The 144,179-nt window shown below is 38.0% G+C and overlaps 2 protein-coding genes across 7 annotated transcripts; one reads left to right on the forward strand and one right to left on the reverse strand.

Annotated features, from left to right (window-relative positions):
• On the reverse strand, positions 3,467-18,850 carry UTS2B (urotensin 2B). 2 transcript variants are annotated; one of them, XM_005670073.3, is made up of 5 exons: positions 18,592-18,850; positions 14,205-14,303; positions 12,671-12,708; positions 10,862-10,955; positions 3,467-3,868 (listed from the first exon to the last, which is right to left on the reverse strand). In XM_005670073.3, exons 1-5 carry the CDS (start codon positions 18,692-18,694, stop codon positions 3,843-3,845), a joined length of 360 nt encoding a protein of 119 aa, XP_005670130.1. In that variant the 5' UTR covers positions 18,695-18,850; the 3' UTR covers positions 3,467-3,842. The 2 variants fall into 2 exon arrangements, 1 of the variants encoding a protein (XP_005670130.1); XR_001300486.2 differs by lacking the exons at positions 12,671-12,708; positions 14,205-14,303 and having other exon boundaries at positions 18,592-18,842.
• CCDC50 (coiled-coil domain containing 50) lies at positions 44,724-116,465 on the forward strand. 5 transcript variants are annotated; one of them, XM_013982294.2, is made up of 12 exons: positions 44,724-45,269; positions 73,307-73,369; positions 74,172-74,298; positions 77,250-77,340; positions 85,709-85,826; positions 90,506-91,033; positions 99,291-99,406; positions 99,829-99,873; positions 99,980-100,084; positions 102,328-102,407; positions 107,669-107,775; positions 116,297-116,465. In XM_013982294.2, exons 1-12 carry the CDS (start codon positions 45,221-45,223, stop codon positions 116,392-116,394), a joined length of 1,527 nt encoding a protein of 508 aa, XP_013837748.1. In that variant the 5' UTR covers positions 44,724-45,220; the 3' UTR covers positions 116,395-116,465. The 5 variants fall into 5 exon arrangements, 4 of the variants coding, with proteins under 4 accessions (XP_013837748.1, XP_003483344.1, XP_003132638.3 ...); XM_003132590.6 differs by lacking the exon at positions 116,297-116,465 and adding an exon at positions 109,860-116,156 and having other exon boundaries at positions 44,765-45,269; XR_002337811.1 differs by lacking the exons at positions 90,506-91,033; positions 116,297-116,465 and adding exons at positions 61,671-61,739; positions 109,860-116,154 and having other exon boundaries at positions 44,979-45,269.

Below are 144,179 nucleotides of genomic sequence, written 5' to 3' on the forward strand. Positions count from 1 at the left end.
AGCACAGCCCCATTTCCAAAAATAGGCAAAAAAGGGGCTTTGATTAAGAAAAAAAAAAAAAGCAGTAATTAAACCCATCAACAACTTTATTCTTCCCTTGAACTGAGAAAACATGGCACATCAGGGCACAATGATTTAGAATTAAGAAATGAAGGATATTACTCATTCCCCAAGCATGGCCATCTCATGTCCCCTAACAACTTTCCATTTCTCTATATCACAACTTATAATTAATTACTAGCAGCAGTGGCTGATCATGAGAAGAACAACTACACACGGAAGTAACAGATGAAAGTTTGGAGGAAGTCAAAGAATCACCAAATAGGAAACCACCAGAGCAGTAGAGGCCAGTCAAATTCACCTAAGTAAACAGTACATTTCAGCATGTTATAATAAGCAGTCTTTTTGATGTTAATTACTCACCTAAAAAAATCCATTTAATTCGTTTCTTATACTGTGTTTAATAAAGTTTTGAAAAGTATGATATGTTGGAGTGATTTCTTTAAAATGATTCAAATTATTTTTAATTGGCCTACAAAAGTGTAAGTTTTTTTTTGTCTTTTGTCTTTTTAGGGCCGCACCTGAGGCATACGGAGGTTCCCAGGCTAGGGGTTAAATGGGAGCTATAGTCACAGGCCTACACAGGCCTACACAGACCACAGCAATGCCAGATCCAAGCCATGTCTGTGACCTACACCACAGCTCATGGCAATGCCAGGTCCTTATCCCACTGAGCAAGTCCAGGGATTGAACCCATGTCCTCATGCCTGCTAGTCAGATTTGTTTCCACTGAGCCATGACAGGAACTTCAAAAGTCTAAGTTTTGATATTCTGGAAAGCTCAATTCTTAGTAAAAACTATGGTGTTGCTGTAATTTAGTTGTATAAATCCATTGTGCTTTCAAAACATAAAGACGAGTTATTCCTTGGAGCAGAGATAAGTTAGCAGAAGTTTAAAAACTCTCTAAAAATGATTCTTTAAACCTGTAACACTGCCTAACAGACCTGATATGTGGGAAGAAGAAAGTCTGGCCAGTAGAGCAGAGGTTTATTTTAGCCTAAAAGGAAGAGTGTTTTGAGAAAGTATATTCATATTAGAAGAGGAGAGAAAGGAGTAGTTGTTGATCTTAACTAAAAATTAATTCATGTACAATCCAAAGAATAAAATAAACTCAAACATAGAAATGAACTTAGAATACAGAGTGGTTTTGTATACAACTTCTTCATTTGAGGGGAAATCTTCTAAATGCTGGAAATCTTTAAATTTAACCTTAGGGAAAAAAACAGAAAATGAATGATTCTTTTAATTGTAATGGGGTGGGGGGGCAGCTTAGCAAAGAGAAGTGAATTTTAAGAGAGCTAACTAATTCTGTTTTTCATAAAGTTGCATTAGAAAGTTAGCACTGGCACAAGGACAAATATCCTGCAGGACCCACTATTTAATAGAAAGAATTATTTAAATTATAATTTCTCTTGCCCACCTTTCCCAACTTTCTGATTGATTATAGGAATGTGTCCTATTCTTTGGAAGCTCTTTCTTTCCTTTTTCTCCCATTTGGATATTTGTCAGCTGCTAATCCAACTGGGTACTGCTTCTTCATGCTTTGACAAAAAGTATTAAACCCTTCTTACTTTAGCCTAAAAATTTCCCATGGTAAAGATTTAAAGTGGGATTAAACAAACAAATTTCCTGTCTTCAGTATTTTTTAAATTCAAAGGTATGCTTATGACATCCATTTTAATTAGAATAAGCTGTCACAATATATTGATTTATACTCTGTTATAATGTGTAATGCATTTGTCTCATAACATATACACAAGAATTCCACAAAGAAAAATATTTTATCCACTTAACGACTATTTTATTTCATATTTTAATTTTTACCACTACTTTATATGGAGTAGAAATAAGTCTGTGGTGTACCAGTTTAAAATAGGGCATACTTTTAACATAGCAGGAAATGAAGACGTAATTTCTGTTAAGAATCTGACGGGTCATCTCATCTGTTTGTCCAATGCATTGTATACTACTAAATCAAGCCGCATTTCATTGAGAAGTAAAGAGATTTTCATTTAATTTCAAAGACATATATTACCTTTTATTTCTCTTTGTTCCTTTTGTAAAGTTTCATAAAGCAAACTGTGCATATGGATTTGTGAGTTCTGGCATTAATCACATAACCAATTTTTCGTGAGGGATATTTATTTCTGGCAACACATGCAAACAATATCTAGCAAATTCTACCTTTAATTCACAGATAGTTTTAGGCAAATAAACTTCTAAAAAGTAAATTATTAAAAGATAACTTAATGGGTTCTTCTAAAAGAAAGAATTATTAAAAGCTTCTTTTGAATGACATTATTCCTAAATTTAAAAGTGCTTGAATATTGTTCCATTCCTCCAAAGTTGATAAACATGAGATGATAAAAGCATGAGTTTTTGTCTGTTTTTATGACAGTATGACTTTTGTGTTCACAACAGTTGTAAATACATGACATTCAGGCATTATTGAGCAACAAATATTTATGTACTTAAGCAGCTCCTAACAAGTGTATTTAAAGCACTACAGGCATATTATTCAACTTGATCTGTTTTATATATTTTAAAAAATTTTTTTAGTTTAAGCAATATTGTTTGTTCTAGTGCATGAGATAATTTTATCTTTAACACCACACAATTACCATCATACAGATAAACTGTATTTCACCCACACTGTGACATGAGGGAATACGTATAGGCTCATCTGACCAGCTTTTCTAGTCAAGGATATTCTTTAATTATAAAGTTACTCTGACAATGTTGCTATGTGATATTAATACTGTTCAGATGTAAGCAAGAGCAGTTTGATGTAAAGATGTGAGGGAAAAAAAGTTCTTATTGTGGCTCAGGGGATTAAGAACCCAACATAGTTTCCTTGAGGATGTGGGTTCAATCCCTGGCCTCATGCAGTGGGTTAAGAATCCAGAGTTGCCACAAGCTACAGCATAAGCCATGGATGTGGCTCGAATCCAGCATTGCTGTGTCTATGGCATAGGCCGGCAGCTGTAGCCCCAATTTAGCCCCTAGCCTGGGAACTTCTATATGTCACAGGTGTAGCCCTAAAAAGAAAAAATAATAATAATAAAAATTTTTAAAAAGAAGGAAGGAAAATCCAATGAATTTTTGTTTGTTTGTTTTTTGCTGCTTTTTAGTGTACTCAGTCTAATCTCATATACACACACTGAGACACCAATAATTTCTGAAGGTGGCAGAGAGGAGAATTAAGGAAACCCAAAGGCAAATTATTCTGTAAGAAAATTTTCCTAATATCTATCTCTGAAACATCTAGTACTACTTTCTCCTAGAGTTTGATAAACAATAGATTTCTGCTCCCTAGTAATAAATTCATTTGATTGTAATAGTCAGTGCCAATTGTCCTAATTAACAGAAAAGCATAATCACAAAAAAGAAAAAAGACAATGATGCATATTTTCTCCATAAATTGAGACAGTGTAATTTATTTTAATTTTCCAAGATGCTTTTTAAATGTCTTAATTGATAATGCAGCAGCCTAGTCATCATCAGACAAAAATATGTATAGACCATGAATTTATAAGTGGCATACAATAGATATAGCACTCCCCACTTTAGCTCTACAAGGCCATTCTGATAGTCCCATGCCATTCAAAAGTGCAATTGATAAGGCATTATTATTCACAACATAAGCTTTAAGCATATAATATATACAATAAATTCTGTCACTGTCTTTTTTGTTTGAAGTAGCTACAATCTTTAAGCAGCAGAGTGAGTAGATATATTTTTTTTCTAATGCCCTTATCTTTTTTACATCCAGAGAAAAAACTTCAGACACAGTACTTCCAAAAGCAAGCTAAAAAAAGAAACAAAACAAATGCTTTATTAGGAAAATATTTGATAAAATGTTGCATTTGAATAAAATAGTTCATGTATGCCTGAGTATGACAGAGAGAGTTTTCTAAAATGGATGTTCAAATGGTAGTTATTAGCCTCTTGGAGATCTTTAAATTAACCAGAATTAAATAAAATTTGACAACTCAGCTTCTCCATCATACTAGACAACTTTCAAGGGCTCAGCAGTGACCTGTGGTCAGTAACTATCTTAATGGGCAGCACAAATTAAGAATGGTCACATTATCAGAGAAAGTTCTACTAAATAGCACTGTTACACATTGTACTGCATGTAACATAGTTCAGAGAATACAGTATGTCATCCAATTATATGCACCCTTCTATTTTATGGTTGGAATAACTACAGTCCCAGAGAGAATGTGTCACATAAGCAAAATCAGTGATAAATATGCTTCTTTTTATTGGAGAAAAAAGAAGGAAGAGAATTTAAAGTTCACTTTGCAAACAACCAAATGATATTTAAGCAATTTGATTGTCACATTGAGTTTTCACATTCTGATCACAAAGTTATGCTTTAGAAAAATCAAAATAATTCTAATAGCATTTGCACCTTCAAATCAACACATGAGTCATTTTAAATCTTCTGTGGGTTGTTCCCAATCAATTGTCTGACTTAAGATAGCTTCATCTAATTAATTTCAAATTTCTCTAATTTCCTTCCATCTAAACAGTTTACAAAATTAAGCCCTTGGGGAGATGGATCTCTGATTCACTAATGACTAATGAGATACACAATGAAAATGAGTTGAAAAACTCATAGTACAGTTAAGACACTCTTTGACATAAATGGCAAAAGTCTACCTTCCTGCCCAGGGTTCTTTCTCTAACTCTGTAAACTGTGATCCTGTTACTCATCACCACATACACACACAGTGTTATGATAGCACTGAGTCTACTTTTCATTTCCAAAAAGAGCCAGAGTTTTCTTTAAACAAAACCACAGTAAAACCCTATGAAAGCAGAAGTTTACTTTCAGACATTGAACTGAAGAGCTTGTACCTTGAATCCAATCTTCTTTTTTGTAATGTATTTTGGAAAGCCCCTTTCTGTCTCTTTGGACATCTTTGAATGTCTGGAAGGAAAATATAAATCTACACATATCCAAGATTTACACCACAAGAGCACCTCAAATAAGTATGCACTTGGAATAGAGTTTGGAAATCTATGGACCAGTTGAAGAGAACTGTAATGAATGATATCCCCAGCAGAGCCAACTCCTCAGTGCTTATCTGTCATTTAACATGTATGTGAAGGAAAACTCTAGCCAGCATCCTGGTGTCCCTTGATGTCTCTCTGGTTAGCTCTGGTAATCCTTGTTTTTTAGCATGGTGCTAGGTGTTGGATGGCTACATGTTTAATGAATGGAAGAATTTAGCAGGTGTCTCTCAACTATATATTAAACGATTACAAGTATACAGCATTTCACAATAAGTATGAAATACTACTGCCTGAAGCTGAATCTCTGGGTCCATTTCACCTTCATGCATTATTAGTCATGGTGTATTGTCCCTAGTTATGGCAACAAAAACCACACTTCAGACATGATGTGGATTGTTTTTGTGACCTAACCTGGGCACCTAATTCATATGTTTATCACCACAAATATTTACTTTGTTCCTATTGCATACGTATATGTTTTAACATCTCCTTTCTTAAAATCTTCCTTGATCTCCTCAAGCTACTCTTGCTAACATCCCAATTTTTACTACCCTTTAGAACAAAATTCCTCAAAAGAGTTGTCTGTTGTTAGTCATTCCTGTTGTCTTATCATATTTTCTTTTTCCAAAAGTCCATCAAATAATTCTTGTCAAAGCCATTGAAACTCTTGCCGTTGTTATTCAGATGGAAAGTGTGGTTGCTGATTCTCTCTCTTCTGCCCAATCTCTAACCTCAGAAAGACCTGACCATGGCCTTGGATGTCCTCTGTTTTATATCTATCTACAGTGATTCCCTAGACATTCTCATTCCAGTACCAAGCAATATTGATATGCAGATAACTGTCAAATGTAGACTTCCAATCTGGCCTACTTCCCTAAACTCCAAATTTATATACTCAAGGGTTTACTCAAATCAGTCCTGGGAAGATTTTTTTATACATGGCATAACAAACTCAAAATATCTGTGGTAGAGGTAGGACTCTCCAACTGTTCCTGGTGTTTCTGAACATTTCCCAGGTTCTTCCCCAAACCCATTAAGTTAGATTGAGATCATGTGCCTAATTTGGGTAGTAAGAATGTGTTTACCTCCAGGTCTCTCCTATCCTGCCTCAGGGACTGACAGTGCAGGCGCAAAGTGAAGGAAAATCGCCAAGGTACATAAGGCTTCTGGTAAATGCAAAATAAATCTTAAAGGAAGTTACACTACTGAGATCATAAGGTTATTTTCTTAATGCAGTTTGCCTGAATTATCCCAAAATACACTTGGATAACTGGAAGTAGGGTGCTACTCTAAGAACCTAAGGTATAGGACAGTCCAATCAACTGGTTAATTACAGACAAGGAAATTGGTATCATAGGCTGGAAAAACCATGAGTCATTTTACAAAATAGCAAAGTATGTGGTAAAACTGACATCTGCAACAGTTGAGATCCGGAATGTGTTCCTCTTAAAATACTAGAAGAAAAAGTACAGGATATTGGCAGTATTTTTAAGTTGCTATTGGATAACTTTAGTGAGGTATTGCAAGAAATTGATGAGCTTAGGAAGAAAATGGTGTCTTTGCAAAAAATAAAAAGAGAATAAAGATCGTTCAGAAATACAAGATCTTGAAATATTGAAGGAGCTTTGTCTAGATCCCAAAACTAAAAAAAAAAAATGGGATTTAAAATCACTCTAAGTGGCAGAGGCCAGGTAAATATCAATTGCAATAAAGAAGTGGGGACAAAAATCAGATTAAATGTAGTCTTCAAAGTATGCTCCAGATATCTTTAGGGCAACTCAGGCTGAGAATGCAAAATATTTATTTATTTATTTATTTATTTATTTATTTTGTCTTTTTGCTATTTCTTGGGCCGCTCCCGCCGCATATGGAGGTTCCCAGGCTAGGGGTCCAATCGGAGCTGTAGCCACCGGCCTAGCCAGAGCCACAGCAACGCGATATCCGAGCCGTGTCTGCAACATACACCACAGCTCACGTCAACGCAGGATCGTTAACCCACTGAGCAAGGGCAGGGACCGAACCCGCAACCTCATGGTTCCTAGTCGGATTCGTTAACCACTACGCCACGACGGGAACTCCAGAATGCAAAATATTTAAAACTGTTTCCCATTTGTAGCAACATGGATGCAACAAAGATTATCTTACTAAGTGAAATAAGTCAGAAAAAGAAAGACAGATACCATATGATATCACTTATATGTGGAATCTAAAATGTGGCACAAATGAACCTACCTACAAAACAGAAACAGACTCACAGACAAAGAATAGACTTGTGGTTGCCAAGGGGGAGGGGGAAGAAGTGGGATGGACTGGGATTTGGCGGTTAGTAGATGCAAACTCTTACATTTAGAATGGATAAGCAATGAGGTCCTACTGTATATATAGCACAGGGAACTATATCCAGTCTCTTGAGATAGACCAGGATGGAAGATAATATAAGAAAGTGGGAGTTCCCGTCGTGGCGCAGTGGTTAACGAATCCGACTAGGAACCATGAGGTTGCGGGTTCGGTCCCTGCCCTTGCTCAGTGGGTTAACGATCCGGCGTTGCCGTGAGCTGTGGTGTAGGTTGCAGACGCGGCTCGGATCCCACCTTGCTGTGGCTCTGGCTTAGGCCGGTGGCTACAGCTCCGATTGGACCCCTAGCCTGGGAACCTCCATATGCCGCGGGAGCGGCCCAAGAAATAGCAACAACAACAACAACAACAACAACAACAAAAAAAAAAAGAAAGTGAATGTATGTATATGTATGACTGGGTCATTTTGCTGTACAGCAGAAACTGACACACCATTGTAAATCAATTCTACTTTAGTTTTTAAAAAATTAAAAAATTAAAATAAAAAATTAAAAAATAAAAACAAAACAAAAAATTGTGTCCAAATAGTTGAGAAGCTTTCTAAATTATTACAAGAACATCATTGTCAAAGAAAACAATAAACCCTAGAATAATAAAATGTCTTTGACACTTGATAAAATAAATCTTTGGCCTCCATCTTTGTGAGAATAGGGGGAGATCTGAGAAAACTGTACAGTGGTCCAGAAGGGAATATTCCCCAGAGAGCACATAAGATGTGTCCAGTGATGAAAATGAAAAAACTGAAAGAGCAAAAACCTCAGAACAGGTAGAGCCAGGGGGAAAAATACAATGGACAAAGGACTCCTCCTACACACTAGTAGGTCCTGATCAAGAATCCTTTCTCCATTTCCAGGATAAGAGAACTTTATAATATTTTCCCAGTGGGATTTCAAAATTGCCAGAGGCCACCATTCACTATATCTCTTGCTCTTTTCCTTTATAAAAATGATTATTGATTGTGGTTATTCTATCCCTGTTCCTCTGCCAATTATTGAATTTGTCCTTTTAGCTGTTAGGTCTGTGAATGAAGAGGAGCCACATTATATTTGACAGAAATTGGTAAGTATCTCCTAGAAAGCCTATACTTTGTCCTGGATGCTGCAGTGAGAGGAGTTTGGGATTGTCTCTAATGAGAATTGCTTGAATATGGTCTGTGTGGTTAAGAAAAGATCAAAGGATTGACTCTGGTTGAGGCAGTATTCCCCAAGTATTATAAGTACACTCTAACATTTATTAGTCTATTTGGCCAATATTTTGGTGGCAGCCCAATTGATGAATTCTAGCAATGGACTTCAGTAGAAGGGATGTATGTCACTAAACTGAGTTCTGAATGGAGGCAGTTGAGACCCACAATGCATCCTCTATCCCTTTCCTGTGTCTTGGAGGCAGTCAAGCTATAGCAACAATCTAGATGATGTAGTCATAAAATAGAAGAGGGTTGTACCATATGCACGGGACTTTATGATTGGATTTTATTCCTTTAGGCCTCTGAGATTTGACTTTAAACTGGAAACACATCAACAGCCTAGGCTATGCTGACTAAGAAAAAGTCCAGCAGCTTCCACCACAAAATCCTCTATCATGACCTTTCTCCTCCTCTCGCTGTCTATGGCTTAATAAGTAGGAATTGCCCTCTTTCTCCCCCGTTACTCAGAGCAAAACCTTCGAGTCATTTTTGACAGCTTCCTCTTTTTTTTCTTTTACAACTCACATATAATCCTAGATCAAATTTTGTTGACTTTTTTTCAAACTACATCTAGAATCAGACCCCTTTTTATCGATTCACTACTGCCATCCTAATTCAAGTTATCACTCATCTGGACCATTAAATTAGCCTCATTAAAGGTGTCTCTGCTTCCATTTTTGCCCCTCTTTTGCAGTATATTCTCCACAAAGCATCAAGAGTGGTTCTGTTAAAACTTCTTTCATATCATTCATTTGCTCAAAGCTTTCCAGTGACTTCCCATATGAAAGCTAATAAAAAGCTAAGGTCCTTAAATGGCCTGAAAGCTCCCTCTCTTCCACTTTTCAATTTATCTTCTACCAATCTTCTTCAGGCTAACTACTTAAGTCACTTAGCAGATGGGTTATTTTCACCATATAATTTAACCCCTCTGAGATGTAATTTTCCCATCTATAAAACAGGCATAGTAATAGCCATCTTATGGTGTTTATGATAAGAATAAAATAATAATTATAGTAATAATGATCAAAATGATTTTTAAAAGTTAGACTTATATAGTAATTAATATATCCCAGGCATTTTTAAGTGCTTTTCATATAATAACTCATAAAATCCTCCCACAAATCTCATAAAGATAATTATTACTTTTTGCATTTAGGGGGAAATAAAATGAGGCACAGGAGGTTAGATAATTGCACAAGGTCACATGCATAGGATATGTCAATGTTAAGATTTAAACTCAGGCAGTCTAGCTATAGAGTCCATGTACTTAACTATGATATTTTGAGATACTAAAATACAAAGTGCCTGGTATATTCTAAGTGTCTAAATAATACCAGTGTGGTGTTCTTCCACTGTAAAAAATAGGTTTTTACAGAAGTTAAAGACCAATCTGGAGAAAAGGGGACAGGTAAAAATAAATAAAACATACCTTAGCAAATCTCACATCACTATATAAATGAAGAAACACATATACAATTTTTTCAAATATAAGAAATAATTCAGGGGGAGTTCCCTTTGTGGCACAGCAGAAGTGAATCCAACTAGTATCCGTGAGGATGCAGGTTTGATCCCTGGCCTTGCTCAGTGGGTCAGGGATCCGGCGTTGCCGTGTGCTGTTGCAGACATGGCTCAGGTCCTGCATTGCTATGTCTGTGGCTTAGACTGGCAGCTGTAGTTCCAGCTGGACCCCTAGCCTGGGAATGTCCATATGCTGTGGGTGCGGCCCTACAAAGCAAAAAAGAACTAATTCAGAAAGAAACAAGAATTTTCCAGGAAATGTTCTAAAGTTCTAGGAATCCTAAAGGCTAATCTTTCTCAAATTAAATATTATGAATCAAAACTTGGACTAAGTGTTACAGCAATGAGGGTATTCGGTACTTCAACAAAGATGCTCTAAAATCCTGAATTGATTTAAAACTCAGTTATTTCCATTTGCAATCCTCCCAGCTCCAATGTTAAAGCAAAATAGCAAGGGTAGGGCACAGTTTTAAATAACAAGGGTCTCTTTAACTTAAATCTGGAATATATAGCCATGCAACCCATTATTGTATACATGGCAGAGCTCAGATGCATTCATATGGGAACACTCTCATTGAATATTTTTTTAAAATATGAGCCTTGATCTTGATTATCACCATATGATTAAGAATATCAACTTAATCTCTTCCTTCTCAGAAATAATTGCAGAAGTCATCTTTTAGATGTCAATTTTAAAACTTTGAAGTGAAAACTTACCTCGCTTATTAGGATGCGAAGGAGATAGACCGTCTATAGCATAGGACAGCCCAACACCCTTTGCCTCCATGAGCTGCTCTTTTATCTTTTCCAGCTGTTAAAAATCAAATATGAAAATTATTAATCTTTAATAATAGCAATGTTGTTCTCTACTGAAGAAGAAGAAAGATCAAGAAAGGGAAAAGAGAAGGAACGATGGAAGAAAGGAAAGAAAAAAAAGAACAGAAAAGGAAATGAGAATAATAAAAGAAAATAAACAAAAAGAATTAAATAGAAAAATAAAAGGAAATTTGCATTTAGAGACTAGCTGGGAAACGTCCATGACCCAACAGGCAATTAGGAATAAACAGGTTTATGGTGAAGGAAGTCAAATCAGAGCATTCATTAGTAGGGAAACTATAAACGCAATCTATGTAGTTGTACTTAATTTTATGTCACTTATAATGAGCAGTGCTTTTCAAGGAGTTCCAAAAAGTTATATGAATGTTTATATTTCCTGAAATATTTGTCCTTTCTAGCAGGAAATACGTATTTTAAGGCCCTAGCGTTTCCACCTATGTGGAAAATAGGTGCCATGTTAATTTTTTGCAAACTTTCTGATTGCGTAAACCCTGAAGACCTGGGAGTTTCCACTGTGGTGCAGAGGTTTAATAATCTGAAGCATCTCCAGTTGCTCCAGCGGAAGCATGGGTTTGATCCCCTTCAAATGGTGCAGAGGATTCAGCGGTGCCACAGCTGCAGTGTAGGTAGAAGCTACGGCTCAGATTCAATCTCTGGCCCAGGAAATTCCATATGCCCCAGGGTGCAGCCTTAAAAAGGGGGGGGGGGGGACATGAAGATCTAACTCTACCAAAATAGAAGTCAGCCTGAGCCACTGCCTGATCCATGTCCCAGCTGTTAAGACTGAATGATGGGGCATAATTCTCTCTCACAAACAGCCACACAGTTTGTATAATCATGAGTTTTCATACAGTTGTAGGAGGATAAGGTTGTGAAGGGGCTCCCTGTGCAGAGACAAAATGCGGTTCAAGAAGGCAGCACTTTGGGGAGTTCCCGTCGTGGCGCAGTGGTTAACGAATCCGACTAGGAACCATGAGGTTGTGGGTTCGATCCCTGCCCTTGCTCAGTGGGTTAAGGATCCAGCATTGCTGTGAGCTGTAGTGTATGTCGCAGGCGCAGCTCAGATCCCACGTTGCTGTGGCTCTGGCATAGGCTAGCAGCTACAGCTCCCATTCAACCCCTAGCCTGGGAACCTCCCAAATGTTGCGGGAGCGGCCCAAGAAATGGCAAAAAGACAAAAAAAAAAAAAAAAGAAGGCAGCACTTTGGACCTCCCCAAGCCAGCTGCTTCAAGCAGAAGAGCTCCATTTGATATATTTCATTCATTCATTAGGACCACATACAACTTTGCTTGGGAAAAAAATATTTCTACATTTAAAAATAGTAATAACTTTTGAAAATCACCAATCTAGTTACAGCCTCCCATTTTGCAAATGGGAAGATTTATATATGAAAATTTTAATTCTTCCATGGTCTCATAGTTAGGTATCTGGAGATCTGGGTCTAGAGTCCAGATTTCTAGACATTTTACCCCGTAATAACTTCAGCCATAGTTGGTTTTGTTTTCCTTTTTTTTTTTTGGGCAGAATTTGTTTCATTTTCCCTAGTAAATTACTTCACTCTTTCTCTACTCTTTCTTAAGCAGGAACAAAAGTTTTACAATACAGTAATAATAATTTTAAAAATTATTGTGTCAAAAAAAGTCTTATAGTTATTATTCAAATTGAAATTTTAAGTATTTCAGTCTCACTTGGTTAACTTCTTCCAACTTGTTAGCCAGTTCTACATCTGCAAGACACATTTGTCACATAAAAAATTATATTGCAAGTAATATGTAATTCATTTCAGGTCACACATTCAGGAAGACAAAGGTCTTTTTTGCATGATTTGAAATTACACTCTCATCCCTTATATAAAGCCCCAAATACCTTTTCAGTGCCTGTAACATTGAGATGTAATCAGTAATGTAATGAAAAAATATCTAACTTCTAACAATACGTGCATTTTTTTCTAAAATACACCACAGTCCTAATAAGTGCAAAGTGTTTTAAAATAAACTGTAGTTCTAACAAGGACTAACAAAAGTTTATTACTTAGAAATAAACTTTTGCTGCCATGGGGAAATGCTCATGAAGCAATATTAAGTGATAAAAAGCAAGACATGAATCTATCTATGTAAGTCAGTCAAGAAGGAATTTTCAGGAGTTCCTGTTGTGACTCAGCTAAAACAACCCAACTAGTATCCATGAGGATTTGGGTTTGATCCCTGGCCTAGCTCAGTGTGTTAAGGATCTGGTGTTGCCAAGAGCTATGGTGTAATTTGCAGGCAGACATGGCTCAGATGGCAAGTTTCTGTGGCTGTGGTGTAGTCTGGCAGCTGTAACTCAGATTCAACCCCTAGCCTGGGAACTTCCATATGCCATGAGTGCGCCCCTAAAAAAGAAGGAATTTTCCTAAAATATTAATAGTAACTCTCTCGGTTTTATAATTTGTGGTATAAATTTTTCTTTTTATAATTTTGTTCGTTTTCTTCAATGAAAATATCTTATTTCTAATTTTAAAATTCTGTATTTTAAAGTATTAATGTATTATTTTAACCAGTACACTGTCCTATAAATAGACAATTATTTAGAAGAACAGATGTGAGGGTACCACGTTGTTATGTTGTTACTTTTCTCCTAGGTTAAACTTGCTAAGTTTCTGACAATATTTGCAATTTCTTGGAGACCATTCTTATGTAAAATTGTAAATTGGATTCTCCTATTCTTCAATGAAAAAAAAAAAATCTCAGTTGATGCAATTGATGTAGCCTAAATTTCCTAATGCTTTCTGCTCCAACCATTTCCCATACTGAAAGAATTTGATTACAAAATATGCTAACTTAATAGTCACAAAACCACAGTTACTTTGAGAAATTTTCTAGTGGAAACCTGTGAACAACAGATTTGAAGCATTTAGTAATACTCTTGAAGCATTTAGTAAAAGAAAGTATTAAATGTGCCAGTGGGGGGGAGTTGCCTAGGTGAGAGGAAAATATGAATAAATGTAACTATTTTGTAACTAGATGGTTACAGATTCCTTCAGGACCCTTTAATTTAATAAAATAGGATTTCAAAAAATTTTAATAATGCTATTGCTTTTAGCATGAATATGAAATAAGAAAGATGCTTAAGCCTTCAATGCTGCATTAAAATTAGTAATTATTTTATTTAATATAAATTAACATTTAGAAAGAACAGCTCACAATGAGGAATAAATAAACCTTGACTTTATTCTTAACTCACCGATGTTGGAAGGTCTTTGAAAATCAAAAATTTTATTCAGTAGAGCCAGCAATAGTTCTTCACGATTTGTGTCTTCTTTATTGGGAAACAATTCATTTCCTGAAATAATCACTCCAATGTAGTGAAACCTCCATTTTCAATCTGTGTCACTGAAAACGCCTCTGATTAAACAGGTTTTACAGGTAGCTATCAATGTGTATACTCACCAGGAAAAGGAGCTTAGAAAGGGGTATGTAATCCAAAAAAATGGGCTGTTTAAAAATCATTGAATGTATGTAAACACTCAAAGAGAGATTGTGAAAGAGAGAGGGAGGCAAAGACAGAGAACGCACGTAAATTTTACCTGTAATTATTTTTGGGTAGTAGAATTGCAGGTAAATTTTACTTTCTCTTTTTTTCACTGTTTGTTAAATTTTCTACTATTGTGTTTAACATAAAAAAGATACATTAAAAGTTTTTAAAACAATAAATAACATTTGTTTTTATTTCATATAAAAACAAGATTTTCTTTCAGATGCACATTTAAATGTGAGCCATTTTTGTGTTCTGGGAATTGACTTTGAACCATCCAGAAACCTTGCAAAAGAGATAGGATGGTGCCTACTTTTTCCATACTGATATCATCATTCCATCTTTGTCTATTTACCTCCCAGCCCACTCACAAGTCAGGTAATCAAGTCTCTCAGCACTCTAAAAACAGAAAAATCAATGAAATTTTCATAAATACTTTCATTCTGGAGTAGAAATCAGGACGGTAGACTTTATTTATGCTATAAAGCATGAATATTTAATAAGTTATCTATTAACAAATAACGCAATTAAAATAACAATTAGTGGGTTACAAACAAAATGAGCTTTGTGAGGTGGCCTAAAAAAATTCAACCCTTATTATATAACTTCTGTAAGGTCATTTTTTTTCCTCTATGTCCTTGTAATAACTGATATTGTGTAGGCAGAAGGTAGATTAGCATGTTTAAAATTTAGGAGTGGGAATATTGTGGTTTCAGTGAGAGAAATGGCTCATAATTTAACTAGATTCTTCCTTTAAATGGCCTGTCTTTCCCTATGTTAACAAAATGTCAATTGATGAGTTCAAACAATAATTAAATGAATGAAAGCCTTGCTGAGGAACAAAATAAATGACTTGGGGTAGGTGACGGCATTAAAATTTTCTACATTGACCAAACACACTTATTGTTACTCAATTTCATCAATTTCAAAGTTACTCAATTTCCATTGCTTCATAGACCTAGAAATTATTTGTGAAATTCTAGTAGTTCTTTTTTCTTTGAGTAATTAAAATAATAGACTATCAATGGAACTTTTGTTTAACATCAGTTAAATGAGGACCCTCGGAAATAGTTTAAGAGAAAGTCATGACTATGCAATAATGTGATTTTTATTTTGGCTGTTCATTAAAATGCTAAATTATAATCTTTAAAATGTTTTAATTGAAGAAAATAAGGCATACTGTATAGCCAGATGATGGTGATTATTTGTTTAGGAAAGAGAACTGTGATGAAAGAAACAGATTCATTGCCTTCAATTTAGGAAATTTATAAGACTAAGAAGAAGGTATTTGAAGCTTTTATTTACTTAATTTACAGTCTGCTTCTCTGCATATTTAAGTGGAACACTTTTCAAAAAAAGAAAAATAATGATTACACTTATATAACTGTCCTCAGAAGTTCTTGTCACTATGTTTGGGGGGTTTTTTTGTTTTTTGTTTTTTGTGGGTTCTTTTGCCTTTTAGGGCCACATCCGAAGCATATGGAATTTCCTGGGCTAGGGGTCAAGTCGGAGTTACAGCTTCTGGCCTACAACACAGCCACAGGAACACAGGATCCTTTTCCACTGAGCCACAACAGGAACTCCTTGTCACTACCCTTTATAGGAATCTGAGGAAAAAGTTTTTTCAATAATTTTTTTTAAATGTTTCATTTCTAAACTTAGTAAGATACTGGCTTATAAAATATCTTTTTCCTTTTTCTCGTCTGTCTTAGATAAAAAAATTAAAATAAAAATGTACTTTTAATATTTCTATCTCTGAACAAAAGTTAATATTGATAAAGGAAATGCTTGAATAAAAAAATACCTGGGTGCAGATGCACCTCTACACAAAAGGTGGTAGAGTTATTCAGACGTGAGGAAGTGACTGCTTTTGCAAATGCACAGGAAAAAAATGGACTCATTACCACCGTTGGATCTTAAAAGACTTAGTTGTCTCCTTGCTTGTCATTCAAATGCAAAGCTTTTTACAAGAAATAGACAAGAAATTTTTCCAGAAAGAAACATAGGAAACCCCTGCCATGATAACATACCCAAAAAATTATATATCCCTAGTCTTTCTGGTCAGGATAGTCCCTCCTCCACCTTTTTGTGGTATGCAATTTGCCCATTTTCAGGCTTAACTACTGAGGCATTCCTTTCTGTGGCTCCAACTAAATGAAGCTGGCAGATTATGCCACTGGCCTTGGATAGTAGAGAGAAGGATGGAGACCCCACCTTGGTAGTCTGTCAGCAGAAAAACAATGCGTTAAAAGACTAAAATAAGTCAGACATGTAGTTGCTAAAAATGTGTATATGGGAGTTCCTTGGTGGCTCAGCAGGTTAAAGATCCGGTGTCTTCACTTCAGTGACTTGGGTCACTGCTGTGGCAAGGGTTCGATCCCTGACCTGAGAACATCCACAAGCCAAGGGCATAGCCAAAAAAAAAAAAAAAGAGAGAGAGAGAAAGAGAGAAAAAGAAAATTGTGTACCTGGATAGAAGCTCACTCAAATCAGGAACAATTTAGATTAGAAAATAATCTTACTAATAACTAATCTCCATTTACATATAATGAAAATGAGATCAAAGGAGGTCCCAAAGAGAAACCTTTCCTACACATTGCCAATGATGTGTACATACCAGTGTGTGGTACTTTGGGGTCAGAGGTGTTATTTTATTGTCATCTAGCACAACATTTGAGTTGCATTTAACTGTATTTTACTTAGATGTGCTATCAGATGTGACAATTACCACTAACATCCTTATTTTGCAAAATCCTCTATGAATGGCTAGATGTTTCCTTCTTCATTCACATATTTATACTACATTAAAAACATTGAAAATTCCATTTTTCACAGGAAAAACAACGAAGACCTACCTAGTACAATGATTTTGACTGACCAAAGACAAAATGTGAGTGCCATGGATAAAATGCAGAATCTTTCGTTCCCAGACTTACATTTGGGTCTCTGAGATAATTTGTTTTTCAAAAGAAAAATCCCTATAAATAAATAACAAGGGTTTATGCAATTTTATTTCCACTGCCAAAAGAACTGCTCTAATTTTCATTGACTTTTAAAACCACAGTGGAGGCAAGATGGTCTAGTAAAATTGAATTAGATCCGAAAGGGGAAATTTAATCCCCTTTTTCAACCCAGTGTCATGTAAACAAAATTTATTACATTCTGTCTTGGTTCCCCTAAGTAAGATGAAAGTAAAAAGCTATTTCCCTCTTTCTGACAAGGAGGTCAGTTAGATGCTAGATAACCTTAGCGTTTCAAATTTAAAGGGATATGAAAGAACACTATGTTTAAGTTACTATTTTTAAAATGTACAGAAATATATAAAAGTTTCAATGAGGTTAAGTTGTTTCCCTGATAAATCAGCATTAAATCTAGCTCCACTGATTCCCAGGTTAAGAGCTATTTCCACTATTAGAATGCGTCAAAATTTTTTTAAAAGATCAATACAGTTACAATATTGCAAGAGCAGAAACTTATTTTCTCTAACTTTATCATGGTTGAGATTTGTAGATGTCATAAATTAAATTATTTCATTTAACATAAGTACTCTAAATATGTTAGAAATCTAATCAACACAGTCAATGGACAATGTAGAGGTTAGCATTGTGCTCCTGAAAGTATTGTATAAATTTCTTCATGCATTAATCTCCCCAGTTTCTTCTAACACAAGTTTTTATCTTGATGTGTTCTTCTCAAAACCATTCTCCATACATAAGTAACTTACTAAAATCTGGTTGGATGAAAATCTTATATTTCTTTCCCCAAGATGTACTTTTGAAATATGCACACCACTGTACTACTATTTATACATTTCCATCTTTGGACATGGGGTATAAATAAGAAAGAGGTGTCCCTTGATTAGAAAATAAGAGCGTAGTTGAAATTAATTTAGTATACTGTGTGCTAAAATTAATTTACTTGAGAAGAACCGCATCATATTTAATACAAAAAGCAATTACTAAAAAGTTGTTTGGTAATTAAATCATATTAATGTTTAAAATATTACTGCCGCAATAGTAGAAAAATCAAAGCAATGAAAACAGGAAGATAAGGATTATCTATTCACCGACAGGATTTTAGATTCGTACGTACATACCTTGGATAAAATATGGCAGTCCATGTACCAATTCTAAAAAGATCGTTACAGATAACAAAGTTAGGAGTCCAAAGCAAAGAGTGGTTGAAAGGATCTTGTTCATGTTAATGGTATTCTGTACTGAGAGAGAAACCGACTCTCCAGGTCAAGATGAATATTTCAATGATTCTGGAAAGCTGCGGAGATCACTTTTAAAAGGTGGCAAGTGTGCTTCAACTACAAATGATCTGGACAAAGAAAAAAAAAACTTACAGCACCCTGTCAACATGATTCACTACTTGGACATGTGACAGGTTTCCTACTCAGTCAATGACAGGAAGAACCCAGTCCAATCGATACACCTCACACTTGCCCATTTCAGTAAAAGCAGATTTCCTATGCATGCACATGCACTCAGACACGCGCATAGCGTAAAGCAAAAACTGGGATATAGAACCTTTGGGTTAGATTTTCCTAACAATGCAGTGCTAACAAAACCTTTCATTTAGCTAATTTAGAGCCAGATGTGTTCTTTGGGATAGTGATGTTATTTGCATCCATCAACTTCATTTTTAAGCAACCAGATAGATTTGAGCTGGGAAGAGCTCACATTTGAAATGAATCATAATGGGAACATTAATGTCTCACTCTACTGGAGAAGGATGGTTTCATTTTGCTGCAACCAGCACTTTTAAAAATTAAAGCTGGATCTAATTAATTCAAAGTTGGCAAATGTCCCATTAACTACTCTCTTTAATACTTGCTTTAATTGTGCTGGTTTTTCTTTTTAAGTCCAAGTCTTTCAGTATATCTACAGTTCTGGTTTTATGGCTCCAAAGATGCAATAATGACCTCTGGCCTTGGCATTTACTCCTTTTCCCAGGAGACTCTAGATGCATTAGCTCTAAAACTGAGTCAGTTCCATGTGCATAAATTGTAGCACAGGATGATGTGAAGGAGGTGTAACAATCAAATTTTTCCTAGCCCACTGCTTTAATGAATATTCTGAATAGTCTTAACCACTTAGTTTGATAGTCCCGCTTGTTTTTTCTTAACAGACTCATTTGCCACTGCATGTCCTTGTGCACAGTCACATTAGATGTCTAATTCCTAAATATATCTTACACTTTCTACACTCCAGAGCTATGCTGACATATTTCTGTGTGCCTGGGCTCTTCATTCCACCATTTCACCTACTCAGTCCTCGAGCTCTGATCTAGTTCCACTATCTCTGTTTAGTCTTTTGAACCTCTTTCTTTTTTCCCTAACAGCTATAATAACATTTTCTTATTGTAATATAGTTGATTTGCAATGTGCTAGTTTCAGGTACAGCAAAGTGATTCAGTTACATGTGTGTGTATATATTTAGTTATATGTATATATGTACAGATATTTAGGTTCTTTTTCACTATAGGTTACATTATTACAAGATGTTGAGTATAGTTCCCTGTGCTATATAACATTTTCCTACTTCTTTTGTATTGCTATAATATTTTGTTAATAAATCTATGACAGCTGGAAAACCCATTCCGCTTTTCATTACAGTCATAGGTTATTGTGTCCTATATATATATATATATATAATATTATATATTATTGTGTCCTATATATATTATATATATATATAATATTATATATTATGGTCATGGTCACAGAATATTGGATTTCGTGAACCAGGTGTCAAATCCCAGCCTCAGCTGTGACCTACACCATGGCTGTAACAATGCCGGCTGGATCATTAACCCACTGCACCACCTTCAATATTAACCCCCACCTTCAATATTAAATTGTAAATACGTTGAGAGAGTTATTGATATAGTTGTTTCTATTCTATTCTATTTATAAGAAAGAGTGAGTTGATGGAAAATAAGTGAAAACACTGTTGATGCATGAATGAACAACAAGTGAAATGTCTGGTAATTTGGAGGCAAAATGTGTTGACCGTCTTCAACATTATCTCTAGTTACAAAGCTAAATAAGTGAAAAATAATTGCAACACTTTAAATGTCTGTTTTCTCTTTTTTCTTTCTTTTTTTTTTTTTTTTTTGTCTTTTTCTGGGGCTGCACCCTCAGCATATGGAGGTTCCCAGGCTAGAGGTCTAATCAGAGCTGCCACCGGCCTACACCACAGCCACAGCAATGCCAGACCCGAGCCATGTTTGCAACCTACACCACAGCTCACGGCAACACCAGATCGTTAACCCACTGAGCAAGGCCAGGGATCGAACCTGCAACCTCATGGTTCCTAGTTGGATTCATTAACCACTGAGCCATGACGAGAACTCCAAAATGTCTGTTTTTTCTCGAGCCTAAAAATTCAAAAATAAACAGTCTTTGAGACTTGATTTTAAAAGTTTTATCATGCTTCTATCATTTGAATACACCTCCATGCTATCATTATTTACTCAATCAGTTACTTAGATTAGCTTTTTAAACTTTATTTTTTTTAAACCTCATCAAAATGGAAAATGGGATATCAGCATCTTTTGATGGACAAAGACTACAAATACGGTGAAAAAATAGTATAATTCCAAGTTAAATATTAAAGAAAAAAGTTAAATTTTATGTAAAAGATAGAGATAAATCTGATCGATCATACATAAAATATACTGATAATAAAACTAATAATCCAAAATAAAGACCTGAGATTAAATTACCAAATGAAATGTGAAAGTTAACTATAAGCCAATATTAAAGATATGCTCACCTCATTGTTCCTTACTTATTTTTAAAAAATGTTTTTGGGGGAGTTCCCATTGTAGCTTAGTGGGTTAAGGTAGCCTCTGTGAGGATGCAGGTTTGATCGCTGGCCTCACTCAGTGGGTTAAGGATCCGGTGTTGCCATAAGCTGAAGCATAGATGCAGCTCGGGTCCAGTGTTGCTGTGGCTGTGTCATAGGGCTCCCCTTCTCTGATTTGACCTCTAGCCCAGGAACCTCCATATGCCACAGGTGCAGCCATAAAAAGGAAAAAAAAAAAGTTTTTAAAGGTAAATAATATTGTCTAGATTTTTTTTAAATTTTGTTATACAGAACCAGGAACCCCATTTCTCATAGAGTTTGCCTTCTTAGAAGAGGCAAAATAATTAAGCTACCTTCTCTGATAAGGTTGGGTACTGATGACTCACTTCTGAACAAAAGCATATGTGTGACTTTTGTTCCACAAATGCTTATTTCAAGAATTCTGGTACAATCTTCTGAATCTCTTCTTCTGTCATATTTTAATTAATACTAGCAAAGTGATGAAAAATAAGTTCCTTATTCGTGACCATCCATCCTCTTTGGGGGAAAGTTTGCAAAGCCTTTTCATGAAGTCTTTCATCCCTCTCACCCTAATAATCAAATTATTTTACTAAATTCTTCTCATGGATATATAACCAACTTAATTGTTCAAATTTTAAAAATATTTACATTGATCGTATTGGACAGATAAATGAAGTTAGATTATTTGTCTCTGGAGCCAGTAATATACACAGTAATAATACATGGCGAGGTTATTGCTGCCACTCAGTGAACAGTCAATCCGTGCCAGGCCCTTTTCTAAGTACTTCACCTGCACTATCTTACTTAATTCCCACCATAGTCCCTCAATCATTATAAAATTGTTGTAATAGTTCACATTTTACAGCAAAGGAAGAACGTTGTGGAGCCAAAAGTGAAATCTAGATCTGCCCAACTGCAGAGCCATACTCCTTTTTTTTTTTTTTTTTTTTTTTTAAATTATGATGCTCTCATTTGGTTAAAAGGCTAACAGCTACTGTTTAGTTAATGGTTGTTTGCTTGAAAGGAGCTTAAGTGAGCAAGAAGATACATTCTAGAATGACCAAATTAACTTAAAAAGTTTAATATTACAAAATAGCCATTTTATGCATATTGTCAACACATAAAAATAGATAAATAAGCACTCCATGAAAAGGCAGAAGATGAAGAAAACGTCCTCAAACTTTTCATCATGGTTTTAGCTTCTTTATCCTAGCTATATCCCTGTTTTGACTTACAGTTTTAGAATTCAGAAAAAAACAGAATCCACAAGTTCACCTCATCTTCTCATCTTCCCTTTTAGACTTGGCTCTTTTAACGAGAGAGGAGTATACCTTCTTATTCGGCTTGGCAGCTCTGAAGATAGTTCTTCCAACTTATTTTCAGATTTAGCAGTGTTATTTGAAACAGAACTGGTAGCTGTCAAGTCCTGTAACGTTCTAACACCTATTTCTGATTCTTGTGTTCTGCAGAGCCATACTCTCAACCCACGTTCTCTCTTGCCCACAACTGGAGAATAACAGAAATGAAAAATGAGTGATTGTTCCAATAACAGAGACACCAATTTTAAGCAACTTAATGGCACTCTCACTTTGCATTTTCAAGAGCAATTTTTGTGATTGCCTAGTCTGTATTTCAATTATAGCATATAAAGGACACTGCTGTTTGATCAGTAGATATTGTCTGTCAAGTGATAATTTACAGATAACTTTAAGATTCACCTACCTCTTAACTATTTCTTGTAATGAGTGACAGGAAAAGAGCAGATAATCAGGGTCCATGTGTGATTCAAACCCATTTGAATAATTACTTTCTGACTCTATTAACCTCTCAGGAGTTTTTTTTTCACAGTAAGTAGAAAAATTGAACAATATCATTTTGACCTCTCTCTGACCCTGTTAGTTCTTGGTAAAATTCCCAACATGTAGTCAAATGAATGAATAAAAACAGCATGAGGAAGGAAGAAGGCAAAAGCAGAGGATCTGGCATTCTGATAAGCCAGTACACGGATTTTTTAAAAGGAGTTCAGAAAGGCCTTTTTTTTTTTCAAAATGAGGTAGAAATGTCTATTCAAGTAATTTGACAATTCTTAAAATTTGGTTATTTTTCTTTTTATTATTAAGTTTTAAGACTTCTTTATAGTCTGGATACCAGTCCCTTATCAGATATATAATTTGCAAACATATTTTACATTCTGTCAATTGTCTTTTCACTTTCTTGATAATATCCTTTGAAGCACAAACATTTTTATTCAGATAAAGTCCAACTTATCTATGTTATCTTTCGTTTTTTGTGTTTTGAGTACTGTATCTAAGAAACCACTGCCTAATCAAGATCATGAAGATTTACATGTATTTTTAAGGGTTTTATAAATATATCTCTAAAATGTAGATGTTTAACCCATTTTGCATTGTTTGGCATATGATGTAAGGAAAAGGTCCAAATTTAGTCTTTTTCATGTGTATACCTAGTTGTCCTAGCACCGTTTGTTGAAAAGACTATTCTTTCCCTATTGAATGGTCTGAGCCTCTTATCTAAATCAATTATTATAGATGTATTATTTTATTTCTGGATTCTCTACCCTATTTCATTGATCAATTTGTGTATCCTTATGCCAGAACCACATTGTCTTGATTAATGTAGCTTTGTAGTTAAGCTTTAAAACCAGGAAGTAAGAGACTTCCACCTTTGTCCCTTTTTTCCCTAGATATCTTATATTTCTATATAAATTTTAGAATTAACTTGTCAAATTCTATGAAAGAGAGTAATGGGGATTTTGATAGCAATTAACTTGAATTTGTAGATAACTTTGGGGAATATCACCATCAAGTCTTTCAATCAGTATATACATAATTTCTAACTACTCAGGTCTTTGATTACCTTCAAGGCTGTTTTATAATTTTCAGTGAACAAGTCTTACACTAATTTTGTTCAAATTACTTCTAAATGATTTATCTTTTTGGTACTATAATAAGTGGAATTTTTCCCTTTAATATTTTCACTGCTCATTGCTGAGTATAAAATATAATTGATTTTCTATAGTGATCTTATCTCTTGCAAACGTGATGACCTCATTTATTAGCTGTAACATTTTTGTTTGTTTCAAAGATTCCTTCCGATTTTCTGTTTAAAAGATCATGTCATCCACAAATACAGTTTTACTCTTTCCTTTCCAATCTAGGGTTTTTTTTAAATTTCTTCTTCCTACCAATTTTTCTGGCTATAACCTTCAGTACAATGATGACTAGAAATGGTGAGAGTGGATCTACTTATCTTGTTCCTGATCTTAGGTGGCAAAACTTTCAATCTTTCACTTTTAAATATGATATTAGTTCTGGATTTTTTTGCCAGGTCGAAGAAATTCCCCTCAATTCCTAATTTGTTGAGGGTTTTTATTATAAGACTATTGGATTTTGTCAAACTTTTTTTTTTCATCTACTGAGATGGACCGTGGTGGTTTTATTCTTTATTCTATCAATGTGGTGTATTACATCAATTTTTTTTGTTAAATAAGCCTTGTATTCCTGTGATAAATTCCATTTGGCCATGATGTGTGATTCCTTTGAATATGTTACTAGATTCAGTTTGCTACTATTTTATTGAGGCTTTTTACTTCTATATTTATAAGGAATACTGTTCTGTAGCTTTCTTTTCTTACTCTGTCATTGTTTAGTTTTTGTATCAAGATAACACTGGTGTCTGGGAGTTCCCATCGTGGCTCAGTGGTAAATGAATCCAACTAGGAGCCATAGGTTGCAGGTTTGATCCCTGGCCTTGCTCAGTGGGTTAAGGATCCGGTGTTGCCGTGAGTTGTGGTATAGGTTGCAGATGTGGCTTGGATCCCATGTTGCTGTGGCTCTGCGTAGGCCAGCGGCTATAGCTCTGATTAGACCCTTAGCCTGGGAACCTCCATATGCCACAGGAGCGGCCCTAGAAAAGGCAAAAAGACAAAAAAAAAAAAAAAAAAAAAAAAGAATAAAGAAAAAAAACCACTGGTGTCATAGAATTAATCGGGAAGTTCTCTTATCTTTTAATTTTTGAAAAATTTCCAAAGGATTTGTGTTTAATCTTCTTTAAATACTTGGTAGAATTTGACAGTGAAGTCATCTGGTCCTGGACTTTTCTTTGTGGGTAGTTTTTTTGAAACCTTAATTCAATCTTATTTCTTATAGTTCTATTTTACTTCTTCATTTGGTTTTGACAGTCTATGTTTTTCTAGGAATTTGTCCATTTCATCTATGTTATCTAATTGTGGGCATAAAATTTTTCATAGTATTCCTTTCTATGCTTTATTTCTGTAAAGTTAGCAGTAATTAGGAATTTGATTATATATGTTTTAAATCTAGAAACAAAACACCAAGATGTTTGTCATTTATGTATCAAGAAGAGCCATGAGATACAGAGACCTCTCTGGAAGAATCCAGGAGAGAGTAATAGTAATAACAACATATACAACTACTATTGAACACCAACATGAATAAACTTCCAGAAGGGGCTTTACTCCAGCAGATGGGCATGGCAGGAGGGATTTCTAGGCACTGACACAATACATTGTAGGAGTTCATTCAGTTTTCAAGTAGTGTTTTTTATAACGAATGAAAGCATAAGTACCCAAGTAGAAGTTAAGTAGGGGCTTAGATTCTGGTCCAGACTCTGCACTCAAAGTCAAGGATAAAAAACGTCCTTCTTCACTTGCAGCACATGATGCAAAACAGAACATCATTTGGAACTGTAGCTAAGGTGAAACCCCTGAGCAAGAAATCTTTTGAAATGTAACCTACGGAATCAGAAAGAGAAGAAAAACCAGGTTCAAAATCCAGGATCTATTAGAGGATTCAAAATTAAATTAGCAATGTCTGTGTAAGAAATAAGATTCTTTAAGCCTAAAGATGTTGTAAGTAACAGGAAACCAGACTCTTAGAATGGAGATCAGAGAAAGAAACTGTCAATAAAAAAGTTTTGGCCTCAGAGTTCGCGTTGTGGCTCAGTGGTTAGTTAACCTGACGAGCATCCATGAGGATATGGGTTCGATCCCTGGCCTCACTCAGTGGGTTAAGGATCTGGCATAGCCATGAGCTGTGGTGTGGGTCACAGACATGACTCACATCCCACTTTGATGTGGCTGTGGCATAGGCCAGCAGCTACAGATCCAACTGGACCCCTAGCCTGGGAACCTCCATATGCCATGGGTGTGGCCCTTAAAAAGGCCAAAAGACCCCCACGCATGAAAGTTTTGGCCTCATTTTAAAGAGTAGACTCTTTGGTCAATATGGGCCCTGCATTATGACAAATATCTCTAAACTCACCTTTTTCCTTCAACTATGACAGAGATGGTAGTTATAAAGATGATCCACCCTTCTCTCTGGGATCAGGACCTCCATGATCCACTGTCATTTAATCAAACCTTTTTTCTCTCCTCTTTCTAAAACAAACAACAAATTAAATTTTATTGGACTCCTCACATAGTCTCTTACCTATTTTTCCATTTCGCCAAGGCCAAACTTCCTGAAATAATTTCCTGCTTCTGGTTGTTTCCCATATATTTACTTCAGCCTATTTCAACCTTGCTTCCTCTTCCCAAGGCCACTAAAATGGTCCTTTCTAATAGTCTCGTTGCTGTGAAATGCAAAGAAAACTTTAGGTTCTCCTTTTCCTGGATACATTTTCAGAATCTCCTTGGTGGACCGCACCCTCCTTATCGAAAAACTCCCTGGTATTCTCCTACTTTGCTAGTGATTCTTCTTCAGTTTCTTTTACCATTTCCTCCTCCTCTGATCTTTAAGAGACAAACTTTCTCAGGGTTTGTGTCTAGGTTCTCCTTTCTTACCATGCTTCGCTTCATTCTCTTCTAGAAATGCATGACTTTCTTATTACATACTAGTGACTCTAAAATTTATATCTCCCACCTCACCTCTCTTTGGACTACCATACCAAGATTTCTTACAAGCTTTTCAACAACATCCCAAAGTGAACCATTCATTTTTCACTCTAATGTTTCATTTCTCCTCCAGTGCTTACTACCTGAGTAAACAGCAGGACTATTTACCAAGTTATTCATTCAGGAAAGCCCCTTTTCTCCTTTAGTCTCCATCTTTTCCAACCAACTGCAAAGTTCTGACTAAACCTCATAAGGATTTTTCAAGTTTTTCCATCTTTCTCGCCACCTCTCTAGACTAGGAAGCTATCATTCACACCTACACTACTGAATTTCCTTTATTACCAAGTCTCTTCCCCCTCACTTTTGTCCCTTTCAATCCATTTTCCAAAAAGCTTTTATTTTTATTTTTTTATTTTTCGTCTTTTTGCCATTCCTTGGGCCGCTCCCGTGGCATATGGAGGTTCCCAGACTAGGGGTCGAATCGGAGCTGTAGCCACCGGCCTACGCCAGAGCCACAGCAACTCGGGATCCAAGCTGCGTCTACAACCTACACCACAGCTCAAGGCAACGCCGGATCCTTAACCCACTGAGCAAGGCCAGGGATTGAACCTGCCTGCAGCCTCATGGTTCCTAGTTGGATTCGTTAACCACTGAGCCACGACGGGAACTCCCCAAAAAGCTTTTAGAGCAATCTTTTGGCAGTGCAGATACCAATCTCTAACACACCTAATTTAAAAGCCTTCAACTCTTTTTTCATTACACTTAGGATAAAGATCAAAATTCATAGTATGGTCTATAAGATCCTACACTATATGCCTCTGCCTACATCTTCCATCTTATCCAGACCCATGTTTTCCTCCCCACTGTTCAGCTATAGTGACCTTTTTCCAGTTCTTCAAAAATGTCATTACTCTCTTCCACAATGACTTTGGATGTGAAGGGAGGCAGCCTCTCCTCTCCTAACTTACACACACACACATTTAATACATTTAAGTCTCAGTTAAAATTGTCACTTCCTCAGCAAAATTTCTTATTTTTCCAGACTGGGTGGGCCCTCCCATCATAGCCTCTCACTGCATTGTACTTTTCTGAGTAGCTCATATGTTAACTCTAAATCAAGTGCTTATGTGTGTTTTTGTGCATCATATGTCTCCGTTGCACTGTAAGATTCTATATACCTATAATTTTTCTTCCTTTTTTTTAGGGCCACACCTGCAGCATATGGAAGTGTCCAGGCTAGGAGTCAAATTGGAGCTGAATCTGCAACCTACACCATAGCCACAGCAATACCAGATCTTTAACCCACTGAGCAAGGCCAGGGATCGAACCCACATCCTCATGCATCCTAGTTGGGTTCTTAACCCACTTAGCCACAATGGGAACTCCCAATATGCTGATAAAATTTATGTTTGCCTGGTCTATAACTGTATCTCCACGAACCAGAAGAGGTCCTAGCCCATAGTCATCTCCCATAGAATATCTACTGGGATTAAACAAATGAATAGGAGTAGAATAATGGTCCATTTGTTGTTTTGTTTGTGTTTGGGTGCCTTCCTTAGTTTGACTAATTCGAACTCCACCTGCTAAAGGGTAGAGGCTCCTGACTATTCCAGACATAGAATAGGACTATCTCAAGGAAAGTGGAAGGGTGGATATTTCCAAAAATAGGCAGGGCTGAGATTTCCAAATTCAGAATCTCAGCTCCTAGAGGAAAAGAGGACAGGAGAAGACAAGGCTGGTGTGTATTTTTTTTTTTCTCCCAAGTTAAGAAATAGCTGGTGTTGAGCATGTAAGAAGAGGGGGAAACAAACATGACTTGGAATTAATAGGCACCTTAACTAATAATATGTGAACACCTTAATATGTATATAGACCAGACAATATACTGAAATGATGCTTACTATGCTTGAGAAAGAATGTTGTTATCTGTGAGGAAGAACAGTGTTGGATGCCAAGTGAAGTCAGAAAAGGAAACTGGCAGGCATCCTACAGTTCACTTAGGGTCTGAAGTCAAGGCTTCTTCTAGAGAAGCTCAGGAGCAAAAAGCATTTTTCTTTGAGAATCTCTTCAAATGAAGAGCCTCCCTATAAGCTCTGTGATTTTTCTCCTTGTGTGTGACTTTGGGATATGGTCTGCAGGTTTAGTCTAAAGGTTTTGTCCCTTATAAATCTGTGACTCATAGAGTTATACATCTATGTTTCGCCATTTTCCTGACTTACTCTTGTTAGGAACTAATCTCGGGGATCCTATTTGCTCTTCTCTGACCCTGATTTGAGCTTTTTCCTTTCTGTTACTCAGAGATCTGGTTTAGAACTTGCCTCACTGTGCAGTGGAGATAGGGGAGTGTTTTCAAGAAATCACTCTTTTGATCACACAGTTCCCTCTTGTCTACAAGATCCTTATCCTCATTTAACCTACTTGAGAAACTTATTTTTAGGAGTTCCCATTGTGGCTCAGTGGTTAACGAATCTGACTAGAAACCATGAGGTTGCAGGTTCGATCCCTGGCCTTGCTGTGGTTGTGGCATAGGCGGACAGCAACAGTTCTGATTAGACCCCTAGCCTGGGAAACTCCATATGCTGTGGGAGCGGCCCTAGAAAAGACAAAAAGAAACTTATTTTTAAAAAATCAGAAGTCCAAGATGGTATTCTCCAGCTAAGAATTCCACGATTTCTTTAGGGCAGAAAAAATTGCTTCTTCTACCAGTCTTACAGATAATACAGTTCTATGTGTTGCTGTACTTGTTGCATTACATTTGTTACTAACTAAGTCAGTGTCTGGGTCTCCCTCTAAATCTGAATTGCTTGAGGACAAGGATAGCAATTCCTTATTTTTCATTGTAATATACACCTTTCAGCCTATCGTGGGAATTAAATGAGAAAATATTGAGATGCAAAGAATTTAGCATGGTGCATGTCACATAGTTTGTGATTATAAATGTTGATTAAAATGAATAATTATTCCACCATTCATTGTATTCATGTAAATGTTCTCTATTTACCAAGAAAATTAATTTAAAAAAAAAACATTGTTCATCACAAAATGGTCTTAAATATTTGCATTGTTATCCAGCCAGGTTAAGTGTTCTCCGGCCACCTAATACCCTTTGCTCTATGATGGAACGGAAGGATTTCCAAGTTCTGGACTCCAGTCTCCCCTATGTAAAATGTGGAGATTAATTATATCTGGGATCCTTTCACCTTAAATATCCTATGGCAATACTCTACTAAACACTTTTTTATAAGCTATTTGTAGCATGCAAAATCTTAAAAGAAGATAATTCAAGATTCTTATTGTACATTTTCACAGCCATCATAGTACCTAACACAATAATAGATCCGCAGTTGCCTCACAAAAAGTTCATGGATTTAAATTATGTAAACATGAGTTCCCAGTTGCTGCTCATCAGTAGCAAACTTGACTTGCATCCATGACAGGATGTGGGTTCCATCCCTGGCCTCGCTCAGTGGGTTAAGGATCTGGCATTGCTGTGAGCTGTGGTGTAGGTCAAAGACACGGCTCAGACCCCACATTGCTGTGGTTGTGGTGAAAACAGAATCTGTAGCTCCTCCAATTTGACCCCAAGCCTGGGAATTTCCATTTCTTTTTAGGGTTCTGCCAGTACAACCCTAAAAAGAAGATAAATAAATAAATAATTACAACACCACTGCTTTGTTTAACTTAGAATGTTTATTGTTTTTTCCCCCCAGTGAATCTATTTTTTGTATGGATATTCCGGTTTATTACCTCCTTTTCTTTCATTTATAGTCATGACTTACTGCTTACCCACAATATGTCACCTTCACTGAATTATTTCCTCTTCTTTTGGTAGATTCTAGGAAGTCTTTTGGGGTGGAAAAACAGATTTAAGGATTTATATAAACTTGAATTGAATAAGCAAAACCACTGGTCTCATTCTAGCTGGTGGCCTGAAGATTTGAATGGGACACAAAGTCGTTCAAATAAGCTTGGCTCCGCATAACCCATTTTGCTCAGTCCTGATTAATTCATAATGGGTCCTCACCATCCACAAATTTCCTTTTGTTTCTCACCACAATATTTTTCAAGATTTCGCTGTGAGACATATTCTATGTTATCAACACTTTAAGTAATAATGAGGCTAGATATTGAACAAATCAGTTTTATTAACTAAATTTTTGATGATATTAGTACACCTAGACAACCTCAGCACAACAAGCAGTGCTTTAGGGAGGTGTCATTATCATAATGAGATATCTTCCTCTGACTTAAACCATTAAGTGGAGTCAATATTTATAAAACTTTTATCCCAACTTGTAAAACTTGTAACTCCTGCCTGGGTTTGACTTTTCAGCTCAGCCGTTCTTAAGTCCATTAAGTACTATAACAGGATGAACTCAAATTTATTGCCACTACAGGGAGCTTTGCTAAGAAGTGTGACTAGATAGTGAAAGAGTCCCTGGAAAGCGGGGGACATAGAAATAATCAATTTTGTTTACTGCTGAGAATTAACTCCATACATATCTTTGTTAGGAGACATCTCCATCAGCCATGCCTAACATCCCTTGAACAGATGTTTCCCCTGGGAAGAGAGAATTTAAGACAAGAATTTGGACACTGGTATTCAGAAACCGTTTATTCCCTTTTTTTAAAAAAAAATCTCACGATTAATTTACCAGTTATCTATTTATCCCCGACCATATAACCATCAGTGAGCCAAGTGATATGAGGGATAAAATCATTCAAGAAGCTGTGTTTCACAATGATAAGAACCTAACACTAAGATTCAAGATGCCCAAGTTCAATCTGTGATGAATTACTCATGAATGTCAAGACAATTGGTGAGTCCTGCTCATCCACTGTTTTCCCCAGTGTTTCAAAATGATGGTACAAGGAACAACTGCTCATGGTTGGCAGGGTATTATATACATGATATTGACCCACACCCAAACCATTTGGAGTTACAGTTTTCTGTGTATCCAGACATAAAATAGGATTGGGCAAATTGGTTTAGGTCCAATTTGGTGAAGAATATATTGTAGAGGAGAGACAGCTGATAGCTTTAAAATGAAATCTAGTAGACCTCGTAAAACAGCCTTCATGCAGTGAAAGACCTTTGAAAAATAATTTTTGGCTGTCTTGACCTTGACTGGGACAACTCTGAAGTATGTTCCTCACTCTCACCCCAAGTTCCCTGGTGAATTATGCTCCAGTTACATACCCATTGGCATTCTTCTTTTCCTAAGCTCACTTCCCCTTTCCCATCATCCTCTTCTGTATCTCCTCCCAAATAAACTACTTATCCCTCAATCCTTGTCTCAAGTCGTGCTGTGTCTCAAGGTAAGATACCTCTAATGCAATGCAAATGTAATATTCACATCTTGTTTTTAACCTCAAAACTCCATTGCACAGTAAGTAAACAAACACGATATGTTTATATTGCTTATCTTTTCCCTCACTTACCCTATAAAGATAAAGAAAGACTATATTTCTGTAAAAACATAAACAGCACAAATTAACTTCAGAGATATAGTCAACCTGCTCACTGATCATCATCTATAGGTTAGGTATAAAGATGATTTCACTCTAGCATATTTTATAATTTGCAAATAATCTATGTGGGTTAGTAGATATTTGGTACTATCCAAAATGTATATCAGCATATCTTGTCTATACCAAATGGTTTTGGACAGGACCAAATAGACCTGCAAATATAAGGACATTTTGCCATGGACCAAATATCTTATGGATGTTTTGGACAGGACCAAACGTTCTGCAAAGATTTATTTGTCATGTAATTTGTTAGTTTATAGCTATTCTTTTTTACCCCCCCAACCCCCAACTTAAGTCAGAAACATACACTAGCCACTAGACTCCGTATCAGTATCAGAAATTGCCTAAAGCTCTCACTATATTGATACTAGCACAAAAGAACTGTTTTGGGAGTTCTTTAGCTGCTTAAGCACTAAATAGTCCCCTCTGGTAAGGAGGGGGGACTTTCATGCTTGAGGTTGCTGCTCTCATTAACTAATTCCCTGAAGAAGTTTTGATTCACCTCTGGCAGACCTTTCCTCCCTAGCACAAAAGAGATGGGCTACTGACAGGAATGACAGTACAACCCATGTAATTAAGTGAAAGAGAGATTCATAGGAATTATGTGAAGAGAAAGAATCAGCAATCTTCACTCCCCAGTTTAATTAGCTAATGAATGACTGGACAGGCACTGAGTCAATTTATTGATGCAGAATTATGTTCCCATCACTCTGTGTGAATACAGAATCATAGATTCTTGGAACCTGAGATAACTTTGAATGCTGAACTTGACACTGAAGACTTCATGATCTAGCTTCAACCTGTCCTTACAGTCTCCTTGTTGACCACATTTCCATATGCCCTCCATATTCTAGGACACGGGTTTTAGACTGAGTCCTTTGGAAAGAAAACCCAAGGCAAAAATCACATGCTGATGTTTTAACGAAGGGTACTGAAGGGTGACAAAACACGCCACCTTAAAATATGCCACTTTGACATAAGGATTATTTTGAGCTAAAGACATTTGAAAAAAAAAAAAAAAGAAGAAGAAGAAGGATTAAGAAGGGCACTGTGACCTCCTCTTTTTTTCTTCCAAAAGCAGGGGATAAAAACCCCCATATGGAACACGTCTTTCTTCTACCAAGAAGAAATAAACATTTTCGTCACTGAGGAAACCTATAAGAATAAACTTTGTTAAACTAACAATTGTCTTCCTAGTCACCTTTCTACCCAGTTAACCACCCTAGCCCTAGCCTGTCTGCTTTGTCACATTTTCAAAATTTGCTACACTTAGTCCAATTCAGAATACGTAGGCTTTCAAATCGAACTGCTTCATTGGGTCTTCATTTACTTCTGAGGGCTCCCTGTCATGTAAAATTTACATTAAATTTATTTTTACGCTTTTCTCCTGTTAAGCTTTCTATGTCAATTTAATCCTCAGCTCTAAGAGGCTTAGAGGTTCCATTTTGCCTCCTGAATCATACAAAGTTTCACGAGACAAAGAGGAAAAGCAAAGCATAGACGGAGGGAAACCAAACACAGAGTGATATGTTGCTGTGCTGGCCACGATCTCTCATGACTCGCTTGAGTTCTGCAGGATAAATCTGGACTGACTTTAAGGAATCACTGCACCTTGAAAGGGTCCATGGTAGATTGGGAGGGCAAGGGATTCTCTGCTGCCTCCATCTCACCTCTCGTATCTTATTGGTCTACTCCATGGAGCGCTGCCTCCCCTGAACTTTCAGACTGTATCATTCCTTCCTTGTCCCCGAGGTTTTCAGTAGGGAAATTAGAACCTCTTCAACTTCATTTCACCAATGAGCCATTGCAGTGGTTTCTCCTTGTCAGTCAATACTTTATGCAGGAGGTCTTTCATTTGTGTCAGTGGGGGAAACAGAAATATTTAGTCCTTTATCATCACGGGACTGGCAAGAGCTATTGCTCAAACCTCAGTGGCTAGAGCCAGGGATAAAGGTAGAGAGAAGCCATATGAATATGTTCCAAGAGACAGGAAATTAACTGTATTTTTATTTTTGAAAACCATTTGTTACATATTAAATACCGATTTGATGGATACTTATTTTTAATCACTCTAAATTTGTAACTTTATTATTTTCTAGCCTGGATTATTTATGGTTAGAGGCCAGTTATCATTTACATAATTTTCCTGCTGTATATAATATGTCATTTTTCTTCAGATGCTTTGAAGATTTTTCTGTTCCTCTGTGGTGGTCATCAATTTTGACTAGAGTGGCCTTGGTGCTTTTCCTCTGTATTTCTCTTTCTTGGGGTTTCCTGAGCTTCTGGGACCTGTAGATTGATATTTTGAAATAGAATCTGGGAAAATCTCAACCATTATTTTCTCAAGTTCTTTTTCCGTTTGTTTTGTTTTTCTGTCTTCTTTCTCTTTCTCTCCTCTCTTGAGTCCTTAAATGTCTGTGTTCCAAACAATGTGATGTTATTCCACCGGTACCAGAAGCTCTTTTTTTAAATTTTAATCTGTTTTCTGTTTTTTCAGATTAAATAATTTCTATTTTTATTTTTATTATTTTTTGGGGGGTTTTATATAATGATTTTTATTTATTTTTTCCATTATAGCTGATTTACAGTGTTCTGTCAATTTTTTACTATAGCATGGTGACCCAGTTACACATACATATATACATTCTATTTTCTCACATTATCATGCTTCATCATAAGTGACTAGACATAGTTCTCAGTGCTACACAGCAGGATCTCATTGCTAATCCATTCCAAAGGCAATAATCTGCATCTATTAACCCCAAGCTCCCAATCCATCCCACTCCCTCCCCCTCTGAAGTGCATGGAGTCTTGATCTGCCATCTCCAATCTATAATTAAGCCCATCCAGTGATTTTTTTTTTCACCTCCGATATTGTACTTTCTGTTTCTAGGATTTTCATTTATATTTTCTGTTTTTATCTGCTAAAATTCTGTATCTGTTCACTTTTTTGTGTATAATTTCTATTTCTCTACTGAGTTTCTAGCTGGTCACTCATGATGCCCATATGTTTTGATTTAAGTCCTTAAAATATTTATAATAACTGCTAACATAGGCTCTGTATGTCCTTGCCTGCTAATTCTGACCTCTGGGTCATCTTGGTGTTTGTCCCCTCAGGATTGCTTTTTTTCTTGATTATTCACCGCATTCTCCTCTGCCATTACATGTCTAGTAATTTTTGGTGAGAAAACTTTTCCTTTTCTGGACATTTTGAATGATACATTATAAGGAGTCTGGGTTAAATTTTTTTCAGTGATTGCTGAATTTTATGCCAGCAGGCAGCTATCTACCAAAGCTTGGTTTTAGGTTGTGCTAGGTTATTTTTGCAAGTACACTATCCATATCACTTATGGCCTCTTTGGTAGCTTACCTGAATATCAGATATGTGAATGAGGTCTCTCTACTTTGTGTGGGTCTTTCATCTAACATCTCCCAGCATCTGGAGCCCTCTAGAATTGCTCTTCCATTCTCTATTTCTATGGATGCTGCTTTCTGTTGGGCCTCATAGAGTTTCATCTTACAGGCTTTTTTTTTTTTTTTTTTAATTTTCTTTTCAGAGCTACACCTGTGGCATATGGAAGTACCCAAGCTAGGGGCTGAATTGGAGCTGCAGCTTCTGGCCTATACCACAGTCAGGGCAACTCTGGATCCGAGCCACATCTGCGACCTACACCGCACATTGCAGCAATGCTAGGTCTTCACCCAACGAGCAAGGCCAGGGATCAAACCTGCATCCTCAGGGAGACTATGTCAGGTTCTTAACATACTGAGTCACAATGGGAACTCCCATGTTGCAGGTTTTGGCTAAGAACTTGGGAACTCCTGGGTTCAGCTCCCACTTCTTCTATCGCCTACCCACAAATTCTAAATATGTCAGCAGCCTGCTCAGAGACTGCCTCCACGCCCTTTGTAAAATTTGGAAAATTATCCCAAGCTACAGAGTTGGCAAGAGCATGAGAGGCTCACTTCATGTATTACTCTTCTCTCAGGAATTATACTACCTAAAGCCTGGGACTTGTAAACAGTTGCCACATATGTTTTCTCCAACTTTATACTTGTTTATGGAGGGAGAACATGGTTGGAACTATTTATTCTATCCTAGCAAGAAGTGCAGGTCTAAATATGTTTTTAAACACTGAGTTATGAAATATGCAATATTTTGTATGTAAAGAAAAAAATAAATGGAAAATATCACCATATCCAGACCAAGGTCAACATTTTTCCATATTTGCCTCAAACATGTGGCCTTTTCTCAAAGAATTGAAACTTTACAGATAATCAAAACATACTCTTTTGGTTATGTATTGCCATGCAATATACCACTCTACAGCTTCTTAGCTTAAGCAATAACATTCATTGATTTGTTTCACATTCAACAAATTGGTCCAGGTTATCTCTGTCCCACACGGCTTCCTCTGGAACCGCTCAGCTGGGTTTTGAAGATCCATTTCCAAAATGCTTGGCAATCCTCTTGGTGTTTGCTGTCATTAGGGAGCTCCACTAGGGATTCTGGCTGGGGATAATTGTTCCCCCCTCCACATAGCCTCTCCATGTGGCTAGTAAATTTTCAACAGCATAGAGATGTTAGGATTGTCAGATTTTTTTTACAAGGCAACTTAATTCTTTCAGATCATCAAAACAGATGTTGCCTAACCTTCTTAATGCTAGGACTTTCAGGTCTCAAAATGTTATTTCGACAGCATTTTATTGGCAATCATAGTCAAAGATCCAGTCTAGCCTAGAATCAATGGAAGGACAATTAGACTCCATGTTTTGATGGAGGTCCACAATGTCATATTGCAAGAGGATATGAGTGATAGGAACCAATACTATGGTCATTATTGCAAAAGTAATTTATGTCTCACAGTTTCCCAAATCCCTTATTCCTTAGAGGTAGCCACTGTAATCAGTGTGTAAACTTCTCATTCATATTTTCATATCTTTAGTACAACTCTCTCTAGCACCGAACATCTTTTGTATTTCAAGAATCCTCCATATAGAAACAAGAAAAACATTGAGAAATCTCACGAATGTGTTACAGGACACAAACTCCCTAGATGTGTTTACCCAAGAATCTGCTGAGACCATACATTGCTGACAGCTTGAATTACACAGATTCATCCTCTTTTCTTCTCTGAATTTGAATTTGTAATCCTGCCCTTCTAGTTACAGGTATCATGGGGGAAAATAACATGTAGAAAGAGGATTCCTAAATTATGGTCTGCTGCAGAAAAACTGACTATGCGTTTCATCTTTAAGAGTGGATTCCCATCTCTTCTCAGTTGGAGATTTCCTTTTAATTAAGACCTTCCCCATATGTAATTTTTTTTAGTCACCTTTGGTTAAAAATATATATATATATAATCACAAAAAGTTATACTGATCTTAGTAATACTTGTAAATACATTTTTATATATTAATCACAAGTATACTTGAGTTCCTTTGAAAAATAGAAACATACTTTAGGAGAGATTTATGCAATTGGCAGATAATTCTTCGTATGTATATAAATTAGTAGAATTTAGTGTAACTCCAGCATACAAGATATTTGTATCTCAGAAGTTAGGAATCTTTTACCATAACTCACACTGCTAAATCTTGCTTTAGCTCTCTGTTAGATCATGGTTCCCCTTGCATGAGTCAGAACCTGTGCCAGTTTGCTTAATATCCCTGGAAGTGAAACCTGTTGACATCCTACCCTAGTTTCTGCCAATTCTATTGGATGAGAATCCCTTGCTCTGGCTCCACATAGTCTCATTTTCTTCATCATTGTCGCTTGCCTGCACTCTCGTGGCAGCCAAGAAAAATCTCCCAAATGACAGTGGTGTCCATAACTATTTTTTATTTTTCTTAATTTTTGAGAAATGTATTTAGATGTAAGAAATAAGTGCCCATTAACAAAGGTTAGGTTTTAGGACATGATGGTATAAGCTAAAGTTTCCTCTTGGCAAAGAGAGATTTCCCTTTTTAACCCAGTTGTTTCTCTAAATCTTTTAAATTATGTCTACTATCTAGTAAGGTCTAGATTTTTCTTTTCTTTTCTTTTTATTTATTATTATTATTTTCTTATTTTCCCACTGTACAGCAAGGGGATCAAGTTATCCTTAAATGTATACATTACAATTACTTTTTTTTCCCACCCTTTGTTCTGTTGCAACATGAGTATCTAGACAAAGTTCTCAATGCTATTCAGCAGGATCTCCTTGTAAATCTATTCTGAGTTGTGTCTGATAAGCCCAAGCTCCTGATCCCTCCCACTCCCTCCCCCTCCCATCAGGCAGCCACAAGTCTTTTCTCTAAGTCCATGATTTTCTTTTCTGAGGAGATGTTCATTTGTGCTGGATATTAGATTCCAGCTATAAGTGATATCATTTGGTATTTGTCTTTGTCTTTCTGGCTCATTTCACTCAGTATGAGATTCTCTAGTTCCATCCATATTGCTGCAAATGGCATTATGTCATTCTTTTTTATGGCTGAGTAGTATTCCATTGTGTATATATACCACCTCTTCCGAATCCAATCATCTGTCGATGGACATTTGGGTTGTTTCCATGTCCTGGCTATTGTGAATAGGGCTGCAATGAATATGTGGGTGCATGTGTCTCTTTTAAGGAGAGTTTTGTCCGGATAGATGCCCAAGAGTGGGATTGCGGGGTCATATGGAAGTTCTATGTATAGATTTCTAAAGTATCTCCAAAACTGTTCTCCATAGTGGCTGTACCAGTTTACATTCCCACCAACAGTGCAGGAGGGTTCCCTTTTCTCCACAGCCCCTCCAGCACTTGTTATCTGTGGATTTATTAATGATGGCCATTCTGACTGGTGTGAGGTGGTATCTCATGGTAGTTTTGATTTGCATTTCTCTTATAATCAGCAATGTTGAGCATTTTTTCATGTGTTTGTTGGCCATCTGTATATCTTCTTTGGAGAAATGTCTATTCAGGTCTTTTGCCCATTTTTCCATTGATTGATTGGCTTTTTTGCTGTTGGGTTGTATAAGTTGCTTATATATTCTAGAGATTAAGCCCTTGTCGGTTGCATCATTTGAAACTATTTTCTCCCATTCTGTAAGTTGTCTTTTTGTTTTCTTTTGGGTTTCCTTTGCTGTGCAAAAGCTTTTCAGTTTGATGAGGTCTCATGGGTTTATTTTTGCTCTAATTTCTACTGCTTTGGGAGACTGACCTGAGAAAATATTCATGATGTTGATGTCAGAGAGTGTTTTGCCTGTTTTCTTCTAGGAGTTTGATGATGTCCTGTCATATATTTAAGTGTTTAAGCCATTTTGAGTTTATTTTCATGCATGGTGTGAGGGTGTGTTCTAGTTTCATTGCTTTGCATGCAGCTGTCCAGGTTTCCCAGCAATGCTTGCTGAATAGACTTTCTTTTTCCCATTTTATGTTCTTGCCTCCCTTGTCAAAGATCAATTGACCATAAAACTCATTTTTTTTTTTAAATGGCCATACCTGAGGCATATCCCCTCCCAGGCCAAGGACTGAATCCAAGCTGCAGCAATGGCAACACTGAACCCTTTAACCCACTGCACCTCTAGAAATCAAACCCTTACCTCCCCACAGTGACCAGAGCCATTGCAGTCGGATTCTTAACCCACTGTACCACAGTGGGAACTCCAAAACTCATTTTTGAAAAAAGTTTTTAAAAGTACACTTTAAAAATATTCTTTGATCAGCATGGCCATGATCTACTTTAATACATCTCTACCAAATGCTTTATCTAACAGTTAACTCAGTAGATATTTTGTGAACAGATATTATGTGCCAACATTATGCTATGTACTGAGGATACAGCAATAATGCACATATCCAAAGTTCCAGGCCTCTTGCTAAATTGGACGGACATATCAAATACACATATAATACCTTCAGGGATAACGGACTTGGAGAGAAGAAAAGAGTGGACAAGATATGGAATGACAGGGTGTGGTTTACTATTTTAGGTAAAGTCGGGGAAGGTTTCTCTGAGAAGGTGGCATTTGAGTAGATCCCTGAATGAAACTGGGGAAGAACATCATGAAGTTGTTTGGCGGGGGTGGGTGGGGTGAAGGTTTTCCAGGAAAAGGGACCAGTTAAGTGAAAAGTCTCTGATGTTAGAATAGGCATGGCCTAGGAGGAACAGCAAGAGGTCAGGGTGAGAGAAGGACAGTAAATGAGGGGACAAGAGGTCGGAAATGAAATCATACTGGTAGGGGCGACTCTAGCAGATTACAGCAAACATTTTGGTTTGCATTCTAAAGATGAGATACCAGTGGAGATTTAAGCTCAAAGGAGTGACCTTCTCTGACTTATAATTTAAAATGTAAGTGATTCTGCAGATATAGAGAACAAACCAGTGGTTACCAGTGGGGAGAGGCAAAGGGGGAGGGGCAATGTAGGGGGGAAGGAAAATAAGGTATAAGCTATTAAGTATAAAATAACTACAAGGCTATACTATTGTAGAACACGGGGGGGTATAGCTAATATTTTATAACTATAAATGGAGTATAAACTTTAAAATTGTGAAGCACTATATTGTACATATGTAAGTTATATAATATTGTACATAAAACATAACAATAGAAAGAAAAACTTAATATGTCAATGGGAGTTTTGTTTTAGTGGGGTTTCAGGAAAGGGTGAATTTAATACCTGTGTTTATGTTTACTACAACCACTCCATTCACTTGTTCAATTTTATAATCTGGTTACCAGCTCTCCCATCTACTATTACTCCTTCTTTATGACTAACCTAGATGTCAAATCAAAAGTCCTCTTTGCCAGTCCTTGTTGCCCTTGTTTTTCCAACAGGATTTGACACTAGAACTAATTAAACATTCAAATGATTATGGAAAGTAGGCAGTTAGATACACAAATATGTAATTTATGGGAGAATTTGGGTTGAAAATATGAATTTTGGTGTTGTCGGTATATTAGGCCGAACTATATTAACCATCGTTTTTTTTTTTTTTCTGGTTTTTTTTTTTTTTTCTTTAGTCTAAATGGTGCCATAAGGGCAGTTTTATTTGTCCTAAGGATTAGTAAAGAGACTGAATGAATTACCAAAAGTAATGAGAAAAGTTAGAAAGGACTAATTTGAGAGCTAAAGTGCTGTCTAAAACACTCCAATATTTAAAGATTTGGGAAAGTGGGAGTACCCCTAGAGAGAGAGAGAGAGAGAGAGAGAGAGAGCCTAAGTGTGTGAGTGTGTGTGTGTGTGGTTTTGGTGAACATTCTAGAGATGGTCAGTTGCCTAACTAGGAATACAAACTGCAGCTGTTGTAACCTAAGATTTTAGCAGAAGGCTATGTTCTAAAGAAAATTATAATAATAACTTGTTTTTTTTTAATTTAGATTAGTAATGGAACTTTTATAGCCAAATTTAATACGTATTAGAATTGGGTTTAAAATTGGGGGTTTTTGAATATGTAGAGCTAAATCTACAAATCGTTTATGGACTGTATAGTGAGACTCTATAGAAGAATAAGGAATGGGGACTTTATCAAGTTTTCAGAGCAGGTTTTATGACTTTTTGTACTACTTGCTAATAATCGTGTATATATATCAATTCAGTTTCAGACATACATTTTTTGGTATCCTGGTGGAAACAATTTGGGTAGAGTTGCTGGCCTATAACTATCTCTACTAATTTGCAGATATTGCTCTCCAGAAGAACCCCCGTCCCCCCAAGCTGAGCTTTCTTTGGTTTGGATCATTTTTCAATAAAGGGGCTAGTGGTGTACTAATGTCTTGGGAGATAAATAAGCAAAAATCCCCAAACCAAAACAAAACCAAAACAAAAATGTTTCAAAAAGATGGGTAGGATCATATCTATTGACCTATAGATTTGGCAACATGGAGGTCCTTGATAATTCTAATCAAAACAGCTGTTTTGGAGTGATGAGGCTAAAAAGTATGATTTGGAATAGGTTCCAGACAGGATGAGAGAATAAGGGGAGGTCATATGAATATATGAATACGTCTTACGGAGATCAGAAGAAATGTGGATATTTTTAAGGAAAATGAAGCAATGACCGTTTGGCATATCTTATCCATATTAATCAGTCTAGGCAAGAAATAGAAGCCACACTCAAAATGGTTTAACTGGAAAGAATATAATGGCCTTCTTACAAAGACGTGGGTATGTTTAAGGGGACTTGCCATTACCATCCTAGGCCTGAAGGGACAGAGGAAGGAAATGGTATTATTAGAGACCCATGAGAGCTGGAACCATGGGAAAGAGGCCTCTAGACAAGTATTATAGTGGGAGGGACACAGTTACGACCAAAATTTTGGACTAGCGTAAAGGAAAGGAGTGTAAAACACACCCCTATGTTTCTCTCCTCCTTTCTTTTGATCTTCTGTCAGTGCTATGTCTTGGTCTAACTCAAAAGGAGGCCACAGGGCAAGGAGGCCCTGGTGATATATTCATAAATGTTCAGCCTCCCAAGGCAGAGCATGACAGAGGAGTGAAGACAATGGATTTGGGGAGGGAAACAGACAATACTGCCATCACACATGTTCTCTATGACTATGGGAAGTTTAGAAAAAAGTCATAGAAGGCAGGCAACTTAAAAATCCCCATGAAACTGCCATTCTAATAGTACTTCCTTTCTATTTATACATTTAATTACTGGGTGTTCTTTATGCCTAGTACTGGGGTTGGTTAACTTTCTATAAAAAAGTCCAATAGTACATATTTTAGACTTTGAGACCCATAGTAAATATTGTAGACTTTGAGTCCAAAACTGAAAATGTTATGTTGTATTTATATAATTAATACAATCATTTAAACGCATAAAAACAATCATTCGAATCCAATGGTCTAGATTTGGCCTATGGGCCAGGGTTTGCCACTTCCGGCTTAGAAAGTCTTCTGTTAGTACTTTTTTGGTAGATAGCAGAATCCAGAACAGCAGGAATTCCAGCTGCTCCAGGGACCAGCTGGTTTGCTGTTCTGATAACATCAGAACACACTCTATTCATCTTCTTTCTCTTCTTTGCTTCTTTGAGTTTGGCTTCATCATCTGCTAGGGAGAGGAAACACTCCTCATAAGAAATAAAAAGTTTTATCTAACATTTTTACATAATATCCCAGGAGTTCTCATGAGGCAAAGTGGGTTAAGGATCTGGTGGTGTCACCTAGGTGGCTTGGGTCTCTGCTGTGGTGCAGGTTCAGTCCCTGGCTGGGGAACTTCCACATGCCCTGGGTGTGGCCCTGAATGAATGAATGAATATGTAACTAAATACATGCATAAATGGGTAAATAAATGCAAAATAAATGAATTAATAAACAAATACATTTCCTCTTAAAAAAAAATGTAATGTATTCTGCTCGACCTCTCTTGGTCACACACCCATCCTTAGAGGAATGTGTATGGGTGAGAGAGGAAGGGTGGTGGCTGGTGGTGGAGAGGTCCTTTGATTCATCAAGCCTGGGAGAGGAGCCCCCTCCTGAGGAGGGCTTCCCAATGAGAGCTTGAATTTGGTTGCTAGGAGATGCAGACAGGAAATGCTATTTGGGGAAGATAAAAATGTCACAATTATAGTCCAATGTGTGTGACAAGCCAGAAGAAAGAGATGGCTGGCACACGTTGTTACCACCCTCAGTACCTAACACCCCACTTGCTAGACGTTCATGCATTTTTGATGAATGAATGACTCAGTACCCCCAGCTGGTTGTGAACACTCTCTTCTCTTGACGGGCCCTGTTTTTGATCAGCTGCTCTTTAGTTCTGTACATTGTAGTAGAGGTTTTTTTATGCCCATGTATTATCTTTCCTCTAACCCGGGGAGGTCAGAGAGCCAGTCACACAGTAAGCATCCCGTGGAAAGAGCCCACAGAACGGTGACTATACCGGTGACAGTAACGACTGCGTTCTGGGTGACCTGTGCGGCCTTTATGCCTAGGCCTTTAGGACTCAAAGCCCCCCCACCGATAGACGCGACCCTGTCCCTATTGGGAGGGAAGCAGGACGCGGGGGCGGGGGCGTAGCGGGGCTTGGCCTCCGGCGCGTCACTAGGCGCAAAGGAGACAGCTGGGAGGCGGCCGGGGGAGCTGATCTGCGCTCGCCAGCCACTAGCAATTGCGGTTACAGACCTGCAGCTCCCCTCCCCTCTCCCTCCCCCTCCCCACCCAGGCCCGCCCGCCCGCGCGCCTTTCTGTCTCCTCTCTCCCTCCGTACTGGCCGGCCCGGGTCCATTTCCGGGCTCCGGGTATTTGGTATCGATCGGGCCGGGGGCGCGAGAGCAGGTGGCTGCGGAGGGGCAGCTGGGCGGCCAGCCTGGTGCGCCGGGGCGGGCCTCCCGCCGCCTTTGTCGCCCGTCCCCTCCCGGAGGCCAGCTCTGTCTTCCGGGCCCGCAAGCGCTGCGGGCTGGACTTTGCGCCGCGTCGGGCGCTGCAGCCGCTGCCGCTGTTGAGAGCCGGTCCACGCTCGGTGTAGGCGGCGGCCGGGAAGTGGGAGGCCTTGGGCAGCTCGGACACCGGGCCAACATGTCTGAAGTCAGCATCGACCAGTCCAAGCTGCCTGGAGTCAAGGAAGGTAGGGGCCGGGCTGTGGAGCGCGCGCCGGGCCCCTCCGGCTCCAGCCAGGGCTCCCTCTGGTCTGGGGCGTCGTCTCGGCGGCCCTTGGGGCTCTCACTCGGTGCCCACCTGGTGTCGGCCCGGTGGAGGCCCTGGCCGGGGAGGGAGCTGAATTCAGGCTCAACTGCGGGACCTTGGGCAAGTCACTTACGTTCGAGCCTGATTTCTGCTCTGTAAGGAGATGGGGGTAAAGAGGCACCACCTTCAGCAAGTGGTTGTGTAAAGGCTCTCAGGAATCCAATGCCCTTCATGAACGGTGTAAAGAGGAGGCACATCTTATTTCTTAACAATTAAGGCCCAGCCTAGCTGGCTTGAAGGCTGGGATTGAAGAGGGGTTGACGTTCAGTTCCCTGTGGAGCCTTTGTTTTGAAACTTGACTCTTTCCCTCCTTCTGTCTACTCTCCTAGACTCGCGTCAGGCTGGCTGACTTCCCCACCTTCCTCCAGGTTTAAAAGTTTAGCCTGGGCCCGCTCAGAGCAGGCAGGCGGATGAGAAGGTGCTATAAGCAATTTTTCAAAAAAAAGCAGTAAGCGAGGTGAGGAGCAGGGGACTCACTGTGACCTTGATTTTTACTGGCTCCCTGTCGTGATGTTGAGAAAAATCAAGATTAATTAGTACCGATCTGGCTTGGCCATTAGCAATTAACCCATTGACTTCTTATCCCTGGTCTTCATCCAGACCTAGCATTTTTTTTATTGAGGTCTTTGGGCTGGATTGCCTTAATTTCTAGTTATCTTTGACTATTATTTGGCCCTGGGAAGCAGAGAAGTCCCAGAGTGCTATCTGAGCTTGTAGAGGCTGTCTTTGTAGTGGATGTCATTTGTTTCCGCTGACTATTGTCTTCTCCTCTTGGGAATGTGGAATTGAAAATAAGAATCTTTGCTTTCTTGGAACTGTGTGTTCCATAGTCAACCTAACTTGACTCATATAGGGTCTTGTGGGTGCTCGGGCTGACCCCAGAATCTAGAGCAAACTTGACTGCTTTATGTACCGGAGTTCAAACAGTAGGAGACAGAGTCACTTGTTTTTTGTAGAATTTTTAATGGGGGCTGGGCCTGTGCTATTGTTCCTGAAGGATATTAGAGCTTAGGCCTGAGATTTTTAGCAAGTATTTTTCCACCTTTCAGTTCCCAACCTGGCTTTGGTGAAGATTCTGGCATTCCTATGTAAATATACTTTTCATAGCACTGTCAAGACTGGAGCCTGAGTGATAAGGAAAGTCAAATCTGCACTTTGAAAGTCCTAGTCTTTGAGATTGTTCTTAACTTTTCTGAGTTGAGGGGGTGTGTGTGTGTGTGTTGGATGTTGCTAAAGCAGAAGCGATCCTTGTGTAGTGTATACTGCTTCATTGGGGGTGGATGATAAGGTTGAGAATTGGTGTTCAAACACAACCTTAATATGTAAAGTATTAATCATATAGTGCTGTGATTTTACTTAGCTTCCTATATATGTCAGTGACCTGAAACAACTTGAAATTCACCTTCTCTGTATGTGTTCATATTACTCTGGTTTGTAATCAAGACATGAATGGTTTGTTCTAGTATACTCTTTCTCAAGGATTTCAGCAAATACTTTCCATCTATAAGGGCAAGAATTTTCCATTGCCAACCTCTGCAGTTGAACAGATTTGGATTGGCTTTCATTTTGCACAATATAGTGTTTAGTAGCCCAGTGTACATGATGTGGTAAAGTGGTAATTCTGTTTCATTAAGTTAGAATTAAATATTGATTTACTTTGAAGGTAGTCAGAAGTTGTTGGGAAGATCATTGTCTTTGTAAGCATCTGATTTTTCTGGTTCAAAGATCATGGAAGGAAATGACATACTGTGCTAGGAACATCCTAATAGTGGTGTGGTTTTTGATCTGGGAAGTATTTGCTTCTATTAAAGTGTATCTTTTTCTAACATAACTCTAAATATGGCCCAGTTTGAACTCCTTATCAATGTTTTTAGACCCCAATTAAAGAAAATAAACTTGGTGCCCATGATTGGGTGAAATACACACAAACACTGAGACTGTTCTCAATACTGAAATTCCAACTCAGTTTGAAAAGAAAGTTTAGTAATAATTTGCTTAATATTCTGTCTCCTGTACTAATCTTCTCAGTCTAAACCTTTGTATACAATTACAACTTGGGATCATGGGGTAGGTTGGATTAGCGATGGAGGAGAATAATGCAGTGGATGTCTGCCCCTTCCCACTGCCCTTTTCTTTAGGAGGATGTGGGGAGCCCTAGGACCTTTATTGTGAACATTTCAACAGAGGTCATGGTAGCAGCTGACATCAGGGAGAGAGGGAATATTGGAAAACTTTTTTTTTTCTAGGTTAAAACCTAACACTTGCTTACTCAGTTTTAAGACGATCAAAGATATTCATCATTCGAATAGACCTTTGAAAAAAATAACTACAGCAGTACCTTTACCTTGGGAGATCCCTCTTAAAATAGGAAACAAAAGAACATGTTTGAGTTCACATGTAGTGAAAAGAATTAAGTCTAACTAGACGTCAACACACATCATTTCTGTTTTAAAAGCATATTTGGAACATCTGCATACTTTTTGTAATGGAAATACTGTTGTCATTGTTTAGGAATAATGCTGTATTTCTTCTGAAACATTTGAGGTTGTCTGAAACAAGATTTGAAATCATTCTCAGCCTTTTTTTTTTTTAAATCAGTAGATATAACTCAAATGCATCATGCAATCTGTGAATGCTACACAAAGGTTTTCACAAATAGACAAAGGTTCCGACAATATCCTGAAAGATTTTTAGTTTAGATCAAAGCTTTTTTTTTTTTTCCCCCTAAAAAAAGAACACTTTTTCATTAGTTAACAAACTTAGATTTTTGGTCAGTTTTAGCTTCATTGCAGAATTTTCTTTCTGAAACCACAGTTCAGACTCCCCATTTTTTTTCCCTCTCTCTCCAGTCTGATTCTCATCTCTCTACTTAGTTTGAATTGTTCACCAATCCCTGTAATCCTGCCCTTTCCCCCATCTAACAAAGGTCTCCCATTGTCTTAAAGTTTTAGTCTGAGAGCCTTAACCTGTCCATCAAAGCCATTTCTAGACCCCTCTAAACTTTACTAACTCCTTTTAGTCATTAGAGTTTAGTTGTAGTCATTAGAGTTTTCCCACTTTTAGCCATTTAGCAGTTATATACCAACCCTCTCATCTTCTACCAAGGCCAACCTTTTTTCTTTCCTTTCAGCAATAAGGACTTTGATTATGTGTTATATATTCTTACTGGCCTTCAAATGGAAGGTTCTACCATCTCCAAGGTTGGTTATCTCTGTGCATGCCCGGGCATGCAGTCAAGATTAGCATCTGAAGTGGGTGCACTTGGTGGAGACATTTCTTGAAATAAAAGTATCTAGTTCTTCTGAGTGCAAATCCTTGTTCTTTAGTGAAAGATAAAAGTTAATACATTTTCAGAGCTATGCCTAGAAAGCACTGTTTTATTTTAGGTCCAGGACACACCAGTGGCATAATGGAAATTAAATTAATGGCATAAATCCAGAACTTTAAGGGGAAAGATACAAAGTTGTGTGTCTGGTGCAATAAATGAAACCAAGTAGTCCCAGAGTTTGAAAGCATATGCACACTGGACATTTAATGTGATGGCCATCTCAGAGACGTCTATTTTCTGGCTCTAGGGTAAACTCACTTTCTCTTTTCTTCAGAATTACACAGTAAGTTTTTTTGTTTTTTGGGTTTTTGTTTTTGTTACTGTTTTTTAATGGAACCCTGGGCTAGATCTTGAGTTAGGAGGTTTGTGTCATGTTTTTCTTTACTATCATGTCATCTGGATTTGGGTCTTCGAAATGGGCAGCAAATATTCAGCAGATATTTGGATGTGTGAATAAATGATGGAATGAGTAAATTATGAATACCAGAGACTTCCTGGTAGTTGAGGAATTCTATCTCTAGCATAATTATTACGTATCCCTTCTCAGAGCATAAGCTCTTAAAAGGCAAAGATAATGCCTCTTAACCATAGGCATGGTGTATCTTAGTGCTAGTATTAAATTTATGAAAATTTCTCATCTTTTTTTCTAATGTTTTTCTCATAGATGCATATTATAAATAGAATCCATATGTAGATTTGTACAACATAGAAAGTTAAAAAAAAAAGTAATTCCACACTCTTCTTTCTGGCTTTGGAAGTAATCATTATTATGAATAAAATTTTAGTAAAATTTCTTTTAAATGCTGTTTTGTGGTTTTAACTTTTTCTTGAGTAATAGCTTTAAATTTTTTTTTTTTCCTGAAGTGCAAATGCAAAGCAATATCACATAATTTGGAAGCTGGAAAGAAACATAGATACGTATTATTTAAAAGTGTTTGTGCTGTGTGCCACCTATCACATGAGGGTGGTTTCACAATAAAAAGTGCCCTGATGCAGGGAAATGATCTTCACTGTGGTGGAGAGGCAGTTCTGTAGAGTTCAAGGAGTTGTGAAAAAAACCCCGTGAAATTCCATACTTGCACCTGAAATGCCTCTCACATATGGGGAAAAAACATCTTTCAGTTTATTGCTCTATGCAGGTGTGCAGTACCTTCTTAAATGAATCAGTGATTTTTAAAAAAGGAAATAGCTACTATTTGTAAAAGAAGATTCTTTTAATAATCTAATGAATTGAGAAATTATTATTTTTTTTATAAGTACTTAAAGGGCACCTTCTCCCATGTGGGAAACTGTGAAATTAATGGATATTTTTAAAGAGGATCTTAGAATAGAAAGCGTTAAATATCATTGATCTAGGCTAACCAGATTTTCCAGATGAAAATCTGAGAGCCAGGATGGGGCAGTGAGTTGTACCAAAGACTGAGGCTAAGTATCTAAAAATTGGTTCATTGGGGCCTAGAATAGAAAAGTTTAAAATTGAATATTCACACAGCTCTGTCTGCCCTGCTCTCTCACTTCCCACCGTCTCCCTCCCTCTGCATCTCCTCCCTTCCTCTCTCCCTTTGTTCCCATTCCCTCCTCTTTCTTTTAAATGTGTCAGATGCTTTAAAATCACCCCAGTGTGTTTCATTAATACTGTCATATATTTAAAACAGTGGAATAAAAATAATGAGTGACAAAACAGTTTCAGAAAGTTACTTTGGGGTAGTGTTTGATATGCATGTTAAGTTAATGAAGGTTTTATTTTATTTTTTAATTATAAAAGCTTTTTTTGAGGTTTTATTTTGATTCAAAAAATGAATTACTGGGTGAACTACAGGAGGTCACAGTCCTGCCTCAGTGTTTTTTCTTCCCTGGTACACTCAGCCTGAAGGGGCTGATGTTTAGAGGCTTGGAGATTTTAAGATTAAACATATTAAAGAAATAAATCTATAGGCCATGATCTTTGCTTGGTTCTTTTCAGGGACATGGGAGTTTTGATTGAGATAAATGAATTTTTGCATCAGTAACAAAAAGCAGTATGATACTACAAAACTTAAGTAAGTGCTGCTTGAAATTCCAGTTCTCTAAGTACAGGAGTGTATTTTAAAATTAACTACTCCAACCTATGGGAGGAAAAAATGAACCTTAATCACAGCTATATTTGCAATTTCAGATGTAGCCACTAGAAGGGCTACTGGATTTATGTTTTTAACTGATGGCCTATTTATAGGTGTCCTGTTCTAAAAAACTGTAAAATTAGGATACCCTAGATCTTAGATAAGACCTACAAAAGATAATTGGTTTTATATACCTTGGGAATTATCTAGACCATTTATTCCTAGATGTTTTAATTTAGAAACCAAAAAGAGTTTCTAGATAATACTTTTAAAAAGACATGACAAACACATATACTCAAAAGAACTTTTTTTTTGCCGTTGTTTCATTAACACACACACATACACACACTTTAAGATATGTAGGTCTTCATCTGATAGCTGGTAGCACACACTGACATAAAAGCATTGAAAACTGTCTAATAAACCAGAACCAGTGTAAAATCAGTGTTGCTTATATATCAGCGTTTTTAGTCAAATTAATTGAGGTGTAATTCATATATAGTAAAAATTCATCCTTCATAGTATGCAGTTCTGAATTTTGATATCTGTATAGTCTTGTAACAACCACAGCAATCAAGATATAGGGCAGTTACGTAACCTCCAAACTGCTCCACTCCTTTTCCTTGCCTTTACCAACGACTGATTTGTTTTCTGTCACTATAGTTTTGCCTTTGCAAAAAATGTCTTATAAATGAAGTCATACAGTAAGTTGCTTTTTGAATTTGGCTTCTTTCACTTAGCATAATACATCTGATACCATGTGTGTATCAGTAATTTCATTCCTTTTTATTGCTGAGTTCCACTGTATGGCTGTACCACAGTTCACTTATCCATTCACTGATTGGCCAACATTGGGTTATTTTCACTTTTGGTGGTTATGGTCTCTGCAGATATTTGCATACAGGTTTTTGTTTTTTGTTCTTTTTTAGGTGAACTTTTTTTGTTTCTCTTGGGCAAGCACCTAGGATAGGATTAATTGGTCAAACGGTGAATATATGTTTAGGTTTATAAGAAACTGCTAAAATCTTTTCCAAAGTGGCTGTATCATTTTTTGCATTCCCACAAGCAGTGTATGTGAGCTCTAGTTGTCCTGCATCCTTGTCTGCACTTTAAATTGTCAAGGTATATTTTTTAAAATTGTAGCAATTTGTATAACATTATCTCATGTGGCTTTCATTTGCATTTCTCTAATGACTAATGATTTGAGCCTCTTGTGCCTGTTTTCTGTTTTTCATATTGTTGAGGTGTGTGTTCTAAGCTTTGCTTTTTGTTTTGTGTCTTTTTAGGGCCACACTGGTGGCATATGGTTCCCAGACTAGGAGTAGAATGGGAGCTGTAGCTGCTGGCCTGCACCACAGCCACAGCAACACCAGATCCAAGCTGTGTCTGCAGCCTAACCACAGCTTATTGCAACGCCAGATCCTTAACCCACTGAGCAAGGCCAGGGATCAAACCTGCGTCCTCATGGATGCTAGTCAGATTCATTTCCGCCCAGCCACAACGGAAACTTCATGCCTTTTTTTTAAAAAAGCAGGCATTTTTATTCTTTTTATTTGAGTTTTAGGAGTTTTTTACATATTCTGAATTCTTGTCTTTTATCAGATAATATTAATTTTGCACATGTCAGTGGTCTTTAAACATTGGTGCAACATTAGAATGATATGGGGAATTTTTCTATAAACGCATTCCTAGCCTACTTGCTTTCAGCTGAATCTCTTGGAGATAGGCCAGGAATCTGTAGTTTTTAATACCTAGATTATATGCAGTGGATATTTAGAATATACTGAGAATACTGTGGCCATGCTAATTCAGGGAGTGATCCTTCCTTACTCTTAATTTCTTAAGTTTTTGCTGTGGCAACTCATTTTACTGTCAGTGTTAAAGAATGAGCAGCATTCTTTTTTTCCTTTCAGTAATTGAAATTGGTCCCTCTAAGATAGGGGTTTGCAAACTATGGCCCCTGGGCCAATCCAGCCGACCCATCCCTTGTTTTTATACAAGTGAGCTGAAGGTAGTTCTTACATTTCTTTAGTGGTTGAAAAATAAAGAGGAAGAAGAATGTTTTGTGATAGATAAAAAATGATACGAAAATCAAATTTCACTGTCTCAAGTTTTATTGGGACATAACTTTGTTCATATTTTCACATTTTGTCTGTGGCTGCCTTCCTGCTACAAAGGCTGAGACAAGTAATTGTGTGGCAGAGACTGTATAATCAGCAAAGCTTAAATTCTTTACTGTATGGTACTTTTTGGAAAATCAATAATTTCCTTGGGAACGTTTCAGTGAAACCATTTTTAAAAAACCTCCCTGTTTAATCTTTTTTGATATTTCAGTTATGGCCATGAACATCAGTTAGCAGAACTTTTCTTTAACACAGTGATGTGCTGTTGGAGACTATTGTTGGTTGAACTCATGTGATAGCATGTTTTATTTGTGTGGTGACTTTTAAAACTATAGACTTCCATCCTGATTTTTTTTTCTTGCTTTTAAGAATAAAATTTGCTTTCCTTATAAATTTCTAGGGACAGTTGATTATCAAAGTAGAAAACTTATGTAAAGGAAGAAAAATCCATATGCCAGCTCTGAGTAAGGGTCTGTGGGGCTTTTCAGAAGTGAAATACATTAGTAAACAAAGTCAGCTTTTTAAGTTTGTTTATGACTCTTAGCTTATGACTTATTACTGACTCTTTTCAAAACATGTTACCAACATTAGTGTGAATGAAATGTTATTTTGTCTTTTTGGAAACTTGTAGCAGAAGTCCCTGGGTTGATTTACAACTAAACTTTGAAGGCTTAGTGTATGATGAGCATTTCTAGTCCTGATACAGCTTCTCAATGACCAAATACTAGGGGAGTCTCCACTGGACTTTTTTGGCTTTTGTTTTTCTAATGAGTCATAAAGGCTGAGTCACTTTCCATTAATGTTACCCCAGGACTTTTTTAACTGCATGTAGTAAAAGCACGAATTACTTGCAAGGATATCTTTCCCTCCTCACTGCCTCCCCATCAACAACAAATTTTTCTGTCTGTTCACTCTAGAGGAGTCCCTATTTACTTTATGACATTCATTAATTTTTGAATAGCACTTTCCTGTTAAATATTTTAAAATACTAGCCTTTTCTTTCATATTTTGAAATTCTGCAATATAGAATTTAGGGTGGGCAAATACTTTCCAATCTTTTTTTTTTTTTTAATATCTATATGGGAAACCAGAAGTAGAAAGAAAGAAGGGACTCGATTAAGATGCATATCTTCCCATTTGCACTTCTTCAGTTGGCCTGACATCTGCCAGCAGCTATTCTGGAGAGGACTGTGCACTCTCCTTGTCTCCATTTACAAATCACTTTCTGGCTTTGCTTGCAGATGGTTCCTTATCCTGTTGGTGATTGCCGGATTCTGACTTGCTATGACTGCTTCTGTTGTTTTCCCAGTTTTCCATGGACAGACCTCATTATTTTGAATTGGGCTTTAGAGTACCTATGAAGCATTTCTTCTTTTCTCTTTGTAGTTACCGCATTAAGACTCCATAGAGCTAATCTTTTTTTTTTTTTTTTTTTTTTTTTTGGTCTTTTTAGGGCTGCACCTGCAACATATGGAAGTTCCCAGGCTAGGGGTTGAATTGAATTGGAGCTACAGCTGCCAGCCCACACCACAGCCACAGCAATGCGGGATCTGAGCCTCTGTGACCTACGCTATAGCTCCTTAACCCACTGAACAGGGCCAGGGATCAAACCCACATCCTGATGGATTCTAGTTGGGTTCATTACTGCTGAGCCACAAAGGAAACTCCCATAGAGCTGATATTTGAAAGATCGTTTTGTCTATGTGTGTATGTTGGAGGGGACAAGCTGGAGGTTTAGAAAATGGTTAAGGAGCTATTGATAGACTCTAGGTTACCATGTTTTCAACAGCCCTGAATTCTAACAACATGGTTGTAATAGGACCTCCCTCCTGCCCAGCTCAAACTCCCCTGAAAACTAGGATGTCTACTGAGGCTTAAAGGCAGGGCTGTGAAATAATTTATATGCCAAACCTGGACACTTGATCAGTAAAGAGGGTGATTCTAATAATTTTACCAGAGTAGGTATATACTGGTGACCACACAACTGAAAGAGACATTGCTGAAATGCCAGAGGCAATTGGATGTAAGACTGAGTGAGGTCCTTGTTAAAAAAAAAAAAAATCTGGGTAAATAATGTGAAGTTTTCATTGCCACTTAAAACCTGAAGGGCACCTGTCACCCATAGACTGTTTTGAGGCTCTTAATGTGTTTTCTACTTCATAATTGATTACTAAGTGAAACATGAAATCTGCCCTATAGAATGTAGCAGGAATAATTAGGGTTCATTTAGCTATTCACATGTGGGTTTTCCAAAATTTTGCTTTTATTTATTTAGCTTTCTTTTTGTTTCCTATTTATTGATTCTTTCAATATATTGCCCCCAAATGTGGGGAATGGATGTTGAAAACATTTGTGCAATTGAAGGGAGGTTAGAAATGCACATATTTCTGATTTCTACTTACTTGGCAGCACGTAATATAATATCATTTTCTTTTTCAACTTAAATAGAGTAGGAGGCTACCATTTTACTCTGTACATTTCTGTTATGTATCTTTTCAGCAGTTAAAGTTCTCCTAGAATTATTTTGCAGTATTTGCCCTAGTTTACTGATACACTAAATAATTTGTCTAGATTAAAATCAAGCTTGTGTAAAATTTAACTAAAGCAGACTAACTTCTTTGTAAAAGAAAGTACTTTCAACCTAGACTTGTTAAGACTTGGTTTCACAGCTCATCTGTACCACTCATTTATGTAAGAACTCAGAGAAAACACTCAATATTTCTAAGCTTCAGTTTTCTTACTATTATTGTTTATTGGGGATAATATTTACTATTCTTAATAACAGATGGGCTTTCAGTGACAGTTAATTGAAGAAATGGCTATGAAAATATTTTGTAAAATGCAGTTTTATACATTAAATCTCAATGATAGTACTGTTTAAGCTGTCCTGTAACATTCCTGCTTTTCCTTTATCCAGACCATTGTTCCTTTGAGCTGTAGGCCTCTGCATGGTATTTCCTTTTATACTATCCAAACATAATCTATCTCTACCAGCCTCATCCTCTCAACACCTCCCAGGCCCAACTCAAACACTAATTCTTTGTTAAGTCTACTCTGCTCTTTCCTGTCTATCTCCTTAACCTCCTTTTGAGGTACTTAACCTCCTTAAGCAACGTGTCTCATTCCTCTATTGGTCTGCTAGCTCTCCATCCAGATGAGACTGGTAGCTGATTGATCGCAGTATTTCTGGGGGATCCTTACACTTGTCAGACTAGTGACAGCTTGTCTTCAGTGGGCAGACTGACCTGAGCCAACTAAACTATTGACACTAGAATAAGAGCCATGATCATTTGCATGAATTCACTGCAGTAGGCATGCAGGACTAGGAGCAAGTCCCTTTTACTTGTTATTGCATGAATTTTCCCCATCTATCAGATTTCTGTAGGAGGCTAACTGGTGTTAAGGTTAACTCAAGGTCTAAACACATAGTAGGCTCCTTTGAAGGCAGTGATCGTACCTGTTTTTGGATTGATTTTATTTATGTAAGACCCTGTTAATGTGTGTACATTTTCCAGGAATGTAATATGGTGTCATTTTGTTGCTGTTACTAGAGGGTCCAATTAGTTTCTTAAATGGTACTGGGTTCTATTCAGAATTCTTATGTTTATACCATTTTCTCCTTTAGATTTATTTTTAGATAAAGAGGTGAAAGTTCTTATAAAGTTTTTACTGCACATGTCATATATAACATGTAGGTGTTAAGGTCTTGATCATAAAGGGAGACAGTTGTGAAGAATATGAAAGTTGTGGGTTGGAGACTAAAACGATGAATGTACAGATTACAGACTTGGAATGGTTTATGATCAAGAGAGGGTGGGAAAGCATGAGCAAAAGAGCTCAAGAGGTTTTGCTTTGGGGGTGGATGTGTTTAATTCATACTTTTCTAAATGTGGCATACTGTTTAGTCTCAGCTTCATATGGTATATTAGAAGTTAACACTGTTTTAAAAACATGCAGTGCTACAAAAAATAAATTTATACTTCTAAGTAGATATTATAGCGGCTTTTTAAAATCATCAAAATGACTTTGAATTCTTAAAAAAACAAGTGAGGCAACTGAATCCTCTAGAGCAGAAAAATATATGGACAGCTTGTCTTCCTGTTCACAGATGCAGGCTGCCCCTGATTTTCTTTCACTTCCTCTGCAGCGGAGTTACATGATAACCAAATATACTGGAGAATATACTGAAGCCAGTTTCAGTGACAGTACATTGAGAAGCCCAAGGCATTTAGAGCACATTCTGATTGAACCTACATTTGGTGCTCAAGAAGACTCCTGAATGTGGAGGATGTTTGCTTTCCCCCCACTGTAGTCTGATCATCTTACCCTAGGTCCACCCTTTAGTAAATGGCATAGTTCACAGTTGTGTTCATTGGACAGTGAATGAAAAACATGGTCTCATTTACCTTGATACTAAAGGCTCTGTGAGAACTGCTAGTTGAGGCAGGGTAAGTCTACCTTTTTATAAAGCACTAGATTGAATTTTAAGATTCAAGATTTATTGGTGGTTAAAGCTATCTATACAGATGGATAAAAGCAGTTGTTTGCCGCTTTATATGATACAAATAGTAAAATAGCAGTGATGAAGAAAGCAGTATTTGGTGCAGGAGAGAGCACTGTAGTCATCATGTATGGGTAGTCTTTCATGTGGGCGGTGATACACACATTTTAGATGGTGTGCTTATATTCAGGAGACAAATGTATATCACTTATACTGAACCATCTGCATCTCATACAACCCTGTATCTAAGTTGGATGAATTGTTAAAGATAATTTGGACTGTTCCCTTATGGGTCAGGACATTGAGGTTCTGATTTGGAAAGTGACTTGTCAAAGATCACCTCATGAGTTGCTGATAGAGCCAGAACTAAAATTCTGACAGTTATCTGGCATGAAGAACTGGGCTGTTTGTACTTCAGCTTGTTTGTTCCTTATATGCTGCAATAAAGCCATTATATTTCTATAAATTGGGCAGGAGATACCTACATTTCTTCTAGTAAGGTACCGAAATACCATTTGGATTTGGCAGAAAGCTTTTACTAGAGCAATTTAAGGAACAGAAGTTAGGAAAACCTATCTAGTTTTAGGTATGCAGTATTTTAAATTTACGTCTTAATATGTTGTTTAGACTTGACTGGCTCTACTTCCACTCAACAGCCTACCCTCCTACCATTCTTTCTGATGATACTTTGATGATTCTTCTATTTAAGTAAACTATAATTACATGACTTTCACATAGAAATCTATTTTCCTTTCCAATCCTGGATGTTCAACTGAAAAAAGTTTCGAATATTGGAGCTTATTAAACACTCTAGGCATATTGATTTCCTTTTAACTTAGGCCCACAATGTGTACACATAGGAAGCAAATTCTCCCTCAGTTGATCATATGAGGTTAGAAAGAGCTATTGAAACATAGTAAACAGTTGATTATATTGTAATTCCTTGTCAGGAAACATTTCCATACATTCAGAAGAGGAAGCAGTGATTACTTATTCTGTTATAGATTGTATACTAGAAAAGTGGTAGATCTATGTTAACCAGCAACTTAATGGGATCTGACTAAAAGAAATCCTTAATTGGGAGTTCCCATCATGGCTTAGAAACATACCCAACTGGTATCCATGAGGACACTTGTTCGATCTCTGGCCTCACTCCTTGGGTTAAGGATTGCCATGAGCTGTGGTGTAGTTTACATATGCGGCTTGGATCTGGTGTTGCTGTGGCTGTAGCATAGGCTGGCAGTTATAGCTATGATTTAACCCCTAGCCTGGGAATGTCCATGTGCCAAGGGTGTAGCCCTAAAAAAGCCAAAAAAAAAAAAAAAAATCCGTAATAGAGAATAACTAATCATATGAATTCATTAACTGTGATGACGCCGGTAATAATAGATTTATTATTACATTTGTTAAATGTTCTCTTACTGAATGACAGACATATTTTGAGGCTCAAAGAGATCAGATAACTTGCCTAAGGTCTTTTAGCCAGTCAGAAAGCAGTATTTGAATCCTGATCTGTGTGGCTCCAAAGTTGTTTTTTCTTTGCTGAAATACATTAGGCAAAATCCAGTTCACAACCATGCTGTCATTTTATATACTGTTTAGTTTGGTATTATTGAAGAAATCTCAGCTTCCTTCTTATTGGAGTTTATTACTAAACTTCAGCTTTTGCTTCTCTCTTCCCATAGCACTAGCTGAATTTCTAGCTTGCTTTGGGAATACAGAACCATCAATAGTTCACATATAACTTAAATACCGCTAAGGTGAACACAAATTTCTTTCTCAAAAAAAAAATATGAATAAACTATACTATCCCCTCTGATGAACTACATAGAACGCCGTAGTGATTGACAGAATCCCTTCTTAAAATCTGTCATCTGCTCAAGAAGTTTGTGGGTGTGCTTTGAAACATAGACTAGCTTCTTCCAATTTGCTCTTGGGTCATCACTTTTCCCTATATAACTATTTCTAGGAGAGGAAGAAATCTGATTTTAATGTAAGCCTGCTTGTAGTATGATTAGGAAGATAAATGTCCTCATCTGGGAAGGTGTTCCCCTAGAGTATAAAAACTGAGTTGACTCTAGTCATGTAGCCATGATGTCTTTTAGAAAGACACATATCTAGTCAGTAAACATGACCAATTATTGACCATACAGCAGCATATCAGAGTAGAATTCCAGAAGTCTCAGGTCCTTTTGCTTTACCTCCAGATTTATGTAATCCAAGATTATTGGAAATTTGTGTAGAGTTCGGACAAATAATTACCAAAGTGGAACTATGAGTTTTGCAGTTTACTTTATGGGAACAAGATTCTATGAGAATATTTTGACCATACCTTCTTATTACATGAACGCCTTTTTTTTCCTCCCATTTTTGGCCTTTCTGTGGTGTATGGAGTTCCCAGGGCCGGGATCGGATCCGAGCCACAGTTGAGACCTAAGCTGCAGCTGCAATGCCAGATTCTTAACCCACTGTGCCAGGCCAGGGACCGAACCAACAACCCAGGGCTCCCAAGATGCCACTGATCCCATTACCATTGCACAACAGCAGGAACTCCCCATGACCACTCCCCCCACAGGTTTGTTTTTTTTTGTTTGTTTGTTTGTCTCTTTAGGGCCTCACCCGTGGCATATGGAGGTTCCCAGCCTAAGGGTCAAATCAGAGCTGTAGCTGCCAGCCTGTGCCACAGCCACAGCAACGCTGGATCTGAGTCATGTCTGCAACCTATACTGTAGCTTGCTGCAAAGCCCCATCTTTAACTCCCCTGAGCGAGGCCAGGGATCGAACCCATGTCTTCATGGATGTTTAACCTCTGAGCCATGACGGGACCTCCCCATGACCACTTTTTGAAGTTTTTGTTTGTTTGTTTTTAGTATTATTCTCAGTTGTTTGGAAATGAAATGATTTACTAGTCCAAATAGGAAAGAAAGGCTAGTAGCTAGAGTATCCACTTGCAGAAGAGAAGTTGAAGGTGGAGATATCTGACTCAAAGATAAATGGAACTTGCCGTAGCTAGTACTTAAGGAAACTCTGTTGTTGTATGAAGCCAATAAACCAATGGTTTGCCTTCCCTTGGTGTAAACTTGTACTTAAGTTGGGTTGGATGTGATCTTTTGGGTTTTAATGGGCATGACTGGGTTTATCCTAAAGAGGTTTAAGGAGATGGGTGGCTTTTCTTTCTAGGCTAAGGCAAACAGAGAAACCAGATCATTTATGGGCTGCCAAACCATTTGAGGGCTTAAGTGCCAGGAAAAGTGCCATTCAAATAGAGGAATGGAAGGTTGGAGTTTCTTTAGGGATACATGGAACCAAAATAAGATAAATTCTTACTCTCTGAGTATTCTTGGTGGAAAATTACTTTGAAAAAATTGCCTGCTACTTCTTACCCTTTTAAGGATCCCTGTGGTTATCAGCAGTCTGTTGTTTTCTGCATGGAAGGTTTATCTCCATCAGAATAATTTATGAGGACTTTTTTTTTAAATGCAAATTTCCTGCAGTGTTTAAGTACTTAACAGTGGTTATTATTATTCTCATATTACAAATAAGCAAACACAAGTGATATTAATTTGTTCAAGGTTACTCATCTAGTGAGTGTTAGAGCCAGGATTAGAATCTAAGTAAGAGCACTCTTGGTTACACTGTACTGCATCTTGTATGCAAAGTTTTCACTGATTATCTCATGTTACCAGCACTCTGTGAAGTGCATTATAGAAAACACTGTTCAAGAGTTTCTTATTTTTCTAAGTGTAATTTTGACAGTCGTCTTTTAATGTTTAATTTTGAAATTTTATAAATTGATTTAAAAAATGAACTGAATCAAGGAGTTCCTATTGTGGCCCAACATGTTAAGACTCTGACTAGTATCCGTGAGGAAGGGAGTTAAATCCTTGGCCTCACTCAGCAGGTTAACAGTGTTGCTGCAAGCTGTAGGTCGCAGATGTGGCTCGGCAGATTCGACTCTAGCCAAGGAATTTCTGTATGCTGTAGGTGCAGCCCTAAAAATAATATATAAAAATTAAAAGATCAGCTGAATCATTTTAAAGACATGTACTTCCTTTTTAATCATTTTTATGGTAGGAGTAATTACTCATTTAGCTGCTGTGTAAATTTATGTATTCCTGAATTTTTCTGAAGTGGAACACCCCTGTAAAATGTAATTGTTCTTTAAAGAAGGCACCAAAGACAGTAAATTTAGGAGAATGCTTCTCTGATTATGATCAATTTAATTTTCCAGGTCAATTGAAATTCACAAATGCATACATTTGCTCATCAGTGTCCAGAATTCTTCAGTACTAGAGATCTGGTAGGTTTATTCAGTAGCAGTTTTATTTCACAGAATCAGATTCCTTAAACGACGATGAATTAACAGTTTACTTTCCTTTCCAAGAGAATATTTGTTTGCTTTGTTTTTGTGATTATATTTGCACAGTGGTTGCTTGATAATTGTAGAACAACTCTTGTTCTTTTCACCTTGTTGAGGTTAGCAAAACTACCATCGCCTTAAGCCTGAGGAATAAGAACGGTAGGAGATAGAATATACAAGCACTTGGAAGAAAAATTAGTAGCTACTACAGGACCAAAAATACATTCAGGACCCTCAGTTGTCTGTACTGGCAAAGTGAATTGTATCTGTTTGTTAAAAGATAAGCATGCGTATTCTTTGTCTGTCTGTCTGTCTCTCTCTCATACACAGACACAGACACACACACATTATTAAAATGGTTTTAAATGCTATGGAGTGGTCCACTTCTCTGAATTGGCACTGTCCTTTCTTTCATACTGTGATTATTGTTGAGAGCAGTGTCGTCAAACAGAGCTTCTGTGATGGTGGCAATACTCGGCATTCCCCACTGTCCAAAATGGAAGTCATAAGCCAGATATGGCTATTTAGCACTGGAAATGTGGCTAGTGGAACTGAGGAACTGAATTTTCATAATTTAATTTTGGTTAATTTAAAGAAATACTAGTAGTTACCATATGAAAAAAATTTCTTGTGACTCTAGTGGATAGAGTAATGATGGATGGATGGAACATACAGAATCAGTTTAGTTTAAGGAAGTGTTTTCTAATACCCGTTCCATCCAACACTGGACCATGTGAATGCATCTCACTTGACGTTTTGAAGAGGTGGACCTCTTCTTGGATAGTTTTTTTGTCTTGTTACTGCCAACACAAAAAAGTTTGGCTTCCAGGCATCAATCCATAAAGCTCATCCCTGCAGCACAGGAAGCTTAGAGGTTGTTTGTATTCATGAGTATTTTGGGTTTTTTTATCATTTATGATAACTTGAGTCAGATATATCCTAATGGAAAGTCTTATCTCTATCCAGCAGTTCTACCAGGATGAGTAAAAATTGCTCTGTTTCCATCCTGCTACCCTCACTCCCTTTTTACCACTCCTTTTTCAATATTACCCTCATCCCCAATCTTTTACCCTCGCTAATGGATACTTCTGACTCAGCCATTTTCACTTTTCCAATAAGTTACCCAGTTCCTCTGTGGTCTCTGATAATGATGTAGATGGTCTGTGATATTAAAGTAGTGCTTCTGATTTGAGGACTTATCTCAGCATTTTAAAAACCCACTTGCCTGCAATCTAGTGTGTCTGTGGTTAGCTATAATGTATCTCCTTGCCAAACAACTGGTTTGGGTTACTGGGGTTTTCATGTAATTTTTTTGTGTGTGGTGATCAAGCATTTATTTTTTATTACTCAATGAACTTTATTACATTTATAGTTGTACAGTGATCATCATAACCAAATTTTATAGCATTTCCATCTCAAACCATTCATTTAATTTTGCATTGGGGGGATTAGGGGAAAAAAGCTCAGAAACCTATTTTGATAACTTGCATCAGAGTTAAATGTTGGGGTAAAATCAGTTGTTTTGCTTTTTAAAATGTTTCCTTACTGAGAGCAGACTTGTGCTTTTGTTGAAGGTATGTGTATGTGTTTGTGTGCATGTAGACACATGTTTAAAATTCATGCTTAAACTATTGATGAGTCCATTTTATAACCTAAGGGTTTCCTACTTAAGGCCCAGCTTGGTAACTGAATTTGCTTTCCTGTTTGGTATTAGTAAAACATTTCTCTCCACTCAGGAACTCAGGTTATTTCTTTACAATGATAAGAACTAAGCAGCTTTTCATATCTCCCTGAATGCTTTGGCTCTCCGGAAAATCAGATACAAATTTGGAGCCTTATGTAGACTTCATTTTTGTTAACATACTTTTTTTCTTAAAACAAAACTTTTATTCTGTAACCTTAAGGAAACAGTATAATTAAGTTGAACCAATAAAACACTGTTACCACAACTCATTTCATTTTTTCCCTAGTAAATATTTCCTGCTTCACTGTTTAGGTGCTTAAATTAGATTAAAAGCATATGTCTATCTTTTTATTATAAAATATAATGAAAAGGATTACAAATAGTAAGATTTCCATTTGTGGTAGAAAAATGGGAAAACACAGGAGTGTTTTAAAAGAAAAATAAGCTACATTGTAATATTCCAGTGCATAATCAGTGTTAGGATTTCGATGTTTATCCTTTCTAGTGTTTTAATTTAGTTTCTAACTTTCTGATAAAATTTAACTTGAAAAATTAGGTATTTCCGCTATAGTCAGTTTACACTGTAACAAGACTCGCAAATCATGGCGAGTACCTTTAGGACTTCACCTGTGCCTAACCCAGAAGGTGGACCACGTGGATGCTCCTCTGTGGTGTATATGAAACCACAGACTTCAGAGTGCCAATGGTTTGTACAGAATGCCCACATAGGCTCTAGGGAATGTGACTGCTCCGAAGCTGAAACTAGGACCAGTGGATAATATCTATAGATGGGCAGGTTTTGTCCTTCCGCAGACCATTTTATAGTTTTCCGAAAAGGAGCTGTGTCAAAAGGAAATGGGCTTCCTGCAGCTGAAATCTAAGCAGAGTCCAGATGATTATTTGAACAGGATAAAGCTGGATTTGACAACTGCTTGAACTCTTTCTGAAAATCAGTTTCTATAATTTTAAGAAAATGATGAATCAGTACCTTTTTATGAACATTGACAAATGTAGAAATATTTGAGGAAACTTGGAAACTGAGCCTGTCATCTGGGACCTTTATTATTCTTAGAGATATTTGGGAGAGACTAAACGCTTTTGATACTCTAAGACATATTGTAGTTCTAACCAAAAGTAGTGGCTTCAGCAGATCAGATATTTGATAAAACTTTTCAGAAGATCCTGGGTTATACTATTCTGGTTTTTGTGGAACTTTTTATGAAAAGGCTAGCTTTCCCTCTTTCTGTAATCTTTATGGAAGGGTAATTAACCCTGAAAACATCTTTCTTTTACTAGATTTCTCAAGATTTTTCTCTCCTTCCACTTTTTTTGTTGTTGTTCTGTCAACCTTGACTTGCTTTTCATTCACCTTATACCTAATTTATTAGCATTTTCTAATTTTTAGGACTATTTGGCAGCCTGCAGCTATAGAGGAATTTGGCGGGCATGAGGCAGTTGTTCCAGAAAAGTGGCTCAGGGGACTAGCTCCAGATTCTGAAAATTCATGCCAGCTCCTCAGCACATAACAACATTCTGCTTCAAAACACCACATACATCCTGTGTACCCTGTCAGGTTGTTTAGTTTGACAAACATGTCCTCATGGATACACACTTACTCCATAGCCCTGGGGTCTAATCTTGGAAGTTCTACTTATTTAACTTTGTAATCCTTGGAATGTTATTCCAGCTTTCATTTTGAGCAATGTGTGTAATTGTTGTCTAGAGGGACCAACAATTGACCACCTTCCTGGGTGTACCACTTTTCTTGGTATTCTAGGAGTCTGTTGGGTAATTAACCTTTCCATTATAATGCATCTGAATTTGAAGTAATGGGAGGCAAAACCCCCTACTGTCATTTAAGGCCATATGGTTATGTGTACAGGTCCTTAGCTTTTGTATAGGTGACCTGGGGAATGTGGATGGATCACACCTGCAAAAAAATACAAGATTTCGTGGTACATCATTTATACTAGTTATCATTTTTCTCAGGAGCCCTTCTCACCACAAGGATGTATTTGAAAATCATTATCCCAGGCACTGGGATAAATATTGGAGAGAAAGTCATCCATAAGATTTGTCCTACCTTTCAGGATCTCGCACATATGCCGGAGAAACAAATGAGTAAAAGTATTTATAATATGATTAGTCCCCTACTGCTATATTTACTACATGTTATGAAATCATTGGGGAAAAAAGCACGAGTACATCTGCTGGATGTGTGAGAGGGTCAGTTGTGGTGATAGTTTTGGTTGTACGTCCTATAGGATTGGGTTAATAGAGAAGTGACGTTTGAATGAGGTTTCTGAAAGTGGATTATGAATTGTTTAGATAGTAGAGGGGTGCTTCAGGCATCTAGAGCAGAGTTCTTACCCCCACATCTGCGTAATGGTGACTAAACTTCCGTTAGACTTGCAAGGCTCTGCCATTCTCTGTTTCACACCCACACCAACCAAGAAAATGTAAACGAAAACCAATAACCATGAAACTCCTCAAACAATTGAAACATTGGTTAATGATGCTTGCTGCCTCAACCATTTGTACTATATGTAGGATGAAAGTCATTGTCTTTCATAAAGGATTTGCAGAAATCTGCATGAGCTTTGCAGGTAGTTTAGTAAGGGGGCATATTTGTACTAAGGATAATAATTACAGGAGGGTCTATCTGATTTAATTATTTAATAGATCTCTGATCAGAAGGATCTTCTGTCTCCCAGGCAGATGGAGTAATCATAGTACATTGGAAAGAACAGGGGATTTGGAGACTTGGATCAAAAACGAAGACCTGCTGTTGGCTACTTTGACTAGGAACAAAGTAAATGAGGTTGGAACGCCTCTCTGTTGTTTACCTCTTCAGCCCACCCGGGATGTGGTGCCACACTGCCCCTCCATCGTACTAAACTTGCATTTTGTTCATTTCAACAAGATGGTAATTTAAAGACACTGAAAGGCAGAGAAGGATCAGAGGCTTCAGTTCCTCTCTATTCCCTAATAAATTAATTGCTCAGACATTGTTCTCATTGTTTTCACATTGCTGCCTGAAAGTGGGCAATTTCAGTTGCAGTGACCAGTGACTCAATTGTGTTTGTTATTTGGGGCTCATAATTGGGGCAGATGGGTAGGAGAGTGTCTCCATTCCACAGCGAGCATCTCTAAAAAGCCCCTGCTGACAGTGGTGGTGATGGGGCTCGGGGGTAGCTTTGGTGGTGGTATTAGTGATGATGATGTTGATGTCATCTTAGTTCCTTATGTGTCAACTGGGCTAGGGCTGAGAATGGGGAAGATTTGACATTAGGATGAGGTCCATTCACAATTTACCTGCATCCCATTTCTCCTCTAACAAGGCAGTTTTATTAAAGCTTTAAATAAAGGGAAAAGGCTCTTGTTTAGTATATTAGATATTTCTTTTGTTAGACAGTGAACAAACCCTTAGGGCTTTGCATATGTTAACATTTCTTAGTTAAAATTGTCTTTAACAACTCTTAGACACATTAGTCTTTTTTTTTTTTTTTTTTTTTTTTGTCTTTTTGCTATTTCTTTGGGCCACTCCCGAGGCATATGGAGGTTCCCAGGCTAGGGGTAGAATCGGAGCTGTAGCCACTGGCCTACGCCAGAGCCACAGCAACGTGGGGATCCGAGCCGCGTCTGCAACCTACACCACAGCCGGATCGTTAACCCACTGAGCAAGGGCAGGGACCGAACCCACAACCTCATGGTTCCTAGTCGGATTCGTTAACCACTGCACCACGACGGGAACTCCAGACACATTAGTCTTAATTCATTATTACTCTCTTACCAAAAAGGAGGAAAGTCATTGATTTCTGTTATTTCTTTTTCTTTTCTTTTCTTTTTCTTGGCCGTGCCTATGGCATGCAGAAGTTCCGGGCCAGGGGTCAAACCCCATGCCACAGCCGTGACAACGCTGGATTCTTAGCTGCTAGGCCACCAAAACTCCAGGAATGTCATTGATATTGGATGGAGAGTAGGGAAGATGGGGAGAAGTGGCTCGACCCCAAAGGAAAGTTTTCTTTGGAGTTTCATTACGGTTACTACCTAGGGTCTTTCTTGTATGTCACCTATGAAACAGTGTGCAAATTACAGACACTTTTTATTGCCCTTGCTTTTCAGATACGAACACAGGGCAACTGTGATTGCTGGAGGCTTATTCTTGGAAGATAGTGAGAATTGTAAACTATGTATTCCTACATTTTATTTCATCCTTGGCTTCAAAGAACTTAGTGCATATCTGTCTTTTTTTTTTTTTTTGTCTTTTTAGAGCCACACCCACAGCATATGGAGGTTCCCAGGCTAGGGGTCTAATCGGAGCTGTTGCTGCTGGCCTACACCACAGCCACAACAACACCAGACATGAGCTGCGTCTGTGACCTACACCATGGCTCACAGCAACACCAGATCCCAAACCCACTGAGCCAGGGATCAAACTGGCAACTTCATGCTTGCTAGTCGGATTTGTTTCCTCTGTGCCAAGATGGGAACTCCATCTGTCTTATTTTAATTAGTATCTAATAACATCACTCTTTTCTGGCATGCTTCAGTATAGACCCGTTTCTTCTAGGAGTTTTTTGAGCAGAAGTATTTGGGGCCAGAAAAGCTTAGTTTGGTTTCCACTTCATTTGCTGGGTAATCTTGGTCTAGCCACTTTATTTCTATGAGCCTTAATTTCCTCATAAATAAAATGAGGATATTGATAAATACACATATCTTCAGATGGTTGGGAGGAAAAAGTATGAAAGTGCCTTGTAATTTAGAAGTACTGTGTCAATGTCAATTGTGATTGTCTGTCATTACCAAATTTTTCAAGACAGTATGTATGTCTGGAACATCTTCCTCATTTATAGAGGGTGTTTCCATGTGTACAGAACAAAGGGAAGAATGCATAAACCCAGCTCTCAAAGCAGTGAATACATGAATATGTATTCCATTTGCTACTTAATAGCATTTATACAAAAACAGAATAATTCACAAAATTATACCAGAACATAAAAGGCAATACAGACACAGTTGAAATAAGTAGTTTCTAGTGGATGTATTATTAACCCAGGCATTTTTATGTGGGTGGAAGCTTGTCACGATTGAGTCATCGGAATTTATTTTCAGAAAGTTTTGGGATGTGGGTAAAAAAATGAGAGAAGGGAATAACTTCTCCACTCCTAGTTTGTATTGAGTTCATTGGTCCCTGTGCTAAGAAGGCTTACCACTCTGCCTGTAGAAATTTTAATCTTTCTTTGAGACTGGTTTTGCATGTTAACTACTTTAAGGTTTCCTGATACAGCTCTGCCAAGTCACCCCCCACTCCTTACATCTACCCCCCCAGTTTATAACAAGCATAACTCCTCCATTTTTATGCCTTCAGAAATTTTATGTAGGTCTTTATGACCTTTATCAGATTTTATATTCTGGTTATTTACCTTTCTGTCATGTCTACCTCCTTCATAGCTTGTAAATGAGGTATTCATTCTATTAATAGAATTCAGCAAATGTTTGTTGAATAGATGTGTTTACTAGGTACGTTTTATGCCATTTGTTTATTTAGGGGGAATCCACAGATGAATAAAAATTGTCTTTCTCTTCATGGAAAATGGATGGAAGATCTAATCCTATTTCTGAGAATTGCTTGCCTTAATGTAAACTAATCCACTGTATATATGTGCATATCTGGATTTTAAAAATCACTAAAGCTCTTTTTTTTTAAATTTTTTATTATAGTTGCTTTACAATGGTCTGTCAATTTCTGCTATAAAGTGACCCAGTTACACACACACACACACACACACACACACACACACACACACACATTCTTTTTCTCACATTATCCTCCATCATGTGCCATCACAAGTGATTAAATACAGTTCCCTGTTCTGCTTAGCCACTCCAAATGCTATAGTTTGCATCTACTAACCCAAAACTCCCAGTCCATCCCACTCCCTCCTCCTCCCCCTTGGCAACCACAAGTCTGTTCTCCATGTCCATGAGTTTGTTTCTTTTCTGTAGATAGGTTCATTTGTGCCATGTATTAGATTCCAGATAAAAGTGATATCATACGGTATTTGTCTTTCTGACTTACTTCACTTAGTATGAGACTCTAGTTCCATCCATGTTACTGCAAATGGCATTACCTTATTCTGTTTCTTTTAATGGGACTGGGAGAGGTTTCTTGTTTTTATTTGAAAGTCTGGAAAATTTTACAAGTCTCTGTGATGCTGTCATAAATGGCAGAGCTTAATTCTATTCATAACATTGTTTTCCTCCTTTGCCTGTGGAACTATGTTTTTTGACTTTATTGACTAGTCTTTCTTCATTTTTTTCTATTAATGAGCATCTCCTGAAATTTTACTATATGTTACATCTAGTCCTAATTGTGTGAAAGTTGTAGAGATTATGGGGCTGTTGATGTCTGGACGGGACCGAAGGAGAATGATGGGGTTGGCTTAACGGCAAGAAGATCAGCCTGAGATTGGGATGAATGAAAGTGTACATAGCAGGGAAAAGGTTTGCAAAGGATAAAAGCTCAGGGTCCAAGGGTTCATGGTAAATGTGCCTGCAGGGAAACATAGTGAGATGAGCTTGTGCTGTTTATCCTCAGGACTGTTGATAGACATTAACTTCAAAGTAGAGTAGACCAGAGGAGGAGCAAAGAGCCAGGCTCTGAACTTGTCCTGGCTGAGAAATGTTTTCTCTAATTCCTCACCTGAGTACTGATTACCAAGGTGACTGGATGTGTGGCTTTCCTGGCTTGCATTAGAGTAGCAATGCAGAGAATACAGAGGCAGAGTTTGAAAGGAACTAGAGTGGATGCATAAGAAGTTATTGCAGTAAGCAAATAATATTTTGGTGTAAACAAGATGATATATTTGGCAGTTTTCAATAAAGTTTGAAGTGCTAAATTTGTGCATTACCAATACAGCCCTGTGTATGTATGAGTGTATGTCCTTCTTTGTAGTCATGGAAGAGCTTTTATGTTCTTTTCTAGTTCAGAAACTGCCCATATTCTGTCAGTACCAATTCCACCTCTGCCATTAGGAGATTCAGAGTCAAATCACAATAATTGAATATACTTCAGTCTTGCTTTCTATAAATATTAAGAAATCATTGAGAAGAGTCATTATTAAGGTAATCGATAGTTCATAAATTCTTCGGCTTATTGTGATATTTCAAGTGCCTCTTCATGTTTATGGTTTAGCCATATATGCTGATGATGAAATAAAAAATGTGGATTTTAAATTTTTTATATTTATTATAGAATTTAAGTATAATATATATGTATATATAAAACATTGCAAAAAGAGCAGAAAATATAGATACCCAGGAACCTACCCCCCAAATATGATAGATGTTAATGTTTTGCCTCATTTGCTTCAGTCTTCTCTGGTTTGCTTGTAAAGCATTGGAACAGCATATATCATGGTGAAGGCACCCCTGTCTCTTTCCTCCTCTCTGGAGGTAACCACTGTTCACAATTCAGTTTGTGTCAGTCCCAGACATTAAAAACATTTTTTCTGCAGGTATATATATATCTATAAGCGTTATATTTTTAATGTCATGCTGACTAAAATAAAAAATATATGTTATTGCAGTTCTTGACATGGTTATCCTCATGAAAAACTGCAGTAATTTTATAATTTTTATTTTATTCAGCATAATATTCGAAACGTATATATTTGGCATAACTTTCTGCCCTAATAACATAAACTGAAGTGGCTTTTAAACTTTTTTGAATGTAACTGGCAAAATGATAATGTTTTACATTGTGACCTAATACATATCATAAACATGTGTGTATATACCATATACCATATACACACACATGTGTGTAAAACTGGAAAAAAAATTTCTGCAAACCATAGTTTCCTGTACTAAGTGTGATAATGCTCTATTTTCTAGTCTACTCATTCTTAAATGCTTGTTCCAGACTCAATAAATTGATTTTATGATCTAATAATAGGTTGCCACCATGATTTGAGAAACATTAATCTAAGATTAATCCAAAAATTTTAATCTAATTTTAATCTAAAATTAGTACTGACTTTAGTATTTAATTATAAATAGTATAATAAAAGTGCTTCAGACAACAAGGCAGTGTATTTAAAATAGGATTCTTTGCACAAGGTTTGATTTCATTCACTTTGGCTAATTCATTGTGAATATTAGTTTTCTGTGAATTATGTCCATACATGTCTTAGCCATTTAATTAATTAATGTCAATTAGCCATCTGTTATAGAGAATGCATGTTGGGCAGTATAGAATATCTCCTTTCAGTCCATTCTGACTCTGGAGTCCTGGAGGGCTGTCATGGTGTCAGGAAAAGAAGGAGCTCTTACTTGCTCAGAAACTGACTCCCAACCCTGCCACCAGCAAACTCTGCATATAGCCTGAATAAGTCCTTTCTTCCTTTAGGGTCTCGTTTTCTTCAACTATTAAAGGGTTAACTAATTCTTCTTGAAAGCACGTTCATTCTGTGAAATATAGGAGAACTTTGACCTGGGCCTCAGGTTGCTAGAATTTGCTGGGGAATATATCTGATGTTAAAGAACCAGACTTCCTGTTGGAATTACTGGTTTTGTAGTTGCATTTTAGTAAGAGGTAAGCAGGTCATATTCGATTTATTATGCTTCTTGGGCAGAAATGATCTGCATCCGAAAACATTTTAGGAGTAATCTAGATGTCTCCAAGCTATACCTGCTTTTTTTGTGCATTATCTCTAAGTGAGGGATGGGGATGTATGAATGTATATGGGGGCAGATAGAAGTGTTAAGAATGGCAAAGGAGTGGTTTTTTCATTCCGTCTTAGTTAAATATCCTCACAGACAAAGCTGGAGTTACAGAAGGAAATCTATAAACTCTGGTAAGCCCTCGAGGACAGTTGTAAGTCCGACACTTTGCAGTAGTCTGAGGCTTTGGGAACTTTCCTCTTTAATGTGAGTTATATGCTTGGAACAGATTAAGGACATAACTCCTAAATTACATGTCCTGTCCTTAAAAAACAAACAAAATAGCATTTTTTATGATGAGTCCTTCATGTGTATGTCTGTTTTAAGGAGAGTTTAAATTGCAGTTTGGAGCAGAATGGATCTTTAAAACCATCCCTTCCTATTTGTGTCTAAGAAAATAGTCCTGGTTTTCCAGGTGGAGGCAAAGTTAGTGACAGATGCCTGGTATTCTCCAAGGTTCCCACTGTCTTTTGTTTTGCAGATTCTTTTTAGGCAACTCTACAATTAGAGAGACCTAGAGAACCAGTTCTAACTCAGACACTCATGTCTGAGGGTGTGGGACCCATTGAAGAATGTAATTATCCTTAAGGTAGAGATTTGCTCTCTGCCCAAGGGACCAATAAAGGTGTGTTTTTCCTTAAGAGCACGAGGATACAGCAGGAACCCCAGATGGCTGAGGCACAGGCTAGATTTCTGTTAACTCTTCTGACCGTACAGTAACTCAAATTTTTCTCAGCTGCAATATACAGAACATTCTTGTCTCTTTTATTATTACAGCAATATTTGCCCTCCCTTTGTAGAGGTGGATTAGAATTTCTGGACCCCTGGTTCTGATTCTGTGATTAATATCTTTAGGCCAGGGACCTAACCATTATTTTGTGACACCTTGTGCGTGGCACCGAGCAGATACTATGTGGGATTTTTGTGAATGAAGGCTATACTAACTAGTCACTGTTTGGTGCATTGTGAGTTATAAAATTAATCCTTCTAAAATAGTAGAATGTTCTTTGAAGTCCTGAACAAAATCCCTTTTCTTTTTATGTTGAAATACTACTAATGAGCCTTCCTGTCTGCCTTTCTCCACCACCCTCTGCAGTGTGCCGAGATTTTGCTGTCCTGGAGGACCACACCCTGGCCCACAGCCTGCAGGAACAAGAAAGTGAGTAACAGCCCCTTGCGTGCACCTTCTGTTTTCTTTTTCAATGGTAGCTTGAGGCAAATTTCTTAGGGCGAGGCAGGGAGAAAACAGTCATCAGGCTGTACCACCCATCCATCCTGAGGGATTTGTGTAGGCAAATGACACTTTGGTGAAAAATGAAGTTCTGGGGATTTTGATATTAGCAGCCACTAGGGATGAGAAGATGGTTCAGTGTATCAGAGGAAAAGAGGAACTTGAACCTTTTCCTTTGTCTTAATGGTGTAGAAGGGAGACACTAATTATTCATGTATCTGTGATCTATTCCTTCCCCTAGCTTTGGGGCCTGAACCTTTTCCCAGATAATGTTGGTATCTAGACTGTAGATTTTTCTGAATATTTATGTATATAATTAGGAAAAGTGAATCTAAGTTAATATGTTATACTAAAGTACATATTTGTGAATATGTAATTTGTGAATCGTTACTTCATGTGTCAGTGTAAAAACTCATTATTGAAAATGTAGTTTATAAATAAAGCAGCAACTCACGGAGCACAAAGAATTCCAGCTTTGCCTTTAGATTATTTAAGTAGAAGTCCTAGCACTGCCACTGTTTCACCATGTGACCAAATCCGGATGACTTTACCTTCTGGTCCTCTTTTTACTTTAATGGAAAGAGGAGACTAGTGACTCCTATGCTACGTATTATACAGCGTTATGGAGAACCTAAGATGAAATGATGGATGTGAAGTTTTTTTTCATGGAAAGGCTGTTCTTAAGTTTATTCTAAGGATCGTAATTCATCTTCCCAATCTTTCTGTCCAGTTGAGCATCACTTGGCATCGAATGTTCAGCGGAACCGTTTGGTCCAGCATGATCTCCAGGTGGCCAAGCAGCTTCAGGAAGAAGATTTGAAAGCTCAGGCTCAGCTGCAGAAGCGCTACAAAGACCTGTGAGGACTTTGGGGTGGAGGGCATTGTGCCTGGACTGGCTTTCTCTGTGGAGTGAGCAAGCAGGCAGGGAAGACTCTTGTTCTGTCCCTCTGATTCCTTTCACTGTTAAGATTACAAATTCTACAGAGACTATCCCCTAGTTTTCTTTCATTTTAAAATGTTTCTTTGTTGTTGGAATATTTTACCAGGTTTGGGGACATGTGGATTCTGGTGTGAACTCTTACCACGTCTCACTGTTTGAGCCATTTGGTCTACCTCTTGAGTCAATTTTCCATACCTGTACAGGGGAGAAAAATCATCTCTGTCCCCTCTGCCTCATGGGTTGTGTGGGGGAATCCACAGAAAAATTGAATGTCAAAGAACTTTATGCATTCTCTTGGATTCCTTTACTATTTCCTAGCAGTGTTTGCTACAATTATTTTCCTTGAACCCCTTGCTTTTTAGGTTGAATCAGAATCTTTTGGAAAGCTCTGAATTGCACCCTCCATTCTCTTTATAACCTCAGTGTCTGACCAAAAGTTATTTCTCCATCTCCTCCTAAGTGGAGAGATCATATCTAAGGTCTCTTTCAGCACAACAACTTTTTGTGTTCTTTTTCAGTGTTTCAAAAGCTCACGGGGTGTATTTCTTCTTTAAGAGTAGTTCTCGTACCTCAGTCTCTAATGTTGGATTTCACCACAAGGTATTGTTTTGAATACGAAGGATTAAAAAAGAAGAGAAGGGACCCCCCCCAATTTACTTTAGTCGTCATGTTTAACTAAATAGGAAAGCCTATTGTTTTTTACTGCCTTTGAGAAAGGGTTTGTCTTTCTGTTTTGTTATTTGCAGAGAGGACGTTATTTGTGATTTGATTCAGCTTCCTTGCTTTGTACATAAACATTCTATGACGCTTGCTAGTAACCCTGACACTGAAAGGCACCAGAGAGTGCAGATATGAATAAACCATAGCACTGCCTTTAAGGGCATCGGGAGAAAAACTCTGAGCATTTGCTGAACCGACATGCAAATTCATAAAGTGTTCCATATTTTTAAAACTAGATTAATAAATACATTTTGTAAGTTTAAAAAGTGTGTGAATAAAAAGAGGACATAGACATTAAAAATGAATAGATTTTTATTTTCCATTCTGGGGTTTGAATGGTTAAGAATCTTAGGATGTTAGACTTGTAATATGAAGTCATTAAGTCCAAAAACTTTTTTTTTTTGGCTTTTTAGTGCTGCACTTATGATACATGGAAGTTCACAGGCTAGGAGTCAAATCGGAGCAACAGCTGCCAGCCTTTACCACAGCAATGCCAGATGTCCGACCCATTGAGCGAGGCCAGGGATCGAACATGCGTTCTCATGGATACTAGTCAGATTTATTTCTGCTGCACCACAGTGGGAACTCCATGTCTAAAAACTTTTATAGCTGGTAAGATGACATGAGAGGGCATGATTTACTGGTTGGTGGTGACAGGACCAGAAATCAGGTTTGCAAGCATCTTACATAGTGATTTTCCTGCTGATTCTTAAACAGCTTACCATTTATTTCCACTTCCAGCCTGTGCTCTCTGTCTTGTATTCCTCTCCTCCCTCTCTGTCCTGTGTGTGCATGTCCATATTCAAACACACCTCCATGTGAGCCGATGTCTACTTTCTACGTCTATTTCCAAACATGTTGAAAGTGACCATTTCCTTGTACAAATGAGAATAGTGTCATCCCCTCAGCTTTGTTAGAATATATGGATTTAGATTCCTCCAGAGAATTTAGGATATTGCCCCCCGACCTCCCACACTTTTCAATTACAAAGTCTGTAGTAAACTTGAAATATACAACCAAGGCTAGATTCATTGAGTATTTTAGGTTCAGTAGGCAGGGAGAGAATAAGAGGGAATATTTGTTTCACAACTGTGTATAAAGTACAGTTGTAATTTTGTTCCAGCATCTTTTTAGATAGTAACCTCTAAGCCTGTCTATATCTCTGCTAACTAGCAGTTAAGGTTGTAAAGGTAGGCTCCCCAGCACTGTCCCACTCAAGAGTTTTAAGCTGTTCCTCAACTTTTCTTGAAACCCGAAACCAGAAGATCTGTGCACTTATCCCCACCTCTGAGAGATCCAAACCCCATTTTCTGCTGGAACCATTGTTCCACAGGTGCTGTTTTCAAGGATCTGTTTCTCCCACCAAAATGTATTATAAGCTTTTGCCTGCAGGATGGAGATTATTTTTGTATCCTCAGTGTTAAGCATGGTGCCTAGACGATAGCAGGTGCTGCTTAAATCTTTTTTGAACATATGAATGCCAAAACAAAACTAAACTAAACCATGGTTGCATCAGCATTACACCATTTGGTTTTATTAGTGGCCAGAGCATTAAGAAAACTGGCATTACCCAGAGAGGTTTCTCGTCGGAACTGAAGCTAGGAATATACTTTTTTTTTTTTTCAGTTTTATCAAAACTGAAAAAAAATACATCTAATTAAAAAATTATAAAAATCATTTTAAAGTCACACCACCACTTATGGTATTATTGACATTTAAGTGGATTCGCTCCCATTTTTATATGTACTCTGTACATATTTGGATATTTATGGACCTTATTCTCACACAGTGCATCTCCTTTGCAGAATCTAGGAAACATGCGTGTCTCTCTGCAGAGCAGCCCCAGTAGCATTAGGTGATATGGTTGTATAGAAAAAGCCTCCAGCTTTCTACTGTAGTGGCTGGGTATCACATTCTGATTCTAGCACTTATTTTCTCTGTGATCTTAGGGAAATGATTTCACTACTCTGGACCTAGTTTTTTTTTTCATCTGTAACGTGACAGTCTCAACCTCTTTGAATCATTATTGTGAGGATTAAGTGAGCTAAAAATATGCACTGGCTCATAATGTTCAGTAAAATGTGTTGCGTTTAGGAAAAATCACTCCTTATTTTCTTTCTTCATGTTGTCTTCATCTTTGCTTTTTAGTGAACAACAAGACTGTGAGATTGCTCAAGAGATCCAGGAGAAGCTGACTATCGAGGCAGAGAGACGACGCATTCAGGAGAAGAAGGACGAGGTACAACTTAGTTAATGCCCCTCCGCCCCACAGAGGAGGGCTGCTCAGGTCTAGAGCCATGAATTTCTATATTTGCAGGCTCAGTGTAGGGTTATTGGATGGGTGACAACCCCTCCACTACCTTTGGGGGTGCGTAGTCCAAATGTCACCCTCAACAGACCACTGTTTATTGCCCTTTGATCAATTGTGTAAGTGATGAAATCTTAAAAGATGATAATGAATAATTTGACATAAAGTGTGAATTAGTTTCCTTAGGGCTTCTGTAACAAGTTACCATAAACTTGGTAGCAAAACAGCAGAAAGTTATTCTCTCACAATTCTGAAGGCTGGAAATTGAAAGTAAGGTGTGGACAGGGCCACACTCCCTATTAAGAAAGACCCTTGTCTCTTCCCAACTCCTGGTGTTTCTCAGCAGATTTGACATTCCTTGGCTAGTGGTTGCATCATGTCAGCTTTTACCTTTACTGTCGCATGGCTTTCTTCCCTGTATCTTTTTGTCCTATGATTTTTTTTTTTTAATAAGGTCACCAGTCATTGGATTGAGGACTGACCCTAATCCAGTATGATATCCTCTTAAATAATTACATCTGCAAAGATCCAAATGAAGTCATCTGAAATTCTTGGTATAAATGAAGTTTTAAGGGGCATTTCAACCCAATGCAGAGTGTCTGTCTATGGGTTACTCCCACAGCTTTAGGGAGAGTAAACCTTAAGTATAGCCTGAATAGGAGTCAGGGCCTGGCCGTTGCTCTCACTCTTTTTTTTGTTAATGGTTTCACTCTCCTATGACATGCTGCCTCAGAGAAGTGATCTGTTTGATTCTGTATATATTTTTAAATTGTATTGCTTTTAAAGCTAGAAATGACTAAAATTAGCAGTAGTATATGGTTTGTAAGAAGACTTGAATTTCCATTTAAAAACTACTTGCTTTTGAGTTGTTTTCAGCATTTCTTACAAATAATTCCTTTTCAGTTTGCATTGACTCTTTGTCTTCTTCTTTTACACACCTATTGTGTTATTCTTGGCCATTGTCTTGATTTATAATAAGGAAAAATGATTTATCATTTTTAATAGAAGACCGTATAATATATAGTATACCGAGAAATACTTTTCAGGGTTAAAGGAGGCACTCCTAATAAGTATATAAACTGAAACTCTCCTGGACAAACTGTTACATACCATTATCCTATTAAATAGATGTGATCAGGGTCATCAGTGAACCAGCCTGCAGCTTCTGCTCCTCCCAGTGAGCCATCCTTGTTCCTCTGGAACTCCTTGTTCAGTGCCAAGTGAGACACCTGGTGTGAGTGTATGTAGCTGTTTCATTCAGAAACAAACCATGGTTATGTGACAATCAGAATTGAAAATATGAATTAGGGATTCCTTTTTATCCTTCCTGTTATCAACACAGGGGCTCTTTTTTTACTGCAGGATGTGTTGCCTCTCTATAGTCAAGACTTTGCTTTGGAGATGAAACTGGGAACTGAAAGAAGTGATTATGTTTTGTAGACAGGAAAGCTTCTATTTTAAAAATCAGAGTAATCAAGTTGGCTTCTTATAAATGCTACTGGTATCCTGTGTCCCCTCCGCTCTGTTCGGAGAAAAACAGTGTTAGGGAAACCAAAACACTTGATTTTATGGAGTCTAAATAGCCGTCGTAATAAATAATCTCATTGTAATACTATAAAAAGAGTGGAGTGTAGTGAATGACTCCATTTTTCAGATGAAGAAATTAAGACTTGCAGGAGTAAATGCCTGGTCTCAAGCTATAATAAGATGCCAGAGAAATGTTGTACAATTCAGTCTTCTGACTGACTGCCTCTGACTTAGAGATACTGTGAGACAACGTAGAACATGTAGCCTTTGGAGTTGGATTCTTCTGGGTTCGACTCCTAGCTGTTTAACTTATAGCTGTGACTTTGAGCATCTCGCTTAACTACATAGAACCTCAGGTTCCAAACTGAAGAAGTCATGATAACTATACACTATCCTAAAGGGCTGTTGTAAAATTTGAATAAGATCATATGTAAAAAGTCTCTGCTAAATATTACGTTAATAGTTGCTCTTTCCTTTTTGTTTTCTTGCCAGGTATTTTCCCCACCATTTTGCCCTTTATAGCACCTCTGATTTCTGTTATAGACAGATATGTGCTGAATTAAAAAGGGAGGGATAAACAAGCCTGAGTGTATTCCAGTGTGGTATGATTTGAGGAGTCTTCAGGAGTTTACTACCTTGCCTTCTACTACTATTTGAGCTATTGAAATATTCCCACTTCCCCAGTGTGGTGGAGAGATTAAATGAGAAATCCAATTGTGGAGGTTTAGTGAGACTAGCCTTTAAAAAAACTCCTTTCAGAATTTTTTGCCTTTTCACTGATGCCTTAGATTAGAAGATGGCTCTCATGCCAAGATGTTCTTTTTGTCATCAAAAAATGCGACTCTCAGATGACTAGTATGTTGTTACATTAAGTAAACATAACTTGTATTGGTAAAGTTTGACACTGAAGGATGTATGATAATACTTCCTTGTTTGTTTTAGTCCACAGTGCCTCACAGGGGAGACTGAGAAAATAGTGCTGCTTTTTCTGACCAGCTCTGCATTGCCTGTTACTCATCAATTGTCCAATTTTTCCCCCCTCTATGCTCTTCTACTTCCTTGTAGAGTCTGCTTTGCTAATAAATCCTTACTTAGCAGTAGGGCTCTGGAAAATTGCTCTCTGGATTTTCACCCAAATCTCCTTTAGAGATTTTTGGGGTCTACTCTCTTGGGTAGTTTATAATCACCCAAAACAACAAGATGTGGAATCCAAGGGCCCTTCCCTCTTGGGACAGATTTTTTTGTGATCAACACTATTCATGAGAAGTAGAGTTATACAGCTTTGTGTGGGTGAATTAGCATGTTTAGCTTGGTTATGGTATAATTTTATTGTGTTTTTTAAACAGAGTACAGTTGTGAGCAAAGTATCATTTCCATTGCAGAGACAAATGTAGAAAAGCTTAAAAAGATATTTTGTGTTCATACCAGGATTGTGGCGTCTCCTCTCCTCTCCCTCCCCACGTTCTTTTGTTTCTTTCCCTCTTCCTCCCTTCCTTCCCTTCTTCTTTGCTATATATTTACTTTATTTATTTATTTATTTATTTATTGCCTTTTAGGGCCAGACCCACAGCATATGGAGGTTCCCAGGCTAGGGGTCCAGTCAGAGCTGAAGCTGCCAGCCTACGCTGCAGCCACAGCGACACCAGATCTGAGCCGTGTCTGCGACCTACACCACAGCTCATGGCAACGCCAGATCCTTAACCCACTGAGCAAGGCCAGGGATCAAACCCACAACCTCATGGTTCCTAGTTGGATTTGTTTCCGCTGCACCACGATGGGAACTCCCCTTTTTATTGTATTTTTTTAAGTCTTCTACATAATGTCTTAAACATAGTAGTAGTTGCATTTCTCCCTAAGGGCCCTGTTAAAGGGGCTTGTAGCCTTTGGTAATATTGGACTGTGTCAGTTCATGGATTAATTTTATTGCCATCTTTCTCTTTGGTCACAGCTTAAGCATTTGTCAATGCTTAATGAAGCCAAGAGATTTGTGTTTAGTTTATTGAACTCAGTTATTCTTAAATAAAGCTTTTAACTAAAAGCGTGTGTGTGAATACCTTATGTCTTTGAATGTAGGTCCAAATATATACGATCGTGAAAATATTTTAAGGAAAAGCATTTTGTGTGTGTGCTTAAGTAAATGGTAGCATGGCCAACCGTGTTATGAAAGGTCTGTGGCACTAATCCAACAGTTTGGAGCTGTTTATAATGTGAACTGTTCAGGGATAAACTTAGTAACCAATTTACATTAAAAATTAATCTAGTGTGAGCCATGGTACTTTTTCATAGCATTCTTAAGTGATTAGAATTTCATGTTCTAAAAGAATATTTATATAAGTTGGTAATATCTAGAGGATAGCTCAGCTAGTTATAATTTTAGATACTAAAATTTTTTCCTGTGTTTTGGCTCTTTATAGTTTGTACATATATAGCCAAACTAGGGGAGTGAATGGGAGGCCTCCGGTTGAGAAAACTCTTCTCTCTTCCTTTCCTAGCTACACTGATATTTTTATAGCCATAGAATTGGTATTATCCTATTTTTCTCATCTTATAGAGCAACCCTTTTGGGATTATACCTGCTTTGAGTTTCCTACTGAGTTCGATGTTAATGTATTAATTGCTAGTTAATACAAGAAATTTAGCTATCTGATGGAATGACTTTCCTTTTTTGTTTTTGTTCACTTTCAGATCTCCTTTAGATTGTCTTTGTCCCCATGATTTCCGCATTTGGAATCTGACTACCATTGTATGATAGAGGTGGAAACTCTAAGGGAGAAGTAACCCTGATGTAAAATCATATAAACCATAAAAATACTCTAAGGAATCCAATACGTGGTTCTGTAATTTGCCATCTGAGAAAGACGTGAGGGACTCCTCTGGGCCCCACTGCACCTTGTTCATATGAATGTCTCTTTAGAACACTTATCTTTGCATGTCTTAACAGTATGTTAATCATTTTGCTGCTAACACTTAATAGTAATAGACAAGAACATTAATGATATTGTCCATGTATCTTGTTTCTCTACAGAAGGTCTCTAGCAGAATGTTTGACCTATTGAAAGGAACCAGTAAATCTTTTTTCCTTAAAATAACTTTCTTCTAGCATCCTAGGGGATCCTTAACTATGCCCTTACTTATCTCATACCTTCCAGTTTTCCAAAGTTGAGTAAGTGAGCTTGGATAACAGAAAAGGGAGAGATGAGCTGTAATGACAAATCCTTATGTCAATAACTGGATTTACTAAGTCTTCTATGCAGCAGAGTTATTTCTACCTATTAGCCCAAAGTAAGTTTACCTAATTTATATGATTAATTTGAAAATAATTTGGAGTTCCCTGGTTCTATGGTGTGGGTTCCATCCGTGGCCCAAGAACCTCTGCATGCCATGGACATGGACAAAAAAGAAAAGAAAAAGGAAGAAAAAGTAGAATGTGACTTCAAAAGGGCTTATGAGTTCTTTTAGATTTGTTCTTTCCAAGTTGTGTTCTGTCAAACACTAATTTCATAAGGTTTATGTTTTTTATGTGACAAAAAGGCTTCTGTCACAAAATAAATTTGGAAATTCCTGGGTTACAAGAAGATAACATTTCTTCTATCAGATTTTTCAAATGGGCTGATGGGTTTAAAGAGTAGATATAATTCATGTTTCCTATTGAATGCTCTGTTTTTTTTTTTTTAGAGAACCTTTTGATATAGTGTTCTCAGAAACAGAGCTTGGGAAATGCTCTTTAGACTAACCTTTAGCAGGAAGGAAGCTGAGGACCAGGGAGGTTGTTTATGTCAAGGGTGACTAAGCTGCATCCAAGCATTGTGACTAACAGTTGCCATCTTTAGCTTGTTTCAGGGGAAAATCTTTTTCTTTCTTTCTCTTTCTCTCTCTCTCTCTCTCTCTCTCTTTCTTTCTTTCTTTCTCTCTCTCTCCCTCTCCCTCTCTCTTTCTTTCTTTCTTTTTAATGTTTTTTGGCTGCCTTGCAGCATGTGGAGATCCCAAGCCAAGTTGCAACCTACACTGCAACTGTGGTAACGCTGGATCCTAATGCACTCTGCTAGACCCGGAATTGAACTTGTGGCCCAGCACTACAGAGACATCACAATCCCATTGCACCACAGTGGGAACTCCTGGGAGAAAATCTTTATATTGAGATCACCTAACTAAACCCATTGTGCAGTAATGTTGGAAATCAGGGCAGAGAACTGACTTGTGCTAAACCCTGCTTATATAGAGAGCAATTTTCTGTTGAATCTATCCTTTTCCTCCTCAATTTTAGATAGCTTTTCCTCTCAGACAGAAGAAGCTTACTCAAAAGGAGTTGAGAGGCTAAAAGAGCAAAAGGTTTGGCTGCTCAGGTATATGACGATTATGATGATGATTCTTCTGATTTATTAAAAGCCCCCCTTTTGCCTAGCTAATGCATTGTACAAAAGAGACATCATCTTTGCTTCTCTTTGGTTCATCTTTGGTTCTTCACATTGAGAAAGTGGCTTATTACTATGTATTCTATTATAACTAGATTCAATAATGGGAAAGCAATTATAAAGTCCCTGGAGTACAATTTAATAATTTCTGCTGGCCATTGGACCTGGTAATGTTCCTTTATATTTTTACTTAGTTATGTCAAGGGAAATTTTTTGTTCTCAGTAAAACAAACCACTTAGGAAGATGTAGTGTTGGGTGCTTGGTAAACATGACAACTCAGGGAAGTGTTTACATTTTCTTCGTACTTCTGCAGTAAAAAGTATAGGGATTTGGGAAATTCTGTAATGGATATTAGTTTGGATAGAACAAGTTATCTTGTCAAACCTCTTTTTCTACCTAACTGATTGTTAGATTGCTTTGTAAGACCTCAAGTGTAATGAACCTGTCACAGAGGTTGACACCTGGTAACACTCACAGGTTTATGAACATGGTGCATTATGGTGTCAAGACATTTAACTTCAAGATTGAGTAGTTCAAATTCTTCATTTTACAAATAAAGAATTCAAGCCCAAGGAAATTCATTTTGGTAGTTAATGTTTCTCTCCCAGTGTCCCCAAAGTGTCTCTGACTTAACTGGAAGGGAAAATAAAATTGTCTTAACTTTCAGATTTAGGAGATTTTTTTTTTCAATCAAAATATTAGAAATTCAGATTTCTTTGCATGAAAACCATGCCTGTGTGGTTCTTTGCCTTTCATTCTGAGTGAGCGCTTTTACATAAATTACTTATCAAATATATGTATGTATTTTACGTAATTTTATGAGAGGTTTCCAGCATAGAAATCAGGTAAAGGTATATATTAATAATATATTTATAAATTTGAATTTAGGCATTTATTTAACGTAAACTCAGATTTGTAAGGCTATTTTATGAACATTAAAAGCCAAGTATATGGATAACCTTCGCTAATTTACCTAGCCTCAGCATCCAACTTATTTTTACACTGATATGAGAGAAAGTGATTAATTCAGGTGACTTTTTAAAATTTACCTTGCAGTCTTGCGACTTGTTCAGAAAATTGGGAATAGCAGTTAATTTTTGCTTCAAAATTTGCGCCATTAACATCGAAGCACTTCTTGTATTCCTCATTGTTGATATTTAGCAGTAAGTACCTCAGACTGCCTGTGATTGTTATTACCATGTGCACCAGTGAATATTGTTGCCCTATTTGTACAATCTTTAAGAATCTGGTGACAGCCAGGGATCTTCTTTCTGAAAAAGTATCATGGACAAAGTTTATGTGCCTTCTTGTTTGGCCTTTCATAGAACTAATCTTCAGATTCAGAATAGTCACTTGAAAGCTCAAAACCTTTAGCAACTCTTCATCGCTTATTATAGACTCCAGATTTCTTAATATTGTCTGCAAGGGATGCCTGTGGTAGAGCCTCTGACTGTTTTTCTAGCTTCATCTTTCTCTGTAATACCCCACATCCTATGTTCTTATTGGACTATTGGTTGTACCCTAGACTAATGCCCATTAAAATGTTTATAACTTTGCTGATATTGTTTTCTCTTTTTCCTCTGCCTATTGGAATCCAGGTCTTTGTTCAAAACCTAACATAAATATAAAGGCTTAAACTAATTAATTTAAGCAGAAATAGTATTCACTCTTTTGTGCTCCCATGGACATTTTAACCCTCTTTTTTCTGAGGCATTTATAATTTACTTGTATTGTAGCTCTCTGTATTTACCTGTATTTTCATTGAAAGATGGTAATCTTTTAGGGGACAGGGTCAGAATGTTTATTCATCACTCAGTAATGGCTGAAAACTTGCCCAGAGATGAAGCAGAGGGGAGATGGAAGGAAGACTCTTTTCTCTTTTTTTAGTTAAGATAGTGGTTCTCTACTGCAAAGCTAAATCACAATCAACTGAAAGATTATTTTAAAAATGTTTTTAAGTTGTAAATACAGTTTATAAAGTTTTATAAATTATGGCACTTTCCCTCATTCAGACTTAATAAATCATCATTTTGGAAAAAGGGCCCACAAATAAGTATTTTAAAAATTCTGTCCTATTGCCAGCTTAAGGAATACTACATTTGAGTATCTTCATAGTGATTTAGATTTAAATTTCAGTTTAAAAAAAAAAAAAAACCTTTCCCCCCCCTCATCTGGACATTGTGCCACTCCTGTTGAGCAATTATTTGTGGTATTTGAGAGTATGAGTTTAATGCTAGAAAGTCTGGCAGAGCCCACAACAGCCTGCCATTGGAATGTCAAACCATTGACCTTTATGGTCACTGTATGGAGTTTGTTCATTCTCTCGTAATATTTATTTTTGTTCTCTCTATATTTGCAGGACATAGCTCGACTCTTGCAAGAAAAGGAGTTACAGGAAGAGAAAAAGCGAAAGAAACACTTTCCGGAGGCCTCTGGAGCCAATGCTTATGGTGACAGTTACTATTACGAAGATGGAGGTAACAATTTCTACATCACGATCTACTCTAGCCTTAGACTCAATTGCAAGGCACCTGTTTAAATTTGTCTGTAAAGTGACCCTAGGGCCCCTTTAGATTTGTGGTGGGATTTTTCCTTATCTAATGAAAAATCTATTCTTTACTTGGATGAGCAGAGCCGTTTTTATGGCTGTTAAAACTTGAATACATTTTAGCAAGATTTAGCATGCATTCTTTTGCATTGTTGCTACTCAGAATGCTGCCTTACATTCCAGACACATAAACAGGGGTGTGAAAAATGGCAGATAAGTCTCTGGCCTTGATCTTTCTCAAGGATGTCTGGGCAGTGCTGTTTGAAGCAGCAAAGGGGAACAAATGTTAAAGGAGGTACAGCATATATCAATTACTAGATAACAAAGCTTTTTTTCTATGCTTTTTATCTTTTAAACCTCGCCCAATGTGTTAGCCTGCTGATGGCAAAATTAAATTTTAAGAATCTTTGTTCATTTTTTGCTCTTGATGCTTCCTTTGATGTTTAATTATCATATAGAAAAATTTCTGAAACAGAGAAGTCCCTTCTCTAGTACCTGCTTTTGCAGTGTGGTGGTGGTGCTGGTATGGTGGTGGCACTTGTGGTGGTGGGATTCTTTATCTTAAAAGTGTGTTGGGAAATGAGTATTTGCAAATATTGTTCAGTCTTTTTTAAAGATCTATCAAAGGGAAAACATTTCCTGTAGTTTTCGGTGCCAGTATTTATTGTAGTTCAGCTTGGAGACTATGCTTAGGATACTCCCTAAATGAAATCTAAAGGCAGTTCTAGAGAGTAAAGATTTTAAAGGTCCATAATCCTCAAGTCCCGTGAAAATTAATTACTGATTGCCTTTCAATAATTTCATTATAAAAGGTAAGTAGGTATTTTCGAGCAGAATGGGATATGTTATATACAGGTAAATGGATTATTCTAGTTTGTATACAATATTGCAGTCACATTCTAAATTTATCACAATCCATAGAGCTCAGGTCTATGACACAATTAGTAAAGAAGTTGATTCTGTTTATTGCTTGGTGTGTTCTTCCATGTGCAAAATGCTCAGCTCTTTTTTTTTGATAGTCATTTTTCTTATGATGGTTTTTCTCGTCAAATATATGCGGTACATCCATTTTAAAAGGAAACATTATTGCCGTATTTTTCTGTACTAGAGGTCAAAGGGTAAAGAGTTACTTGTCAGCTTTAATTAAAATCTTAGAAATATGGAGTTCCCACTGTGGTACAGTGGGTTAAGGATCCAGAGTTGCCACAGCTGTGCAGCTCAATTCACTCCTTGGCCTGGGAACTTCCATATGGTGTGGCCAACAAAAAGAAAAAGAAAAAAAAAAAACTTAGAAACATGATCTGGTGTTTTTTGTTCTCATTTGTAATTCTGCATTGAAGGCATGTTCATTGCAAATAAAATTAACTTCTAAACTTTTGAGTCTCAAAACATTAGGGTAGTAAGTAATTACTACCTTAGGGTAGTAAGTATCAGTACACTGGAGTACTGATATTAGCATTCCTCTGTTAAAACCTTATACTGACCTGAAGAATGGGGACTCAAATCTGCTTGTTTCAACTAGAGTGCTGTCATCCTGATTCATCTCTCAAGACTATGTTAAGGATTCACTGAATTTTCAGGGACACCTGAAATAGTTTAAAATCTATATTTAACTGCTTTTTGTAAACTTACAGAGAAAGGCCTATGTGCTACTTTTCTGTGGAGTTGTGGGTAGGGAGGTGGGAATTGAACACAGTGACCTCCTGAGAGAGAGAGAGAGTGTGTGTGTGTGTGTGTGTATGTGTGTGTGTGTAAAGTACTATTGGAATTTCTCTACAGCCATGTTGTTGTTGGGAGACAGTATTGCCGAACATGTGATCTTCCTTGATATGCCTTTGAGTTAGATCAGGTTGAGTCGACAGAAACCACATTGCAGTCCAGCTCCTATTTGCTAAGCATCCTTGTGTTCTTTGCAGCGGTCCTTTCCCAACACATAAGGGATCTTTAATTGTGCTTCCTATCTTTATGTGCCATATGATTTTTGTCTGTCTTACATAATAATCACAGCAAATCATTATAGAAGTGGTCGTTTTAGCTTTCATTTACTTAAACTTTAATAAGTTAATCTTTTTAAAATAATCATTTATAGATTTCCTACAAATTTGAAATTATCTAAAACATCTATCAGATTTATATCAACTGAGATGCTGAGATATAAAATGAGATCTTTTTCATTTATGAATCCATGTTTTTCTTTCAAAGCCACTTAACCTGAATTGCAAGCATATTAGTGATTTTTGTTTTTAAGTCATGGTCTTTGGAGTCAGAAGACCTTGATTTAAGTTTCATCCCTTCCTTGGAAAAATTGTAATGTTAAAGAAGTTATCTACTATAACCCCTCTAGGCCTTTTTCTCATCTGTAAATTGGAGATTCTAAAAAATGCATCCTTCACGTGGATGTTGAGAAGATTCAAAAATGTAATTTTTGTGAAGATTCATAATCTCTAATAGGTATCATTTATATGTATATCAATGTAATATGTGTGTATTACATAGTATTTTGTCTGTCTAAACAAAAATCATCTTATTTTGAAAGATAAACATGGAGACACGCAAATAAAATGTTACATATATATGCGTGCCTGTGTTTCTGTATATGTCTATGTAGATACACACTGTGCATGTACATAGATACACAGGCACACATATATATGTATACATTGGCTGTAAGGAATTTAATTATATTTGCCAAGTAACTTGGTTTCAAGAAACATGAAAGTGTCAGTCCTTAATTAGATGGGGTTTTAAAGGATTTAAACAGATTCCTCCACCCCATCCTTTTTTTTTTTTTCCTTTCCTAGGTTTAAAGATATCATGAGTGATCTAGGCAATAGATATTTTTCCTATCAGCTTTGCGAAATATAGTGACAACTCTGTTCTAATTCTTGAAACATACTTTCCTAAAGTAAAACCACTAATATATGTTACCTTTTTAGAAAGAATTAAAAATAAAAACAAACAAACAATCATAACTTCACAGATCAAGTCGAAAACAAAACCTGTCTTCTTTCTTTTTGGGTTTAAGGGCAGGCCTCCCTGCTCTAAATCTGTGTAGGAACATTGGTGTTAACACTAAACCCCTGTTACCTGGTTGTGGTATCAAATTAATTCATAGCAGTAGTGAGTTGATTCTTTTTCTCAGTTGTGAAGAGACACTTAAAATAATAGTTTTAAAGTACCTTTAAAAGAGTAGATACTTTTTTATTACAGAGAGTAGTTGTCCTATTTTGCTTTATGTAAAAAATAAATTTTACTGTAAAATTGTGAAGATACTTTACAGACTTGTTTTTTCTTCTGGAAAGCTCAAGAGAAGACAATTTGAAGTTCTGAGTGGAAGCTTACGGCATCAGTGATGCATTTAGCACTTATCTCCCGTTCCTCTATTCCTTCATTAGATTAACAATAACAAACTTTAGCAAAAAACGTGAAAATCGAATCAAATAAAAAACAGAACCCTAATAACTGAGAAAACGTATAGTCGATTTAAAAAACAAAAACAAAAACCACATCCCATCAAATTAGGATCACTGTTTCAAATGTAGTTCAGCCAGTAGCTAATTCCAGCAGAGAACTTTGGCTGTCTTAGCAATTTTCCATGGAGTTAAGATTTCTTTTTCTTATTTCGCAAGTGTAGTAAAAGTCTTAGAAAATGTTAAAATAAATATGCTCTTGCACTATGGTTTGTTAATTTACTTCCCTTATTTTCATAGTTTGCTTGTTCCTAAATGAGACCTGACAAAAAAGCACCCATCCATGTGCTGTTTTTGAAGTTTGTGTTAAACTTAGGGACTTGTATACTAAGCATATATAATATTTTTATACACAGAGTAAGTATCACAAAGTTTTTTTGACATGTACTTAGGAAGTGACTCCTTTTTATGTATTCCATTCTGGCATCGCTTTTTAATTTTTTTCTGCTGCCAAATCTTCAAGTAAGATTAGGAGCAGAGTTATCCAAAGACAACAGGGTCATTGACTCACTTAAAATTCTCCTGTGCTCCATCCTCTTCCACACCGAATAGTAATATGCTGGGCATGTTTACTCTGGCCGCCCAAGGGGAGAGGATAGAGGGAAAGTAAAATCTGTGAAACGTCTCTCTGAACTAAAGAGAAACTAGCAACATCCTGATACATAGTTATTGTTATTTCCAATACGACTATTTGAAGGTCTCTGACTGGAATCACAAAACTTAGTTCTTCCGTTTTCTGACTCTCTCAACTCTCACTTTCCCCCCATACACTAGTTCCAAATTGATTTTATAAACAGAATCGAACATTTCACGACCAGAATTTTTGTTACTGGCAAATATTAAAGTGCTCTGTTAACTCTGCCCTAATCACAATCAAGCTTTTCTTTCAGATTTAAGTTATCTGACTTAAATTCATTTTAGTTTTGCCGTTTTGGCTGTGTCCCCGGAATCCTTCATTTTTGTATGGAACATGCCAGTAAAAGCTCACCCCTTCTTTTCAATTTGTTAAGTTGAAAAATTTGTCTTCTGCATTTTAAAAGATGTTAAATTTGGGCCCTGTCTCTCTCATGTAGTGAGTTCATACTCTCATTACATTAACCTGCATTTCTATTTTTCACATTCCTCCACCTCCACTCAGACCACCCACGGTCAAGGAGGGCAAGGGAGTTGGGTTCTGGATTCTCAAGGTCTTGTAGACTCCAAAGCGAGGAGAAGACTGTGAAGCAGAGGAAGGAGAAATGCAAACGTCCTCAGGAGAACTTGGAAGAACTGGAAGAGCAGTGTCCATCAGAGAAACCTCTGTCGTCATCTAGCTTGGGTAAAGTGAGAGACGATCCCCCGATGAACACTGAGCAGCCTGAAAGGAAACAGCCTGGTCCTGAGAAGCTCCAGAGACCTCCTCTTCCCAGGATCAGTGGTGAGGTGTTTCTGAGCACCGAATCGGATGACTGGGAGGCTCACCATAGCCATCGAACTCGGAGTGGGGAGAAACATGCACGGCACCAAGACCGACTTTCTCCCAAGTCCTCACAGAAAGCAGGGCTTCCCTGCAAGGAAGCTGTATATGGGAGGGACCATGGGCAAGGGGTGCACAGAGAAAGGAAACACAGGCCAAGGACTCGGCCCTTCTCAGAGAGTGAGGAGCGGTTCCAGCTCCATGACCCAGGTAATGAAGGATAGTCTCTTTGGAAGTCCTGGTAGCATGTATGTACTTAGAAACAGGTATATTTATAATAAGCATCTTAAGCAAACTGTTCTTTCTCTCGTTGGTGTTCATGGCTTTGGAATAAATCCTGCAGCCAAATAAAAAGTATTCACTTAATCCAAAATCTCAAGAAGGAAAATATCTACCTTTTCCCTTCTTCCTCCTAATACAACTAATTCCTTATGAGGTTCTTCCAGTCCCAGATTGCACAGGAGGTTCCCATCCTGGATAGAGTTCTTAATTCATCAAAACCATGCATCAGAGATTCTGTTACCAAATCGGTGCTCTTGAATTTCTGCTTGTAATTCTGTGAACCCAGAAGGCCTGGTGATACCACCTTCATAGTATTTGCCTAACTAGAAGACAGCAGGGCTGGAAGTACTAGATTTTCTTGACTTCATTTTTCCCATCTGTAAAGTGAGAGATTGGATAGGCAATTTCTTGAGACAGCATTTTTCGAATTGTGGTTTGTTTTCATCAGAATCAGCTGAGCTATTTCCTAAAAATGCAGATTTCTGGGTCTTCTACGTTACCGTCTCTGGAGAGTGGCCTGGCAGTTTGGGCTTGTTTCAAACCTGGAGGTGATTCTTAGGTACTTCAAGTTTGAAAATGACTGCCTTGAGTTGCTTCCTGTCTTTAACCTTCTTCGACTCTTAACTCTACAGTTGGTGTTCTGAAGTGCCAATATCAGGTAAGTTCTTGGTGTTTGTATAGGAATGAGGTGAATGTTAGACGTGAGCCTCAAGTTTCCGGCTTCCCTGAGGCCTCTGAAGTCCATCATTGACACAGTCATGGTTCTCTCTCTCATCTTGTCTGGAAACTGCCGCTGTGATGTTTGCCGCGTGGCTGTCCCACTGCAGGTCATAGCGCTACACTATCTGGTAGTTTCCTTAGACCATACTCATCTCCCTGATTCTGTTTTGCTCTAATGGAAGTTTCACCGAGATGCAGGGTTTATTGGGAAAAGTACCAAGGAGGTGACTCTACTCAACTTTCTTCTATACTGTTGCCCAGCCACCTCTGGTCTGGAAAGTGGTTTCTAGGCTGTGGGTTCAAGTTGATTCTTTTGGTTCTTCCTATCATGTTATCTCTGTCATGTTTGTTTTAAGTTTTTAAAGGACTTGGTGATAAAGAAAATGAAAATTCAGTTCAGCAAGCCATATAAGTATCTGCCACAAATATTCTTGCCTCAGGCTTTATGTTTGGGGGGATATATGCTTGGATCTGAGCCTCAGAAGGTTTATGAGTCAAGCCAAGCAGCTGTATATGTAAAGAAACAATTGCAAGTTAGATAGACTTTGAACAAAGAGCTGCAGGGCAATAATGAAGTGGTATGATCTACCTGGAGTAAGATCACTCTTTATGAGTAAGTTACACTCTGCCCAGGTTTAGAAAGACATGTTGGAGTCCAAAAGGTATTGGGGAGGAACAGTGATTGCATCGACCTCTACATCTATGATTCTGTGAATCTGATTTTAAAAGTGTGCTGAGAGCTGCTTAACCCTATGGCTTTTAGTTATACTTGAAGGTATCTTAAACAGGCTTAGAAAGGGTGGAACTAATAGGAAATAAACACTGACTCACACAACCCTACTACTGGATTCATAGGCAAATGTTTTATTTCTTTTATTTTAATAGCAGTAAGGTTTAAAAAACAATGTGGCTAGGCAGGTACTAAAGTGGCTGTAATACAGCTGCTACTGTCTGTCATTTTGTATTCAACTTACTTGGCAAATTTTACCTATGTAGTCCCTGTAAACATTTGATTGTGACCACCCCCCCAACCCTAGTAAGGCAGAAGACTACATTAAAATAATTATTAAGTACTGGTTTCTACTAATGCTGTTCTAAAAGTACAATTCTTGGAGTTCATGCTGTGGCACAGTGGGTTAAGGATCTGGCAGTGTGTCTCTGTTGTGTGGATTCTATCCCAGGCTCAGTCCAGAGGCTTAAGGATCCCTCATTGCTGCAGCTGCAGCTGCAGCTTGAATTCAGTTCCTAGCCTGCATACTTCTGTATATTGTGGGTTTGGCCAAATATCCAAAAATAAAAGTACAATTCTCAAAGTTGTTAACATAGGCCAAAGTTTTATTTAACTTAATAACAAAGAAACTAGCAGGGCAACGAAGAGCTAGTTCTAAGAGCATTGATTTGCAGGACAGGATTTTATAATCAGTTGAAAAAGGAATATAGAATAAAATTGCTGAACTAAATGTAAGTTTGGTTAACTTTCTAAAGGGCAGTAAAACCAAACCACCTTTGAGGGTAACATCTCTATTGAGCTATTAAATTGTGATAGCTTATTAATTTTCTGCAGGTTAACTTCCAACCTCTCAGAACCATAACATACTATTCTGCTATGACATTCCCCAAGTGTCAGGCTGGCTTAGTATAAAATACTCTTGAATTTGTGTCACCGTATTACCTTATTCCAAGCTTGGGATTAGTTTGTCTTAAATACAGTACTTTTAAAAATTTTATCTTACTTTATTACAATTTCTTTAAAGGTTTGCTTTGCTTGTGTTTATTGAGGGAGGTCTTGTGTCCTCAGACTGGTGAATGATGAACTGAAAAAGACAAGCAAGAATTTGAGTTAAAAAATGAATGAGGGAGTTCCTGTTGTGGCTCAGCAGGTTCAATCCCTGGCCTCACTCAGTGGGTTAAGCATCTGGCATTGCAGCAAGCTGTGGTGTAGGTCGCAGATGCAGCTTGGATCTACTGTGGCTGTGGCTGTGGCTATGGCTGTGGCATTGTCCACAGCTGCAACTCTAATTCGACCCCTAGCCTGGGAACTTTGTATGCCACAGGTGCAGCCCTAAGAAGAAGAAAAAAAAAAAAAATGTGAAACTGTTAAAAATGGGGCTTACCTGAGTTTTTTGAAAGTTAGTTTGCAGATTATGCTTAGGCTACCAAAATGAAGACAGATGTTTTGTTAATCTCTGAGTAAACTGTGTTTAATAACTTTTTAGAACATCTCTGTTTTCTGTAATGACAGCCTTACACTGTATTTAGGTTCTTTCTTACACACTTACAGAAGTTCTTTTTACCTTTGGTATAGAGGATATTACATTTAGTGCGCAGTACTGTCAGTCCAGAAATCTGATATTCCAGGATATAGAAATTTTCTACTTATAAGACACACAAGTTCCAAGGACATATCAAGTTCAAATAAACTCTTCTTTTTCCCTCTAAATATTTGACCTGATATTGAGATAATACCTCAGAATTTAACTGTTTGTTTTTATAAGGGTAAAACTGGCATATAACATTATATTAGTTTCAAGTGTATATTTGTATGTATTGCATCCACAAAATGATCACCACCGTAAGTCCAGTTAACATCTAACACCATACATAATTAAAAATTTTTTCCTTGTGATGAAAACTTTTAAGATCTCTTCTCTCAGCAGCTTTCAAATATGTATTATAATACTTATAGTCTCCATGCTGTACATTACATGCCCATGACATATTTATTTTATAACTGGAAGTTTGTACCTTATGACTCCCTTCAGTACATTTTGCCCAAGACCCCAACCCCTCCTCTGGCAACCAAGGAACGGTTCTTTGTATCTCTGAGCTCAGGATTTCGGTTTTTGTTTTGTTTTATTTTTTTTTTTTATTTCCCCAATATATTAATTTTTTTCCTACTGTTCAGCATGGTGATCCAGTTACACATACATGTATACATTCTTTTTTCTCCCATTATCTTGCTCAATCATAAGTGACTAGACATAGTTCTCAGGGCTACACAGCAGGATTTCATTGCTAATCCATTCCAAAGACAATAATCTGCATGTATTAACCCCAAGCTCCCCAACCACCCCACTCCCTCCCCCTCCCCCTTGGCAACCACAAGTCTATTCTCCAAGTCCATGATTTTCTTTTCTGTGGAAAGGTTCATTTGTGCTGTATATTAGATTCCAGATATGAGTGATATCATATGGTATTTGTCTCTCTCTTTCTGACTTACTTCACTCAGTATGAGAGTCTCTAGTTCCATCCATGTTGCTGCAAATGGCATTATTTTGTTCTTTTATGGCTGAGTAGTATTCCATTTTGTGTTTGTGTGTGTATACATCACATCTTCCTAATCCAGTCATTTGTCGATGGACATTTGGGTTATTTCCATGTCTTGCCTACTGTGAATAGTGCTGCAATGAAAATGCATGTGCATGTGTCTTTTTCAAGGAAATTTTTGTCCAGATATATGCCCAAGAGTGGGGTTCCTGGGTCATATGGTAGTTCTATGTATAGTTTTCTAAGGTGCCTCCATACTGTTCTCCATAGTGGCTGTACCAGCTTATATTCCCACCAACAGTGCAGGAGGGTACCCCTTTCTCCACACCCCCTCCAGCATTTGTTATTTGTGGATTTATTAGTGGTGGCCATTCTGACTGGTGTGAGGTGGTATCTCATGGTGGTTTTGATTTGCATTTCTCTAATAATCAGGGATGTTGAGCATTTTTTCATGTGCTTGTTGGCCATCTGTATATCTTCCTTGGAGAAATGTCTATTCATGTCTTTTGCCCATTTTTCCATTGGGTTGTTGGCTTTTTTGCTGTAGAGTTGTGTAAGTTGTTTGTATATTTTAGAGATTAAGCCCTTGTAGTTGCATCATTTGAAACTATTTTCTCCCATTCTTTAAGTTGTGTTTTTGAGTTTTTTTATGGTTTCCTTTGCTGTGCAAAAGCTTGTCGACTTGATGAGGTCTCGTTGGTTTATTTTTGCTTTTATTTCTATTGCTTTGTTTTATTTTAGATTCCACAGATAAGTGAAATTATATAGTATTTGCCTTCCACATACAAGTGAAATCATGTAGTATTTGCTTTTCTCTGACTTATTTCATTTAGCATAATGCCTTGCAATTCTGTGGTCACAAATGGCAATATTTAATTTTTTCATTATTATTGAGTAATATACCTCTATGTATATGTGTGTCTATCCATTTACCCATCAATGGACACTTAAGAGTGTTTCCATGTCTTGGCTATTGTAAATAATAATAATTCAGTAAACGCAGGGTGTGTGTATCTTTTCAAGTTAGTGTTTTCATTTCCTTCAGATGAATTCTCAGAAATGAAATTACTGAATCATATGGTAGTTCTAATTTTTTTTTTAATTTTGGGGGGAACTTTTATACTGTTTTTCATAGTGGCTGCACCAATTTACATTCCCAACAACAGTGCACAGGGGTTTCCTTTTCTTCATATTCACACCAACATTTGTTGTTTCCTGCCTTTTTGATAGTGGTTATTTTAACAGATGTGAGGTGTGCTACCACATTGTGGTTTTGATTTGCATTTCCCTGATGATTAGCGATGCTGAGCAGTTTTTCATGTACATGTTGGCCATCTGCATGCCTTCTTTGGAAGAATGTTTATACAAATCCTCTGCCCATTTTTTAATCAGACTGTGTTTTTGCTGGTTTGTTGTATGAATTCCTTATATATTTTGAATGTTAGCCCTTTGTGGTTTGTGATTAGCAGATATTTTCTCCCATTCTGTAGCTTGCCTTTTCATTTTGTTGATGATTTCCTTTATTCTGAGGAAGCTTCTTAGTTTGATTTAGTCCCACTTGCTTATTTTTGCTTTTGTTGCTTTTGCTTTTGGAGCCAAATCTAAAAACTCATCTCCAAGTCAGTGTCAGAAAGCTTACTGCCTATGCTTTCTTCTAGGAGTTTTATTGTTTCAAGTCTTATGTTCAAGTCTTTAATCCATTTTGAGTTAGTTTTGTATGTGGTGTAAGTTAGTCATCAAGTTTCATTCTTTTGCATGTAACTGTCCAGTTTTCCCAGCACTATTCATAGAAGAGACTGCCCTTTCTCCATTGTGTGTTCTTGTCGTCTTTGCCATAAATTAATTGACCATATACACATTGGGATTATTTCTAGGATCTCTGTTTTGTTCCATTAATCTACGTGTCATTCTCTTTTTAACTGCCAAGAGTTCACACAGTCTTATCATCCTGTCAAACCAGTTAAAACTCTTCATTTGACCATTTCATTTGAATGCCTTCCAAGTATCTTTGATTGATATTAAAGCAAAATATTTTCTTAGTTAATTTTGTGGTGTAGAGGAGGAGGAGGAATAAGTGGAAAAAGTTTAGTTCTCAAAATCTGAGCACATTCCACTCTGTTTCTTTTTCCAGTGGCAAAACTGAAGGAGCAAGCCTAAGTGTGATCTCTCCGGTCATCCTCAGCTAGGCTTTGGCCTGCTCGTGGAAATGTCATTCTTCTGTAGACGGGCATATAGCAGCCTACCTTGTCCACTGACTTTTCCCAATGCCAACTTCCCTATCTAGTTTCATCTCCTTTTCCCTGAAATATTCCCTTCTAGTTATGACCAAGCTAATCATAACTCACGGAGGTTTATCTACTCCTGGCAGTATCCCACCTTTCCTGACTGTCCCAGATCACTCAAATCTGCATTAAAACCAGCCCAGCCCCTCATAAGATTTAGTAGCTCTAGAGATGATGTGAAATTGAAGTGGATTCTGTGTTCTAGGTAATCAGGTACTCATAGACCTAAATAAACTAAGAAAGCCATGTTTAGTAGACTTTATTTGTGAAAAGGCAGATGATTCTCTGGCTTTTGGATTTACCGCAAAGCTAGGTTTAAGCTCTAAGAGGCTTCACCAGATAACTTTTAAACTCTTCATTTGTCCAGAATTTACTTGTTGTTGTTGTTGTTGTTTTCCCTGTTTTGTTTAAAGCAAGTGAATCATGTGGTGAGGCATTTTGATAAAAATTGTTTTCATGTACAGTAACTTTGATAGACATAATACACTCAACTAGTAGTTCCAATGATAATTGCAATTAAGAATCAACTGGTAGGATTTAAAACAAACTGACAAAGCCAGATCTCACCCAGGGTATTTCTGTTAGAATATCAGGGGTTTGGGTCAAAGATGTCATATGTATTTAAAGCGCCCCAAAGTATTTTAATGTATAGATATGATTGAGAACCACTAATGTGAAGAAATAGGCAACTAGGAGTAAATTTTCTTTCTCCCTTCAGTAATCTGATTACTGAAAGTCAGTATTCCAGATGGTTGATCTTCTTCATTAAAATTTTTATTACTTTTAATTTTTTAAAATTAATTTATTTATTTTTATCTTTTTGCCTTTTCTAGGGCCTCTCCCACAACATATGGAGGTTCCCAGGCTAGGGATCCAGTTGGAGCTGTAGCCGCCGGCCTACACCAGAGCCACAGCAATGCCAGATCCGAGCCGCGTCTGCAACCTACCCCACAGCTCACAGCAATGCCGGATCCTTAACCCACTGAGCAAGGCCAGGGATGGAACCCGCAACCTCATGGTTCCTAGTCGGTTTCATTAACCACTGAGCCACGACAGGAATTCCCAAAATTTTTATTATTTTTTAATATAAGATATTCACGTTGTTGAATACTTGTAATTTATAAAGGATACAAAGAGGGAAATCCCACAATTTTGGAATAACCATTAACATTTACCAGTTAATTAAAACTTATAAAGAGAATATATGCTCTTATAAAATTTCAAAATTCCCTACCAGTGTCCATGTTCCTTTCTTCTCAAAGGAATGGAACTCTAAGGTCACTGTGCTGATACTTCACTTAGGGTATATCTTCCCTAAAATTTGGCAACATTAAAATGATCAGAGCTATAGGAACCATCTAAAGCAAGTGGGTTTGGTGACCATCAGAGCAGAAGCTGTGGCAGGGCCACCAGCTGGTTAATAGGTACTGTCACATAACTCCCAGTTGATGCTGTTTCTCTTTGAAGTAAGGTGTGCAAGGCAGAGGCAAAAAGGTGGGAAGCTTCTCCTCTCCTCCAAGCCTTGATAGCTTAGTCTCTTTAAACCTCCAACTAACTTATTTACTTTTCTGTAAATTCTTTTTAGTTTAGTGACTTAATCTTTTTTCACTTCCTATTTTGCAAAAGCCTCACTTACAGATCCTTGCATGATTTTCTACTATTAAAGAAGCTGTGTGAGAGGGAAGTTTATACCAAGTAGGTTTGGGTGGGAAACTTTGTTTAAATATGTGGATTATCTGTATCACCTCTCTTCCATGACTAGAGGGTACAATTATTTCAAGTGCACTCTACACTGCATTTTGGAGTGGAGGTGGTATTGTCATTTTTAGATATTGAAAAAAAACCTTTGTTATCTTAAATTTTGCCACTTTTCGGAGAACACACTCAGTTGCCTTATTACACCGGGTTTTTTCTAGGAGTGAAACCCAGAGTAATGAAAGACACTGTCTCTACTCCCTCACGAGTGACCCACAGGGATCAGGAATGGTCCGATGCTGAAATTGCCAGAAAACTGCAAGAAGAAGAAATTTTGGTGAGCAAACTTTAAAATTTTAGGTGAATCAGTAGGTTTTTGTGAATTGAATCAATCTTGACATTATGTAATAGGCATTATATTCCTCTGTTTGTTGAGAAACCGATACCTTCTTTAGGGGTAGAAAAATCAGGACAATAGAAATAGAGTATCCAGCAGTTTTACTTGCTGAATAAACTTTAGCAACAGAATCCCCATATTCCTGTGTCTCCTTTATAGAGTTCTGATCATTTCCTAGGAATCTGCTCTAAAATTTGATAAAAATAGACCCTGCTCTGACCAATGGAAGTATACTGATTATCAACTTCAGGGATGTTAATCACATCTAGTTTCAAATACCAGTTTATCTTTATGTAAATTTTTTTTAATGGACAGGATAGATTCTAATAAAATTATACTTTTTTGTATTTCCTATACCATAGGCTATCCAGGTGGACATGAGAGCAGCTCAAGTCGCCCAGGATGAGGTGAGTTCATGTTAGTTAATTTGTTTAGCCCATATTCTTTGGAAATATCCCAGTAACCTTCTGCCTACAACATTGCTGTCAGTGATGTTGCATGGATTTTGTTTAGGAAATCGCTAGACTTCTAATGGCTGAAGAAAAGAAAGCTTACAAGAAAGCCAGGGAGCGGGAGAAATCATCTTTGGACAAAAGAAAGCATGACCCTGAGTGGAAGGTAGGGTCTGTCTCTTTGTTTTTAATTAGAAATGAAATTAGAACTGAAATGAGGAGTTCTCTTTTAGGGTAACCTCACAATCTATTTAGGGTGTCCAAATCATCTGTATGGCCTTTGTGATTTTGAATTGTAAAAGTTGTTTCACTGTGAAAAACCGTATTGAATTCTTGAAAGTAACCTATGTAAAAAAGTTACTAAGATTGAAAACCTCATTCCCGCCATTTTAAGACCAACTGAGATGCAGGTGCCTCTGGTCATGAACAAGCTTAATTTTACTCTGCTTGCCTTATAGGAAATGTAGTCTTTTCACATGCTCTTTAATTTCCACCATGGCCGTCTCCTCTTCTCTTGACTTCCCCTGTGTGCTTGTATTGTCCTTCTTACTTGATCAGGCACCAGCTGTCTCTCTCTCTGCTCTGACATCACTTGATGCATAGCAAAGTGACAACTGTTCTTATTACCAGCAGTCATTGCTTATGAGACTGTCTAGCATGAGCTTGAACTGTTACCTTCCCCTCATTAATCAGACATCGTAGACAAAGGAGCCAGAGACTGCAGTTCATTCTGCTGTAATCTAACTGTTGTATGTAGTGATTGCAAGTTCATTTGAACAGATCTTACTCATTAACAGTGACTGTGCCCAAAGCACCACTCTGGACGTACAGGGAAAGACAAAGATAGATTTTCCTCATAATGATGTAGAGAGGAAGACACACTAAAGACAGATAACAAATACAGGGGGTCAAGCTGGCTGAAAATGCATAATGAAAAAACAACACAGGTGCAAGGGTGAGAATTCATACAGTGAAGGCATTCAGGGAGAGTTTGTCCTATGCTGGAAGGGTGCAGCCAGGGTGCATATCCATGATAGGGTTGATGTTTAACACTGTTCTCCCCCTCCCTCCCTCTCTCAAGACAGAATCCTCCCATGGACCTCTGGTCCTATCACAATCCCAGCATATGTTTTGAGAATGAAGACAGTCTTAAAAAGCAAATGAAAGTATTATTTCCATGTTAAGTATTATACTTATCCCCCTTCTTTACCTTCTTAGTAACTGAGGATTTTTCCTTACAAACATATTTCATTTTAGTAGAAGAGTTCCCAAATGCTTCTGTAACACAAATTAAGGTACAAATAATTGCCCAGAGTTACTCCAGTTCTTTGTTAACTCAAACTATGATGGAGTAGGTATTTTTAAGATTACGAATCAGGAAAGGAAGAGCAGGGAGGCCAAGTATCAGGACTTCTGTCATTTCTAGATTCTGTAACTGATGCTAAAATAGTTTCTGTCCTGGAAAAGTGGGCATGAAGTATGCCGTAGTTTCTGGACTTGAAAATGATCCTCCCTAAGTTAGATGATCAGAAATAAGTTTAAGAGCTTGAAGCTAGATGTCATAGGCCCTGGAAATCCACCAGTTCTGTTACCAAATCAAACTTGGGTCTGCTTGCTCATGCGCAGTGAAGCCAATTTATTGACACCAGGCTGTGGTGAAGGAAAATGCAGTATTTGATGTAATGCACCGTTCAAGTAGTCCTGGACAGTTAGGACTGCAAAAACCCAAACTCACCAGTGGGTTTCAGGAAAGCATTTTTAAAGGCCAGGTGACAGAGGTACGTCTTAGGGTATGTGATCAGCTTATGCACAGTTCTTTGATTGGATGATTGTGAGATAACAGGGTGGTGTCAAAAGGTTAACAGTTATCAGTCCTTAGACTCCAGTCTGCCTGGGGGCCGTGTGCTCATGATCTTGAAGTAGTTAGGGTCTTCCATTTGGTGGGGGTTTTCCCTCGCCTGTGAAACCACTCAGGAAATGTACTCCTCAGATATGATTATCTGGCTACTTTAGAGAGGAGCCGAACAGAGGATTTGGGGGAGGGGTCTGTCCCTCCAAGGCCGGATGGGGTTCCGCTCTTCTCAGTTGTCAGCTGCCTTGTAGTGTGTGGGTTAATAATGGGAGGCCAAGCACACCTCTGGCGGGGAGCATGTTTTTTGTGTGTTTAGCCCACTCCTCTGGCTGCACTGACAGCCTGCAACATACCTTCCTGACTCTGAATTTCTTTGTGTCTGAGGGGCTGTATTTAAAAATAGTGTATGTTGCTCAGTTGGATGTAAGCAACCTGAAATTACTAAAGGAAAGTTTGGCATCATTTAGATAATTTATAAATCTAATCTTTCTCTGTTTGTTGTTTTCTGTATGTGTGTGTTTTTCTTTCCTTTTTCCTTTTTTTTTTTTCCTCTGTAGCCCAAAACCGCTAAATCAGCACACTCAAAGTCAAAAGAAAGTGATGAACCTCACCGTTCTAAGAATGACAGGCCAGCACGGTAAGATGACAACTGAAAAGGAGAGTGAGGAACTTGATTTGGGGGCAAGTAAGGGCATGTTAGCTGCCTGAGTAGAGTGTTTGTTCCTTGGAGAGGAGATCCAAAAATCTGCAAGACTGTTATTTACCGAAGATAGTCTTGAAGGGCTATTTTCAAGCTTTGTTTCCAGTTTTAAATTGGATTGAACAAGTCAGATCAGGAAGATGGGGAATTTTACAGAAGCTGGGATATTGGACAAAAGATGTGCTTTATATTAGGACCAGTTCTTGTCTCTGGATTCACCGAATTGACTGCCATAAGCTAAGAAGGAATGAGAGTAACCATTTTCCTAAGTAAAATCCCAGGTTTTAAATTTTTACTGAGTTTCATGGTCACATTGGTGCGTGCCTGACATTTACACATGCCTAAATTCATTTCTGTGTGAGTCTCCAAGTCGTAGGCAAATACCCATTTGAGTCATTGCAGACTATTCTAAATCCCACTAGATCAAATAGCTGTGTCTGTGGTATGTATACTTTCTAACTTCTCTCAAGCAGTATGGGTCATGGTTATGGAGCAACTACTGTTTTTCTACCTCGAATTGTCAACATATAAGTCTCAGGGGAAGGAACCTTTATTTTTTTCTTTATTGCTTTCTGTTGCTTTTCAAAGGAAAATGTGATTGGAATAGGAAGAGAGAACATTAAATAGAAAAGACAAAAGTAACACTAAATCTGGCATTTTGAAAACTCTAAGTAGTTGAAACCTTGTATTTTGATCCTGATTGTTAATAATGTATTTATTAATTATTAAAACATAAACTTTATCACACTGAAAAATATACATGATTATTGCCACTAACTACTCACACTTAAAGTGCTAGACTTGTTTCCTTAAAGAGAATATATTTAGTGTCCTTAAAAAGCCATAGTCTATTTTTAAACCCAGGGGTTTTAAGAAGATAAATACCTTTCAGAAAATTATATCAGGTTGTAAAGCTTTTAGGGCAACAGTAGTGTAGGTTAGTCTTTCTAATTGTATAAAATTGGTTCTTCTTAAAGCTTTTAGTTAAGTACCTGCCAGATGTCTTTAAAAGCAAATTTTAGACCTACATAAAATTTAGCTTTATTCATCTCCCTGCAACATCCAAGTAAAATCAAAGTAACTGATCTGTTCTCAGTAGGTAAATAGGTGTGACTTATTATGCTTTTTTTAATCAAGGGAGTTAAAATCATCTTTAAAGTTATTATGTAGTCTTCAAAGTCCTTGGGCTTTTTAGAACACTAAAACTTCAGCAAATGTGATAGAACAGTCTGGAATGGCTACTTAAAGGATTTATTAAAGTTGAAAACAAGTTTCTGGAATGTAATACATGCTCTTAAAAACATTTGATAGAATGAAAGAATGAATAACCAGATGATCCTATGTTAAAAATCACTATGGCAAACGAGTGAAAAGTGGCCTCTGCGTAGTAGAACTGAAGTCTTTGACTCGAGAGGAATATTTGTCTTTAAAAGTCATTTACAGAAAGATGATATGATATGTGACAAAACAAAAATGAATTCGAATTTGGAGTTCTTATTGTGGCTCAGTGGGTTCCGAACCAACTAGTATTCATGAGGATGGGAGTTCAATCCCTGGCCTCATTCAATGAGTTAAGGATTCCACATTGCCATGAGCTGTGCTGTAGGGTGCAGATGCGGCTGGGATCCTGCCCTGCTGTGGCTGTGGCCAGCAGCTGCAGCTCCAGTTCAGCCCCTAGCCTGGGAACTTCCATGTGCCACAAGTGCGGCCCAAAAAGCAAAAATTAAATTTAAAAAAACTACTATTTTATAAAACCTATATTTTCATAATTAAAACATAAAGCCTGTTATTGTGTCATAGATATCTTATTCAACTGATATCACAGTGTGTGCTTTCTGGTTAGCATCCGTGTTTCCTCTTTCACATTTAATCCTGGTGGAACTGGAGTTAGCTATTTGTACAGAAAGAGATGGTTTCAAGGATTGAGAAACACGGCACTTCCTAGATCAAGATGTTTATTGCTTCAGTGCAGTAATAATAGTGGCAGATAGGGAACAAATTGTCATTTAAAGCTTGTAATAGAGGTAGTCAGAAGTCATTTTCTTTGCTCATTATAATTTTTATGCTCTCTCTGAGGAGATGGAGAACCAGTTGGCAATCTGAATTAATTCCAGTTCTTTGTAATTGGAAAATTTTTCAACTCAAGTTCCAAATTGTGTTAACTATAGTATTTTGTATTAATAGTATTAATTGGTATTTTATTTGGATTTATCACTTAGAAAATGTAGGGATTTTGTAAATCTTACTTAGTTCCTACATTATTCTTCTGAATGTGAAATATATTTGTCTCCACCTATTCATTTATCAAATATTTATTGAACACTCTTATAACTGCTCAGAACTCAAGTGAGCATCAGTCAACAAAAACTGTTTTCTATTCTTATGAAATTTACAATCTAAACAGACAATTGCAGAAATAATTATTTTGATTGTGTTGAATGTTATAGATGAAAAGTACAGGTTGTTAGAAGAGTAGAAGGAGACACCTAACCTAGTCTCTGTGTCTAGGAGGGCAGCTTTTATTTATTTTTTGCTTTCGTAAGGCCACGCCTAAGTCATATGGAAGTTCCCAGGCTAGGGGTCGAATCAGAGCTACAGCTGCAGGCCTACACCACAGCCACAGCAACACCCGATACTTAACCCACTGAGTGAGGCCAGAGATTGAACCCACATCCTCATGGACGCTAGTCTGGTTCATAACCCCCTGAGGCATGACACGCACTCCCTAGGAGGGATTTTTGAAGCAATGACTTCCGGTTGAATTCTGAAGCATATTTGGCTTTATTACAAGCTTAAAGATGTAAATCATTTCATAGGAACAATTGAAAACAGATACCCTAATATATCAAAAACTACAAAACAAACTAGTAGCTAACAAGATTTTTCCAGCTGTGGATATGAACACCCTTAACTTTGAAACAGCTATATCCAGTGCAACAGAAAATTTGGTGGGACCGCTGGAAGCAGTAAGCCAAGCTTTGTTTTCCATGTACCCCAAAATTGAACACAGCAGCAAAAGAACTGAGGGCATTCTAGATTGATTTGCTTATCCTTATTGGGGAAACATAGAGGATTTGTGGGCACCCTGTGCTTCAGTTCATACTTTAGTACCACTTTCCTTGGTGGTGAGTTGATAATGAGGCAGTAAACAGGGAGTTTTTTTGACAGCACCACTTGGCTTATTTTTCTATGGTTTCCGATTGCCTAATGAGGATAATTAAAATTTCTACAAAATAGATTCTGCCACCCTGATTACCAGTTCTGTTTTCTTGGGCCTAAGTTACTTCTTTAGTTAACTTTCTTAGTCTTGGAGTTATTGATTGTTTTGTCCCAACTCTTCCTGCCAAGCCTTATGTTACCTTTTAAAGGTGAGCATTATAAATGCCAGTGGATAATGAAAGGAAAACACTTATTTAATTTCTAATATTTTTTCAACAAACGGTTCAAAAAGGAAAACAAGAAAAATATCACGTTGTTTGCTATGCTCATATTAATCATACGTGTGTAAAAATGTATGAAAGGATAAAAGTATATGCCATATACCATTTGAAAATATGTTATGCGAGTGTATGTCAGTGTGTAAGGTTTTGAATGCAGATAATGCTGCTGATGAAAACACACACCTGTGTTGCAGAATATAGTACAGTAGTTAAGAGCACTGGTTTTGAAGTCCAGTTGAGTTTGAGGCTGGCTCTGCCACTTGACAATAGTGTGAACTTGGACAGATCACATGTGGTCTAAGCTAATCTAACTCTAAAATATGTAGATGATAACTACCTTGCACACTTGTCCTGAAAGGTAATTGAGATCGTCTCTGTGTGTAGAGTCCATAGCGGAGTTCTCAGTGGATACACAAGTATCCCTTGCTGACCTCTTCCAGACACTGACTACCTAAGGAGAGACCTACTGCTAGGGTCGGGGTGAGAAATTGAAAACACTTGTCTTTATTCCTGTATAACAGAACCCATTGTACCAAACTGACCACAACTTCCCAAATTTCAGAATGCTTTTGCATTCCAGAATGTATATTTATGTAAAACATCCTACAACATGGTTGTATATTTAGCAAATCTTTACCTCATCTGGTTCCAAGCTTTAATGCAAAATTTGAGCAAACCTTTGGAAAACAGCAACCAAAAAAAAAAAAGGAGAGATTTTCTTATACATCGTTAATCAATGCCAACTGTTTGTAAAACTCTGTTATATAATTAAAATTGTAAAACGTTTGGAGTATTAAAAATTTCCCAATGTTTTTTAGTTTTTGTTTTGACGTGAGAGTGCAAATGTATTACTGCCCTTTCCTTCTCTAAGCTCTACTCTGCCACCTAGTGGTGTAAGGAACTTTGCTCTGAATTTTATGGAGTTTTTTAAATTTAACTTTTATTTTATACTGGGGTATAATTGGTTTACAGCATTGTGTTAGTTTCAGATATACGGGAAAGTGATTCAGTTCTGCATATACAGATATCTATTCTTTTTCAGTTTCTTTTCCCATATATGTTATGACAGAATTTGAGTGGAATTACTTGTGCTATGTAGTAGGTCCTAGTTGATTAATTTATATACACTAGTGTGTTTATGTTAATCTCGAACTCCTTATTTATCCTTCCTCCCCACCAGTGTTCTCTCTCCATCCTCCCTTCTGACCTGCTGCCCTCTCTCCCTTACTTTCTTCCCTTCTATCCTTTTATTTCTCTTTTTCTTTATAAAACCTACCAAACAAAGTATAGTTCTCATTAACGGCACTGAACACATCTCATTAATCTTTGTTTCTCTAGCTCTTAGCATAATCCCACGCACATGTCAGGTGGTCAGAAAATATTTGTTTTTTTGTAGCCAGGAGGTGGGGTAGAGGGTGCTGTTGGTTAGTTGGTTTTTGTCCGCACCAGTAGCAATTGGAAGTTCCTGGGCCAGGGATCAAACTCAAGCTACGGCAGTGACAACGCTGGATCCTTAACCCACTCTGCCACCAGGGAACTCTAGAAAATATTTGGATTTATTGAGTTATGTATATTAAAGAAGTTGTCAGATTAAATAATGTATCCAAGATTATGCAGCTGGCCAGAACTAACATGAGAATTCGAAAATATTCTGGCTTTGTATTTCTACCAAAAATGTTTTTACCAAGTGATCCAATGAGAAGTGGAATTCTAGCCATCACTACTAAGAACATCTCTTTAAATTCTGACTTCCTTCAGGCCACCACCACCTACCATGACAGATGCTGAGGATTTGGATTACACTCATTTTACAAACCAGCATAATTCCACACGTCATTTCTCAAAGGCAGAGTCTTCTCATAAAGGTAAGAAAAATATATGTGGTCATGTTTAAGATCTTTTTAATTAATCCTCATGCTGTGGTGGAGCAATCAGGTGCTGTCGGATAGATCATTAGAGTAGAAAAATACGTTATCCTTCCTCTTAGCAGGCCACTAGGTAGTCTTCATTTATTAAAAAACAAAAAGATTAAAAGACAGAAAGCAAATCTTATCTTAAATTGCATGCAAGATTTTCTGTGTACAATTAGTTGATCCTTGAACAACACAAATTTGAACTGCACAGGGGTCCATTTGTATGTAGATTTTTTTCATGAAATACTACAGTACTATACTATCCCATGTTGGTTGAATCTGCAGATGCTTATGCAGAGGGCCAACTATAAATTATACATGGATTTTCAACTATGCAGAGGGTCAGTGCCCCTAATCCCCGAAATGTTCAAGGGTCAACTGTATTTGCATTTTCTCCAGGGAAAATTCATAGCTTTTCTTGACGGTGTACCCTACTTAGATCTACCGGGCTTTTTCTATCCTAGCTCATGTTTCCATCTGCCCATGACTCTATTAATTAGACAATAATAACACACATACACATGTCACACAAAACTTTTATGCAAAAGAAAAATGGGGCAAAGAAAATGAGGGAAAGAGAAAAGAGATCTAAGTTGGGACCAAATCTTTAAAGTGAAAGGAGTAATCAGTCTAGTTCCTCTACCAACCACATGACCTTATGCATTCACTTATGTGTATATATATATATATATATATATATTTTTTTTTTTTTTTTTTTTTTTTTTTGGCTTTTTGGCTCTTCTAGGGCATATGGAGGTTCCCAGGCTAGGGGTCAAATCAGAGCTGTAGCCGCCAACCTATGCAACAGCCATAGCAATGCGGGATCCGAGCTGCATCTGCGAACTACACCACAGCTCCCGGCAATGCCGGATCCTTAACCCACTGAGCAAGGCCAGGGATCGAACCCGCAACCTCATGGTTCCTAGTCGGATTCATTAACCACTGAGCCACGATGTTCACTCCTCACTTATGTGTATTTTTATGACAATCCTAAAATGAGATAATGAAAATGTAGTTTCTCATTAATTTGATTATAATGGTGTCAACATTGTTGGAATTATATAAGTTAAACTTATGAAAGCAGATTGCAACAGAATTTACAGGTATTAAGTGTTTATTTTTAAAGGTTTTTAAAGATTTCTTAGGTGATGTTTTCATTATCCTTTCCCAAATCTAATGATAGCTTTCCCAAACTCACATTTTCTTCAGTATTACAAAATATCAATGTACCAGTGTCACTCCAGACTAATTAGATTTGCATTTCTAGGGGCGGAGTTTTCCAGGCATTTGTATTTGTTAAAAAGCTCTCCTTTTGCTCCTGTGTCATTCTGACATTCACCCAATGTTGAAAATAAGAAGACATTATTTAAAAGAAGAGATTAATCAGATATTATCCGAACAACCCATACCCTGCAATTTTTCCTCTGTTGGTAGCCTTTTCACCATCCCTGGTTTAACTGGAGAAAGCCCAAGATTTCCTTTCTCAAATCATATACATGCATTACTTTCAGGAGGTGCCTTCCTGTCCTTGATATACCTTTGATGCATATTATTAAAATTACACGTATAGTCTGAATATAAATATAGTCATCCCTGGGTATTCCAGATACCTCCAGGATTTCAGAATCCTCTGATACTCAAGCCCCGTACATGTAATGGCATAGTACTTGCATATGACCTACACACATCCTTCCCTATACTTTAAGTCATCTCTAGATAACTTATAATACATAATACAGTGTAAAGACTATGTCAGTAGTCGCTAACACATGGCAAATTCAAGTTTTGCTTCTTGAAACTTTATGGAAAAATTTTTCCTGATTATTTTTGATGCATAGTTGGTTGAATCTGTGGACGCGAAACTTGTGGATATGGAGAGCCGACTGTATTCTTACAATCAAGAGCAAACAAAATATGAACCACTTGAAGTACATAGAAATAAAGATAAATTATTTTACGTGAGCAGGGAGAAAAACAGAAAGTTTCAGAGATTTTTTTCCTTAATTGTTTTTCTCCTTTTTTCCGCCTCTCTCCAGGTTTCCATTATAAGCCATGAAAACCTAGGAATCTGCCTTGAAAACGGACTCACTGTAGCAGAATTACTGGATAATACAAAATGCATTCCATGCTTATTTTTTTTCCTCCTCTATTTTGTATTCCTGGGATTTTTGGATCATAAATACTTTTCATTCATTTGAAACATTTTGGTTATTCCTGATCACTTGGGCAGTACAAGAAAATCTAGCTTCTGAATATTGACCACCTCTACGCTGCATATACTTTCTGGGATATAGTATCTCAGAACTCTATAAAATGCCATTTTTGTTAGGTATGGAGGATTGCCATCTAGGGAATAGACTTTATTTAGCAGTTGTAATTTTGTGGAAATAATGATCCAGGTAAAATGTAATGTTTGGATGCAATGCAGAATAAAAGCGCATAAGAAATAGCTTTATTGGGTACTTAAGTGCATGATATATTGAAAGACAGAGTCTTTTGCTCTTTTTACTCTTCAGGAAAAGAAATCACAGTCATAAAGTATTTAAAAGAAAACCTGTAGTTTGAAACATGTGACTCTGCCTACTAGGACTGTAGAGGTTTTGCGTATCCTTACACGCCCTCCTGAGAACATTGGCCTAGATGTCTTTCTCTAACTCTGCCTCTGCCATTGCTTCCTCAGTAGCAAGGCTTTCTGAAGCCTCTGGACATTGGACCATTTAGTAGTATTTACTGGCAAATGAAAATTAATTCTATGAAATTTCAATTCAAGTCTATGCAAAATCAACTGAAAGTGAAAAATTTTCTATCCCTTCTCTTACTTTATGTTTACAAAGCCAAAGGAAATGCAATTGGGATGATGTTTATATAAATCACAAGTTGATTTATGTAAACCATCATTCTCTATGGCTGTTGATTGAAATTTTCCTCTGATCTGAAAAACAGCAGTATTTTAGTCGGCAACCTCTCAAAAATATTTTGTCTCTGTCAGTAAGCAGATTTAATTGGATATGAAGTCGAAGTTGATAAAGAGGTTCTTCATCCAAATATTTGGTTCTGCCCATTTGTTAATGACACATGGGCATTGGATTTCTTTGTGTCAGACCTTTAAGTCCCTCCTTAAGAAATCTGGAATTTTTTTTCCAGCTCCTAACCTCATGGAAATGTTTCTTTCCCCATACTGGTTAACATAGGTGTCAGTTGCCACACTGTATATATAAATACTATCCTTTCAGGTGGACTTTCTATTGTTTTTCATTGTAGGAATCTCACAGTGTTGGCATTTTAGTGTGGGGTTGGTTTAGGAAAAAAATCTGTAGGTGACTTGAGCAAAAGTTGATAATCCATTCTTTTCCCACTGGGAACTGCCTTCTATTTGCCTTATCTTTTCCAGAGAGTCTTTAAACTGGGGCCGCGTTCAGGAAGCTCTTTAGGATAGTTTCTCAGAGTGGATTTGGGTTTTTCATTTTGAGAAAGATCTTTAGTTTTTGGATGATATAAACTTAAGTAAAACGTAGATAAGAATTAAGTTTTTTTCAACAGAGAAATGAAAACCCTTAGGGATGTAGTCATTTTGGAGAAATGGGGAAGAAGAAAACAGGACTTGGAATGGCCAGGATGAAATGAATGAGGAAAAATCTTGATCGAAATAGGCAAGGCCAGACCAAATGGAGGTCCTAGCCTTAAATTCTAGAGGGTGGTTTCAATATCCAAAAGTTAGGCATTGTTGATTTATAGTAATGCTGTATTTTTCCTTGTCTGCCCTGTGATTTTGCATCATGTTTTTAAAAAGTTTTTTATGATAGCTTTAAAGAAAAATAAAAAAGACAGTGTATTTTTATTTGAAAATCAGACAAATGGGCAACATCATTTGCCATATTTTTATTTTATAAATGTTTATTTTTCTATCTCATACAATGATTAGTTCTTACATTTAAAATTCTGCATTTCACTTGCCTCCCATGTACTACTTTATCCAATCATATTTATTATTATAAAATGCTAACTGGATGTATTTTACTCAAAAAAATGTCTGGTCACTTACCACATACCCAGGATGTTAGTGTTTCAACTGTCTTAGTGAGTGACCGAAGGTGGTATTTTCCCCCTGACACACAATTCAGCATCTGTATTGAAAATTTGTTATTTTGTTTAAGGTTTTTAAAAGATTAGAATTTTAAAATACTTTAATTTTATTTTTTTGTAAAGCAAACGCTTTTTAAGAAGTTTCAGAGGAACCCTTTCCCTGTGAATGAGACAGAAATCAAACTCAACCAGTTGAATTCCTCTTCTTCTCATTCAAATAATGTAGTTGTTATCTTTGAGACTCTAAAAGCAACTAAGAACTGTATTTTAAGGAACTGCCAAACATTCTTCACTGTGTGCTGTGCTTTTAACTTTGTCGTTTTTATATAAATACGGAAGCATTTATTTTGTTCCTGTTCCTGCCGTAACACACGCAATTTAATTTTTAGACCCACAATGTGTTATGCGTTGGTGTTGTGATGTAAACTAATCCTTCCGGCCTTGGAACATTTTTCCCTTTCTATAGCTCTGTTCTCTGGAGGCCAGGCTCCATTAACGTCAGTGTTGCTGAATGAGCACAGTATGTTATGGAGCCAGTATGTTAAGGCTACTGGACCTGTACACCCCTTTATCCCATCCTAACTTTTTCTAAGTCATCGCCTGCAAGTAAGGTTAGATAGGGGTCAGATTAAATGTTCTGGATTGAAAAAAATATGACTCTTCTGTCAAACTATGGTCACATATAATTTTCCTGGGAGACTACGCAGTTGCTACACATGCTTTAAAATAACATTGCAATTTTTACAAGGTGACTTTTGCATACCATTGCAGTACTGTTTCTCAAGTGACTTAACAACAGCCAGTGACAGACTAATGAACTGCAAAAAAGACTGTATGCTTTTTGATCATAGAGAAGCATCTAAATTAGAAAATACATGGATAGATGCTCCTGGGAGAAAACCTTTGTAGAATGACAGTGGCCACTTGGATCTAGATCAGCCTATTCCAAAATGTGTGACCTTAGGCCTTGTTGCCACTGAACTCACTCAACAAAATGATGAACCAGACCTATCTCCCCCTTTTCTTCTCTACTGTGGCCTGCAGCTGAAGTGGATGATAGATAAATCCTTTGCTTTGTCCAGACCTTCCCTACAGTATCAGGACTTTTGGTATAAAAGTAATTAACTTTTAACAGATAAGTGTTTTTCTTTAGGATGTCACATGTTCTGTGAATTTTGTCTCGTACCGAATTACTCTTTGGGAGCACCTGATAGAATAAGGTGCATTCAGTTTGCCCCACATTAGGCCTTGATTTTTAATGAGTGTTGTCTTTGCACAAAAATCATGTTGGAGCATACCAAGATTATTCATTTATGTAGTGAAAATTTTCTTGAAAGATAACTGGTGATCGGCTGTAATACCTTTGGCCTAATAAAGGCGCTTGCATAAGCTTTCTGAAGGACTGAGAACAAACTAGAATTTGCACTCAAAGGCTTTTTTCCCTTTCGGGAAAACACTGTAGGTGTTGGGAACATTAATACAGAAAAGGAACACTTCAGGTTGCTTTCACTGTTACATAATATACCATATTCTGATTGGCTTTTTAGAAATAAGCATAAAAAAATAAAAACTTACTCTCTGAGCAAAAAGGGGAAAAAAAACATATTTTTCAAGTACTTTGTCCATTGCTTGCTGCTCAGAATCAGAGGAGTGATTAGATAAAATGACCCCATTTTTTCTTCCTATCTGGTGGTGCCTGAGAGTCTTAAAGCCATATTGTTTATCTTACTGTTGATAGGATCCTCTTTTCTCCCTGGTCCATAGTAGGTCACCTGAGCAGGGAGAAGCAGACTGGAGACTGTCATGCACAGGCCACAGTGTCACCCGAAGTTCTCCTGCAAGAATCTCTTTTATCCTTGGTGACGTGTGAGATTATTAAAGGGAAGAGTTGAGGCTGTTGTTGCTCCTGCTTGTTGCTCCTGCCACTTAACTCTCATTGGAAATGCTCTAACCTATTTCTAGAGAAGTCACGAAGGAGGGGGTAAAGTAGGAAATTCTCACCTCTCCAGAGTCACCTTTCTTCTGAGACCTGCACTTTATGCCAGTAACGTCCGCGAGGAGCAGCGTTGCCTTAAATTAGTTTGATTCTGACCAGGGTGCACGTAATGTATTTCCTAGTTGTGAATGACTGTTCACTCTCCTTTGAGATATAAAATTTACAGGTGAGCCCCAAACATCCTTGTCATCCGAAGCTTTGGACCGCCTCCCTCTAGGCTGTGGGTGGCGTAGACACCGATAGGTATGTCATTTCAAGTTGCCTCTCAGTGTATGGATGAGCAGTAGTGTGACCAGAAAGGGTGGTAGTAGGAGAGGTGGAATTTCCTGAATGGATTCTTCAGATAGTCACTTCCCAAATACAAACTGAGGGGAGACTGTCCTCCTCTTCAAGAGGGACTGTCGAAGATACTTCCGAGGGTTCCATCATGTAGTGAAGGCACGTGTTACTGTTTTCTAAGGATTTCACCAACACTCTTGTGTGCTGAAATGCATGCATTAACAAAAAAAAAAAAGAGAGAGAGAGAGAAAACCAGAGGCACTCACTCTCCGTTGATGTGAAGAGTGTTTCTATTTTATTACTTTTAAGAGAAAATCTGAAAATCGTTTACTGTGCTGGGGAAGACACCAGAGTGTTTTTCAGGGTTTGTATTTGAAGCCACAAACTGACAGAATCATCTAAGTAATCATGTTGGTTTATGGGTCGTGTCTAGGCCTAAAAAAATTCTCTTTGCCCTTAAGTATTTGTAAACACTGCCTAGAAAAATGTTTGTAGTAGACTTAAATGTTTTGTGTATTCTCGGTAAACTAGAAGTGTGTTTTTCTCTTTTTGAGTAACTTTTCATAGCATAGGGAGCCAGCACTCTGCTGTTTTCATCATTTCATCATCTCTGCTGGACAGAATAGGTTGTGTAACTTAGTGCCTCATGAGTCATTGCTGAGGTTCATACAGAAAGAAGGGAATTGTAAGACAGGGTTTGCATGATATTTCATTCACAAAAGAGCAAGGATTAAGAACAGTATGGAGAAGACAGTTAGGAGAATAGACTATTACATGTCATATACTTGGGATACGTGTTCGTTGTACTGAGTTTCAGACCACAGTTGCTAGCAGAGCTTCTAGCTGTTTAGTGAAATTTTGATGTCAGAATTTTTAAAATTTCTTATTGAATTATTCTCTGAAACCCCCATAGGCTATAACCTCAGCTTTTGCCATAAACTGAAAACCAAATGCCTTTTCTCAGCTGCAGCTGTATTTTCCACCTGCCTCTGAAAGGCAGCCCAGTATTTAATTCATGAAGTATTACGGGAAAATAGCATGTAAAAACAATGTTCCAAAAAAGAGAATCCCCTGCGATGTGGTTTTCCTTAAGAATTCATCCCAGCACAGTCTTTTATTCTGAAAGGTGCTGAATTATAACATACAAGAGTTTGCTCATATAAATCAAGTTGCTCAGGAAATTGGGTGGTGGTGTTCAGGAGGTGGTGCTCTCATTTGTCTTATAATCTGGAAAAGTACTCTCTTGAGAGTGAGAGTGAGACTGCACAGTACCCAGATGGTTTTGGATTCTTTGGTAAGAAGTCCTTTGGCATTTGGAATGTGGATGTTTAAAAACCATGTGAAATATTATCCCCATCTGTCTGTAGCCAAGCCCCAGAGGGAAAGGCAGCTTTGAAATGGTTGCTTCATGGAGCTGAACAGAACCTTAATGGAATAGAGTGGCCTGTCTGAGGACAGAAAACCAAGAGGCCACCTCAGACCTCCTGCCTACCTAGAGATTAAGCAAAACTGTGAGGGACACTATGGATGCCTTAAAGGTGACTGATGTCGGGTCCTGGTGGGTATGTGTGCACCTTTCTGGACGAGCTGATGGAAACAGTCTGATTCAGTTCACCTTCTTGCAGCACAGGTTCCTGCTCGTGACCTCATCAGGGAAGGTGAGAAACAGGGTGCTGGGGACTCTCTACGTCCTGGGAGGTTGAGGTGGCCGTGTCATTCTGACTCTCCAGCACTCAAGCCTCCTTTCAGTGCCAGTTACACATCTACATTAATTCATCTATGCAAGCTTGTGTTTCAGTGCTTTTTTACACCTTATGTCCCATTTGATTCTTTCAACATCAGGTTTAACATTGGTATTATGAATAATTTTTAAACCAAAGTTTTGTGTCAGTCTTTGTGCTTGTTCTCCTGGATGGCTTGAGGCAAACACCAATCTTGTCCTTCTCTCTTAATAAACTCATCCATTTGTTAAATCAGCGGTCTCTGCCTCGTGTTTTCTTTACTGCATTCAAGGACTTAGAAGTTCTGGGAATATTCATTTGTTTTTTCTTCTTTGCAAAATATAGCCCTTAATAAACCTTTGTTTAATAACTGTAGTATTTTCTCTTATTGCAGTTCCATCTGCTTCCTGTAATGTGCCTAGGACATTAAAATTCTCAGTAAGTACTCCAGAGTCTAAATCGGCTAGAGAAGTAGTTTTAGTTTGTGTATAGTGGTTGGTGGCTCAGTTGATGTATTTAAGAGAAAACCAGGGAGTTCCCATCATGGCTCAGTGGCTAACAAATCCAACCAGGAGCCATGAGGTTGCGGGTTCAATCCCTGGCCTCGCTCAGTGGGTTAAGGATCTGGTGTTGCCCTGAGCTATGGTGTGGGTCACAGATGTGGCTCAGATCTGGCGTTGCTGTGGCTCTGGCATAGGCCAGCGGCCACAAATCTGATTAGACCCCTAGCCTGGGAACCTCCATATGCCGCAGATGAGGCCCTAGAAAAGGTTGAAAAGACAAAAAGAGAAAACCAGGTAAGTCGATGTTCACACAATGATCTGAATGAGTAGACTCCATGAGAGCAGCAACTGAGTCTGCACGACACATGATAACATCGATTTTGAAGATCGATGTTAATAATAACTACCATTTGTTTAACATTTTACCTTTATGAGGTGTGTTTATCTTTTTTTTGGGGTGGGGGGATAAATTGGCCATGATATAGAAACTGATTCTTCAGAAATTTGGCAGTTTACTTAAGACACCATTTTCAGTGACCATTGAATTGGTTTTTAAAGCTAACTAGTTTCCCTGAGCCAGGCTCTAAGCTTCACATCTCTTTGGCAAATGTGACAGGGCAGGGAATCTCTGTGACCTTATTATTTATCTAAATTATTGTCAAAATGTGTTAAGGAAACCTAATCCAAAATTGGAATTGGGGGAGTTCCCATTGTAGCACAGCAGAGACGAATCCGACTAGGAACCATGAGGTTGTGGGTTCAATCCCTGGCCTTGCTCAGTGGGTTGGGGATCTGGTGTTACTGTGGGCTGTGGTGTAGGTCGCAGACGTGGCTCGGATCTCACATTGCTGTGGCTGTGGTGTAGGCCGGCGGCTACAGCTCTGATTGGACCCCTGGTCTGGGAACCTCCATGTGCTGTGGGTGTGGCCCTAAAAAGCAAAAAAAAAAAAAAAAAAAAAAAAAAAATGGAATTGGGAAGCCATGAAAGGATGGCTTTCACCCACTTGCCATGTGTCCCAACTTGTATCCTTCATCAGAGGAAAGAAGATTTCCTCTCACTTGGCAACAGTAAGCTGCCCTCATTGGCAGCCAACGAAAGCTGCCACCACTTCGAACTCTCATCTTCGGCCAGTGAACTTTTGTGTAAAACAACCCCTCCCCCCTTGTTCTCCAGACTCACCTATGGTTCACCATAGTTTGCTGGTCCTGAATTGCAAGTTTTTCGCTTTTCCCAAATAAACTCATCTGGCTTAAACAAAGTTGCTCTTTGTTCTGCTTGAGGTTGACCCTGGATATCACTACCAGACCTCTAAGGAGGTCTGCACGGTAATATGTAGATGTTACTATATTTTTTAGCTGAAATGTGTGATGATTTCAGCCTTAGGTTTCTAAAGAATTACTGGGTGCAAGTTGCCAAGTGAAAAAAATTTGCACGTCTAGAAGTCAATTAAAAGATTACGTAATTAAGGTAGCTCCCTTTAATCTGTGGCAACACACTTGGCTGGGGGTATGACCAGGTCTGAGTGTCAGGCTGAGGCCCCATGGTGTGGACAGGTGGCATACTAGAAAGCCCCTCCATAAAGGCACCCAGAAGAGCACTCCTGCCTTCTCGACCTTGGCAATTTGGAGGAATCTCTGAAGAGGACAGAGAACTACCACATGTCACAGTGTAGGGATGTGAAGAAATTTCACCCCCCATTTCAAGGGGCAAGAAGATCACATTTCCTCCTCCCCTTTAAATTAGAGTTAAACAAACTCGAACTCAATACTGCAGTGAAGCCACTAAGGAAACTGACAGGAATAAGGAGACATGGGGCCTGGCTTTGTGGTGACATTCGTTCAGGATCTCAGTTGATATACAATGTTGTGCCAATTGCTGCTGCATAGCAAAGTGCCTCAGTTATACATATATATGCATTGTTTTTTATATCTTCTCCTTCATGTTCTATCCCAGGAGATTGGATATAATTCCATGTGCTTGTATGTCCTTGTTGTTTATCCTTTCTAAATGTAATACTTTGCATGTACTAACCCCAGACTCCCAGTCCATCCCTCTCCCTCTGCCCTCCCACCCCTTGGCACAAGTCTGTTCTCTGTGATTGAGTCTGTTTCTGTTTTATGGATAGGCTCATTTGTGCCATATTTTAGATTCCATATATAAGTGATATTCCATGGTATTTGTCTTTCTCTTCTTGACTTATTTTACTTAGTATGATGATCTCTAGTTGCATCCATGTTGCTGTGAATGGCACTGTTTCATTCTCTTTTAATGACTAATATTCCATTGTATGTATGTACCACATCTTAGTCCATTTGTCAATGTCAGTCACTTGAGCAAGTGGTGCTGGGAAAGTTGGACAGAAGCATGTAAATGAATGGAATTAAAACACACCCTCAAACCATGCACAATAATAAACTCAGGGTGTTTCCGTTGTGGCTCAGCAGATGATGAATCTGACTAGTATCCATGAGGATGCAGGTTTGATCTCTGGCCTCACTCAGTGGGCTAAGAATCCAGCGCTGCTGCAAGCTGCAGCATAGGTTGCAGATGTGGCTTGGATCCAGTGTTGCTGCGACTGAGGATAGGCCTGCAGCTGCAGCTTCGATTTGACCCCTAGCCCAGGAACTTCCGTATACTGCAGGTTATGTCCCTAAAAAGCAAAATAGAAAATAAATAAATAAATAAATAAACTAAAAATGGCTTAAAGACTTAAGTATGAGACACCATACCATAAAATTCCTAGAAGAGAACTTAGGTGAAACATTCTCTAACATAAATTGTACCAATATTTTCTTAGGTCAGTTTCCTAAGGTAATAGAGATAAAACCAAAAATAAACAAGCAGGACCTAATCAAACTTTTCTACTGTTTTTAAGTTAACTTTTTCTTGATTCTATGTTCACTAGATTACTGCAAACCTTAAACTATTTTCCAGAGTTCTAACAAAGTTTCTGCTTATTTTTTGATATTTCTTTGGGAGAAGTTGGAGCTTGGAGGTGCATGCTTACTTAGTCACCTTGCTGACATCACTCTTGGCAGTTTCTTAAAGAGCAAATTGAATCACTTTATAGAATAATGTTGGAAATTTTTATCTTACTTACTCTTCATGAGTAACAAGAGACGTAATAAACTATGGAGGAGTACAATTTAGCTGTCAAAAGGAATGAAGGAAATCTCAGCCAGCCATAGAGTGATTTCCAGGATATGTTTTTAAATGAGAAAAGTAAGCTGGTGAAAGCATAAAGGTTTTCTTTCATGTGTTGGGAAAAGGGGGTGGGGGAGTGATGCTACTATGTGCATGTTTCCTTATAATAAGAAAAATGGGATTTTGTAAAAAATTTTAGGCATTCCCCTGTGGTGCAATGGGATCGGTTGCATCTCTGGAGCGCTGGGACTCAGGTTCAATCCCGGGCCCAGCACAGTGGGTTAAAGGATCTGACCCCTGGCTGGGGAACTCCATATGCTGCAGGGCAGACAAAAATTAAAACAAACAAACAAACAAAAACCTTAAAGTTAACAGCAGGGAGGGAGGGAAGTACATGTGTATGGGCTATGTAGAACCTAAACACAAGGGATGGAATATACCTGATCATATAGATTTGATGCTATAACCAGATACTTATTTGAAATCATTATAAAATAAAGTTTGTAAATAAAAGGAAAATTTTTAAAGTCAAAGTAAAGTAGAACAAATAAACCTGGAAACAGGGAGCATCCTGGTATCAATTAACATCCTTTATGCACAGATTGTGGTCTTCTTTTTCTACCCCCAAAAAAGGAAACTTTCACAGAGAAATGGCTAATTTTAGGTATAGGCTTAACTTCACAAGACAAAACCGAAATATACTATACTACCTGGTAGAAAAGAAGCTATCAAAGACTACTAGGGTTGCTTCAGAATATCCTCAGCCAGCTAAAGATAGGATAATTTGTGCATCAATAGGGAAAATAATTGAAATGGATAGAAACACATCAAATGTGTTTAAACCCATGTATTTAAAATGATCTTTATCCCCTTAAAATAATTCTTACTGATCACCTATGGCAGATGCTATAGACCAAATCATTATTTTGGAAACTGGTGATAGGGGTAATAATCAAGCATTTATCCTGCCTGTTATTTTTTTCATTTTTTTAAGTTTTATTGAAATATCATTTATTTACAATGTCGTGATAATTTCTCCTATATAACAGAGAGATTCAGTTATACATATATGCACATTCTTTTTCCCATATAGAGTATTGGATAGAGTTCCCTGAGCTATACAGCAGGTCCCTGTTGGCCAATCATTCCATATACTGCCTGTTTTTTTTTAAATAAGATCTGTACCTTATTGATAAATAGTCGATGTTAATTTCCCATTATAGACTATTTTAACTAGTAGTTAAATAAAAGATTAGAATGATGTGGTACTCATTTTGCCACCCTCAAAGAATTAATAGCTCTACATAATGATCACCAGTAATGGTATCACAAAAGGAAGGAGAATTAGATGTTACATGCCTCCAAATAAAAGGAACAATGTTATCAACAAAATTACCAAGTTTTGAGATTTATCTACTAATACATAGGAAGTATAGGTCATTGAGGACCACTTTAAATAGGATAAGATAGCAATCAGTAAAATCCAGACTCTGAGAAACTTTTTTTTTTTTTTTTTTTTTTTTTTGGTCTTTTTGCCTTTTCTAGGGCCGCTTCTGCGGCATATGGAGGATCCCAGGCTAGGGGTCTAATCTCTAATCGGAGCCGTAGCCACCGGCCTGCACCAGAGCCACAGCAATGCGCGATCCAAGCCGTGTCTGCAACCTACACCACAGCTTATGGCAACACCGGATCCTTAACCCACTGAGTAAGGCCAGGGATTGAACCCGCAACCTCATGGTTCCTAGTCGGATTTGTTAATCACTGTGCCACGACGGGAACTCCAGACTCTGAGAAACTTAATAAATGAATAATAAAAATTCTTCAAAGTAAAATATATCTGTATGGAAAATGGAGAAAGGAAATGCCTCAAGGTGCAAGGAATGCTTTAGCTGAAAATAGACTGAAATCTATAAGGTAACTGGGGAGATGTGAACACTGACTGGATTTTAATGATATTAAGAATTTAGTGTTAATTTTTTAGGTCTGATGATACTGGAGTTGTCAACAAAAAGTTTTTATATTTCAGGGATACACACTAAAATATACAGGAAATGATATCGTGTCAGGGGGTACGACATAAACAAAGTGTAAAAAAGAAAAGATTGTCAATATGTCAATAACCAGGGATGGGTATATCAGGTTTATTATGCTAGTCTCTCCACTTTCATGTGTCCATAACGAAGTTTTTAAAATGACAGGAAATAAATTTTCAAACAAAAACTATGAAAATCCACACTAAAGATATGTGTACTTTAGGCAAAAGGGAAAAAGATCTTGGAATTCAAAGGTCAGAAATACAGAAAGAAATAAACATAAATTAGAGGTACAGATTTGTTGGTAAATATGAATAAATATTGACAGTCTCAAACAATGATAAGGACTCTTTGGGTTTAAAACAAAAAATACACAAAATGGTATGTGAATTACGAAAGAGTAAATGAAATTAAGGTGTCCTGAAGTCGCATTTTTCAAACTTTTAATATGTGAGTCATCTAGGGATCTTGTTAAAATGTAGATTTTGATCAAAAGGTCTAGAGTAGCACTGGATATTTTGCATATCAACAAGCTTCCGGATGATTGTTAGGCTGCTGGTCAAGTACCTTCTGAGTAGCAGGATAAAGTTCTTGCAATATCTTGGAAGAGGTGAAAACACTAACTTTTATTAGACTTTGATGTGTCAAGTATGCTCTCTGTGATCTTTTATCATAACAACAAAGAGTGGTAAAAAGAATGTAACCCACTGAGATAGCCAATAGTGAGGAAAATGGAATAATAAAATATAATCAATCTAAAAGGAAAAAAGAGCAAGGGAAACATGTAGAAAGCCAGTAGTTAGATGGTAAATTCAAACCTAAATAGTAGAAGTATTAAGTGTTTGTAGACTAAATGCTCTAATCAAAAGACATAGATTGTCAGATGGAGAAAACAACCAATTATATGCTGCGTATTAAAAATATTGAAAAATATGATACAGAAAAATTGAAAGTAAAAAAGATGGTCCATGAAAATGCTAACAGAAAGCTATGACATATCAGAAAAGGCAAACTTTAGTAAAAATATTACTAGAGAAAAAGAGGACTATTTAGTACGGGTGTAATTACCAGGATGATTTTTGACAAAGTAGATATGTGAACTTTTCAAACAGTCAGAGCTATCTAGGTTAGACTGCCTCAGGAAGAAGCAAGTTATCTATCAATCTATGCTCCAAACACTCTAACTTTCTCCAAATATGCAGTCTCTTTTACAATTCTATTTTAGATGAAAACAAAATCTTTCTACTATGAAAAAATTCTCAAGGTGTAGTGGACTACACGGGGAAATAGTGATTTCTACCCAAATACAACCTTGGCTAAAACTGCATCTTATTCTTACCTAGCATTGAGTCTGACACATAGGAGCTCAAGGTAGAAGTTTTTACGTCGAATAAATTGTTGAATGGAAAGAAAAGAGGGCTCCTAAAGCCCTCATGAAACTTGACACTCTTGGGATCCCCATTTACAACATGGAGTGTTAAAAATGATTAAAGAAGACAATGTAGGTGATAAACAATTGAAGCAGACAAACTATGGAGTGGAGTCTATTGGAGAACTGCAAAATGGGGTGGAAGGAAGGAATCTTTTATAGGATAAAGAATAAAGAAGGGAGAGCGATGTCAGCATCATGGTAGATGAGATGTTTCCTTTGTCCCTTCCTCTCAATCTATAACCGGTAAAAACATCCTCAGATTAACAAAGGTGCCTCTGCCCAACACACTGGGAAATACACATCTGTACATCCGAAGGTGGGTGGAACTGCCAGAAGAGATAGAACTAGGGGAACAGTGGAGACAGTGCCTGCAATCCTGGCCCACTGGCCATGGCAGGTGAGCCTGCAGCCCCATTGAAACTGGTAGTAGGAAAGGGGGTGCACGTGGCTCCAGACCCCCAACTACAGCGGTGCCTGCAGCCGTAAGAAACTAAACAGCAGAGGCAGTAGCAGCCATGACTGCATCTCTCCAGGGGTGGGGGTGCCCACAACTTCAGCCCCCCGAGAACTGTCTGCAGAGAGCCTGCAACTCAGGAGACCTTGAATGCTGTGGAACTGCCCACCCCACTAGTGCCCCAGGCAGCAATGCTAACCATACCAGCAGCAGCGAGGCACCAAGAACATCAGAGGCACAAGCAGTGGTAATAAGAGCACTGGACAAAACCTCTGACAGAGGTGGTAGAGGGTACAAACAGCAGGCTCTCAAATATAACTAGAGGCAGCTAAAATAAAAGAAGCCAAAACACTGTGCAACTGTGCCACTTACTGGGAAATAAAAGAAAGACCTCTAATTTTTAACCTGGTGAATTTTTAGAATCCAGTTAGAAAAAAAGAAGAAAAAAAAAAAAAAGCTTTGCCCGAAGGAAAAGGTGTTCACTACTATATTTATTTATTTATTTTCTTTGTTTTTTGGCCGCCCTGCCACATATGGAATTCCTGGGCCAGGGATCAGATCTGAGCTGCAGCTGCCACCTAGGCTGCAGCTGCAGCAATGACAGATCCTTAACCTACTGTGCCAGGCGGGAGAACGAACCTGCATCCCAGCGCTCCCACGGTGCCGCTGATCCCATTGTGCCAAGGCAGGAACTCCTTCACTACTTTAAATGTACCAGCAAAGGAACAATGCATCAAGAATCATGAAGAACCATGGTAACCCTGCATCACAAAAAGAAAATGACAATTCTTGAGAAACCAAACTTAAAGTCACAGAATTGCAATCTGTTAGAGAATTCAAAATAGCTGTCACGAAAGAATTCAACAGGCAGCTCCATCTTGGGCCTAGAAAATGATTTCAACAAGATCTGATGAATGAATTAATAAATATTTTGGGGATTTCCCTGGTGGTCTAGTGGTGAGGACTCAGTGCTCTCACCACTGTGGCCCGAGTTCAATCCCTGGTCTGGGAACTGAAAGTCCCCATCAAGCAGCTGCAAGCCATGGCCAAAAATATAAAGAAAGAAATAAAAATAAGAAATAAATATGTGGGACTTTCTAACACAAGGATCGGAGAAAGCCACCTGGAAACAGCCGTTGTGTTTTTAACCTATCACTTGTTTATAGATTGGTTGCAGAAATGAACATTTCAAATGCGTGCCACCCATCTTAGGTTCAGAGATTTGTGAAAAAGGTCTCTAATTTTTCTTTGCAGTTTGGCAAATGCAGGGAGTGGGAGAGGTCTGGCCGGCTCACAAGGGCCGTGGGTGTCACATCACTGAGGAACACTTCTTGAGTTCCGTCTTTTGCCTATCCTGGCATTCAGTAATCATCTTTAATTTCCATCTGCTGGCATCCTCTTGCCCCTCCAGGTGGCCCTCTTAGAGGAGCTGTTAAAGGGTACACTGGCTGTGACACCTGTATTCCACACGTAGCCTGGGGAAGAAGTATTCTTTACTTTAACAAAGTCTAGAAGAGAAATTATTTCCCTCATCACAGTCCTCTTTTTTTTTTGTTTGTTTCTTTTCTTTTTTTTTTTAAGGGCTGCACCCGCAGCACATGGACATTCCCAAGCTAGGGATCAAATTGGAATGGAGCTGGAGCTGCTGGCCTATGCCACACAGCCACAGCAATGTGGGATCTGAGCCGTGTCTGCGACCCACACCTCAGCTCACAGCAATGCTGGATCCTTAACCCACTGAGCGAGGCCAAGTATCGAACCCACATCCTCTATGGGTACTAGTTGGGTTCCTTACCTCTGAGCCATAACAGAATTCCCACTGCCCTCATCACAGGCCTCTTATTCTGCATCCACGGGCCCCATGTCCAACCTTTCCCAGCGCACCTACTGATATTCGTCCCAGGCTTGAGGTAGGGCACAGGGACTACCCCCCCCCCCCCGCCCCCGACTGAAGGAGGGCAGCTGGCTGTTCTTGGTGCTTAACACATTAGTAACACTCTCCAAAATGGATCAAAAATTCAGCAGCTCCTTCTCCCATCTAAAACCCCCAGTCTTTTTATACCCTCAATATATGTGAGGATTTCAGGAGTCAACTAACCATCTTTTAGCCTCGCACTTTGACATTTATGTAAGGTTGTGTGACTTTAGAAAGTCACATGTATGGCATGTTGTAAAGTAGAAATACAATGCAAGCTAGATATGCGATTTTACATTTTCCAGGAACCATACATAAAAAGGTGAAAAATGAACAGGTGAAATTAATGTTTATATTTTATTTAAACCAACACATCCACAATATTACCATTTCAACAAGTAATCAGTATAATAATTATTAGATACATATTTAATTTTTTCCCATAATAACTTCTGAAATGTGGTGTGTATTTTACCTTCACATGGCCTGTCAATTCGAATCAGGTATACTTCAAGGACTCTGGAGCCACATGTGGCTGGTGGCTCCTATATGGGACTGCACAGATCTATTACATACATCAAGCTCAAATGGAGACACGGAGAGTCCCATTTTAACATGTTAACTAGCTCTTATACAATAATGGAAGTGAAAACTTTTTGTAAATTGTAAAGCAGAAATGTAACCTTCACCAGACTGCAAATTGTTTATTTGGATGATGTACCCATGTTTGACCAGCAGAGGGAGCTCGGAGCCGGCAAGAGAGATGAAACCTTGAGGCACTCAGGGACTTGGCACTGGATTGGATAGATATAAAAGCAAATGCACTGGTTCAGTTAGGAAAAATCATACTTTTACAAAAACAATACCTCATTAAAGTATAGAATGCTAATTATAGAAAATTTTGGGATTGTGATGAGAATTTAAAACAGTTAATGTGTCACCATGGTCCCACCGAAATGCATCACGCTTTTTTTACTACATTCTGTACCTAAGACTTAATTCCATTTAATTGTAGTCACATTAAGGGTAATAGGGAGTTCAGAGACATTTGAGTCATGTTTAAAAGCTGATGAGATTGATCAACAGGGAGAAAAGAGTTTGAAGGACTTGTACTATTAACAGAGAAATTGGACTACTCATAGAATAAAACTTCTGATAAAGTGAGGAGCCGGAGACACACAATAATGCACATTACATAACACACACATATATACGTATATATATGTATTTGGACTTATAGATCACATTATAGAATAAGTCATAAATAATATGAAGGCAGGAGAAAACGGAGTGTAGATAACATAGATTTGGTGGTAGGAAGTGGTAGGGTTTCTACCCTCCATTTCTTCCTTCCTCCTTCTTCTTCCTTCTGTGTAGGAGAAGAGAATTTCCTGTGCTGAGAATGAGGGGGTAAGTTTGGAAGTCTGAAGAGTGTGAAATGTGAGGCAAAGTTCTATTCTGCAACAAAAGAAGTGGGAAATGGTGACAGTTCGGACAAATGGCTGGAGGAAATGATGAAGGGGGCTGCCGAGGAATTGCTGAGCACTGTAGATTGAGGGAGCAGCTGGGATTGGATTCTCTGCTTTTACGGTAGCATCAATCTTCATGAATGCATGCTTTCCAGCAGCTGCATCAGCAACCCCCATGTAGAAGCAGAAGACCTGAATGGTTAGAAGTGATCTCTTGTTGGGGTTTAAATGGGCATGTGTAGCAGAGTCAACAGACCAGAAAGAAAGGGGCTGAGATGGAGATGCCATGAGGTCTTGGGATTAAGCCCAGGGGCAGGGGAGTAACATTCCTTTTTTTTTTTTTTTTTTTTTAATGGCCTTAGGTGCAGCATATGGAAGTTCCCAGGCTAGGGGTCAAATCACAGCTGCAGCTTCAGGCCTACACTACAGCCACAGCAACACCAGCTCTGAGCTGCATCTGCAACCCATGCCTCAGCTTGCGGCAACAGCAGATTCTTAACCCACTGAGGGAGTCCAGGGTTTGAACCTGAATCTTCATGGAGACTACACAGGGTTATTAACCCACTGGGCTAGAATGGGTACTCCAAGAATAATATTTTTGAAGAAGAGGGGACAGTTCTCCAAGAGATCAAGGTGATCAGGGTGTCAGGGTCAGGAAATGAGGGAGTGAGTAGAAAGAATGAAATGCAGGGAGTTCCTGTCATGGCTTGGTGGTTAATGAACCTGACTAGTATCCATGAGGGGGTGGATTCCCTGGCCTTGCCGGTGTTGCCATGGGCTGTGGTGTAGGTCACAGACATGGCTCCCATCCCGAGTTGTTGTGGCTGTGGTGTAGGCTGGCAGCTACAGCTCCTATTGGACCCCTAGCCTGGGAACCTCCAGAGACTTCAAGTGAGGCCCTAAAAAAGACAAAAGACACACACACACAAATAAAGTGTTTTGATCAGAAGGAGGATACTTTAGATGTGGAAAAGGAGTTAACCCTAAGGAGTAAACAGTTGATGTGAAGTACAAAGAAAGATAACTGTAGTTTGGGGTGAAGGACATTGAACCCTCTGTGGTCTGAATGTCATTTCGGGGGACACTGAGTTCCCAAACATGACAGGAGGCATTGTTGTGGAAGTTTGCATTCCTAGCAAAGAAAATAGACCTGAGAAGGGCAAACATTTTATGAAGCTGAGCTCCAAGGTAATCCTTGAGCAACCAGGAATTTGTGTGTCAGTTTCTAGATGTAGAACTTCGTAAGGAAACAAAGGCTGCTGGAGCAAAATGAGAATACTCTCAAGATAATAAATGTGAACTCTTTTTAGGCCAGGCATCCTGGGATTTACAAGAATCCCATACATTTGGGTTAGAAGCAAGTTTTCAACCTTCTTGCTAGCTGGGTGGCTTGAACAAATTAAGTATCAACTCTGAAACTTAGTTTCCTTATCTAAACAATGGGGATAACAGTCTACTTCAAAAATGTACAGTCCCTTTTTCATAGAAAATATTCAAGAAAGGAGAATTGTCATCATCAAAACTAAGGGGAAAAAACTCAGGCATGCTTATTGATAGAAGCCAGAACCTATTCAAACCAGAAGGATGTTCTGAGGTCATCATCGATAATGGCTTCTATTGTGGACAAAGAACAGAGAAGACAGATGTTAAAGATCAAACAGCAGGATGATCAGAATCTCTAACCCCTTGCTAGAAGCTATAAGAACCCCTCCCCTCCCCTTCTTTCCTTTTCTCTTGACAGCTGTAAGAGTTAAGAGTTTTTTCTTTTTCCTTTTTGGCAGCACCCTTGGTACATGGAAGTTCCTGGGCCAGGGATAGAACCTGTGCCCTCACAGTAACCTGAGCTGCTGCAGTGGGATCCTTAACCCACTGCGCCAAAGTGGGAAATCCAAGAGTTTTTTTCTTTATGCAGCATAAATCTGTTTTTCCTTATTTCCAATCATTTGACCTTCTTATGCCCTCTGGCAGTTCTATTTTCTCTTCTCATGACAGCTCCTCAGACATTTGAAGATAGTGCCTGTGTCTCCCTGACAGTCCACCCCTCTGACACAATCGTCCCTGGGTCATCAGTGTTCTTTCACAACACAGCCCAGGGTCTTGGCCCTTCCCATCACCTGCCAGTTTCAGTCTGCCTCCATCCCTGTTGGCACCTCACCTCCAGATGTGGTCTGAATTCCACAGAGCTGAGCACAGCCATCACCATCCTAAGTCTGGACACAGGGGCATGTGAGTTCATGCAGTTGAAGTCCACACTGGCTGATCTGTCAGTAAGCTTGCTGTTTGTTTCTCATGCACCATGTGTATAGGCTTCCCCAGAAGTGCAGATGGATTTTGCAACAAAGGGCCGGGGTTGCTCTTCTCTGAGGTTACATTTCATTTTGTAGATTTGCCTGTCATCTACCTCTGATGATTTTCATGGGATCCGATTCTGGCAAGTTGGATTTATGTGCAGACTTGAGAAAACACTGGCTAAGGCTCAAGGGATTGGCAGCTGCTTCATTTAGAAGCCTTGACATTGTCTTCACAGTCAGAGCCCCTGAGCCTTGCCGTGGGAAGGTAGGAGGGAAGGGAGCTATGGATGGCCTCTGGCAACACGCTTCATCCTTAGAGAAGATGAGCTGGAGACAGGGGCATGTGAGCTCCAGGCTTTGTGCTGACACAGCCCTGACAATGTTTTTCACACCAGAAGCAAAACTATTGTTCCTTTGTGAGAAGGACGGTTTTTACTTCTCAAATTGTACCCTTTCTACTATTCTGAATTTAGGTGCTCTTTAGTTAAAAAGATAGATGTGCTCATAAGTTGATTTTTTTATTTGCTTACTTGGAAAAATAAGATTTGGCAATCTGCTGATCTACCAACTTATAGAGCATTGGTCTCTAACTTATTTAGGTACATTAAATAAGTTGAGTGAACCATACATGGTTTGCTTTGCAGGAAGGGAAGCCTTTTCCTTGACCCGCTTAGGGTCTCTGGCAGGCTCTGAAAATTAAACTGACAAAGATAAACTTTGTCAAGAGAAAAGCATACATATTTTTAAAAATTTTATGGGCCCACTCGTAGCATACGGAAGTTACTGGGCCAGGGACGGCATCCAAGTTGTAACGATCCTTTAACCCACTGTGCTGGGGCTCGAACCTGCATCTCCTCACAAATCCAAGCCACTGCAGCTGGATTCTTCACCCACTGTGCCGCATTGAGAACCCCTATTTTACTGAATTTTCACATGTGCATGGGAGCCCTCACAAGAAAATGAAGACCTGACAAAATGACCAGAGCAGGAAGCTTTTATACCTTTTAGGAAAAGAACACTAAATCTGTGGAAAATCGACAAGACAACACCGTTTTTGGGTTTGAGTTACTACATGGTAAAGAAGTAACTAGAAAGATAAGGGTCAGTTTAACAAGGTTTGTTTATACAGATTTCTCTGCTCGAAAGGCCCCCCCTCTCTATGGATAAGGACATCTCTTTTTCCTCCTGAAACAGGAAAGGAAGTTTACAGGAGAGTTTTTTGACCTGTCTCAGGGAGCAAGGACAAGGGTGGAGGTCAGGGTGAATTTTCTTTTCTTTCTTCCTTTTGTTGTTGTTGTTGTTGTTTAGGGCTGCAGGTGAGGCATATGGATGATCCCAGGCTAAGGACTGAATCTTGAACCACAGCCACAGCAACGCGAGACCTGAGCCCTATCTTTGACCTACACCACAGCTCATGGCAACGCTGGACCCTTAACCCACCGAGGGAGGCCAGGAATCAAACCCGAATATTCATGGATACTAGCCAGGTTTGTAACCCGCTGAGCCACAACAGGAATTCCAAGGGTGACCTTTCTTTTTTTTCCTTCCTTTTTTAATGATTTTTATTTTTTCCATTATAGTTGGTTTACAGGGTTCTGTCAATTTTCTGCTGTAGCCCAAAGTGACCCAGTCACGCATACATGTATACATTCTTTTTCTCACATTATCACGCTCCATCACAGCACTTATCCATAACAAAGGCAATAGTTTGTATCTATTACCCCCCCCCCGATTCTGCCTTTTCCCTGGACTCCTTCAGCCTAAGATAGTCAATACGCTCAGTTGCCATATTTGGGGGTTTGTTGTGAACCCATTAACCACCTCTGCGTACTCATTCCTGTCTAAAAAGGAGTTTGTAAAGTAGAACTCACTGTGTGTTTGGACCATAGAGCTTTGCCAGCACTGACCCTCTGTCTCACTGCTGTGACTTCCCACTGTCCAGAGAAGAAAGCTAGTGAGGGGCAGGACCGATTCGGCATCATGGGCTTGGCTTTCAGCCCCACATGTATGGGATTGCCTCTCTAGGTCTTAGATCAGGTTTTTGAGGTACAGGAAGCCTGGGAACACAGCTGTGCAGTGAGAGTGTGCATCACCTAGAAAGCAAGGTAGGAAAAGAGCATCTGTGAAGCCCTATGCAAGTCGATTCAAATCCCTGGGCCTCCATTCTCTCCTCTGTTAGACTCGCTGTAGTGAAGCCCCCTTGCAGCTCTAAAAATCGAGCTTTTATCATGTCATGGAATGTAATGGGAAAGCCCAAAGACAAAGAGGCAAATGAAAAGAAATAGGGCTTCTTTCCTGACATCTCTGTATGTGGTTGTGTCGGGGGGTTCTCCTCTCATGGAAATATGTAGGTAGTTCTAAGGTCAAACCCTTTTGCTAAAGAAGAGAGCAAATTATAGGACAGAGAGAAGTCTGCTAGAATAGGGCAAAGGAGACAGATGCTGAAAGCAGTAGCTATGTTCATGGTGTTGGTGGGAAATGACCTGCCCATTAATCAAGCAGGACTGTGAGGCCTAAAGAAAGCCAACAGCCCAGCAGGAAATGGGTTATCTTGGTAAACGCCAGATCTCGCCTACCTCGCTCTGCCCTCTTCCACTCTATTTTAATTGACATGTTCGGTACTTTTTTGCGCTATAGCAGGGAAGAGGCACATTCTGCTGGCGAAAGCTGGTGCCAGGCCTTTGACTCTGACACCAGGACCAGAGGGAGGGCTGCGATGGGCATCTGGGCTGTCAGAGATGACAGGGGCCTGTGGCAGGAGTAAGTGCTTTCACCCAGAGGCAGCCCTGCTGGTGACATGAGGGTGGGGTGCCCCCAGGAAGCAGACACAGAGGAGAGAGCTGGCAAGAAGAGCATCACATCACATCTGCCAGGGAAAGCCATCCAAGGCAACAGGACTCAGCAGCTGGCCAAAGGTGACCCCTTGGATGCCCTGCTTCAAATGCCCAGCTATCTCAAAGACCATGAGAAAGTGAATGAATATGCTCAGGATAAGGCTCACGGGCTCCCCAGGGTTAATGATCTCTCTGTCTGTCTCTCTCTGAGTTTAAGAAGTCCAGCATTTCTTTTTTTTTTTAGGGCTGCACCCACAGCATATGGAGGTTCCCAGGCTATCCCAGGCTAAGGGTCTGTAGCCACTGGCCTATACCACAGCCACAGCAACGCAGGATCCCAGCCTCGTCTGTGACCTATACCACAGCTAATGGACAATGCCAGATCCTTAACCCACTGAGCAAGGCCAGGGATTGAACCTGCCTCCTCATGGATACCAGTCCTGTTCGTTACCACCAAGTCAAGATGGGAACTCTCCAAAGGTCCATCATTTCTATTTGACCGCTTGCAGAATACGAAAAAACAATATTTTGTGGAAGGTCTATAATTTGGGATTTTAAAGTGTTCCAGTTTTATTTCTCAGGGAGCTTAACCAACACTCTCAGGCTTCTTCAAGGAGGAGACGACATTTGAATTTTCTTTGACGCCCATCAGTTGAGAGCCAGATGTTGAAATGAAATGAAAAGCCTTGCCTGAGGCAGAAAAGTGGTGTATCCATTTCTATACGAGAAGAGATATTTTAATCTCCTGGATCCTGTTTTTGTTTTTGGCTGTGTTCTTTGTTTATTGATTCATTCAGCCTGTGCCTTCATAATGAGAAAGAGTTGCTCTCTCACAGAAGTAATTTAGTTTTTCCTTTTTTTTTTTTGTCTTTTTGTCTTTTCTAGGGACGCACCCGCAGCATATGGAGGTTCCCAGGCTAGGGGTCTAATCAGAGCTATAGCCTCTGGCCTACGCAGAGCCACAGCAACACGGGATCCAAGCCACATCTGCAACCTATACCACAACTCACAGCAACACCAGATCCTTAACCCACTGAGAAAGGCCAGGGATCAAACCTGAAACCACATGATTCTTAGTCGGATTCGTTAACCACTGAGCCATGACGGGAGATGGGAACTTCCCTTTTCTTTTTTTTCTTTTTTTTTTTTTTATAATCATAGGGTAACTATTTGTAATTGCACTCCTAGCAGGAAAACATTTACCATTTTTAAATAAATATGTTTACTGAAGTTAAAACAGCTGAATCCTTAAACTTTGTTAAGTTTTTAATCAAAAACTTACCTTATGTCTTAGAAAACAATCCACTCTTCCGTTGCATATTTCCATACTGTGGAAACCGAGGCTCCAAATGATCATATAGGATCTGCCCCCATGTTGCCCAGCTTGTTGATGGCAGACAGGTCTTGGATTTCTTATCTGACCCCACCCTTGTGTTCTTTCTGACTTGCTGTTTCACCTCCATTTTCAAGTAAAAATCTATTATCCAGTGATAAGCAATCAATTTTTACATCCTTATTCAAAATGTGATCTGGAGAGTTCCCTGGTGGCATGGCTGGTTGAGGACCCCCCATTGGCAGTGGCTCTGGTGATTGTTGTGGCACAGGTTCCATCACTGGTCTGGGAACTTCCACATGCTGTGGGTGTGGCCAAAAAAATGTGATCTGGGAATCAGAACTGTGGATTCCCCCTGGCAGAACGTTCAAAGGCAGAATCTTAGACCCCATCCCAAACCTGTGGAATCAGAATCTGCTTTTTAACTCAAGTCCCCTGAGTCATGTGCAATTTGAAATTTGTGATGTTTTGCAAGTTCTCAGGCTGGACTATTAAATGATGGGTATGTTTTGTTAGGGTAGCCTCTTGGGCTTTACAGGATTGGAAACAATGCCTTGTGCATGTATTTTCAGCTCATGAAGCTGTTGATAAGTCTCTAATTTTGCTTGTTACATGACAAAAGTTTAGCACTGTAGATAACTAAAGAGAAGATTACTTAAAATCGAGTACAAATCTAGAAATGATATCTAACTTTACACTAATTATTGGATAAAGTGAAGGTTTGGGGGGCTTGTCTTAATTTGGTAGATAATAATAGGGATTGTGATGGAATAAATAGGCTTTTGGAAATGAAATGGAAATGTGTGAAACTGGGCGATATCCTCTTCCACTGAGAGATAAGCACTCCATTCCATACTCAATCTTAAAACATCCTTTGCAAGCATAGGTTAAAAGCAGGGAACATTTTGGAGTTGCCTGGGGGCTCAGCAGGTTTTCTTTAGGGGTGGTCTGCCCCCCAAAAAAAAAAAAAAAAAAAAAGACAATGTAAAATGTCTTTTCCTCTTCCTTAAGAGTGAATTTGCATACCAGTGCTAAGAGAAGGTCTGGGATCACAAACTTTAAACTGTTTTGCTCCTATTGTGAAATGTAGGAGCAGGGATTAGCTTTGCACCTTGGAATTTGGTCCATCTCTTGTTTTCCCTCCTCTCCATGCATTCACTCTCCACTTTGTCCTCTTCCCTCTGCTATTCCAGGAACTTATCAAAGTGCCTTCTGCACAACCATTTTCTGTAGTATCAACAGAAATGCCTTTTTTTAAGAAAATAAAACACAACAATCTGAGAATCTTCCTTCCTGCTTAAACCCCCCCCAATGCCTTCTATTTTTATAAGATTAAGTAAAAACTTCTTAATAGACCTACATTTTAATGTCCACTGTGATTTGACTCTTACCCAATTCACTAGTGCAGTATGTGATCCTTGACTGGGTCCCAGACAGGAAAAAGAAAATTCCTATTCTTTAAAAGACATTCATGGGACAATTGGAGACATTTGAATAAAGTCTGTATATTAGAAGTAGTATCATATCCATGTTAACTTTCTGCTGTGAGTAATTACACTATGTTTATGTAACATAAGGCCATTCATTTTAGAAAGTTATGCTCTAATATTTAGAAGTAAAGGGACATTGTTCTGTCTTCAGCTTACTCTTTAATGGCTCAAGGAAAAAATATAACACAAAAACACACACAGCTACAGAAAGAATGAGAAAGACATACACACCTGAGTAAAATAATATTTAGGGAATTTAGGCGAAAGAATTTTAGGATTTCTATTTACAGTGTAGTACTTTTACTACAACTATTCTGAGTCTAAAATTTCAAAATAAAAAAGGAAAAAAAATTGGACAGCCAGTGGTGTCGATCATCTTGCTGCTATTACATTTACATTATTAAAGTTTAATTCATAAAACACGTTCATGATTTATTTCCGAATGAAATGAAGGCTTATAAAACAATAGGCATACTATGATTCAAGGTATGTGATATATACACACACACACGTATATATTAGAATATATATTAGATTATATACACATATATACATATACATATTAGTGTATATAATATACGCATGTATATATTAGAAGAAAAAATAGAAACAATAAGCTTATAAATGTTAAAAATAGTCATTCCTGGAGTCCTGTCGTGGCTCAGCAGTTAACGAACCCGATTAACATACATGAAGATACAGGTTCAATTCCTGGTCTCGCTCATTGGTCTAAGGATCCAACGTTGCCATAAGCTGTGGTGTAGGTTGCAGAGATCCCTTGTTGCTGTGACTGTGGCATAGGCTGGTGGCTACAGCTCCAATTAGACCCCCTAGCCTGGGAACCTCCATATGCCACGGGTGAGGCCCTAAAAAGACGAAAAAAGATGGTCATTCTCTAGCAGTGGGATTTGTGGGTAATTGTAATATATTTTCCCTTTTGCTTGTCTATTTTTCCTTAATTTATTCAAATGATTGTATTATTTGTTAAAACGAGAAAACAATAGAGTTATTATACTTGCAAACTCTTCATTAGATTTTATTCTATCTTGTTTAGAAATTAAGATTATGAGTAACAAATTCATTTTGTATCTTAATTTGCAAAATGTTAGTGCCTATTTTAAAATTGTGGAAATCAACAATTGAATGGTTTCCCTTGTCTTTGGTTTTTCCTACTTGTTGACATGGGAACAAATTGAAAAAAAAAAAAAAACGTCATTCTCTCTCAAACTTTAACCAATAGTTCTCAGCTATTTTAACACTTGAATTTTACCTGAAACTGCTAAAAATGGAAAAACTGAGTCATTGGATACATACCTATACAGCTGTCTTGAACTCTTTTGGCAAATGTGCTAAAAAGTGCCAAGTCATGAACAGAGAAAAATCTAAAGAAACAAATGCCCTAAATGCTGTCTCTAGTGAAGGGATAAGAATAGTATATTTAAAGCATAATCAGGGAGTTCCCTTTGTGGTACAGCAGAAACCAGTCTGACTAGGAACCAAGAGACTGCTGGTTTGATCCCTGGCCTCATTCAGTGGGTTAAGGATCCAGTATTGCCATGAGCTGTGGTGTAGGTCGTAGACAGGGCTAGGATCTGGTTGCTGTGGCTGTGGTGTAGGCCAGCAGCTGTAGCTCCAATTGGACCCCTAGCCTGGGAAGCTCCCTATGCAGCAGGTGCAACCCTGAAAAAAAATAAAAATAAAAATAATCAATCCACAAATTATTAAGTTTGGCCCCAGGAGGACAGTCACTGTATGTGGAAGGCAATCTGGCAATTTAAATATTTCATCTAAAAACAATGAAAGGTAGGGATTTGAAAAAGGTAAGGTGACTTTTCCTTAGGTTTTTACTTCCTTCTCATCCCATCATCAGCCCTGAGAGAAAGACCATACTTTTTGAAAGTTAACAATACTTAAAACAATTTTTTTTTTACTCTAAAGCTATAAACATTGTAGATAAATTAGAAAATACAGAAGGGAAAACACCGTGTAATTCCAGGGTGAAAGATGAAAAGTCTGACAAGTCATTTACATTCTCCTCAAGCCACATATACCTGCAGACACAAACATTTATTTTACTAAATGGGATCATATTATGTTGCAATACATGTTTTATAATGTGTGACTATCTTTCCATGTAAATGTACCACTGTATGATTTTACCATAAGCAATGGAAATTGGTTCAGACTTCTTTGATATTTAGGTCAAGTTTTTTTCTCTCTCTTCTAAAAGGGACAACATTTTGATGAATATCTCTGCAGCTAAATTTCTGTGTACCTTCTTAAATGTTTTCTTAGGGCAGGCAAACTCCTAGAAATATGCTTACTATCCGTGTGTGTGTGTGTGTGTGTGTGTGTGTGTATAAATATACTTTTTTTTTTTTTTGGCTATGCCCTCGGCACATGGAATTTCCAGGACCAGGGATCCAACCTGTGCCACAGCAGGATCCTTAACTTGTTGTGCCACAGGGGAACTCCCTGACTCCCTGCTATGAAATTTTAAAGAATTTTCAGGAGTTCCAGTCATGGCTCAGTGGTTAACGAACCCGACCAGTATACACGAGGACTCAGGTTTCATCCCTGGCCTCGCTCAGTGGGTTAAGAATCTGGCGTTGCCGTGAGCTGTGTTGTAGGTCACAGATGCGACTTGGATCTGGCATTGCTGTGGCTGTGGTATAGGCCTTAAGCTGTAGCTAGGATTCGACCCCTAACCTGGGAATTTCCATATGCCAAGGGTGCAGTCCTAAAAAGACAAAAAAGACCAAAAAAAAAAAGAGAATTTTCATACATATTTCCTCCTTCAGACAGGGGCGATGTTATGTATTCCTCCTTTGAGAAACACCTTTATCCTGGGCGTTATTTTTAACACTTGTAAATATATTAGTTGAAAAATGCTATGTATTCTAAGTCGCATTTCCTTGATTACAAGAGAGTGTAACCTTTTCTCCTATGCTTATTGGCTATTTATATTTATAGTGTAAACTATTTTTCATTATCCAAATAGTTAAATACTAAAATTTGAGAAGGCTAGAGATCTTTTTTTCTTTCTTTCTTTCTTTCTTTCTTTCTTTCTTTCTTTCTTTCTTTCTTTCTTTCTTTCTTTCTTTCTTTCCTTCTTAAACCAGGTTACCCATTTTCAAATAAAGTCTGGAGTTGTCTTGTGGCACAGTGGGGCAGTGGGTTAAGAATTCAGCTTTGTCCCTGCAAGGTTTTTGCTGTGATGTGGGTTCAATCCCTGACCCAGGAACTTCCACTTGCTGAGAGAGAGAAGCTGGGCATGAGGACAAAACAAAACAAATAAAGTCTTAGAAGGAAATTCTATGTAAAGTAGATACAGTGTAGCCATGCTGGTTGGAACAGTCCTGTGGGGGAAGGAGAACAAGCATCAGCTAAGGATTGATGAGCAGGGAGGAGAAATTTGCAGAGTGGAAGGGAGAAGGGGCTAGAGGCAAGGGGAGCAGGTAGAAGACATAGAACCATGTCAGTGACTAGGACAAGGATGGCTGTATTTCCCATGAACATTGCAAATTGCAAGAAAATCTGATGACTGCTTTTCTCCCTCCCTCTTACTAACTCTTTAGAGAAGTTCTTAAAACTTGGAGCATATTCCCAGATTTAATTCAGTTTGACACATAGAAAAGTCAGGAAAACCAGGGTTATAACTTAATTACTGACTTCTGTAAGGCTGGAGGTGCAGGGATATAAAAGAACTCTTAGTTCAGTGCCTCTCAGACTCAGTTATGCAAACCAGACCTAAGGGTCTGGTTAAAAATGCAAGTCGGAGATGGGGCTTAGGTTCTGCCTTTCTTTTCTTTTAATTAATTAATTATTATTATTTTTGACTAAAGTGTAGTTGATTTGCAACTCACTATAAAGCTACCATTGGTGTAGTTCCCGTTGTGGCTCAGCAGTTTAAGAGCATGACTAGTATCCAAGAGAATGCTGGTTCCATTCCTGGCCTTGCTTAGTGGGTTAAGGATATGGTGCTGCTGCAAGCTGTGGTGTAAATCACATATGCAACTCAGATCCCATGTTACTGTAGCTGTGGCGTAGGTCTGCAGCTGCAGCCCCAATCCAGTCCCTAGCCTGGGAACGTTTATATGCCACAGATGCAACCATTAAAAAATAAGGAAAACTAACATTTGTGATCTGGCTTCTGAGAGCTAAGAACACTGCAAAATACTAAACTTTTCCTATGCAAATTCTCTTGGGTATAAAATGTAAATATGGGTTATGATTGTTGAATTTCTATCAATTACATGGAATAAAAACATGTTAGGAACTCAATATAGTTACAAAATGATTACATGTTTGTACAGATAACATGCTGCTCTTACATAATCAGATAACACACATTTTCCATTTTTTAATTACTGTAAAGAGAAGAAGTAGTGTGAGGAATTTATTTATTTATTTATTTTTGTCTTTTTAGGGCCATACCTGCGGCATATGGAAGTTTCCAGACTAAGGGTTGAATCAGAGCTGTAGCTACCAGCCTTTACCACAGCCACAGCAACACAGGATCCTAGCCACATCTTTGACCTACACCACAGCTAATGCGCAATGCCGGATCCTTAACTCACTGAGTGAGGCCAGGGATCAAACCATCGTCCTCATGGATACTAATTAGGTTCATTACTGAACTCCCAGGAATATTTTATATTTAGGAAAATCATATAACTCTTGCAAAATGTTCAGGTGATTAAGATAAGCAGTCTAAATTTATGAAGTTGTATATTTTTTATAATTTATTTTTTTATTGAAGTACAGTTGATTTACGATGTATTAATTTCTGCTATACAGCAAAGTGACTCAGTTATTCATATATATGTGCTATATATATATTTTTTCTTTTTTATGTTATTTTCCATTAGGTTTTGCCTTGCTAATAATATTCCAAGAGATGTCCAGGCTGCTATAGGACCAAAATGTGGTTCAACTCACTTATTTCAGAGACAAATTCCTTTAGACTTAGAGATGTGAGGACTTTTGTTATATTTACCTGTGTGGCAGAGTATATGACCAGAGACCATCCCCTACAACACACACACACACACACACACACACACACACACACACACACACAGCTACCTGGATTGCCAAATGAAAGGTAATTGATATCCTACTGAAATCACACAAGTGAGCTTGACATAAGGACTCTTCAGGAACACTAAGAATTGGAAACCAGAATGGAAGTACGTGAACTGACAGGGAACACACTGAGAACTAGTCATCTAATTTCCTAAATAAGGAAAGGGAGGGAACATGGCTTGCTCAAAATTACATTTTCGTAAACCCAGTATAAACATGTTATCCAACAGAAACTGAAGATGATTTTTTTGTATTATTATTATTATTTTTTTTTATGGCTGCACCTGCGGCATAAGGAAGTTCCCAGGCAGGGGTCTAATCACAGCTGCAGCTGAGGCCCGTGCCACAGCCTCCACAACACGGGATCAGAGCCTCATCTGCGGCCTATGCCACAGCTTGCAGCAATGCCAGATCCTTAGCCCACCGAGCAAGGCCAGTGATCAAATCCGCATCCTCATAGACACAATGTTGGGTCCCTAACCTACTGGCCACAGAGGAAACTCTGATATTATTTTTTTTAATTAAAAAATTTTACAGTTTTTAAAGGTTTTATATCCCATTTAGAGTTATTACAAAATATTAACTATATTCCCCATGTTATCCCTGTGGCCTATCTTACACTCAGTAGAAACTGAAAAGGATTTTCATGAATAATAATGGAGGAAGACCTGCCTACCAGATAGTAAAACTTACTATAATTCTGCTATGATTTAAAAACAAAGCAAAACAAAACACTGATAGACAAATATATCAGTAGATCAGCATAGAGAGTGGAAACAGAATTAAATACAAATGTAAATATATATTTTCTTAGTATCTGAGTAGGCTGCATGTCAATCCAGGGGCAAAGGAAAAGCTAGATCATTTAATAAATGGTAATGGGATAGCTGTCTTTCTTTTGAAAGAACTCAAGGTTGGTATTCGGTATACCAACGTATAGAGAACATTGCAGTCTAAATGAAAAAAGAGCAAATAAATTAACAGAACAGTGAGAAGAAAATAAAAGATACTCTTTGTATAAATCTTAGGAATCCAGAAGCTCCAGGTAATAAGAGGACTAACTTAGTCACATACAAGTAAAAACTTCTGCACAACCAAAGGTACTCCTTGAAGCAAAGTCACAATACCAACAATAATCTGGGAGAAACAATCTAACAGTAATAAAAGGTTTCTACATCTAATATGAAAAAAATTTTTCCAACAAATTAATTAGAAAAAACCCACCCATAGCAAAAGTTTAAAAATACAAATAGGAGTTCCCTAGTGGCCTGAGTTAAGGATTTGGTGTTGTCACTGTTATGGCATGGGTTCAATCCCTGGCCCAGGAAGTTCTGCATGCTGTGGGCATGCCCCTCCCTCGCCCCCTGCAAAATACAAACACATGTTCTGGAGAAGAAATGTAGATTGGAATCTAATAGTAATCAGATAGATGTGAATTAAGACTGCCATGCCAACTCTGTCTGAGCAGTGGTGTTGATCTTAGGTTTGAATTGATAAACTTATGAGAGAAAGACTAGGCTTTACTCAGCATCAAGTTTATTTCACTTGAGGACAGGATAAATGAAAGGCAAAAGCAAATCATGCATGACACCAACAGAGTGGGGTCTTCTGACTATTAGGCAGATCTTGCAATATCCCCAAATCACTACACACTTGGGACACACTCTTGGAAGCCACCAACCCTGGATTTGAATATCTCGCTAATGTACCTCTGCCTGGTACAGCAGCATCTCACCAATAGCATTTACTTTTTCCTTGAAAAACTATCTTGATGATAATGTGCAGTTTCTCAGCCCAGTACCTAGACTTCAGGCTGCTTATCATTTATCTTGGATATGCTATAAGTATAATTCTAGTTGTTAGTGTCACAAGATGGGTATAACCAAGAGTGAGATGTATGTGTGCCTGTATGTATTTTATATATGCATATATATGTGAGTGTGTGTATATATAAACAAGATAGAGTATGAATAAATATACATATCAGATTGTTGCAGAAAAACTGGAAAGAAGAAACCATCTTATTCTATCAATGACTTTTAAATTACTGCAGCAAACTTGTGTTGCTTATGAGTTTTATTTTTAAAAAATAGCTATAGGGAGCTTTGTTATGGAAATAACAATACCAGCTAAATCTGAACCCAAAGAAATAACCTCTGAAATGGACGACAGAATGGTTTCCCAAAGTCCCTGGTTCATAGAGGACATCTGTTCTTACTAAGTGAAGTTCATTGCTACTATTAGGATGTCTGTGCATTACAGAGATATTTCTTCTATGGGTGTCCCATTTTAGGGAAAATAAGGTTTTTAATAATTGATAGCCTTCCCTGGCAGCTGGAACCCTAACACTTGGATCAGCCTGTTTGGGTTTTTGTTGTTGTTGTTATTTTGGTTTGTTTTTAGTAGTAAAAACCTCTATCATCTGGCTGCTAGGCTGAGATACTCAGACATAGTGTGTCTCTTCACACAAAGACAACACTCCCCAAGAATCTGGTCAAATTCAACTAGAAGCTTCTCTAGTCCAGTAATGCTAACTGTCCAAGCCTAGGATCCATTTCCAGGACTCTCAGAATCGAGGTTCCCTGGATGTGGTCAGAACGCCATCTCTAATTGCAGGCTTAAGCCCAGTTCTTAACGGCATCAACCTTACCAGAGATGACACCCACGCGGCTCCCGGTGTGACGCTGAGAACTTCCTGGTCAGCAATGATGGCTTTTCAACAAGAATCATCTAGAACCTCAACAGGAAGACTGGATAATGACTGCTGGCTTTTGATCTAAGCGAGAGGTCCAGGGACAGCCCTGGCTTAGTCTTTGAGGGCTTCATCTTGAATTCCAATGCTCCCAGTGGACTGTCGGGGGGATGGATTGCCCCATGAAAGCATCAGGAAAAAGATTCCTAGGGGTTCCCAGGACACAATCAGCTCAGCCCTGTGTGATCGAGGAAAGCAGTTGTAATTGTGATCATGAGGTTCTAGAAAGTTAGATTTTCTGAACCTAGATTAGATCTGTTCTGGAAGGCATTGGGAAGACCCATTCTGAGGCTGGTTAGATGCAGCAGGAAGAGAATGAGAAAGTCCACCGTCTCCAGGGACGAGATTAGTCCTGGAATGCCTGCCATCTCATGACTGACACTGGCTCTCACCAAAGAACAGCTTTTGCTACTGGGCACGGCTGTCTTTCCCTGGCAAATTTTCACAGGCTTTGGCCTATTTAAAAGGACAGCCCTAATACTTAGAAAACCCGTGGGTATTTAGGTAAATTATTTATGGTCTGAAATCTTGTACATCCACTCTTCAAAAGAGTAATGCAATATGGATGAAAACTGAGTTCTGCCTGAATGCATAAACCATGCTCAGCATTCTCCCAGAATGGTCTTCTCCGTGTGGAGTCTTTTGGCAACCTCTCTGGTTTTTAAACTTTTATGGCCCAAGCCTTGTTCAAGGTGAAGCAAGTGTCTATGGAATTTCATTTTAGTGGGAACTTCTCTGTGGAATGGTTATTTGATTCTCTTCTTTCTTAGGGTGTATCTGAGCTGAATTTTCATCAGGAGGGCACTGGCTACTATGATTATTTCACATTCAAAAACAATACAGCAAGAAGCTGTTGTTTTCATTTTGTCAGAGAATAAATTTGGGTTATGAAAAATTGAATTATTTTCCCTGGACAATTCACTAGACACTTACAAAATCAAATTTGACTTTGAATTGAATTATTCCATGAGACCTAAGGTTCTGACACTTCAGCATCAGCATTCCCGGGAGGCATTTGTAAAAGGAGGATTTCTGGGTGCCAACCCCAAAGTTTGTGATTCAGTGGAGCCCAGGAATGTTGTTCATCTAAGAAACTTCCCAGTGATTTTGGGCCGCTGGTCTGGGGACCACAAATCTGTACTAGATTATGCTAAGGTTTTGCAAACTTTCATTTGCTCTAGGTACCACTTAGAAGTTTATACGCTTTCTAAGACTTCCCTGGTGGTTCAATGGGTTAAGGATCCAGCATTATCACTGCTGTGATGCAGGTTTGGTCTCTGGCCTGGAAACTTCCTCATGCAATAAGTGTGGCCAAAAATTTAAAAAAAAAATTTTTTTTTAAATTTAAGGGAAAAAAAAAAAGTTTGTTTTCTAGCTCGTAGTGTTCCAGTAACATCTTTTATATTGTTATACGTATGAGTCATTCAAAGACAGCTCTAGGTTGCGTTAGGGCAAAGTTCCTATTATCTGGACTTTTCTTTTTGAAAGAATGACATTAGCTTCAAAGGAATGTTACTTGTTCTTGTTTTTTGGATTTG

The sequence above is a fragment of the Sus scrofa genome, chromosome 13, assembly GCF_000003025.6.
Source record: "Sus scrofa isolate TJ Tabasco breed Duroc chromosome 13, Sscrofa11.1, whole genome shotgun sequence".
NCBI lineage: Eukaryota > Metazoa > Chordata > Mammalia > Artiodactyla > Suidae > Sus > Sus scrofa.

What these genes read in the sequence shown, in the direction of transcription:
- UTS2B (XM_005670073.3), bottom strand. Translation starts at nt 18,694, where the DNA reads ATGAACAAGATCCTTTCAACCACTCTTTGCTTTGGACTCCTAACTTTG. An exon ending in TCAAAGACCTTCCAACATCG is followed by an intron (nt 12,709 to 14,204) that starts GTGAGTTAAGAA and finishes TGTGTCTTGCAG; the next exon opens with ATGTAGAACTGGCTAACAAG. An exon ending in TTCGCATCCTAATAAGCGAG is followed by an intron (nt 3,869 to 10,861) that starts GTAAGTTTTCAC and finishes TTCTTTTTTTAG; the next exon opens with CTTGCTTTTGGAAGTACTGT.
- CCDC50 (XM_013982294.2), top strand. Translation starts at nt 45,221, where the DNA reads ATGTCTGAAGTCAGCATCGACCAGTCCAAGCTGCCTGGAGTCAAGGAA. An exon ending in GCTGCCTGGAGTCAAGGAAG is followed by an intron (nt 45,270 to 73,306) that starts GTAGGGGCCGGG and finishes CACCCTCTGCAG; the next exon opens with TGTGCCGAGATTTTGCTGTC. An exon ending in GGCAGAGTCTTCTCATAAAG is followed by an intron (nt 107,776 to 116,296) that starts GTAAGAAAAATA and finishes CTCTTATTGCAG; the next exon opens with TTCCATCTGCTTCCTGTAAT.